General features: G+C 45.4%; 8 protein-coding genes and 1 pseudogene across 12 annotated transcripts; 2 read left to right on the forward strand and 7 right to left on the reverse strand.

Moving 5' to 3' along the window:
• Window positions 1-4,757: 4,757 nt before the first annotated feature.
• On the forward strand, window positions 4,758-7,569 carry fzd9b (frizzled class receptor 9b). The gene is given in 7 exon segments (XM_027010096.2): window positions 4,758-5,337; window positions 5,339-5,473; window positions 5,475-5,714; window positions 5,716-5,823; window positions 5,825-6,298; window positions 6,300-6,896; window positions 6,898-7,569. Coding segments are annotated over 7 exon segments (1,749 nt in total). The 5' UTR covers window positions 4,758-5,319; the 3' UTR covers window positions 7,075-7,569.
• Window positions 7,570-23,041: 15,472 nt separating this feature from the next.
• On the reverse strand, window positions 23,042-36,021 carry baz1b (bromodomain adjacent to zinc finger domain, 1B). The gene is given in 28 exon segments (XM_035525604.1): window positions 23,042-23,200; window positions 23,203-23,259; window positions 23,261-23,786; window positions 24,119-24,200; window positions 24,461-24,525; window positions 24,527-24,671; window positions 24,782-24,891; window positions 25,047-25,194; window positions 25,720-25,867; window positions 26,020-26,136; window positions 26,138-26,181; window positions 26,184-26,208; window positions 26,498-26,675; window positions 26,774-26,872; window positions 27,124-27,244; window positions 27,503-27,657; window positions 28,042-28,180; window positions 29,086-29,896; window positions 29,898-30,560; window positions 30,683-30,763; window positions 30,765-30,803; window positions 30,805-30,874; window positions 31,187-31,514; window positions 31,698-31,887; window positions 32,152-32,296; window positions 32,811-32,902; window positions 32,904-32,928; window positions 35,265-36,021. Coding segments are annotated over 28 exon segments (4,842 nt in total). The 5' UTR covers window positions 35,384-36,021; the 3' UTR covers window positions 23,042-23,080.
• A 1,278-nt stretch (window positions 36,022-37,299) lies between these two features.
• bcl7bb (BAF chromatin remodeling complex subunit BCL7B b) lies at window positions 37,300-41,462 on the reverse strand. Its single transcript, XM_027010064.2, has 6 exons — window positions 41,296-41,462; window positions 40,606-40,681; window positions 40,425-40,527; window positions 39,831-40,004; window positions 38,900-38,979; window positions 37,300-38,735 (listed from the first exon to the last, which is right to left on the reverse strand). Exons 1-6 carry the CDS (start codon window positions 41,385-41,387, stop codon window positions 38,664-38,666), a joined length of 597 nt encoding a protein of 198 aa, XP_026865865.1. The 5' UTR covers window positions 41,388-41,462; the 3' UTR covers window positions 37,300-38,663.
• Window positions 41,463-42,335: 873 nt separating this feature from the next.
• On the reverse strand, window positions 42,336-44,576 carry tsen34 (TSEN34 tRNA splicing endonuclease subunit). 2 transcript variants are annotated; one of them, XM_027010100.2, is made up of 4 exons: window positions 43,827-44,576; window positions 43,442-43,583; window positions 42,901-43,173; window positions 42,336-42,700 (listed from the first exon to the last, which is right to left on the reverse strand). In XM_027010100.2, exons 1-4 carry the CDS (start codon window positions 44,175-44,177, stop codon window positions 42,495-42,497), a joined length of 972 nt encoding a protein of 323 aa, XP_026865901.2. In that variant the 5' UTR covers window positions 44,178-44,576; the 3' UTR covers window positions 42,336-42,494. The 2 variants fall into 2 exon arrangements, with proteins under 2 accessions (XP_026865901.2, XP_026865900.2); XM_027010099.2 differs by having other exon boundaries at window positions 42,901-43,182.
• A 742-nt stretch (window positions 44,577-45,318) lies between these two features.
• Window positions 45,319-46,100, forward strand: LOC113577455 (annotated as a pseudogene).
• A 4,403-nt stretch (window positions 46,101-50,503) lies between these two features.
• selenot1b (selenoprotein T, 1b) lies at window positions 50,504-53,589 on the reverse strand. Its single transcript, XM_027010110.2, has 6 exons — window positions 53,391-53,589; window positions 52,711-52,821; window positions 52,496-52,622; window positions 52,007-52,094; window positions 51,645-51,795; window positions 50,504-51,199 (listed from the first exon to the last, which is right to left on the reverse strand). Exons 1-5 carry the CDS (start codon window positions 53,519-53,521, stop codon window positions 51,671-51,673), a joined length of 582 nt encoding a protein of 193 aa, XP_026865911.1. The 5' UTR covers window positions 53,522-53,589; the 3' UTR covers window positions 50,504-51,199; window positions 51,645-51,670.
• Window positions 53,590-53,676: 87 nt separating this feature from the next.
• On the reverse strand, window positions 53,677-57,777 carry LOC113577457 (zinc transporter 1). 3 transcript variants are annotated; one of them, XM_027010109.2, is made up of 5 exons: window positions 57,602-57,777; window positions 56,840-57,042; window positions 55,588-56,223; window positions 55,157-55,306; window positions 53,677-54,897 (listed from the first exon to the last, which is right to left on the reverse strand). In XM_027010109.2, exons 3-5 carry the CDS (start codon window positions 56,216-56,218, stop codon window positions 54,149-54,151), a joined length of 1,530 nt encoding a protein of 509 aa, XP_026865910.2. In that variant the 5' UTR covers window positions 56,219-56,223; window positions 56,840-57,042; window positions 57,602-57,777; the 3' UTR covers window positions 53,677-54,148. The 3 variants fall into 3 exon arrangements, with proteins under 3 accessions (XP_026865910.2, XP_026865909.2, XP_026865908.2); XM_027010108.2 differs by having other exon boundaries at window positions 56,603-57,042; XM_027010107.2 differs by having other exon boundaries at window positions 55,588-57,042; window positions 57,467-57,777.
• A 3,436-nt stretch (window positions 57,778-61,213) lies between these two features.
• Window positions 61,214-92,334, reverse strand: ppp1r37 (protein phosphatase 1, regulatory subunit 37; the record flags this gene model as incomplete). Its single annotated transcript, XM_035525429.1, has 13 exons — window positions 61,214-62,064; window positions 62,547-62,648; window positions 62,754-64,392; window positions 64,735-64,901; window positions 64,999-65,140; window positions 65,812-65,924; window positions 66,339-66,494; window positions 67,071-67,221; window positions 67,466-67,585; window positions 69,260-69,360; window positions 69,807-69,852; window positions 74,217-74,314; window positions 92,139-92,334. Coding segments are annotated over 12 exons (3,018 nt in total), but the record flags the coding sequence as incomplete, so codon positions are not given.
• Window positions 92,335-106,931: 14,597 nt separating this feature from the next.
• Window positions 106,932-114,266, reverse strand: bmp16 (bone morphogenetic protein 16). 2 transcript variants are annotated; one of them, XM_035524851.1, is made up of 3 exons: window positions 113,707-114,266; window positions 109,228-109,559; window positions 106,932-108,814 (listed from the first exon to the last, which is right to left on the reverse strand). In XM_035524851.1, the coding sequence occupies exons 2-3, from the start codon at window positions 109,550-109,552 to the stop codon at window positions 107,871-107,873; spliced, it is 1,269 nt and encodes a 422-aa protein (XP_035380744.1). In that variant the 5' UTR covers window positions 109,553-109,559; window positions 113,707-114,266; the 3' UTR covers window positions 106,932-107,870. The 2 variants fall into 2 exon arrangements, with proteins under 2 accessions (XP_035380744.1, XP_035380745.1); XM_035524852.1 differs by lacking the exon at window positions 113,707-114,266 and adding an exon at window positions 111,263-111,453.
• Window positions 114,267-120,000: the final 5,734 nt, after the last annotated feature.

The raw sequence follows: 120,000 nt of genomic DNA on the forward strand, positions 1-120,000 counted from the left end.
AACTTGGCAATGGTGGAGATCTTATTTCATAAGCTTAGCTCTACAACAAAGGCAATACCTCCCTTAAGTCTGTATGCTGCTGCTTCTGATGATGATGATGATGAAGAAGAAAAAGAAGAAGAAGATGATGATGATGATGATGATGGTCTTATTTTGACCCAAAAACATTTGCAAAACAGTTGGCAGTTTTCATTGAGCTGGAGGGGGTATCAGCCTATGCACTTCAAGGCAGTATGACTAAAGAATGGATAATTACTGAACAGACAACAGTGCTGTGCATATGTGTGTGTGTTTGAGTGAGTGGGCATTTGATGTGTGTGTGTGTAGTGCTCCAGTTACACTCAGCTTTATTTACGCACATTCATCAGTCACACATCTCCTCCATTATCTTACATTATCTTGTGTGTGTGTGTGTAGAAGGGGTTCACATTACAAATGCAGCCTTCATTGTCTTAGCGTGAGCATATTTGCGTGATATTCAGTCATCTGTGACTTCACAGCTCTCTCACAGAGGCAGCACTGCTGACAGTGTGAAATTAAAGATGCCCTGCGCTGTGGGTCTGACTTCTACAAACAGCTTTGTTTATGGGTTGAAATGCAGAATATGAAATGATTGCTTTTTACAAGCCCGTGGCTGTCATATATTTGTTATGGGGTGTTTATGGGGTTTCTAGGATAAAATGTCAGTTTATAAACATATGCATGACTTTGGTTTCTCTGTCTCTCTCTCTTTTTCTGTGCTTTCTGCATGTGTGTGTGTGTGTGTGTGTGTGTGTGTGTGTGTGTGTGGTGTGCGCGTGTGTGTGTGTGTGTGTGTGTGTGCGTGTGCGTGTGTGTGTGTGTGTGCGGTGTGTGCGTGCGTGTGTGCGTGTATGTGTGCGTGTGTGTGTGTGTGTGTATGTGCATGTATGTGTGTGTGTGCGTGTGCGTGTGCGTGAGTGTGTGTGTGTGTGTGTGCGTGTGTGCGTGAGTGTATGTGTGTGCGTGTGTGTGTGTGTGTGTGTATGTGTGTGTGTGTGTGTGTGTGTGTGTGTGTGTGTGTGCAATATTAGCTAAGCTGTGGTATACTCATCCCTGTTTCCCCTGGGACAGTCCACACTTCTGTCCAAAAAGATGAGTTAATCCACCTTCTCCAGAATCCATGAGGTGAACTCTATTTCAACTCCAGTTCTATTTTAAAGAGGGTTTAGGATTGCTTGGTCCCCACTGTCTCTGCCTCCACAAGACTATTTCCATTGTATTGACATTATTTTTCTATGGTTTCAATTTCTGTACAATTTCAGTCTGAAAGTAAAAAATATCATAATCAAAAACTATTTAATTCTTACCACCATAATGAGAGCATAAATATGAGCTACCCCCTTCTGCCTCTTCCAGTAAGTTAATGTCTCCACCCACTGACACACACACACACACACACACACACACACACACAGATACACAGACAGACACACAGACACACACCCCTCTCTCCTAATGACAGTTGATGGCATTGTTTCCATTCCTGTGTTATCTTGGGTCATGCCCCGTTTCTCTCACACACAGATAACTTAGTCCAGAATGTCACACAGGACCAGAGTCGCTGTGCCAACTTTGTTACTGATATAAGAGACAAAGAGAGAGACAGGCTTGAGCTTCCCTAGCATATTGTCTTCTCAGATAGCACTACCATCGGCAAAGCAGGGTAACTTCATCTCACAAGGCTGGGTTGGGTGTCCTTCACTCAGAAGTTTGCCTCCGCCTGACGAGATTAAAAACAAAAATCCATCATTTTTATCTGTGTTAAATTTATATGTGCTTATTTTTAAAATGCACTCAAATGAACAGTAAAATAACATTTCCAGACATGCCACACATGTGCCTGAACTGCCTGTCGTGATGAATCAATGGCGAGCCGACTGTCTCGTTGCCCCCTGAGTGGCCGACACAGCTGTTCCTCAGAGCTCCAGCAGCTCAGCCTTAGAAGGGATCCATCCAAGATGCTTAGAACCTGTGCCTGGACTGGGACTAAGAGCAAGGCCTATTTAATGTTTCTCCTTGAATGGTTTATGGAAAAACCAATTTCTTTATTAACTTTAGCTGTGCTCTTTTAAGTTATTTAATAATGTACCAATAATTGGATCTAAAATACATTCAATTAGGTAAAACATTACATTCAATTAGGCAACTCAAGGAACATCACTTTTGAAATAAACCTAGTTTTATAGTGTTGTGTGTAAAACTGTGTGAAACCTCAGATCTCAGTGGCACACTAAGAGGAAGAGTGCTTCTCTAAGCTAAGTGAAATATTGATCAGTTTTGAAATAGTGTCACTTGCAATAATGTATCCTCCTCTCTCAACATTCCGAGGTAACAAAGTTGTGATAGGCTCAGCCTGTGACGTAGCGCAGGGTAGCACAGTCGGTGATGGCAGCTTGACAGAGACTGACAGCTAACGTGCTCAAAGGCCCGTTAACCTGAGGCACAGAGAAGGCCAAACTCCCCTGGAGTCTGGATATAGTGCCATGACCCGCTGTCCTGCCACTTCAGCACTAGTCTGCGTCTATACTCTGAAAACCATATCCACCCAAATATCAGATATCCTCTATCAGTGTCTCTCTCTCTCTCTCTCTCTCTCTCTCTCTCGCTCTCTCTCTCTCTAAATTTAGATTTTAAAGTGTGAGATGCCAAAAAGCACAAAAACAGTCAGCATAAAGAGAGACATTATTGAACCCTCAAAAAACCCTTTGATTAAAAAAAATTAAATATATATATACTTGCATGCCTCTGAGACTGATAAGAATCACTCTGTCTGGAAAGCGTTTTCCTTGAGCTAGATGGCATCAGGCTCACTCTGTGTACTTCAAGGCAGAGTGAAAGTGTTTCTGTCCTCTCCAGATCTGATAATCCAGATCTAAAATGAGGTTATAATAGCTCACAGTTGCCAGAGTTTAAATGCCTGGTGCAGCTTCATCAGAAAGAAGGGCTTACTGTTCTGTTCTGTTCTATTTGTGTCAGTGGTAAGCGGTCAGTGAAAAATACATGTGATTTGTTGAACTAAGTAATTGTTCAACAATTGCCTTCCTCATTAAATATAACTATACAGCAGACAATAACCAGTCTGGATATTCAACTCCTTGAAAATAATATTGAATATAATAGTTACTTGTCAATTATAATATCTTATATGAGGTATTTTCAATCTGCTGTTTGAGTGCATTATAATACAAAAGCCTCACCCCTTAGGTTCAGTGCAAGTAATCTATCTATGCGGTTTTTAAAGATCTCAGCATCAATTTGATATAGTGATACTACTTAATTAAGTATAATTGGCTACTGTGTGTTTTTCTTCTGTGAAGTCCCCTCAGGGTTCAATCCTGGGAGCAGCTTGAAAATCACTATTGTACCACCTGAAAAATGTATCCAAGGTCCATGCCATCCTCTCAACAGCTGACTTATACAAGCTGTTGTTGTGAGATCATCTGGATGACTCTAATGCTCTTTTATCTAACCTACAGAAATGCTCTAACTCCAGGTGGAGAGGAGTGTAAAATACTGCACTGAGAATTTTGATAAGAATAAGGCATCATATATTACATTATTAGACACTACCTGTGTCTTTTACAGCTGTTTTTAAGGTACTCTTAATGACCTTCACATGCCTTTATGGTCTCACCCCCATTGGACCTTGGTGAATTGATTATTAGGTGTGTTCCTACAAGAGTTGATGGATCAACCAGCAGGAATATGCTGGTCACAACGGCTGATGAATGAAAGAGTGCCCAGGCAACCAGACAGCCTTTTTTACTAGGGTCCTGAACTCCACAGATCCCTTTCCTATTGTGAGGTTTTTAATACACACATATTCTGTTTATTCACATTAGCTCTTAATATGTTGTATGTTACTGTACTTAATTTTTGACAGTTGTATTTTATTATTTGTTTTATCTTATATTTTATCTTCATATCTTCTAAATTGTATGGTTTATATATATATATATATATATATATATATATATATATTTTTTTTTTTTTAAATACGTTTCTATCAACTCAATTCATAAAGAGCCGTGCGCCTATCAGTAATAGCGTGCTATTCATTAGTCAGCCACTAGATGGTAACATGAGCATTTTTCTTCCACACGTTCTGCGTTTCCAGTGTAAACATCCTATTAAGTTGAATGAAAGGCATTCTCCTTTAGTTCTCTTTCGAGACGAAGAATCTGGAATTGGCGCTGTTTTTCTTTAATCGGCTTTATAAATATCTTCCTTCGCAGAGTGAAGGCAGTATTGTATCAATTGTGGAGTATCTCGAATATAAACACTGGAATTTAAGAGATTAATATTTTCCGTTTAATTTCTGATTTTTGTATAAGCATAACCAAAAGGGTGTTTTTTACTGCTTGCGTCACATTACATACAAGGTCCAAGCCATAATTATATAACATCTATATAAACTTTAAATATTTGTGTCGGTCATTCCGTGAAAAATAAAACCTGTCTTAAATTAGTCTGTTCTCCACTGGTGTAAGCAGGTCTTTGATTATCGCGCACGACTCATAAACTCATAGAAAGTAGTTTCAAAAAGTTTCACATTACGGTCTCGCTGCTTTTTCAAGCAAATTACTTAATTAGACGGCCGTTTGTCTCAAAACACTGAAACAGAGACTACATTGAGTGGTTTACGGAGTTTTTAAGAGCGCCTTTTTGGTTGTAAGTGGGCGGACTACATCCCTGCGTCACGCGTCGCCACCCCCGTGTTTTAGAGGACCGAGGAGGAAAGAGAAAGTTCAGTGTTTGCCAGAGGTGAGTGGAGGGAGGCATCGTGTCGCTGACACTTAGATAAACGCACCTTGCGTGAAAGAAGTCCTTGCTACCCATGCAGTGCGCTGTGCACGACGTTTGAAACCCGTGGATTAAGACAAGGACGTATCTGTTTCTATCCGCGGCGTAACTGATCATCTTGATTCCGTTATTCGTCTGCGGTGCAGACCACAGTGAAATATTACGGGACTTCGCGTTGACATGCTTTCGGTCGAATAGCTGCGGATTTTACACCACAGGAACAACTGCCTGAATATCATCTGACACTACACTTTCAAAGGTGCCATTTTGCAGAGGTGTGCCTGTTCTCTTTAACCAAAAAGCTGGTTTTGCAGTGCGTTTTTGAACCTTTCATTGGCGTTTGTGGTAAAATGCATTCGACTGGATTTTAAAGTAGTTTTAACCCACACAGGACATTCGAAAGACTTTCGAAAACAAAATCCTTTTACCTGGCGACTTTTTATGCGAGGAAAGTTTTTTAAATCCCTCATTCGTACAGGTGACTAAAAATCTAGCATGGAGGGCTCACCAATGGAAGATCGCGATTTCTCTGTGTTGTCAGCTAGTCATCACAGCCTCAAGTCTAGAGATAGGCTCCTATGACTTCGAGAGGGGGCGACCGGCTAAATGCGAGCCAATTGTCATCCCGCTGTGTCAGGGCATCGGATACAAACCTCACCCGAATGCCTAACTTCATGGACCATGATAACCAAAAGGAGGCTGCTATTAAGCTGAATGAGTTTGCCCCGCTGGTGGAGTATGGTTGCGACGTCCATCTACGATTTTTCCTCTGTTCCCTGTATGCGCCCATGTGCACGGACCAGGTATCCACCTCCATCCCTGCCTGCCGGCCAATGTGCGAGCAGGCCCGTCAGAGATGCTCGCCCATCATGGAGAAGTTTAACTACGCCTTGGCCTGACTCGCTGGACTGCTCCAGGCTGCCCACCAGGAACGACCCAAATGCGCTGTGCATGGAGGCACCGGAGAACGACACCAAGCCGGAGCCTAAGAAAGGAGAGTGGCATGCTGCCAGTGCCTCCTCGAGCCAGGCAGCCCAACCCTGGCAGTGGGCGCCCAGGGGGCCCTGCCGGGGCCTGTGAGAACCCTGAGAAGTTCCAGTATGTCGAGAAGAGCAATTCCTGTGCACCACGGTGCTCCTCGGCTGTCGACGTGTTCTGGTCCAGGCGGGACAAGGACTTTGCCTTCATATGGATGGCTGTGTGGTCCTCACTGTGCTTCATCTCCACAGCGTTCACGGTGCTCACCTTCCTCCTGGACCCACACCGATTCCAGTACCCCGAGAGGCCCATAATCTTCCTCTCCATGTGCTACAACGTCTACTCCATTGCCTTCATCATCCGCTCAGTCGCTGGGGCAGAGAACATTGCTTGTGACCGCGAGAACGGTGAGCTGTACATCATCCAGGAGGGGCTGGAGAGTACGGGCTGCACCATCGTCTTCCTCATCCTCTACTACTTCGGAATGGCCAGCTCCAATCTGGTGGGTCATCCTCACGCTCACCTGGTTCCTTGCTGCGGGGAAGAAATGGGGCCACGAAGCCATCGAGTCTCACAGCAGTTACTTCCACATGGCTGCGTGGGGCATCCCTGCCCTGAAGACCATCGTCATCCTCACCATGAGGAAGGTGGCAGGGGATGAGCTCACGGGCCTTTGCTACGTAGGCAGCATGGACGTGGGGGCCCTGACGGGCTTCGTCCTGGTCCCTCTGTCCTGCTACCTCGTGGTGGGCACATCCTTCGTCTTGACTGGCTTTGTGGCACTCTTCCACATCCGCAGGGTAATGAAGACAGAGGGAACCAACACGGAGAAGCTGGAGAAGCTGATGGTGAAGATAGGCATCTACTCCATCCTCTACACCGTCCCTGCCACCTGCGTCATCATCTGCTACTTCTACGAGCGCCTGAACATGAAGTACTGGAAAGCGCGGGGGCTGGAGAGTGCTTGCATGGCCTCCCCTGGCCGCAGGAACGAGGACTGCAGGCTGGAGGCGTCCGTGCCCACCGTGGCCGTATTCATGCTTAAGATCTTCATGTCGCTGGTGGTGGGCATCACCAGCGGTGTGTGGGTGTGGGAGTTCCAAGACACTGCAGACCTGGCAGGCACTGTGCAGCCGAAGGCTGGGGGACAGGACTATCAGGAAGCCCTGCAGTGGGAGCTGCAGTAGCACTCACTGCCACTACAAAGCTCCTACCGTGCTCCTGCACACGACCAAGACTGACCCTTACTTGGACAGCCCTACACATGTGTGAGAGAGACTAGAGTTGGATGAGCATGTGTGTGGGTGTGTGTGGGTGTGGGTGTGCGGCTGCACACAGTGAAAGTGACCTCAGCTGCGGTGTACAGCTTACGCTACCCCTCTCTGGGTGCACGGCAGCGTGAGAGAGCAGTAACAAGGACAGTGAGTGTAAGCAGGTCGCAGGGTAGGTCGCAGCTTTACAGATAATCCGAGCCTATGTGTCAAGGGAATGTTAATTACTGCTCTCTGTAGGAGTGTGGAAGATGCAGTCTTTTATCTGTTATACGAAAAGGGAAAAGAACAAATGCATGTTCCTGTCTGAAATGATGGCATTTATGTTTCAGTGTTTCACAGTTCTTATTTATTGTATATATATTTAATTTAGTTTGGTCTTGGTTTATCGAGAATGGTCCTAAATGGCCCATCTCTCTGTAAAGAAGTTAAGTCAATGAGCAAAATAAGAAAAGTGCCTTTTTTGGAAAAGATAATAAAATATACTATATTTTTACTATGGTGGTTTGTTTGTTTGTGTGTTTTTAAGGAATTTGTTATGGAGTAAATTTGCAAAAATATTTTTTGGAATCTTAAAAAAAAAATGTAGAACAATTTTAACATTAATTCACCTTCTCAACCTTTTTCCCATTGACTGGATGTTTCATACAGAGTTGACACATCTTTCCTAAAGCAAGTGTTTTTAATTCTGTTGATATACATAATAATCATGTATACAATAATCCTTTTAATTCAGCATAAAAGTATTGAAAGTATTGTACTGGACTCTTGTGCTTGAATTCACCAATCTGGAAGTGCAGAAGAAAAAGTCTGTGATTCCCGTTCTCCTCCGTCCGTGTGCTACAATAAGACTCGGAGAAGTTTGGTCAAAGCAATGCAAATATTTGGATGAAGTAGCTGGGTTTTCATATGAAAATGGCCCTAGTTCAAATGCAAATCGATGCTTGAGCGTCTCCACCAGGAGCCATCAATGGTCTGTGTTACTCCCGATCTACTAGTTGAAACAGAAGTTCCACTTAATGCAAGATTAGGCTGTCTGGCTTTTGTGTGACTGGAAAGCAGATAAATTAGTATTGCCAGTATTAGATCTCAACAACTTTGATATTTAAGCTGTTGGGGTATGATGATGATCTATGTTCATATTGAACTGATACAGTTTATAAGGGTGTTCTAACAAATAATTAGGCAATCCCCTATTCCGTCTCCTCAGTGACAATCTACTCATTTTTGACGCAGGCTCCTTTGAGCGCATTCACCCCTTGAAGGTTTCCCAAGGGAATCTCTCCTCATCCCCCTCAAAGAGAATCGCTGAACAGCAGGACAGACAGTGGCCCGGATTTCTCCATGTTAGCACTCGCATCATCACTTTTAAATGCAGAGGTTGTTCTGGTAATATATTTCATTAATGAGTTGACAGCCTCCTCCCCACCCCCTGCAGTTCGCCTATTGTTGTGGGGCCCACGACTCCGCCCCCTTCTCGCTGCTTTGATGTGAGCTACTCATGGAAATGGGGGGTCATTTTCCCGCCGCTGGATCTGGAGCATGCTGGGTTCCAGTTGCTGTGTCAAACGATACGCCTAAAGATGGGCTGAAGATGTGTTTCTTCGTCTGCGTGAAAGTGGCAGCCCTGCAGACTTTCTTCACTGTTAAGATGGGTATTTTTTTAATAGCAGATTATGTGTATGCTGGTTTGTCCGGCATGGATCATTAAAAATGACAAACGAATGAATGGATAAACAGACATTCAAACTATGGGTTCAAATTACATGCACACAACTCATCACTGTAGCACATGGTTATAAAGCTGTAAGCTGTAAGGTTAATTAACACATAAATGCAAAGCACCCATTTGGTCACACACTGGGTGGGGACATGGTCGTGTCTCAAGTCGCTGACATTTGCCAAAGGCATGGAAAAAGCCATGGGTGAGTTTATTACCTACACCTCATTATGTCCTTACCTCATCCTGACTGTGTTTAATTCTGCCCCGTAGCCCTGCTGCTTTAAAACAGCTTACTCTTCATTTGTCCAGAAAACTGGCTTCTGTAAGCCAGCAGAGCAGGTCCAAACCTTCAATCGGTCATTAAAGGGTGAAAACCCTTTTTTTCCCCAAGTCACAGACAGCAGTGATTGTCCCAGTGTCCAGTCCACATCCTGTGACAATATTCACAGAGGATGAGCACTCATCCAGATCACCACTCCTAGCCACCGGCAGCGTACAGCTTTACTTAACCACGGCTGAGCAGGTTAGTAAAGGCCAGTGTGACTTTGACCAGAGCTTAAGTTTCTCATGATGTCAACCAACAGCCACAGCATTCTCCAGCACCTCGTAATCTCACCAGCACCAGAGTCAACCTCTGCCCTCCACGGTAAACAAAACCGTGATTGCTACAAATCCTTTGTGTAGATTTTAGGTTTGATAGGTTTGTAGGTGCTGATTTATTAAGAGGCCTATGGCTTTTAGCATGACCAAAGGTGAGTGACGTACGTAAGTCATGTATTTAGCATGGTGTCCAAAGCCAGTCCCTCTGAGGTGAATTTAGTAAGGGGAACTTTCTTTTCTCAAGCTGAGCATTCAAAGGCATGCTGACACTGGGCTGCCATTTTATGATGGTGCACGCTGGTGTTTTTCAGCTCGGATTGCCTCTCCAGAAGGAATCCCATTCACACTCACAATGCCAGCAAACTGCAGATGGTGAGAGAGAGAGAAAGGAGAAAGAGGGAGAAAGAGTGAGAGAGAGAAGAGACTGCTTTTCTTCTTTAGAGGACTCGCATCACCCAGTGTGACCCTGCCTGCAGACATGAGGTCAAGACTACCAAAACATGCTTGCAGGTACACACACACACTCATAGTAACCCTATTATCTTGAATTGTTGAAGAGTCTTTGAAAGTGTATACACTTTCCCTGGTAAAGGTCCACTTTCCCCTACTTCCATAGAACAACTTTAAACAGTCTCCCAGCCATAGTCCTGAAGTGAACCTGCAGGACGTAATTGCTCTGCTCACTCTAACATGACCGAGTCTACCCATCAGGTACGTGCGATGACCTTTAACGTGTGCTGGGGGACTGAAGCCAGGGAGACACCCAGCCATGCAGTGCACGTCACATAGCTTTAACTTCTGGCATTCTGACCTTTTCATTGTTGCTAAGCTACATTTTCGTATGGCCCATTTCAGTAAATATAACCAAAAGAACGCCGTGAGATTTTCCTATTATAGTTTGCAAAGTTTGAATGAATGTAAAATGTGTCTGTGTGAAAGGTTGTCAGGGGCTGTGGGTTGTGTTGTCTGGTTGGTCTGATTGGAGGGAGACACTGCCATGTGTTGGACAAAAGGCAATCATTATAGGATGTCATCCCTATCCCAGCTCCGCCCACCACGCTGCAGTCCACCCAGCCCTCGGGAAAGAAGAGAGACAGAGAGAGGGGGAATAAAAGCACCCCTCATTACACTCATCCCCCCTTCCCCACCCCCTCCCAGGAGGGCTCCTCCTTGTGCGTCGGGTTTTGATGTGTAAATGAGTGCATTGAGAAGCTGCCTGCCCAAAGGAGATGCTTTCCATGAAAAAGTCACGGCATGGTGGGGTTCCTGCATGAATCCACTCAGTACAGGATGAACACGCTCTTTACACACACACACACACACACACACACACACATTCAGAAAAACCAACACATATTCAAGACCAGCCCCTAGATCGTTCCAAGTCCGATGATCTGACGCGTTCAAACACAGGAACACAAGCAAATACTGTCAGGAACCATAAAACCCAGCAACAACGCATGCTGGCTCTCTCATGCCTGCGAGCTAAAGCTGCTCCGTTCTTTATGGAGCCCGTTAAAAGCAGCAGTGTTCTGCTGTGCTGTCAGGTCCATCTTCTCAGGCTGCCAGAGTTGGAAAGGCCGAATCTCGGCCGAGAAAACTGTGGCCTCCGGACGGCGGGAAAATATGCTCACAAATGCTGCTTAAATATTTTTTAAACAAACTTATTCTCAGAATAACACAAAAGCTGCCCAGAATCAAGAATATTCTGCAAATTTGGAACAGTGAAGCCATTGTGTGAGTTCATGCAAAGCTAGACATAAAAAGTGGCAAAGATAAATATAGTATTGGAATTTTGGGGGCAGGAGGCTTTAACTGGCCATAACGCTTCACACCTCTGGCTCAGCGCATATAACCACTGAACTCTTCTCTGTTTCTTATAGCCAACTGTAAACATCATGTGCTACAGTTTGGCCTCCATCTCTACACCCCAAAACAACAGGGGCGGCAGCTGACATCAAACCCATAGCCCTGTTTCCAAAGCCACTAACAGATCCCAGTTCTGCCAGGCTGCAGGCTATTCCGACGGATGGAGAAATCCCGAGTGCACGATGCAGAATAACTGTGTGTGATTTAAATGGCCCATGAGTCATAAAAGCCAATGAAAGCTAATGGCGCACGATCAGCATACTCTGTGTGTTCCCCAAACTGGCTGGGAGCAGACAGATTTATCGATGATGGTTCGGAAAACCATTTTTGGCTCCTTGGACGGCCTTCCATAAGCCTGGAGCACACAAGACATAAAGCTAGAAGGATGTCTCGTCCAGTCATGCATGTGAGACTCGAGCAGAACAAAGGATGGCAGTGCATAAAGATGAGATGCTTACTTCAGCTCACCAGCTGCTGTTCTCTGCGCTCTGTCTTAATGAGAAATACAGTCACTCCTTTTGAGTAACTGTCACCCAGCGCGTTTCTGAACTGCACAGAAACATCGCCTGCCGTGTGTTGAGCCCTGGAAGAAAACCAGTCAAGAGTCTTTGTTGCTCTTCACTTGGGGAGCAACACACCACAGCCTTCATAGTGGCGTGCATTTATCATGGCGGGAGGCGTTCACCTGAGCGGTGAAATGACAGGCACTCGTCATGGCCTTTCAATGCTGGTTGTCATGTGGCGCGATCACAGGCTTGCTGTTATGTAGGTCAGCTGCTCCAGACATGGAGGGTTCTGCCATTTTGATTTTGGTTGCTAGGCAGCACCCTTCTCTATTCTCCAGCGCCGATCTCTCTCTTGTTCCTTCTCCAGTGAGTGAGAGAGAGAGAGAGAGAGAGAGAGAGAGAGAGAGAGAGAGAGAGAGAAAGAAAGAGATAGACTGTGAGGGATCAGCAGAAGAAAGGAGAGGGATGAGTGGAATCACCACAACAAAGAGAGACGAGTGATGCAGCGTCATGTCCTGCTTTTAGAAATGTAGAAGGGGAGCGAGGGAGTGAAAGGGAGAGGGGCTATTAACCACCCACTTCCCAGAATGCACTTTCCCTGATCTCTGCCTGTCCACTGGCCCCAGCCTCTGATCTCTATTCTTGCATGCACACACACACCTCTTCATTTGATAATTATACACACTGACGTGCACACACACACACAGACACACACACACACACACACACACACACACACATGCGCACACACACACTTTGTGTAGGTACAGATCTGGGTAGCTGTCATGCTTTCCTTATGTCATGCTCCGCCATCCAATAATAACCCACAGAGACCTGATCTTTCTCTTTCACTCTCTCTGTTTCTTTTGCTTTTCTTTTGAGTTTTTCCCCCTGAGGTTGCTAAAATATTCTGTGTGTTTGGGAGCGATGGAGAGAGTAACGTACTAGATGATGCCACTTTCATCTTTTTTCTCGTCTAATGAAAACACAGTTCAAAGGATCCTATTTTAAACTCATAAACAGGCTGAGACAGGCGTTGTGTGAAAAAAAAGCTGGAGCCACAAACTCTCGGTCACTAGAAGGTACTCATGCACGCCACCGATACAGTCAGGATCTTCGCTGTGGTTCAGCGCATTCAAAGACGCACCAAGGCAAACAAGATGCAATGCAAGTGATTCTATGAGTGTACAGCCTTATTACCAAAGTCACTGATGGTTATCTATGTTTAAATTCCCTATTCATTTTACTTGCATGTATAATCTGCATTAATTCCACATGACTTTGGCCAGATTTGCACTGCATTAAGAACATGTTGGAAAGAAGAGAGAGGAGAGGACGAGAGAGGGGAGGACGAGAGAGGGGAGGATGAGAGAGGAGAGGACGAGAGAGGGGAGGACGAGAGAGGGGAGGACGAGAGAGGGGAGGACGAGAGAGGAGAGGACGAGAGAGGGGAGGACGAGAGAGCATTGAAGAGGATGAACACATGCTGTGTGAGTTTGGACAGTTCGGTGCCCCCTGCAGTAAATCCTCATCAAAAGATGCAGCATCCATACCCAAGGCTGTCTGGAATCATGAAGCCCATCGTCCATCCATTTGATCTAATCTTCTCCTTCTCCTTCAAAGCAGGACAATCTTTCAGCTCAAATCCCTTTTTTTTTTGCCTCATTTCTCCTCTCTGATCAAGGTCAGCTTTCAAACACAGGAGCCGGAGCCATGAAATTTGAACTCAGGCCAAGAACAATGTTCGGATACCATCTTTTATTAAGAAACATGCCTTCGAAATATGTATAGTCATAAACTGCACATGTATGTCAGCAGAACACGATTTACTTTTAGCATCAGCGTGCAAAATATTTATAGGAGAATCATATTGGCCAGATGATCCGTATATCGGTCCAAATGCACAAGCACTTGTTCAGATCGAGGAGACACAGGGCTTTTGTGTCCTATCCTCTCCCTATATGTTGTATTATATGTCTGTTAAAAAGAACTGTCGTTATATGTCGTTAAAAGAACTGTTATGAAGTTAACCCTCTCTTCTCCTCTCAGTACTCTCACTTGTTCCTTTGACCCCCCCCCCCCAATAAATAAATAAATAAATAAAATAAATAAATAGATAAATAAATAAATAAAAATAAATATATTACCCATAGTGTGGAAAAGTGTAGAAAGTGCTTGGAGGAAGTGGAGACAAATGTAAACATTACAAATAAAACCTATTATATTTACAATTGCAACAAGTCTCCTAAAAGAAAACGGTAGTTCACTTTGGTTCCGTGTGGTTCTGTATAGTGTGTACGGACATGGGGCAATGTTTGGACGGGTTCTCTGTGCTGGGCTCTGTGGTTGAGGCACTGTGATTTCAGCTGTGAACCATTTCATTTGAATGGGTATCATACTGAATCTCTTTTCAAGGAAAACAAATAAAAATAAATGCTTTTCATTTCCATCACCCTTAATCCTCCTGTTCAAATTTCTGTCATTTTCTCCTTTGCAATTACATGATTTAGAACCTCCTAGATACAATAAATATTGCCTATTGCACTGACGGACAGTACTGAATCCCGTGCACCTATTCTTTTTCAAATTTAGACAATATAGATATTTGCTCACCTTTTTAACTGCTGGCGTCAATTACAATCTCCACTTTGAAAAATATAATTATGCATTGAACACACACACACACAAGTTTTTGTATGCAGATCAAAAATTAATCTCAAGCCGGCAAAGGTCATTTAGCAACGGTTTTTAAGTTTATCCTTATAACATTTTACTGGCCTCTGCATTCAGACAGTATTATCAAACATTAATCGGTAGATAGCTAGTTAGGTAAAAATGCAGGTAGGAACACTAAGCGGCACAGTGGTGCCTTGTGTTTCCAGCGCCGGTTTATTTGATGCTAAACGATGCAGCCCGTGCGCTTTTCCCCGTCGTTTCTCTTGTCGCGCGTAGCCGGACGTGACTCGCCGCTGCGTACTAATCACACCTTCTTGGAGTCTTTACGAGCGCTGTTCTCTTTGTGCCACGCATCTGGCCGAGTTTACGACCGAACACAGGCTCTCGTAAAGACACAGGAGGTCGTGGCAGTGTTAGGACCCATTAGTCATAAGCAGAGCACAGATTATCCAGACTCCACAACAACCCCAGGAGGCCCGGGGGCAGAGAAGCGTCCGGGTGTACTAGGCGATGCCAGAAAGCATACACTACAAACCTAGTTTACTGGATATTTATCTGATATGAATTCAATTCACCCAGATATTGTTGCTTTAAATACTTTCAGCAACGGTTCAAACGCCATAGGCTAGTTAAGCATTCTGATATGGTCAATACGAAAAACACATTTATTCTGAACACTACTGCTCGCTTGTAGTGTAGAACGTATCCAGCGTGTGAACCGAGTCGTCATGTGCCTGCCCGTAGATGAGATGCTTGTCGGGGTCGACTAGCTCCAGACCGTCAACGGTAACCAGGGCGATGACTCTGTTGGACTCTGGGAGAAGGGAGAGAAGCTCAACACTCACAGAAGGGTGAAGCGACGATGGAAGACTGACGAAGGCATTCTCCGAACTTCAGTCGATTTTATAAGTGTTTGCGCGCATATGCATCTTTGTGTAAGTCTTTAGTAATAGGGTAGAGAGAACAATACGGAGGGTGAGACAGAAAGCAAACAACAGAAAGGTATTTGTCTTGTACAGCCATTGGTAATGAATGAATGAATGAATGAGTGTGTGTGTGTGTGTGTGTGTGTGTGTGTGTGTGTGTGTGTGTGTGTGTGTGTGTACCTGTTAAAGCAAGTGTTAGTGCATGAAGGGGAATGAATCATGTGATGCTGAAAGAACTCTTGGACAAACCCCTCAGGAAGACAAGAGATGAATTCTGCTGGAGTCTCAAGTGTCATAAAGGATGCCCTGGACCAGTGGTGTGTGACCATTGTGTGTGTGGGTGGGTGGAGGACAGGGATGGGAGATTAACAGCTGCGATCAGAGTCCCAACACCACTACATCCCCCACCTCGTGGTTTATGTTGCTCACACACACAAGCACAGAGTCTCACTTACAAAGTCACTGTATCAGAATGAAAGCAGTGCTCAGCAATGAGCTACTATAGCACTGCATCAGAATCTGAGCTGGAACACACCGGAGGAGTGTGTGTGTGTGTGTGCACACAAAAGACAGTAGAACACAAGAAAGCATCTTATTTACACACACTTCAATGAAAGGGGGAAGCAGGAAGAGTACAAGCAGACAAAAAACAGCACACAGAGGGACATTATTAAGACAGACATAGACAGATAGAATGAGAGAGAGAGAAAGAGAGAGAGGACAGAGAGACAGAGACAAGGAACTCAGTCGGTGTATTTTGCCCGAGTCACTCTTAAGCTGACGGATCGCAGGAAAGGCCAGATTCTCTTACAGAGCCAAAACCACACACAGGATATTTATTTCACACCGGGGCAAACATCTGTCTCATACAGGTCCACTAGTGACACCTCTGCACAGCAGGAGTGGAAGTGTGTGAAAGTGAGAGAGCGTGGAAATGGCTTCTTTTGAGATGAATGGGTGTGGGGTCACATTTATTGAATGTGAGTCTTTAATTTAAAAGCAAGAGGAAAGCCTTTTGCCAAAGACAGAGTCCTGCATTTTTCCTCTGCAACATGGAAATGAGGAATGAGTTTTGTGTGTGTGTGTGGGTGTGTGTGTGTGTGTGTGTGTGTGTGTGTGTGTGTGTATGTGTGTGTGTTGTGGGTGTGTGTGTGTGTGTGTGTGGGTGTGGGTGTGTGTGTGTGAGTGTGTGTGGTGTGAGTGTGTGTGTGTTGTGTGTGTGTGTGTGTGTGTGTGGGTGGGTGTGGGTGTGTGTGTGTATGTGTGTGTGTGTGTGTGTGTGTGTGTGTGTGTGTGTGTGTGTGTGTGAGGGTGTGGGGTGTGTGGGTGAGTGTGTGTGGGTGTGTGTGAGTGTGTGTGTGTGTGTGTGTGTGTTGGGTGTGTGTTGTGTGTGTGTGAGTGTGTGTGTGTGTGTGTGTGAGTGTGTGGTGTGTGTGTGTGTGTGTGTGTGTGGGGGTGTGTGTGTGTGAGTGTGGTGGGTGTGTGTGTGGGTGTGTGTGTGTGTGGGGGGGGGTGTATGTGTGTGTGTGTGTATATGTGTGTGCGTGTGTGTGTGAGTGTGTGTGAGTGTGTGTGTGTGAGTGTGTGTGTGTGGGTGTGTGTGTGAGTGTGTGTGTAGTGTTTTGGGCCACAGCACAGTCACAGCCCCAGTGATTATGCTGAGAGTGTGAAATTGCTTCAGACCTCCTCTACCTCTCCTTCACCCCACTCCATTCTGTCTCTTCTTCACCTCCCCTCCACCTCTCCTCTACACTATTCCTCCTCTCTAGCTCTCCTCCATCTCCTCTTCATCTCTCCTGTGTCTCCTCTTCCCTTCCCTACTCCAGAGCAGTTTGTTTTGTCTTCCTTTGTCATGCAGAACACAGCCTGAGTTAAAACACTTGAAAGTTCCTCATTCCCTGACTCTCACATCATGTCCATCTGCAAGTAAACTCAGAGGCCTTGAATCCACCATATCAACATATCAGTTGCTCACAGTATTAATTAAGCTCTACATTCATCAAATTTGTTACACCCACCATTAATACCGCATGACCGCTGTGATTTACGGTATCCCACTAGCTTACCCTCATACATCCATTCACCCCATACTCCCTTTCTTTGTCCTGCCGAGATTAAAATAAACATCAGATACTAAAGTCCCTTATTCAGAGAGTGCAGCCTACATAGACCCATACATCACCAGCCCTTGATGTTTAGCTCTCGTTCACTGGGACTCTGAAGGGAGGGATTTTCCATGCCGTCTTGTGAAAGCATAAGCTGTATGAATTTCTGGAGTCAGTTTTGGGTAGCAGCATGGCTGGAATATCACAGGTATGCATGTGCTCAGTCTGGGCAGGCTTGCCTGCAACTGCCCTGAATGTGGTAACGTTCCTCGGACCCGTGCGAGAGTGAGACAAGGTGCAGTAATCTGGACAGGTCGGAGAAAGAATAAGACAAGGTGCAGTAATCCTGGCAGGCCGGAGCAAGTTTAGCTGGCACGCGCGTCATCACAGTGCGTGCGATCATGTTTGAGAATGCTGGTAAACATTACAGCATGGTATGCTATGTTGCGATGACGAGTCTGTTTCTGGGACAGATACGGTAAGTAATAATGAGGAGAGAGAGAGGCAGAGGTTAGAGTTACATCTGTCAGTGGGAGCAGCTTCACCTTTTCCCGGCAAAATTCTGAGATGTGGGGAAAGAGAAATGAAGAGACAGGGAAAGACAGGACAACCAGCCTGCCTGCTGGGACTATCAGCAGAGTGGAATTTGATGTAAGATCAGCCATGGGACCTTGCAGAGTTCCGGTGTCTGCAGTCACTGTGCCCAGGCAGAACCCACGTCACTGGGCTGAGGAGGCCACCAGACCTGGCTGGATATAATTACCTCCACATCTGTAATGGATTATGGCCCACTCCACACACACCGCCTGCCAATCAAAGAGTCCTTTATGGGCCTGCTGACTTCTTACTGCTCCCCATTAGAGCAAGTGCACGCACAGAAAGACTCACACACAGCACTACTCGACACATACATATTCATGCACATGCAAATTCACTCCGTGAACATGAGCCTGCATGTCATGGCATTCATGCGCAAAGTTTTAATTACGTGCAGAAGAACTTGTATCAGTGGACCACTGCATGCAAACCAGGCCCTATAAATGTATAAACTCTGTTCACTGCCTCTGTCCCAAATGGACACACACACACACATATCGAAAAGGTGTCAGTTACACAGGCTTATACCTCTGAAGAAACCTTCCTTATCCTGCTGCTCCTACCCAACAGCTGCTTCTGCCCATATTTTTAATGGCCCGATGAGATTGTGCGTGTGGGTGTGTGAGAACGTGTGTTTCTGGAAAGAGACCTCCTTTCTGTTGTCACACACTTTGATGTGTTTATCCTTCATCTTTCCTGAGTGCCCTACTGTACCATGCACCAAGGACAACCAGAGAGCTGGACTGAAATTCAAAAGCTCTAACCTTCTCTTTTTTTGTGAAGGAAGAACCCATATACTTTGCCATTAGAGTTTCTAAACTGCTATTTGACTTTTTTTATTTTTATCACAGTTTAATATACATTAACAAAACAAAAAATGGGATCGTATGTGAGCACTGGAAAAAATCCATTAACGATGGGACTGGCTCAGATTACGTTTCTGAATGGCATTATCTTTCTCACATCTTCTTCTTCAGGGGAAACAGATGTGCAGCGCAAAAGAGATGGAGAATGTGATTCTAGTTTTTATCCTGTAGAGTTTATGGGCTATAATTATTTCTGACTAATAATTAACATGAATGCGGCATCAACGCTTATTTTATCTACTAAACCTTGTCAAATGAATCAAAGTAATGTATGCATCAAGTGAAAACCCTGAACCTACTCAATTATTCGCGCGGTTCTGCCAAAGCCCTTCTCCTTGGGTGTCTACATTCTCAGTTTAGGACCCCCCCCCCCCCGTCTGTCCATGTACCTCCAGAGAGGAAATATGGAGGCAGACGGACAGACGGGGTCTCTCCTCCTCCCCTCCAACTCTCCGTGGTTGCTCTCCCTCCACAGAAGGTCCTCTTGTTCTTCGTGCTTCGTGGTCTTTCGTGGTGTTCTCTCTCTCTCTATCCGTCCCTCCCCTCTGTGGGAAGCTCGGCGGCCAGGCAGGCTGGACAGAGGCATGGGAAACGATAATTACCTGGTGCCACCTGAGAGCTCCAAGCAAAATACCATTGCCTGTAATTAAAGGAACGAAAGGAGGCCCCCCCCCCACCATTCTTCCCAGTGCTCCATTCATGGCCGGAGGCCCCTGATGCATGCGGAGAGTAGACGTTATTAAGTTATTAAAACAAACAAAAAAAACAGAGCATCTTTCTTGAGGAGGGATAAACCTCATCTGCATGTTACGGCCACGGCACTTTCACGCCTCTTTAGTGACCCAGAAGCTCTGCCAAGGTACACTTTTTCTTTGGATGAAACTTCATTTTTGTAGCACGTGTAACCAATGGCTCCTTTATAACTTCCTCTTTGCTGGAAACTCAGCAAGGAAGGACCAAGGCAAACTATGAACATTGTTCAGGGTTTTATTAAAAAGAGAGAGAGCAAAAGCCACAACATTGGGTCAGGTCCCTAAGTTGGCCCTCTCCTCCCCATGGCGATAATAGTTTATAACTGGCATTGATGACTGATGGACTGGGGACACCATCTACAAAAGAAAAAATCTAAAACTAAACACACCAACAAAAAACGAACACAAAAAAGAGTCTACATTAAAATCTACTATAGTGGCCACCTTGTTTTTTCTAATTAATTTGAATGTAAAACTCGGAAGCACCTGCATATGTGATCCGGGCAGGGGGAACTGTCAGGTAAGAAACAAAGTTTTTCAGATGGGTTGATTTTTAAAAAAATCCACATCACGGTCCCTCTGTAGGATACTGTCTCATGCAGCCCAGCAGTAGCCAGCAAATGGCATTGGTTATGACCACTGTCCTTCACATCCTCTGGTCAGCAGCTGAAGACCATACTGCTGAGAGCCACAACATTGTAGGCTTTGGTCTGAACGTGTGTGCTATTGTTTTATTCATTTAGCTATTTCTATAATGGACAATTCATCAATTATGACTTTGTTGTTATAGAATGCACACATTTGGGTCTAAATTGAGTAATAATGCCTGTAATGTGAATGGAGCAAGAGAATGCTCTGGTTAGACGGCATTAACGGCTGCAGCATGTCAGCTGTACATACGCGTGCAAACCCAGCTCTGTCTGGTGGGTCCTTCACCCTGGGAAGAAAGACTCCACACACATTCATACGTCTCTTTGCACTGCCTCTCAAGCCCAAAACCACTGCACCTCCAGAGCATTCCGTTCGGTTTCCGCATGTTTCAAATTCACACTGGAAACTGAAACCCTTCTATATATAACATACACCATAATGTTCATATTAAAATATCTTATTAAAACAAAACAGCATTTACACATGAAGGCAAAGCCAAAAGTTGGACATGGAGCATAAAATCAAAAAATATTAAAAAGGTTTCTCAAAACCGACTTTGTATAATTCATGACATGTATTCCTGAAGTGTCCCAGAACGTGAACACCAATCTAAGATCGGACTCCTCCCACTTCACACTGATCTTAATCACAAGAGAATACAGAGAACTTATTTAAGAGCAGTCAGCCTGTGCCAGTGGTCTGTTTACATCACCCCAGGGTCATATGCACCAAACATTCACAATAAAGCCCTGAACTTGGGCAGTTAATGCTAATCACATGCTGACAAAGGCTGATGAACAAGACTCTTCTTCTGAAATAGTTAAGTTTCCACACAGACACTCACACACACCATACATACATTTTTTATTTATATATATATATATATATATATATATATATATATATATATATATATATATATATATGAGAGAGCTAGAGCACTGTGACTAATCCGAGTTGGAAACGCAGCTACAAATAAATAGTGTGAATGGTTTGGATAGAGTAGGTGAGAACAGGTTTATGTTCATGAAGTGTTCTGCCCCATTAATATATAGTGGACCAAACCAACTTCTGTTTACAAGGTCAAGAGAGAGATTTCTCTTCATACACACTACAAAGGCAAAGGCAAAGGATAATCGTTAATGAAAGACTGCCATCTGCAGGTCAATATGGGGTAATGACGCATGAACTATCCAGTTTTTTCCCCTTTAAAGGCACAACTTCACAAGACTGCGGTTTTGCGGTTCCATCTCCTGTAGAGGTGATTACTCTTGGTACAGAACATGAGACAGATCCATGCAAACCGTGCTCTGCAGGACAGCAGGAACAGGCAGGGCACTCCAGGCTCATGTGATTGTCATGCAGACCCTTGTGAGACAACAGAGAGCCATTCTGGTTCTAATGCCTAAGGGGTAAACCTGAACTTAGACATGATCAAACTTTCAAACTACCATATCAAATAATAACAACAATAATCCTGAAAATCATTTTGGGCTCCTCCAAAGAATGGGTGGCTAATTTTCACCGTTTATTGTAAAACTGAAATATAAGAATGACTGAAAAAAAACAATATGGCAGCAATATTTATATAAATTAAAGGGAAAAAAACAAAACAAAACAAAACAAAAAAACAAACACACTCTGATCAATGTGACCACCCTCCACCTTTTGGACAAAGTCTTGCACACCCCGACGGCAAATAACACTTCCTACACATCCACAGGGGTGCACCGATACTATTGATGCAACAAACAGTATCGCAATACTCAGCACCATATTCTCTACTGCCTTTTTCCATCTGCTTGTCTTCAAAGACTTTTAAAATTCGCAGGTAAAGTCTAGGTAAGGTCTAGGTAAAACTGTGTCAATGCAATAAAAAAAATCTGAGGTTTTACTGTTATTGTGCTCATAATCATTTAGAAGAAAAGATCCAAACCCATCAGACACGATTTCAGCTATAGCAAATGCTTTATTCATTTGTATTGTTCTCTGAAAAATGAAATAACATTATTAAAGAAAAAAATATTTTGGTGCTGGTTGTCCCCATGATGATTGAGTGACGTATCGGTACACCAAAAAAACAAAAAACAAACAAACCCCACAAAAGAAACAAAAAACAAAGCAAAACAAAACAAATAACCAAGATAGAATTTTTATTCTAGAGTATCACTTATCATCTAAAATGCTCTAGAATTTTCAATTACAGCTGAGCTGCTTTTTGTCACTGGCTTTGATTAGCTGCCACACCTGACACTGACAATCAAATGAGGCATAGATAGGTGGCAATGTACCCCAATAGCTAATTCCCCCCACCCCCTCCCCAACATTAAGTGGCTTATGGTCAAATTATTTTATTTTTTAAAAAGAAGAAAAAAAAAAGGGGAAAAAAAGTGTCTTTAGGAGCTCACAGAGATCATCACATCAGATATCATAAATTTCCTGTTGAGAAAAAGAAGTCACCAGCAATAAATGACTTACAAATATAAATCAGTTTCTTTTGCATTTGTCAATATGAACATAAAACATCAAAAAGTCTAATAAACCAGGAAAAAAAGGATAAAAAAAACAAACAAAAAAAAAAAACCTCTATTTGGGGGCAGTTAGGGAGGTTTCTGTAGTTGAGAACGGGTCCAGCCTGCCTTGTGGGGCGGCTGCAGACAGGAGCGGAAGGAATCTTGTTTGTAAGGAACACCCCCCCCCCCCCAAAAAAAAACCCCCCACACACCACCCTGGACTTTAAAGCGAGCGTTTCTGCTTCTTGGAATGTCGCTGGTTGACCGAGTCCTCGTCACTGCTTGGCTCCGCCTCCTGTACTGCTCTCGTCACCGCCCTCCTTGAGCCAGTCCTCCTGTTCTCCTCCTCTCGCTGTCGCTTTCATCTTCCCGATAGTCCTTCCGTGTCACCATGGTCACTGTTCCGCTTGCTCCGCCTCCTGCCTGCCGCCTCCTCCTCCTCCTCCTCCTCCTCGTCCTCCTCTTCCTCACTCTCCACCCGTTTACGCACACGCCCACCGTGCCCCACTCCCCGCCCTCCACTGCCACTCTCCTCCCGGCCTCTGGTTGGCGGTCTGCCCCGCTTGCCGTTCTGCATCTTCCTTCCCCCTTTCTCATCGTCCTCGTCCTCTTCTTCGTCGTCCTCCTCCTCGTCCCGGCGAAGGGGCAGGGCACGCTTGCGGACGCGGCGACGCAGGTAACTCACCCCCGGCAGGATCTTCCTCAGGAGCTCAGTGAAGGTCTGCTCCGTGCGCACCACAGACTGCAGCACACTGCTCCCAGGCTGGTTGTACTCCTCGGCATTGGAGAACACCAGCTTCATGTCCTCGATGAAGTCGTGCGTGCCACGGTACTGCGAGGACTGGAACTTGCTCTGCATGGTGCTGAAGTCCATGGGCGAGACGATGATGTCCTGGTAGTCCTCAGCCTCCTCTGCTGACACAGGCTCTCTGGGGGGGAAACAGAGAACAGATTGGGAAGGGCACACGGAGCTTTTATTGAAGCACACTGGCTTATGTAACTATGGAATACCTAATAGCGGGCCAGGTGCTCAAAGTACACGCACAAAAAACCAACAACAAAAAAGTGTGTTATTGCAGCCTTTGATATTAGCACTGCAAAGACCATTACTGCAACAGTGATTACCAATGATATGCTGTGTGAGTGTAATAATAATAATAATAATAATAATAATTATTATTATTATTATTATTATTATTATTATTATTATTATTAGTTGCATTTATATAGAGCCTCTCAAACTCAAGGTACACGTCTGTACCTAAAGGGCCAGCTGTAACGGAATTTTATCAGCTTCTGCAGGATCTCCTCACACTTCTCAAGCTCCTGCGCTTGCCTGCTCCCTCCGATCTGGAGGTCTCTGCCGTACCTGCAGAAAAACACAATCCAGGTTTTACCCCCAGTTCAGCGAACTGAAACCCCGAACCCCAGTGCCTGAAAACGAAACCAGAGCAAAACCGCACAATAGCAGTGCTCCAAGAAACAGAAGTATTGCTGAAACATCTAGAGATCTAGTTAAACTCAACCGCAGGCATGTTTCTTCTCTGGTATATGTGAATGCATGTGTGCGCACCCCCCCCCACCCCCACCCCCACACACACACCCCCACAACCACTGGGGTTCCTCACCAGTTCGTCGATATCTGCTGGTTGCTTGGACCCACCCGCGATTCAGAGCGCTTCTCGGCGAGGGTTTCGAGGCATGCTTAGCTGTTTTTCAGTGCAGTTTAGCACTGGGAAGGGAGTGTTTCTTGGATAGCGACTTGCTCTGGACTTTAGTCCGCAGGAACGACTTCAGCTTCTTCCTCGGCCTCACTGGGAAACGCAAACATGGAAGCAGACAAGAATTAGGGCTGCACGAGTGGGTGACGGTCACCAGCTGACGGGAAAACCGTGTGAGAGTCATCCGAGTGATGAGGACTCACAGCTGTGCCCCGTGTCCCTCTGTTCCTCTTCCTCAGATTCTTCATCATCCAACTCATCCTCATCGTCCTCATCTTCTTCCTCCTCTTCTTCAGAGTCTTCATTATAGTTCCTGTCACACAGATGCAGGAAGTTTGGGTTGAGTGTGTACGTGTGTGTGTGTGTGTGTGTGTGTGTGTGTGTGTGTTACACAGGACAGCTCAAGTAGATGTGTGTGTATTTCCTCATGAACGTGTGACCGCATGTAAAGGAGTGGGTGGGTCTTACCTGCCACGAGAATAGCGGCGAGCGATGGTTGGCTGACAGGCTGGGCAGAGCCACTCCCCCTCGGGTATGCGGTAAAGCACCGGCCGCAGACAGAACAGGTGGAAGGCCTTATTACACTCATCACACAGAATCAACTTATCATCCTCTCCTACGGGCACAGAGACGGGAAAGAGAGGGAAAGAGAGATTTTAGTAAAGACCGTTATCAAATTGACTAAACGAACATACCTTTATTTTTTAAAAATGCCTCCATAAAGCTAAGATAGCACTGCATGAAGTCCTGCAACATCTGCAGCGGGAGGAGATCTGAGTAATCTTCTCGTGTGTAGGACATCCTGCGTTCTAGCTGCGTATGGGGTGAGGACCAATCTGATTTTCAGCACCCATCAACCTCCATGCTGGTTTACAATCATCTCTCCCCAGACAGATCCTCCATTTGCACTTCCACCATCGTGCCCTTCCTCCTTAACCTAACTAGCCACACTTGCTCATGAATGCAGGAGGTCATTATCCTCTCTCTCAACGTTCCTCCCTGCCCTCATCAGACACTCTGTTTCTCCCTGTCTGTCTGTCTGTCTCTCGGCCTCTCTGTGAGTTAAGTCTCTCCCTCTCTCTCTCTCCACCTGGCTGCATGCCCGCCTCTCTCCAAGTCCTGTTTTCCGGGAGCAGCTCACCTTTCTTGCGACACACTTTGCAGCGTGCGTTCTCCGCGGACATGTCCCACTTGATGCAGGCGTCGAGCATGCCAAGGAGCACATGCATGCGTGAGAAGGTCTGCGCCTCACGGATCGCCACCTTCCACTTCTCCACTGCCGTCGCCACCTGCAGGTGGAGGGGCGGAAAGGCAGAACAAAAGGATGAGCGGGGGGACAAAGCTACTGGCTCTCATGGATGTGGAGAGGGGCCACAGGAGGGCCACATCGAAGTGAGGTACCAGTTGGCGCTAGCACGCAGACACAGAGACAAGACATCACACCCGGGCTTTCCTCTGCCAGTTTCTTCTCCTCATCCACCTCTTCGGGCTTCCCACCTCCCTCCAACACTTCCTTCTTTTTCTTCTTCTGCTTGGGAGCCATGAAGCCCTGCAGGAAACTTCTTTATCACACTCTCCTGCAGCGTGATCACACACTCACCAAGTCCCTCAGCTTCTCCAGGTCTCGCACCTTATAAAACAAACAAATAAACACACACTCTCAAAGGTTTCAGGAGAAACCATAGCAGAGAGAGAGAGAGAAAAAACATAACACACTGGACAAACACCATTATCTAGCTGTCACAAACAAACCTGCCTGCTGGACTAGTTTCAGTACATCTATTACAGTTCATATTTGTCATTAAACATTGTTACTGCCCATACTAAACATTATACTTTTGCACTCTTACTTTTTGCATCCATCCACAAAACTAGCAAACATCACAGGCAGAGATTTACACAAGCCCCGCCCCCCTCACCTGCTCCTCGAAGTCGGCCGTGTCTTCCATGAAGCCCAGGCCACCCTTCTGCAGGCGGGACGCCACCTCTATTATATCACTGCGTAGGTAGCGGATGAGCTCCTGGTATCCGTCACAGGGCCTCAGACGTATACTGCCCTTCCGACTCAGGTGCATGGAGTGCACGATGTCCTGGAACCTGCCGGGGGGTGGGTGGGCAAAGGTGCTGTGTATAGCAGCTAAAACACCATCTGTCTGTGTGTGTGTGTGTGTGTGTGTGTGTGTGAGAGAACTCACTTGAGTTCCAGATTCAGTTTCAATTCACTCTCCCGCACACCCTGTGAGTGGAGGCTTTCTAGAAGCTCTTCAAAATCTTTTGTGGTGTCACACACAAACCTGCAAGGAGAGAGAATCTCCTATAAGCACCATGCACTGCACACACGAGCACACAGAACACTGGCCAACCAAGTTAAAAATGAAAAATAAAAGCCTAAAACTCGTCTTGGCCTCTGTGTGTTGCCATTAACCAGAAGGCAGTCTGTGGGCTTATGGGTAATCTACACATCACCCAACCAAGATACAAAAAATGACAGACAGAAATAGACCAACATGCCCTTTTAGTACAAAGACCAATTTTTTTTCAATACCAGAGGTTTTGGCCTTGTTTGGGCACAGTGGTCTCTATGCAGGTCTCAGGAGCTGGCACCCCCTGCTGGCCACTCTCATTAGTGATGCTGGCAATACTTTCATCATCTTCCTTCTCCCCATCTACACAAAAGAACAAAGAATATTCAGATAATCTAGAACATTTAGACATAGAATATAAAACTAGGACATTTACTATTAACAGTAGCTTAAACTAGTATGATTGTCAGGATGAGCTTTCTGTGTAAAGGACAAAAAAAAAAAAGAAAAAGTTCCCCGTTTGATGCATGTGTCAGAACTCCCAACACTACAAAATTCCCCCACCACTACACATGCCTGATTTTTGATGGATCTAGTCCCCAAGGAAAAGGCCCCACCCACCCTCCATATCCTCCTCTTTCTTCATCTCGTCTTCATCGTCCTCTTCGTCCTCGTCCTCTTCCTCAGGCACAAGGGTGAAGCAGTACTCGATGGTGTCATGTACCCAGCCCTTTTCTATGTACAGCCCTGGGACCACGTCAGAGAACAGCCAGTACCTGCGCACAGCAACACTACTAAAGTTTGCCCGCCACTACAACGTCCCAATCACTCGGTACACTCTACTGTTATAACAGAGTGTCACGCTTCAGTGTAGCTAAGCCTTTTAGACATCGCCTACTGCTGTTAAAAACGTAATATTCTTTTCATTGCAAGCTGGTACGAGAACACGTGCCTCGATCTAGCTGTGATCGTGCACAGAAACCGGCTGTAGTAAGGTGATAGTTGCACGCATCAGCTGTAGTAGGGCACGTGTGTATAAACCATGTGTAGTAAGGTGTGCAGTGTATGAACTAGGTGTACTAAAGTAAAGGTGTAGCGAGTGTGGTAAGGAGAGGGGTGTGTGTAGCAGGTGTGATAAGAGTAAGGTGGGGTGCCTGTACCGGTTGTGGTTGCGGTCGGTGCCTAACGGTATTCTCCTCATGACCAGCTTGGCCTTGGTGATGCCGTCCTGGAAGGCCCTCTCTGCAGCGGCTCTCTGCTTCCGCAAACGCTCCTCCTCCGCCTCCTTCTCCATACGTTCTACACACACACACACACACACACAGGGCATCAATAACAATGATTCAAAATATACATCCGTATATACACACACAGGCAGTAGTCTTCAAGAGTGTATGAAATTACATCCCCACAAACTTCCAACTCTCCCGATCACACACAGACATGGTTATTAGTCTATTAATACTCTGCTGTTGAGCCAGTGTTGTCTTCCATTTGCCCTCTTCTGTTGGACCCCCCCCCCCCCTGCACACTTCAGTCAGACATTACTGATGTTGCTATAGTGCCTTGCTTACACCAGGGCTCCCACTCCAAGTCAGATGTCAAATTCCCTGACTTTGCCCTGTCACTGAAGAAAAAGCTGAATTTCCATGACTTAAACGGAACGACGGGCCGTCTTTGTATGGACGCAGTAAAATCAAGTAACCATAACAACCACTCACACAATATGAGAAAGGCCTGAAAATAGCATTCTGATGTTCTAAATGGCAACTAAAATTCAAAGGTGCTTCAAACAAAATTCCCTCATATTCCATGACTTGACCCCTAATGATCACATACCATGCATGACCTTTCATGTCTGGGAGAGAAAATTCAATGACATTCCAGAAATTTCATGACCTGTGGGAACCCTGTTACACTCAATTTCAGGACAACTCCGCCTGGACTACGGCTGCACAAGACTGGAACCCTTTTCTCAGGACCTCACTGGCAAGATCACCAGGTGCAGGCTACAGGCAGACACCCCTCATCTGCCTGTGGTCCCGCATGTTCACCCTGCCAGGACTCTAGCTCCTGGTTACAGGACACTGACTACTCAAACAGCGAACCACATCAACTCAACTCTGTCTGTGTCGCCGAAGCCACTGCACACTACCGTATTTCCACCTCTCCGCCTGTTCTTCCTTTCCATCCCCCCCCCTCACCTTTATTCTGTCGTTCCATTTCTTCCTTCTCCTTCTTGGCCTGAATGGCCATCAGCCGGCGACTCTTCACCGTGCTGATCATGTCCTCAGGCTCCGCCTTGACCTTGGGTGCCTCCTTCTTGACTCCGCCCTCCTTCTTCTTCTCGGCCTTGCTGGCCGCCTCCTCAGGCTTGGCCGCCGCCCCCTGCCCCTTGGCCTCCAGCAGCTCCTTGCGACGCTGTTTCTCGGCACGCCGGCGGATGTTGGCCTCCTTGAGCGTGGCTAGCCGCTCTTTCCAGAGCTCGGCGGAGCGCTGCTGTACGGCATCCACATGGTCTTGCACTGAGTACGTCATCAGGATGCGGTGGCACAGTGCCACCAGCAGCCCCACCTTCTCCGCCGGCGTCAACTCGAACACCTCGGCCGTCTCCAGACGCTCCAGCATAGCGGCGCTCACCACGTCGTCGTAGCCGCCGGCGGTGGACGCAGTCGGCCACTGGTCGGACCCACGGGCGCTCTCGTCACACTGCGCGTCTGACGGTCGCAAGCACAGGCGCACCAGCTCCGACACAGAGTGCATGGTGAGCGGGATCTCGGAGAGCGGCATGTCCAGCTCACTGTAGGCCTCCGCTAGCTCGTCCTGCAACAGGGTCTGTAGCAGCACCACCAACACGCGGTTCAGGTAGAGGAAGCCAGCCTTGTCAGCCGCCAGCGCTTCCATCAGCATCTGGCTCGTGATTGGGTACTGGTCGTCAGGCATCAGCAGCTCAGCGTAGCAGCTCAGGAAGTCCGCCACCATGGCCACATCGCCGAACAGCGTGTTGGGCAGGCCGGTCGGGCATGTCCACCAGGCGGAAGGCAGGAAGCGTCCGGCCCGCCAGCTCCTGGTCCTCGTAGCGACGCTGCTGCTCGCGGCGCAGCTGCATCTCCCTCTCGCGACGCTCCTTCGCCTTCTCACGCAGCTTCTCCTTCACCTCCTCCCGCTTCTTGCGTATGGCCTCCTGCTTCTCCTCGTCGCTCAGCAGGGCCCAGCGACGCCGCTCCTCCAGGCGCTCCCAGCGCTTTTGCACCAGCTCCCGGAGCTCCTCGGGGAGCCGCCCACGGTCCTCCACCGACAGTGTCTTAGCTGCCCGCGTTACCATGGAGGACAGTGCATTCTTCTTGTCCTCCTTGCCCTTGTTCTCCTTGTAGAAGCGCAGCAGGTGCAGTGCCATGGGTGGCAGAGGTTTGCCCAGCTTCGGCGTGCCAGGGCCTGAGCTCCGCACCCTCTTCTTGGGGCTGCCCGAGGCCGGGGGGCTCTTCGCCAGGTCCAGCAGGGTCATTTGCTTCATTTTGGGCTTCTTGGAGCTCCCGGAGCCCTTCTCGTCTTTTTTGGAGTGTTTCTGGCCACCTGGCGACTTGCGATTCTTCTTCGCCTCGGTGAGCTTCTTGCTCTCTGATTTCTTGGGAGTGCCAGAATTCTTCACCTTCAGCGGAGAACCGTTCACTTTCTTCACCTGAAGGCATGCGAACAAAGTTAATCAGTTCAAACGAGAAGAATCCAAAAAGAAAACTGGTCTATCTACACAAGAACATCATTCCCAGGTGGCGTGGTCCTCGGTGTGAGAAATAGTGTTACCTGCATGTTTCCCCAGAGCGTGGGGCTCAGAGGCATGTTCTGAGAGTCGCTCTTCTTCTTCCTCTTCTTCCCCTTCTCGTTCACGGCCATCCATCTCGGCTCCAGACTCAGCCATCTTCAAGCCTCTTGTTGGGTTTCCCATCTGGAGAGCTGAGACTCTTTCTCTTAGATGAGGGGTTTTCCGCCAAAAAACTACACACACACACACACACACACACACACACACACACACACACACACACACACACACACACACACACACACACACACCACACACACACACAGCATACAAAAGGAACACAAAATGTTGTGTTGCATACTTTTGTTATTCTGAATACTTTGTGTTAGTTTTAAAAGCTTTGCATTTCTATAATTGTTTTCCCGTTGAAGCTCCCATACGACCAAACTTACGACAGAACAGTAAGAGCTTTTGAACAGTCCACATCAAGTACAGTGCTAACCTAGGCCAACTGTATCGACTGCTTGGGCGACATCAGTGACTACATACTAACCTTATGTGGGTCTAAGAGGAAGTCGCTGAATTTGCTGGGCAGGTTGAACTTTTTGACCAGCTCGTCCTCCACAACCCAGGGGGCGCTCTCTCCTGTGCCGAGCCTGAGTGCATAGTGTCTGATGAAGTAGCGCATGATCTCTTGTTGGGCGGCCTCTCTGTCCCTGAAGAGGCTGTCCGCCGGCACATCGCTGATCACTTTGTCTTCATCGAGCAGCTTCACGTCATATTTGTGGGGCAGGAATTTAGGCATCACCCACTTCTTCTTCTCTTCCTTCATACTGGTGGGGAGCTTTCTGGGTGAGCGGCGTGCACGATCGCCTGCTCAGAAGGAAGAAAAGCACACCCACACATGTTGAAGAGGAGCACACACACAAACATCCACTCACAAACATAAGGTGCATCTTATATCATGCAACAGCTCAGATGCGTCCCAGAATGCCAGTGGTCTTCGTGGCAGCCCTGGAGGACGTGGAGAAGGGTCACGCTTTGCGGGTGACTCACACAGGCTGTCTCTCCTGTTCTCCTCCTCTTTGGGCTGCTCCTTCTTCTGGATCTCCTGGCTAGCATTCTCTTTGTCGCTGGAGGGGGAATCGCATGCTCCTTCCAGCTTCTTCTCAGCGGTCTCCTCTGGAGTGGCTTCCAATGGATGGATTTTCACCACCTTCACCCGCAAACTTTTATCCTTACCAAGCTGAGAGAGAGATTTTTATTTTTAACAAAGACCTTCATTCAACTGACTTCGCAGTTATACCATTCTTGTGTTTTATTATATTTAAAAAGCGCATCACTTCTATAATGAGCCTCCCCATTATCATTGAAGACACAGACAGATAAACATGTCCAGACATTTTTCAACATGGGCTTAGGGAAGTAGAGGTAAATGAATCATGGGAAATTACTCTCTCTATGGTGATGTTCTAGCGCATTAAATAATAATTAAAAAAAAGACTCTGACCAGGAAGTCACACTCCTCTGCGACAGCGTACTTGGTGAGGATTTCCACCCAGGCCAGATCCACCAGTTTGTCCAGAGACACTGTGTTGTGGTGTACAATCTCCAGAACTGGTTTCTCAAACCACACAGGGTACTCTTCCTGCAGTCTGGGACAACAAAATTACCAAAGCAATGAGGAACATTTTACTTATTTTATTTATTTTTTAAAACCGCACACGTTTCAAAAATATTTCATGTTGAAGTGGTTTAGTGACCTAGCAGAAAGTTTTCACAAAGCACTGGGAGAGAAAGCTCAGATTTTTAGTTCAATAGCTGCGTAAATGTGGTCAGGGAATCTAAGATTAAACATCAAGCCAAGAAAGCAAGCAGTGCAAAGTTGTTATGGAAACCAAATAAAATGGATACAATTACAAAATGATATTTCTTATATAGGCCAGCAGAGGGTGCAAATCTAAATTAAAAATACAGCTCTGCACCAGTGTCAAAGGCGCACAAATCTATCCTACATTTTTCATGCAAATGTCCGACGTGACGAATGAGTGGTGCAAGTTATGCGAATTAACCAGCGTGAATGGGCCATGTTTTTGATGGGGAGATTTCTAATTAGTTCAAGTTTCTCTTGCATGCCCGTGTTGATTCTCATGCACTTTTGTGACTCACAGCTCAGTGACCTCCTGCTCCTCCTCCCAGGCCTCCATGTGCGTGAGCTGGCTGCTGCCCGTGCTTTTACACGTCCAGATCCGCTCACTGTAACCTCTGCATCCGCACATCATACTCTCTGAGCGCATCCGTTAAGGACAAAAGACTGGCGGAGGGCGTGCCGTGTGGGGGGGACAAACGCACAGACAGAGACACACCCTGTCTTTACAAAAAAAAAAAAAGGGGGACCTATCCAAGAACAAGTTGAATTACCTGGGAGAACAAAGGCACAAGGACTGCCAACTACTTATATTGATATTTGCTGGATACATATAAACTATATTAATTATACATACACACACCAGTCAATATATACCAAAGGTTTGGACACACCTGAATGAATATATGGGTTGTTTTTTTTTTTACAGTCTTAAAGGCAGTTAATCTAATGTTTTAGGCTTAAATTTGTTTCTAAGACAATGATAAATAGTGAAAGCCTACATAAAAATTCTAGCCTACATAAAAATATAAAATTTAAAAAACCAGTCCAATTTTTTTTTAAAAAGAATAAAATAAAATAAAAAAATACAACTGAATTTACTCAGCCCACTTTGCAAATAATTTTTGTCCAGAACTTTAGTCCCTCACCCCATGAGTACTCAGTGTGTGAGAATTTCTTGAAGACCTCACTTACACAAACACACCCAGACAGACAGAATAAAAATTCCAGTCAAAACTTTGAGAGCCCTCTGACTCCTAAAAGCTATGCTGCATAACCAGGGTAATGACTGGACTGACGCTGTATTGAGTCCAATCAGATGGCGCTCTGTAGCATGGGCCTGGAGAGAGAGCATGAGCCTTCATTCATAATTAATACCAGGAGCTCAATAATTAAAAGGCAGAATACTAGCCCAACCTCTAACGAGGGTACACTTTTAAATGATGTGCTGGAACTATAAAACCTTTAAATTGGAGAGATGATAGTTTAACACACAACCATTAACTTCCTTTAAAGGTTGCTCAATACAAGGCACAACACAAGTCAACCTGATTTTACTCTAGAAAACCATTCTGAAATGGAATAATTCTCAGTGTCCACCTTCCATGTTTTTAATGCCTTCTAGTGGTATTTGTATCACCTGAAACAACGCACAGCAAAGGGTTTGTCTTAATTTTGTCTGCTAAAAGAATTTTGCATCACTTATTGCCCAAGACAGGCAAGCACATGGTGATAAAACGATGGGAAATCCCCAAACCCCATTATATAAAGTGATTAAAAACACAGGTACGCCAGAAGATCCATGAAATATCTGTGTGCATCTGTTCAAAACAATGCTTTAGAAGCTTTATAAACAAGACACCCCCCCCCCCCCCCAAAAAAAAAAAAAAACAATAAGAAGAAATTGTTTGACAGGTACCTGTTCAATCTCGTGCTGGTCAGTGCGACTATTCAGACACCAAGCAACCATAGGCTTTACGCAGGAAACATGATTTAGTCTATCACTGCTCATCTGTGCAAACGTACTTCACCATAACAGAGATCAACTCAAAGTTAAAGGGATGTAGCGATTTAAACGTCAGAAACCCGTGCCTCACCAACTCAACACGCGTGCTACAGCACTTCCCTGTTCAATGACAAAACTCAGACACGATAACTTTTCTTTCTATTTTAGAATAGCTATCTAGTCAAATACCTACCAAATTAGAGACCTCGAGCAAAGATACAAAATACAAGCCTGATAGCTAGGTAGCTAGTTATCTTTAGCCAAGTGCCAGTGCATCTTCACGGACGTAACCCAAAGGCGTAGCAAGTAAGGGAGCACATTTTCCTGAAGACATGACAAACGAAACTGCAACATCAAAGGTCTGACGCGTCATTAGCAAAAAGCTAACGGATCCCATCCATAGCCTGTGCGTCTAGCTATCTTATTTGGCTTTGCTAGCTACATAGCAACTCTCGTAGGATTCAATGTGTAAGGCACATCCAGTTAGTCTCTGCACTGCCCCTGTGTATCTTGCACAAACTGGAGACATGGCAGATCCTAGTGTAAAGCGAGTTAGCAAGCAGTCATAGCTATACTGCCTTGAATAGTCCCGGTGTTAAATGTTAATGCTTGCTAATGTTAGCTCGGTTCAGACCAACATAAACGTGGTGCCCAAGTCCGGCAGAGTAGTTTTTCTTGATTAGCCATTTCGACCATATCGCTAAATTGGCCGACCTCTTTAAATAAAGTCTCGATGACATTTTCACATTAGCTAGCCGGTTAGCTTCAATGAGAAGCATCACTGAGGATAACCTATCGTATGCTAATCAGGAAAACAATCACAAAAGCGAAACATAAACCGTCCTGATATATTTTAAAAAGAGGTCATTAGAGAAATTGAAGGTTATGAACTGGGTAGCTATACATTTTCTGGCATACCATTGTCGTGAAGCGACAGAGCCAGGAAGCCCTGCCTTGAGAGAAAGGATACTCTTTGTTCCTGAAGGCCTCCTTGGTGTGTCCGATGATGTAGACTTCTTCTCCTGGGCCTGGCGCCTCGGCGAGCGGCTTCGCTAGCGGGTAGGGCTTCCGGCCCAGCAATGGTGCCATCGTAACTCGCAAGTGACAGCGACGATGAACTAATAAATAAAGCTCCTTTTACCGCAAAAAAACACGTCAAAATACTGCACAACCATGAACTCCAGATTCCTACAAGAACACAAAGCGCTTCCCAACGGTTTTTCCGACATTCAACGCGTCGCTAGCATCAAGCTAGGCTAGCGTCTTAGCTGTCGCTGAAAAACAATAACAGGACTCTTCGGGTTAGTATTCCCCTCGCCGCCTTGCTCTGGTTACTCGAAGGGCCGGCTGTGTCATAGCTAGCTATTTAGCTAACATCCTGCTCTTAAAAAGAGACGGCGTCAATTTCTCTTGGCTTAAACTGGTGTTTAAAGAGGAAACTTCTGCAAGCCGGGATGGAAACGCTACTGCCGCCTCCGAGGCGCTCGTCAGCGGTATGGCGCGCTTTCTAAACTGTCCCAGTGTGCACTTGGGCCTCTTCTCCGCGTGATGAAGATTCGTTTTCTGTTCCGTTCTGAGTTTCTTGGGCTTCCTAAGGCAGCCGTGGGATATATCAGCTATTCGTTATAAATAACAAATAAGAGACAGAATGCTTGATTGAAAAAGGGCGGGAGATCCTACTTCACCGGCAACATACCGCACAACCCCAAAACTCCGTTACCCCGGCAGCAAGCGGCGTCTCAGAGCTTTATCCCGCCTACCTCAATCACCAATTGGCTCCCCTCATACGACTCCCGAAGCGGGGAACTCTTATTGGTAAACATTGCTGTCAACTATTTTATCCACGCCACCTTTATCAGTGCGACCCTGAAAGGAAATGGAGCGACGGAGAGTGTTCGGTTGGAAAGGAAGGGTAAAGGTCAGATGGAGCCAAACCACTATGAATGATAACTTTACGACTAATTCTAAACTGACAGATTGTCGAATCCCGTCTACCAGAAGACACATACTTCCTGAACAATGTCATGTTTTAGGGCTATTTTAAAATCTGCGGAAAGGGGGCAGTATTGTAGAGGTCAAAGAAACAATAGAACAGACGAATCCCGATACTTATTCTCTCTTTTCTCTTTCTTGCTAAACATGCAACGATTAAACCGCAGTTTTCGATTAGGCACAGCTATTGGATTCAGCCCGTTACTCAAGTTTCCAATCGAAACAGCGTTCTGAATATATGGGTGAACCGTGGCCTAAACAACCCTCCATTAATTAATGCCTTATTATAATGCTATAAGATTAACTAACCTATGTAGGTATTATACTTCATTTGGCATATTAACACAAATAACTGTTGTGTTCACTATATGTAATAAACAAATAACCATTAATGATATAGTGCAACCATACAGTATAATTACATTCACCAATACAAAAGAAAACGTTTGACTATTAAATCTCCACTCTTTCCTGCTGGAAAATACTGTATATGTATACACATGCCAATAGTAAACTTTTCCTTTTACCAGCTGTTGGAAATACATTTCTTATGGAGTTCTTCTGTAACTCAATTCAATAAAAATTCTTGCTTTAACAATGGTTCAAATAGCATTTTATTTAAAATAGGAAGGAAGAACTGGCAAACCATCCATTTTATTTTCTGAAGTGCCAAGTACTACAAGAAATGTTAACAAAGTGATAAGGCAATTAACACCATTAGTAGATTATGCAGCTGAATGAGCAGTGATCATTTTTGAAGGCCACAAAGAGACCTCTTGATGTCATCAAAGCGGACTTCATGGTTTGGATTGTTGCTCACATATGACAAGAATCAGTCGGTGATGGTTATCTTGTTAATAATTAGCTAAGCTATAATGTTAGTTAAGTGAATCTTAATGGAAAGAGTTACCAGATTTAGCACAATATGGTATATCCCATGTATTTTACCTAAACATTTGATTTGCATTATTAGTTTGATGTTTGTAAACGTATGGGTAGATGTCAAACACAAGTTATAGTCTGATCATCACCAACTTTTATTTTTCTATAGCAAAATATTTTTACAAAGACAATGGAAATACCATCATATATACAATAAAATACAAGGCATGTAAAACATAAAGACCTTCATCCTTGTAATGTAAGCCTGCAAATGGCCACCTCGACTCATTACTATATATAAAATATTGTATATGCACTAAAGCAACAATGCGGTATCACTGCAAGTGGCTGGTCAGTGCTGCAAAAAGCATGAGTAGGTCTGAATGACTGTGTGCACCACACAATACACTGCATATTTACTATGGCCACTCCCCTATCAGTACACTCTTAGGGTGTACTGCAAGAGTTTGTACTACAAGGGCAGAGATTTTCAGCTAACAAGCTATCTTTTTCCTTTAGTTTAGTTTACAGGACCTGAGTCAAGGCTGCACTGTATGCACAGAAACACTTTAACGTGATCATATTGCTAAATACAGTGTTATGCCCTGCAATATATTAAAAACACAGCGGTAAAGCCTTGATTGTTAAAGAGTGGCCTGCATTTTTTCTTCACCAAAATGATTCACATTTGTTGGATTGTGTGAATGCTGTGATCCAGCAAAACAACCACAGAACACCTGGAGCATGTGAGGCTGGATGTTCAGAGCACACAATTAAAATGTGCATGATGCAGCATTTTGTGATATCAGTGTTACAATGGCCAGTACTCTGATAATAATTTACAAATTATATGCTGCGCAGCTCTACCTGAGTCCATCCTAAAATAATTATATTAAGCTGAACTCAACCTTTGCTGAAGTTAGCTTGTTAACCAATAAATCTGACTTGTTAAATATGTGTGTTTGCTGTTTTGGCCATTATAGACAGGGGCCTTAAAAATGTAATTTTCTCTCTTTTTTTTTGCATGCAATAAAACAATTTAATAAATCCACAAATACAATGGGACTGAAAGAAATTATTTTGCTAAACACTATTATATAAAAGCCAAAAGAAAACATGGTACAAATAGGAACTTAAATGCCTTGAAATGCACATTACACCATGAAACATTATACTGTTTACGTTTCCTCTCAAGTTCATTTGTATATACAGTAAATGCAACACTAAAGACTTCCTTCAAGTAAATATTTTGTTACAGAAATATCAAACCTTTGGGAAAAATGGCATTCCAAGCATTTTAGAGCTTGTGCCTTTCAGCTATTTATAGTTTTGTATTTCTTTTTATAATCACGTGCTAATTTTAGAAAATCACCTCTATGAGATGACGTTTTCTTTCCTTGTCAAGTTCAAATGCAGCCAGCAGACACTTAGAGGACAAAATGGCTGCCCATTTCAGTTGAATGTGCCCAGGAAACCTAACTTCATCACAGAGCTACTAACTTAGACCTGATTTTTCCTCTGTGCAAACTCTTTTCAATGGTGGAGCAATTGCCACTTCTTCGTCTTCCTGTAAATGCAATAATGTAATAAGCAATAAGTTATATCTGTGATTGACAAAAAAAGTAATAAATTACATTTAATTGTTCAAAAATCTAAATATAGTATATAAGGAACCGGTATATGGATAATGTGTCATACATGAGTGTTAACTGGGAGATGACTGAATACTACCTGAGCAGACAGGGGTAGCAAATCCTCTTTTATCAGAGTCGGTGGTTCGTCTGTCAGTTCACTGCTGATCACTGACGGCTCTATATGCGGGAGATGGTGATAAAAAGAACACACTCTCAGGGGACAGATGGACTCTTAATTAAGAAGTATCAGATACAATACGTTTAGCATGCATCAGCATATTTTGGAACAATAATTGCTGCTCACACTACTCATATGATGTGTTAGGCTGGGTGGTGCAAGCAGTGTACCCCTCCCCCCCCCCCAGCCGGCTTACTACACACTCACTGCATATTATTAGACTGGGTGCAGGATTTGTGTACTCTGTTAATAGCCATAATGGATTACGTAGAGTGCTATATGTTTCCCACTTCACACTAGAGGTAATGTCACTTCAGGTGTATTTAAGCCATTAGTAAACTAGGCTGAATTTTTCCTGTTACACCTCAATAAAGACTAACACATGCACCAGCCCTGTAATAATTAACACTTACCTTGTACCTACACTCATTGGACTCTTGATTATCTGATAGGTGATTTTATGAATAAACAGTTACAGCCTGTAACATCTTGGCCAGCACAGTTCATCAGCCCCCCTCCACCGGGTTCATCATTAGTCAAGTTTTTACACACACCAGTGCCATTGCTGATCTCAGAGCAGCTGTGGCTCCAAACATCACTCCAGCCAACAACAGCCACTTGGTCAGACACTGAACACTGAGGAACATGTTGAGAATATCTAACATAAACTGAGCATCGGCAACACATGGGGTGTAGTCTTATAGTTTCCAACTGTACACATACAAAGCCCTTCTTTAAACATTTCCTATAAAGTGGGTAAGTGATGGATATGGGTATATATAAATAAGAGGTAGGGTAAAGACATTATTGTCATCACAGAAGCAGCGTCTGAGTCTTTGGCCCGTCTTACCCTCCATGGTCTCCTGTCCCAGGGTGGGAGGCTGGGAGTCCTCTGTGCGGTAGTAGGCTGCGTGGCTGGGGCTGACTGCTCCGCTAGCGTGCAGCGGGCTGGAGTTACTGCTGCTGCCCACCTTGTTGTTAGACTGATATGCATCCGACATGAAGCTTAGGTTGCTGTTGTCATCTGTTCAGCAAAATTGTTTATTGAAGTTAAATATTTAAAAGAGAAGGTTTTTGGTTTTTACAACTGGTGATTCAGAGATATTTTTTTTAAATTATAGACTCAGCAGAAAGGTCACAAAAGCATGGACCTTACTAACTGTTACATTTAATGGGCATATGCAGTGAAACTTAAAATGACATCTAACAGGAGTCTGAAATATTTTCCCTTGTGCACACAATGAAACAGCAACAGATACAATAACACTGAAAGAAAATTCTTTATGTATTAAAAGTTATTATTAAAGGTATTAAATAAAAATATATAAACTAGTGAAAATAAATGTTTTAATACAAAGGAATTGCTATTTTATGCATCAAAAGGCTATGACAAGCTTTTTCATGTGTCACTGCAGTGTAATATGCTCAGCCTCAAGGTTATTACCTTGGAAATCCAGTAAGACTGAACGAGCATTTTCCAGTACCACATCTGTAGGAAAACCTTTCAGTTCCCTCACTGTCCCACCTGGCCCTTTCGACTTAAATATCTGAGAAGGAGAGAGATGGAACACCAATGTGAGATGTGTTCAAATATTGCAGTGACATACTCGCTTTAGAGCTCACACCTGTTTGGTCTCTGTTACAGGGACCCACTTAAAGATCCGCAAGGATGTGTCACCCACAGTAACCCACTTCTTCTCCCTGTAGGAAAAAGTATCACATATTCAGCATAATTAAAGATTTACAGAATGTATGAAAATTGTGAAAAGAAATGAGGCCTGACTGTCTGCAATGTTTGAAAAACAGATATATTTCTAAGCACTGCTACCATGAAATCCCAAAATAACAAAGAACCAATAGACAACTCTTTATCTACTCAGCAGTGTTGCGGTCTAGATTTCTTTCAGAGACACTGCATAAAAATGGGATGTACCTAGCGATAGAGATACACAGCTTGTGTATTATTCGATTCTGGCGGGTCCGAACGCACCAGAGACCTCTACGCCATCTCGTCCCAGATACCGAACCTGCAGCCCCGCCACACAGCTGGCTAGTTACACTCCCGAGGAAGACGACTATTCTACGGCTATAACACGCGTTATAACGTGCTGAAACGTGCGTTTGCCACTGACATTTACAAGACACGCCCACCCCCCCTCAATTTGCATGACGTCCAAGGGTGGTTATTGGCTCAGCGCTTATCGTTAACTTGTCATTCAAGTATTTGTCCCTCCCAGGCCGCACTGAAGTTTGTGTTTCGTGGCTAGCTATCGTTGACAGAAAGAAACTTAACCGTCTTTGGATTTGCAGCTTACCATCTACGGACCCTTTCGATCGCTGCCATCACTTTCTTGATATCATCTTTTGCACGGCTTCTTGTCTCCGCCCGTACTGATCGTCCCGACATTTTTGACGAGTTATATTAGTTTGTCAAGATGTCCCTCTTTTCGTCTACCCTCTGCTGCCTGCGATTTGTCTGTCCGCATAGTTCGTAGTCTCGCGAGGTTTCATTATCCGCTCCGCACTCTCGTTAGAGGAACTTTTTTTTTTTTTTTTTTAGTCTAACAATAAGGATGTGTTGCCGCCTAGCAGTTCAATAATCATGTAAACGTAGGTAGTTAGCATACCCATAGCGCATGTTAAATATGGAAAACCTTAATTTACTTGGCAATAGGTAGTTTTCTTTAAAAATGTAATCATAATAAATATATGTATTCAGAAGGTTACTTTTAAAATGTATTTTACTACAGATTACATGTCCTCAAATTGGTAACATCCTCTATTAGATTACTCAAAACGAGTAATGCATTTTAAAAACTCTGGATTACTTCAGCATTGCCCAAGACGATGTTGATGTAATATAGTATTTAAAATTGTACTAATTTTAATTACATTTAAGTCACATGTACTACATATTCAGTAATATATAATGAAATAAACTTGAAAAGTAACCTACCCAACACTGCCTTTGTGCGTCAGTGTGTGGTGTAATTGTGTAATCGAAATTAATCTTACTCTGGAAAATTGGGAAATACACTTTTCCTGTCTGAATCCCATCCCAACTGTTAACACAAACCTAAAGTTATTGACTGTTGTAGCCTTACCCAGAATAAATAGAGCTATTTATTCTAATAGAATAAACACCAGCTGACATACCTATGCAGTGCAGACAAGTGTTTCCCAACTCTACCCGGAGAACCAATGCACTACAAATCTAGGTGTCTTGCCTACTCCAAACAGACCTGGTTCAGCTCATTAGGTAATCATCAAATGTTTAGAAGAGGGTGACTCCTGTACAAGGATTTGAAATTATTCAGTATGGAAGGGGCCACAGACAAGCAGACCACAGAAGATGGATATTTTTAAACTTTATTACATAATATACACATGACCTTCCCACAGGGACAGTCCACCTGCTGGCTCAGTCCTGACAGACAAGCTACTTGGTTCTGTTTGGCTCACACACTTGGGCTTTTAGCACCATTATTACCATGACCTGTGCTAGTGGTAAACGCTATACCATTCCACTCCACTGTAGAGATGAATACACAACATCCCCCTCTACTTGGCTGTCACTGGGATCCCGTGGGGAGCACAGCAGCACAGTTTTCTTCACATTGGAACCAAGCCGTGCTATAGTAAGAATATCACTGAGGGGAGATGACTCATCCATAGGCATGCACAACGCAATGAAGTGGGCATGAAAACGAAGTGGATCACCTTCAAGAAAACAATAAAAAATGATACATTTTGATAATCAATTTGCACCTTTCTTACCCATAGCAGCTTTAATAATGACTCAAAATACATTGTTTACCCTATTATTACTATTAAAATCCAGAAAATGGTGTATTCAGTAATGTGTTAATGTCTACAGATATTATGACAAATAGTGAGCATACCATTGATTCTAAACTCACCTGGATACACCAGGTAATCTCCCCCAAACTTCCCTGCTGCGGTTAGGTAGAAGCCCTTCCTCCTCAGGTCCTTATACACCCGGAATCTCGCCTCTGAGTGCTTGTCTCTAGGCTCTGGCCAATCAGCAGCTAAGAAAGCAAGTTCTTCGGGGCAGTGACTGAAGCCAGCACGTGCGGTACAAAGTTGAACAGCCATGGCGGAACGGGGGAACGAGAAGCTTTTTTCCAGGGAGCAAAGGCGCTCTCTCACGGCTCTTTCTGGACCCTCGTTACCTGTATGGTCTCAGCGACAGGACACATCTTACAATCTCACCCACATGTAGCATATTGCACTTTCATAGCACTCCCAACACTGAAGCATTTTATAATGAAACAGGTGGAATACCATCACATCACAATCACATGTATTGATCAGCCCTAAAATACTTTCTGCACCTCTGATGGACATAAGTAAGTGAGAAGATCTAGGGTATTCATACTTAGAGTTTAATATCTTTTAATGTTTTGATTAGTAGTGGACACACTGTGGAGTCTCACTCACTATTCTGTTTCTCATCCATCACTCTATGCAGCACTGCTTTCTTCTCTTCCAGAGCCAGACTGCATTGTTCTTCATAGCTGCGGTCTAGTCTAGCCTGGTAAAGTTGAACAGCATTCAGATGACTCTCTCCACTTTCAGACACCTGTGGAATACAAAGAGATGTAAACAATACTTCCACTCTCACCACTGTGCTGTTCATCCATGAAGCTAGCTGCTTATGTAACCATTAACAAGCAAACTACAATTTTCTGTGAAGATGTACATGATAGAACACGTTACTCACACAACCCCTTAGAAGAGATTACAAAGATGGCATTACAGGTAACGAGCACATGCAAGTCAGACACTTTTAAGTACTTTCCTAACGCAAATTAGTAAACGCTACCTTCTTGCTCTTGTCCGGATGCCGTACATCGGTAGCCTCTCCCGTCTCCAACAAGAGACGAGCTTCTTCCTTAAGTATTTCCAGGGGTCTTCCTAATCTATTGTTTTGCCTTGGCTGTCTGGCAAGTGAACCTATCAGGGTCCCGATCACCCCGACCTCGTCCCTAGACTGTTTAATATCGACCGACCTCCAGAGCAGCGGTGTGGATCCGCAAATGCTAATTTGAATTGTCCGATCCTTGGCTGCATTTCCTTGATCCGTTTTTGTTATGGCACTCTCACGGTCTCTGCACTTTACATCTTGTCCGTTAGGCAGAGATTTGCCTACAAGCTGTGTCGTGGTCCAGTCCATGGCGTTATTTACTAACAACGGTATGACCACCGATTACTTTCAAATGCATTTCTCAGAAGAAAAAAAACCTAGTTATTCAAAAAACACACCGTTCAGACGATGTCCATTGTATCCGTCAAATCATAAGCTGAAGAATTTGCTCTACTTTTGCCGCACGAGGAACATAGCTAGCTAGCTAGCTAGAACGCTGTGTGCTGCTAGCTACTTAGCCCTTCTCTTGTAAAGTACAGAACTCCACCGACCAACCAGGTCAGTCAGAAATTTAGTGGTACGCGAAATAGTTCATGTGAATTTGATTTTATATTTACTTTTCCCAAATACCAGCATATACAACGTAGGTTACAACTTTCAGACGTTCTCAAGACTTCAAAGGGTTTCGAACGGACCCTCACATATTTATTTCCGCCTTGCTGCATGCCACGTGACCCATATCTATATTTTCAACCAATACACTTGATCCAAAAGTTCCGGGGGTGGGGGTGGGGGTGGGGGTGGGTGGGGTTCATGTGTTTTCTATTAGGTTATGTTAACGCAACTAAAAAAGCCTACATTCTGACACAAACATTTTTACTTTCTAATTGGATTGTGTAGTCCAGTTTCTACTAAGACAAAATCATATTACTTTTTGTTGATGATCACACTAAATCAATAGTTAACTGACAACTGCCATACTGACCAATAATAAAAAAATATTTTAAGGGTCCCCTGAAAACTAATATCTTTGATAAGATGTATTTAGCAATCTTTCTTAAAGCTATGCAATCTAATGTTTCCCTTGACAGAAAAGTGCATTGTGTCTGTTAATGTAATATGTTACGTATTGTTCATAATCTTTAGAGATCACAGGGAAGATGTAAAGCAAGATCATTCGGTGTCAAGAGAATAAGTATACTTTTGTTTCAGCAGCCTACAGTAAAATAGCTTGCTTATCCCTAAGCATATGTAGTACAACTGTAGTGAGTACATAGTTAGTATGATCACAGGCATATAGAAATGTTGTTTCACAAATACCTTAAAATCCAATGTGTTCTAGAGTATATCTATACCTAAGGTGTTATCAGAAACCATATGTCAGTTTACATACTACTACCATTGACCATATGTGAGTTCACACGCTGTTACTCTTAATCTTAGGAAATTTCATAGCCTGTCCTTGAGCATGATATATAAGAAGGCAGCATGAAGCCTACGAGCAGCAAGGCAGCTGTGTCTACCACAACCATGAAGGCCTTCGTTCTCCTGACGCTGGTCGCTGCAGCATACACCTTTCCTCTGGAAGGGGACGATGACAAAATTGTCGGTGGTTAGCAGTGCTCCAAGAACGGAGTGCCTTACCAGGTGTCCCTGGGTGCGGGCTAACGTGGGTGGTTTCTGCTGCTCGCTGCTACAAGTCTCACATCGAGGTATGTCTGGGAGAGCACAACATCGCCATCAACGAGGGCACGGAGCAGTGCATGAGCTCGGCTAAGGTCATCCGGCACCCGCGCTACAACAGCGGCAGCCTGGGCAAAGACATCATGCTGATCAAGCTGAGCAAGGCTGCCTCCCTCAACAGCTACCTGCGTGCCGTGACTCTGCCCACCAGTTGCGCCCCCACCGGCACTAGGTGAAGCCCCTCGGGCATGAGCCCCTCGGGCAGCAACTACCCCAACAACCTGATGTGTCTGGATGCTCCCATCCTGAGTGACAGCGCCTGCCAGAACTCCTACCCCTCCTACCCCTGCCAACATGTTCTGTGCTGGCTTCCTGGAGGGTGGCAAAGACTCCTGCCAGGGTGACTCTGGTGGACCTGTGGTGTGCAACAACCAGCTCCAGGGGATCGTGTCATGGGGTGCCGGCCGTGCCCAGAGGAACAAGCCCGTTGTCTACGCCAAGGTCTGCAACTACAACACTTGGATCAGGGATACCATGAATTCCCATTAAAGCCTGAAACATACAAAAATATTGACATGCCTCAATAACATTTCCTAAAGTTCATACAGTGTGTCTATGTTAACAATAATACAATCATTTATAATAAGTGAGCATGTTTTTCATTAAAGAAGAGCTCGCAAATAAGGGTAGGACTAGATTTTATTTGGGATAAAAAAAGAAAAAAACGTTATGCTGGTATTTCACTATTATATACTATCAGTTTGTTCAGCAAGAAACCTGAAGGTTTTCATTAATTCCAGATTAACCCTTTCAGACACAAACTATGTTTCAGTGATAGAAGAAAAATAAAGAATGTTGTTTTCTGCTTATAATACAATCACAAACAATGCTCAGTTAAAAAATCAAATGTAATATTTTATTGCTGTCCATTGCAGTGAACAGTTGGCCTTAACAGTGGTTAAATAAAACAGACTTTTTTCTTTTTTGGGACATAAACATGGACCATACTAAAAGTGCTTTGCATGATTTAAAAGTTTTGTTTTATGTGATTACCTATCATCAAGAAAAAAAATATTTTTAACAGTTAACCAAGTAGAAAAATTCAGTGGGTGTATTTGAAAACATCATTTTTAAGAACTGTTGAAAAACTTAAAAGCACTCAACTTTACTTTCGTGGAAGAAGTCCATTTTGAACAGTAGTTTCATTGCTTTGCTTACTTTTTATCCTTAACTGTATCCTATAAGTGTAGACTATTGAGGACAGTCATTGTCTATTGTACAGTCGTTGTCTATGTGCTGCCTTGAAGCAGTGGAATAAAGCAGTAGAGGACCTTGCACTTATCACAGTACACATATGTTTCCCAGTGTGCTGTGTAAATTTATACCTGGTTGCTTCTTTGTGATCAGTGTAATTGGGCATGTGCTCCATCATGCCAGGGCTGACCTCTTCAGTAGGCCATCAGTCAGCATTTTGTACTATCAACGAATGCCCTGGTGTTCTTTATCTCTTCAGTATTCAAGTTCTCAAGTTCACAGCAGCCAGGTCAAAGACCTGTGTAATCATTGTAAGGGTCCATTCTTGGCCTTGATGTCTGTTCTGTACAGACCTGTCAGTTGATCCAACTTGTCCACATTGCCCATTGCCTGGTTATTCTGCAGCACAACTTCGGGCTGCTTGATTTTCACAAAGGATCCTTTGTTCTTATCCCACCACTCAACTTGAAAGCTACGACCACAGTACGATTATCAAGCCACTTGGTTAAGGCTACCTTTCCCCCGCTCCTGACCTCATTATGGTTCCCACTTTTTATTTTAGACGTCTCTTTGTCACTCATCAGTGGCGGGTTGGCAAATCGGGGGGCGCTTTGTTCCAGCTGCGTGTATTTTGTTTGAAGCCAACAACCCCAGCAGATTGTGAGCTGTGATGAAGTAATTAAAAAAGATCTTGTGGTTTGGTCTGTGCAGCTCTTGACACGGATAGGTTATCATTGAGGCTCCATTGCCAAGATGGAGACAACTGTGTGGTGGAACCTTGATATATAACAAAATCTTATGCTAGGCCACTTCTGCCACAGAGAAAGAATAATTAACGTCAAGTGCTGTTTATTCTGTGGAATAAATATTTTTTACTATACACTGTATACAATGCATTATTTGTCTGGATACATTGTGATTGTAAAGTAAAATTATAGCAGCAGCACTAAAATACTACACCAAGACCTACTGTAATGGACAATAAGATTTAAAAAAATCCTGTGTTGAATGTTATTTTATAATTGATATTGAGCTTTTATTTCACAACCCATCACTTAACAGTAAAACAGACACAGAGAAAAGTGGTCTAAAATGAGTTCAAATGAGCCTGCACTCTGTGTCACTCTGCCTCACTCGGCCTCCTTGGCCGGTGCACTGCACTCACTTAGGTGTGTTCGATTTTTCTTTCAGATACAATATGAGAGGTTAAGATGCCTGTTAAGTTCTGCATTAGCTACAAAGTTTTGCTTTTTAGAGGTAAAGCCCTCACAAGCCTCCCTCTAACATATGTTGTAGATCTCCTGAAGCATGTTAACCAATCTCAACCACTCAGACTCTACTCTTAAATTCTGAAATTGTTCCAGATTACAGACATATTTGCTTAGCCTGTATGCAGTTTATAGTGTGTTTTTTTAGTTCCATGTTGTTTTAATTTTTTTCCGTAAACCACTTTGGGATTTTGGATGAAAAATCAACATTGCTATAGAAATAAAGATTTTTGTTATTGCTAATGATAATCTCCAAATCCTCTCAACAGAGGGAGCTGCATCCAAAGAGAAGATTTGGCAGTTTACTGGTCTGGAGCATTCAGGTGTGTTGACACAATGTCAAGGAGAAGGACATTAGCAATGATCTTAGAGAAGCATTTGTAGCTGCCCATAAAATGAGAGCATTGAGGGCATTGAGAGTTTTGGTAAACTGGTATGTTGTGACGCTGCCACTTCACCTCTCTCTTGTCACTCATGTTTGTTAACTAAGAGGCTGATGTTCCAAGGTTCCCTCGTGCATGTGGTTCCTTCTGGCTCTTTTCTTTTAGCTATGCTGCCATAGTTAGATCTGCCGGAGTCCATCATTGCACATTATAGTTCCCTAATTTACACATTCTCATACATAGACATGTCTAATAATCTAGTCTCTCTTTCTGCCGAGGTACACCTACCCCTGATGTCATGATGTTACTGAGCCGTCTCAGCTGTTATGGCTCCTCCCACCTCCCCCTGATGTCCCCTGCTGTAGCCCACCACACCTTCACCCCAACCAACTACTTCTCTGTTGCCCTTAATGGACATTCTCTTGTGGGATGTCACAATGTTACTGAGCCTCAACCCGTCTCAGTTGCCATGGCTACTCTCACCCCCTGATGTTCCCTGCTGTAGTCCACCACACCTCCACCATAGCCAATTAGTTTCCTGTTGCCCTTAATGGACGTTCTCTTGCGAGATGGGTTTTGGACACATCCATACCATCAGGACATGACTAAGGCCTCTAGAAAACTGGACTACACATTAATTGTTTTTTTTTTTCATTTTATTATTAGTTATTTATTTTTCTTAAAATTATTATTATTGTGGTGACTGTTTTCGGCCAGAGGAGGACGGTCCCCCCTTTGAGTCTTGTTTCCTCTCAAGGTTTCTTCCTCATGCTCTAGGGGGGTTTTTCCTTGCCACTGTCCCCATTGGCTTGCTCACTGGGGGCTTGGACTTGGAAATTTGTGAAGCTGCTTTGTGACATCTGTGGTAAAAAGCAATTTATAAATTAATTTTGATTTGATAAATTATAAGGTTATAAGGCCATTTCTAAACAATTTCATATGGAACCAGAAGATTTTACTGGATCTCTGAGTAATACAGGCAAGAGATCAGTTTGCCAGGCTCTTTGTCTAAAGGCAAAAGATTAAACAGGAACACAGTTTATCACCTTAGCCATAAGATTTTGAACACCATCAAGCTAGAGCAATTATTTTTCATTTGGTTTCCTTGACTGCACCATTTTGCATGTAAAAAATAATTCTGTCTTTCTGAAATACTACACACTAAAGTTAACTGTGGATGTCGCCAATGGAGGAGGCACACACTTTGACCTATTGCTGAGAAACCAAAGAAAGTAAACAATCAAGATTCTTTGTAGGAAGTTGTGGCTTTGTGGAGGGAGTTGAAAGATTTCCTCCTCCTTGAGGTAACTTGAACCATCAGGTTCAAGCATTTACTTACAATGAGGTTACAGTTCCTCCTTTAATCCACTAGATGTCAGCCCTACTTCATCATGTGGAAACTGCAGTATGAGATTTGAATCGCGATTTCTTTGAAGATGTTTTTTCTCTATTCTTTGCTCCTGTATGTGAATGACCACAGCTGCACAGACTAAATTGATAAGTTGCCTTGTCCAAAACGACTGTACCTGGGGGCTCCTTTACAATGAAAAGTACTTGTGCCTCTTACTGTATGCTATTTGACCATGAATTTAGGGTTTCTAAATAACAATACAAAATAAAAGACCCAAGCACCCTCCAACCACACAAACAGGCTTCCAGAGTGCATGGTCTACCTGCCTGGTCAAAGATCTTGCCTTGGTTCTCTCAGTACTAAATGACCTTGACTGAACAAGATAGGAAGTAGACATGCTTTTGACTTTAGGGGAATTGTTTTTGAGTGTCAGTTTTGTAGTCTCTGACATCACAGAAGATCAACAACCCCATAGAGCACTTTGTTAATTTGACAGAAGGACAGCCAGTTTTTAGGTGCTGGAGGTTATACAAGTTATGCAAATTTAAGGAAGTTAAACATGAACCACTGTGCTAATTTACACGAGAATGTACAATTGTTGTACAATAACCTGAACGATATCAGGCAGCCCTCAGGAGTTTTAAATCATGCAACGGGTTTTCACTCAAGTAAGAGATTGCAGGCAACATATTGTGACATAAACGACATTTTAATTCAGTTGAGGATATAAAAAAATTAGAAAAATTAAATATATTAAAACAAAACAGATATCTGCAATACATATTCACGATCATGATACACATGCCTAGGTTTTTTCAAATGCATGTTATTTTATTTGTAATTAGTTATTTGTATATGGAAAAATACTCCCCATATACCTAAAATAATTTCCAACTGTGTACGTGTTTTGTTTCCATTGTTACCATCAGAACATAGTGATGTAATTGGCAAAATTATCCAAAAGTATTAAAAAAAGCTTGTATGTGTATGTTTGGGTGACGGATACACACACACACACGCACACGCACGCACGCACGCGCGCGACTTTGGCCCTCAAGACTTAATCAAAGTGACAGCATAGACAAAAGATAGATATGATGGGAAACCGTTCTTAATCTAAAACGGTTCACTGGTTACCAATAACTAGGTCTGAGAGGGCTTTACTACTTTTAGAGCCCACAAGCACATCATTAAAAAAACAAAACAAAACAATTATTTACCAGCTCTCCAATAAACTGTCACTAATCCCACTGTTATCCCACTGTCTATAACAGAAGTTCCACAAGATCAGTAACGGGGACAAAGACATCCAGTCTACACCAGCAGACACACTGCTTTCAGCGCAGGCCTTCATGGGTGCCGCATTACTGAGAGAGAACTCCTCCCATATACCTGGAGTAAGAGGGAGAGTCAGAAAGGAGGTCAGACTTGGGTGTTATTTGCAGAGCTAAAATCAGCCATCACTAAATCAAGTATTAGAAGTAGTAAAGTGACAAGAGATTTGACCACTGATCCTGTCGATCATTTATACAAGTTTACAGTACTCTCAAACATAAGCAAGAGAAGAGCCTTACATAGAAACTCATAAGATACATTTAAATTGCCAGCCTGGGTTAATTACTACTAGGGCTTTTATTCACAACAATACATTTATTGGAGCTTTTTAAAATGTACCTTCATTATATACCAGGACAGAAAAACATTTTATTTTAATGCCCGAGTTCCCAACAAAAAGAAAATGAATTCTATCAACTTTATCACAATGTATCTTGCCTTAATCTAACAGAATTGCTTGCTGGACAGCTACTGTACTGTAAACTACCTCCCAGTGACCTACAGGAGTGAGTGAAGCTGTGATTGGCGTTAGGAACGCTGGAGGGGCAGCGTGTCCATGTGTGCATTCAGCTTCAGCTCATTCTCCAGGATCTGAACCAGCTGCTGCATGGAAGGCAGGTGGCCTGACTCCAGCTTGGACCAAACAGGCACATCTACACACAAACAAACACACACACACACACACACGCACGTCAGTCTGGTAAGATCACTGGAAAGACCAACAAAATCAGTGGGTTTCATTTCAATTTGGGGTGGGGGTTTCATCACTGACAACAACTAACATTACAACACCCGCCAAAACTACACTTAAGTTCAAAATACCTACTTGAGACAAAATAGTCAGAAAAAAGCAAGACATCTCACCATTCAGCGATATTTCGAAGGCGCCAGTTGACATGCACTGATTTTCAATCATGTTGCTGAGGAAGAAGACCATCATACAGGCATATATCTATAAGAAACAAAGGGGTACACTTAGACTCAAGTATAAAAAGGTACCCAGGGCCCTTAGGGCTTCACCCTGCCATCTCAGTTTTACAGAGATAATGAGGATCATACAGGTTCCCCAGTAGACATCATTAACGTCATCCCTGGGGAATCTATGATGTGGGTTACATTTTAAGACAAAGGTCCCAGACGTTTCCATGGTCTCCAGTGACTGAACCAAGGACACGCTAAATCCTCACTTGTTTACCATTTTTCTTCCATGCCTTGTTATATGTACTCCTCTTGCATAAAATAAAAAAGGATTTTACACAAAAGAAATATAACTGATTAAACAGTTAACTGGTGCCACAATTATATGGTTCATTCATTTATTTCCTCCATGTCAGTGAGAGTTAAATTCTTTACCTTGTTCTCCTGACCCCAAACCCAAATTCCAGGGGTCTCCATCCTGAAGAATGTAAAAGGGTCTTTTCCCAGAATAATAAGGCAAATCACAGCAAGCTTAAATATGGAGAGGAAAGAAGCAATGTGTCTGCAAAGAGAAATTAAATAAATAAACGAGTCTGTGAATAAGACACACAACCTACGTGCCAAGTCACGTCACAGAACGGTTCCCTCACCTGTATATTGGTCGGGGCAGGTAGTTCTCCCCTTCGATGCGGATGTCTGGGTACCTCTGGCTTAGAACCCGAGTGTACTCCTCGAACACCCGCTTGTATCCTCAGGATATGCTGCGTATTGACATGAAGACGAACCAGAGCAACCCGTGTGTGGAGGGAGGGGGTAAAGTGAATTTATTCTTTCTGCTTATAAGTAGCTCCGTATGGTAACGGCACACATGCACAGGCAACGCGTCCGGTATTTCGGCATGTTCTCGCTGTGCTGTGCTGTCCCGTGCCATACCTAGAACCGTCTGTCAGCTGCTTACTCGTAAAAACACAAAACCGCCAAGAAACCATAGGCTACCCCCTACATCCACGGTACTGACTACGGACAGCTCACGATAGCCAGCGTTACCTCGCAAATCCTGCTCGCATCGTCTTCTTGTTTTAACTACCAAATTCCAGCCATCTGAGTAGCGTAGCAGCCTAGCTAAGCTGGCTAAGTTGCAACAAAACAGTTGATTACATATAAAATTGATTTCAATAAACGGACCCCTTTCACACTGTTTACCAGGATAATAATCTAGAAAGGAAGCGATAACACTATAAAGGACAACACAGAGCTGGCTAACGTTAGCTAAGATAGCGAGCTAGCCAGCTAAAGATCTGATATTCGACTTTGGTCGAGGTTTCCTTACCAAATCTGGAATTTGAGAAGAGGTCCTGTGGTGTACTGCATTTTCAGCTTTTTAACACTGCCGTTATCGGCTGCAACGTGGTACAAGGAGAGTACGCAGACAAATAAAAGCGACAACCACCGTTTCACCATTCTGTCGAGTCTGATCGTCGCTCCTGGGGTCCGGCTCTATCAAACCTCCCTGCAGCTATTCCGGTATGTTCGTCTAAAGACGAACGAACAGCTCCCCCTTGTGTTATAACTAAAACATTACGTCTTTCAAAACTGACAAATAATTAGTTCAGTCTGGTCAACACACGGATGGACAGGGCACATTTTTGATAAATTGTGACTTACATTTGGCTGTGCTGAAAATAATTGTAAATTGTATGGTTTGACTGTTATTGATTTTGTCCAAATACACTTCATTTACACTTCCAAGTATCAAATGTTATCATTTAAAAACCATATCCTTTTAATACATTCTAAAACGTCGGATCTCATAGACCTCTGTATCTTGCCTTGGAATGATATATAATAAAACATATTCTTACATTTTTCTCTTTGGTGAAATATGAAGCATTTTATAGGAAATTTTATATTTTTTAAATTCCAGAATAGACTATAAAGACTTGTCTCAGTCTGTGGATTAGTTCTGTGTGATAGCTTTGTGACAGAAAATCTGCTATGCTAAAAAAGAGTTTTAAAAAATTAAACCTTTTTATCACATTTCATTCTTGTAATCAATTCTGCAAAGTCATTTTTCGTTAAACATTACAGTTACAAGTATGTGTTCTCAACGACAATGTCCTGTTGCTTCACTTCCACGTCCATGCTAGAGGGTACTGTGGAGCAGGATTGCTCCTGTGGAGGTGAGCAGCACATCATCTTAGCACACTTCTCCCCACAGTGTAAACTGCAGGGGGTCTGCTCCGCACTGTTGGCCATGGCTGTCTTTGTGCTCTGCCCTTGTGAAGAGGCAGATTCGAGAAATTCGAGCTGCACGGTGCAGTGGCTCAAGCCAAAGCCTTTCAGCACATCTGTGACTGCTGTCAGGAGGCCGGAGTACTCCAGTGGTCCCAGCCCTGAAAGGCAGTGCACATGCACTGATGCCACCAGCTGCAATGCAGAGAGCTGCCACACGTGCAGCTCGTGCACAGCTATCACGCCCGACACGCGACCCACGTGAGCGGACAGCTCCTGTGCGTGCACGTGTGCCGGGCATGCCTGGAGCAGGACCAGGCCATAGCGCCGGAGCTCAGGGAGTGTCCCAACCAGCAGCACCAGCACAGTCAGCGTGGAGAAGCCTGGGTCCATGTACATGAGGAGGTGGCAGCCCCAGAGAGAGGGCAGGCAATCCGGGCCGAGGGTGAGCGGCAACAGGCCATTCACCAGAACCAAGACTGAAGCTAGCAGACCCTGGATCATGGTGACGGTGCGCCAAATGATGTCCTGCCACTGCTGCCCAGTCCTGCTGCTATCCTGATTACACCAACCTGATGCGGGAGGTCTCGAGCTAACTGATGGTACTACAAATTAGAAGCACAAAACACTGTCGTTAGAGAACAGGCCGGAATGTCACATCTCAGTTTGTGAACCGTTAAACTCAGCAGACTCAGTTTCCGCCAGAGTTTTGTGTCATTCCATGTCATCATCATTAATTCCTAACCAAATATTTCCAAAGATACATAATATAATTACACTGAAAATACAGCCCAAACAGAGCCGAAGTTACAAATGTCAAGGAGTCTGTAACATAAAAGGTTAAGTATAAGGAACGTTTCTTACCGGTGCATCCTACACAAATGTTGTTATTGGCCACCTCGGTGCGTGGGCCAGTCAGACAAAAGGTATGTTGGGATACCTGGAAGCCAGTGGAATCATGGGAGATGGCGTCCTCTGCATGACTGGACTGACGAGGAGAGTCACTAGTGTGTGCTGTTGGGGTATCAGGGCATTTGTGGAAGGACAAGAAGCATTTCTGAGATGCACGGTCTGGAACCTGCACATTGGACGCTCGAAGGTTGCAGAACATGAGCATGGAACCAGAAGCTTCTGAACTAGAATGGCCATGACCTGAATCTTCTCAGCCTGTGTTAATGCTTTTACCAAGCCCACTATTAACTTTAGCTAAGACACAAACAACAAAAATTCAAAATGTTTGAATACGGTGTTTTTTTTACTATATGAAATGAACAGCAAAATATTGGGGATCATACCTTTATTTTTTGTGGTATTAAAATGGTTGTACTGTATCGCTGGTGGGCTTGTGCTGCTCCCATCAGATCCTGCATCTGTTCCTCTGCCTCTCCTCCAGACAAGCATCAGTCCATTGAACAGCAGACTAACCGCACCTACCACTGTGGCCAGGAGAGGGCGCCTTATCGGACGCGGCTGCAGCGTATGGCTGAGGATCTCGAGAAGGAAGGAGACGCACAGGCAGGCCAGCAGCAAATCTGACACGAGAGCGCCGAAGGGTCGCAAGCGCAGCACACTGTACCGGGCCCCCTCGGACGCAGCAGGGGTGGTACCAGCAGCCTCGGGTAGGACTGCGTGTGGAGATGGCATACGGGCCGACTCAGGAACCCTCACGGGTAGACGCTGCTGCGCGCGTTCACGGGGGTCTGCGCACGCGTTGGGACCGGGAGTCGAGGTCACACAGGCTCCCGCACGGATCAGTGACGGGTGCAGCATTATGCGAACGAGGACGGAGAGGGTGTGAAAACTGTCCACCGTGTTAATAAGAGACTTGCAGAGACGGCCAACCACGATCTCGCACAGCAGGAGCGCAGACGTGAATGCCAGCAGGCATGTGTGCGCTTTGCTAAACCGGAGTACAGACCTTTCCATAGCACCTGCGCCACATGGAAAAGAGAACGTTACACCCGAAACATTATTTGATAACTAAAAATACTAGACACTTTAAACTATGTCTTGGAAATTAAGGTAGGCACCCAGTGAAACCAAACTATAAATACCCCGACAAAGGCGATCATTATTCCATGTAGGCAAATATAGTTTCAGTAGTAGATGGGTGCACGTCCTGGTATTCAAGTAAATTTATTCGACACACTTGCTTCCTTCATTCTGATTACACAGTGGCAGGGAACATAAAAGGTTCGGAAACTAGCGGTATACTAGAACAGTGTTTGCCTGGGCAAAACCGATCAAGAGTGGAAATTACTTGAGCAAATTATTATTTATTATTTAAAATACTTTTAAAAGAATACTAACCGTTTTTTTTTCGCGTTCCAACACTTTTTAGTACTTCTTCCAGCTCTCTCTAAAATAGCTCGTTCTCCACAGAAATGTATTGCTGAACACTACGCGCTTTATATGATAATATTACAGCCGAATACCGCAAAGCAGAATATTCTTCCGCTTCACTGTTAGACCTATAAAAACGTTAAAGCTGCGATTTTGGAAGGTTCCTCAGAGAGCCAAAGAATCGCAGCAGCCACTTGCGCATACACGAGGCCGCCGTGCCTGTCTGTGCGCTGAATGCAAAAGGTCCTCTGGACCACCGCTCCTGAGGAGGCTATAGATCCCCCATGCTCCCACGCCTACTGCTCCTGCCGACTCCTAATCGCGATCGTGTGAGGGAATTTTTCTGTCCTTCGTCCTCTTCTCGTAAACCTTCAGACACGTGTGTGCTTCGGTGGTTTTAAGCAACGCTGACGTTTAAGGACATGTAACATAAAAATAGAAAAATTACAAGACAAGAGTGTAAAATAATTTCCAGAAAGACTCAGACTGCTCGCGTATACAGAACGCAAATTTAGGAAAAGTTTAATACAAATTTCTATGATAGAAATCTACGGATGCAAGGTTAAACACGTCCCGCACAAGTTTCCACACGATCCCGTTATTTTCTAAGTAATCCTAGTTTCCATACGGTAGCTGGATTACCACGATTGTGAACTTTTCCCACTCTCCTTCTCGGGGTGTGGAAGAAATTCACAGACAATGAGTCAAATATGTAGATTGATTTTAACACGTACTTAGTTTAAATGTGTACTGTATAATTAGTTTAAATTAGTACTGTCTTGTGTTTAAATGTGCCAGTAAGTAGAAACTTTGTAGAACTTGAAGCCGTACCCTGAAGCTGTCTGAGGGTATTTCTCCTTGACACAAAACTAAAGTGTTGCTGTTAGTGAAGCTACGTGCCAGTAAATAAAACTAAACCAGCTAAATCCAGGTTTTTCTGTATCTTTTAAGGCGCGCCTCACTCACAACGGGCAGATCGCGTTCTCGCTTTCCTGATGCTTTCACCCCTTCTCTTCGGCTAAGTAAATCTTCTTTGAACACGTAAAGACGACCGACTCTTTATTAGAGATTACCCCGACAGGTTGACAGAGGGGCAGGCTATTTGACATAACGGAAAAGTTCCAACACTTTCCACACGTTCTGCTAAGCAAGTTGCAAAGTGCGAGGCCACAGCAATGGATAACATCGAGGGTTATAAATTTGTTCGTTATAGACCGGGCGGGATGCCTTTAATAATAAACAGCCACTCGGCTTACGGCCAACACCCTGACCAACGGAGGACATCTCCAAGTTTGTACACACTGTTCAATTTCCCTTCGTCCCCAGACCTCTTGTTAATAGTTAAGGAACGTGCCTGTATTTGCACCACTGGTTTCATGCTACTATGCAAGTAGCATAGAAGTCGACGCAGTGCTGTGCGTTCAAATCAGCGTTCCCATGGCGAACACTGACTAAAGCAATTTCCCCTCTTTAGTTCGGCTCCTATCACCAATCGTGATGGTGAAACGAGCCGTGCAAATCAGGCATGTGACTCAAAGCGAGCTGCAGATAAGTCGGCACTACAAAGAGGAGATAGCGCTTATTCGATCAGTCAGGAAGAGCCACCGTCTCAATGCATGTAGCTAAACCTAATACCGCAACAACTGATCACATCAGGCAATTACTGTACCTCACAGATGAAGCAATGACTGAGACAGCGACTCTTGCCTTTGGGGAAATTCTGGGATAATGTCTTGTTAGGAGTGTTCATGTGACTGCTGTAGATCACATAGTATCTTTCATTTCACTTTGACGTGGACAAAGATCAGATGATATCACATCGAACTGCCCCTCAAATAGACTCCTTTAGGGCTGAGACCATGTGATCTATCTTCAGTACACAGTGGTCTGTAGATTTCAGTTCCTGTAACACAAATGATGTGTTTGTGATTCTGTACTGTCCTGGGGGGTCATACTTATGTGCCGTTTTAACAGTCCCTAGTTGAAAGGACTGCCTTTGTCCTCTTCCAGGTCATGTGGAAGCCGTTTGACCTTGCCCTGCACTTTACCCCTCTTTACCCCTTGTTTCTGTGCACCAAATACTTTATATTACAGTATCAAACTACTCTCTAGCTAGTAAATGCATAATAAAGAAAAAACTGATTTGACTGTACATTTAGTGTCCCATAAAAAATGTTTTCTATCATGAATTGCCCACAGATACAGTAATGGTGTGTTTCTGTTAACATATTTACCATCAGTTTATGAAATGGAGATTAAAGATTATTGCATGCACAATCCTTTTCCTATGACGTTTCCCAGCTGTTACATAAGAGACAGTGGTTTAGGGCTGCATGGGAATTCTTTCAAAGCAGGTGTACATCAGTCAGCAGGGGTGAGTGTGTGTGTGTGTGTGTGTGGGGGTACGCTTGAAGACCTCGCTCCTCCTGATATGACCTCCATCAGGCCAGTGCTACAGTGCTTCAAGCTGCGCTGCTACAGAGGCTCTGTGTGTAGCCATACCAGGCACCTTGCGGCTAGTTTCATTTAAGTCCAGGAGCAGCTTTACATTCTCATGTGATTTTCATGTTTCCATGACTCCTGACACTGAAAACCAATTTAAGGGCCAAGTGTTACACCTACACTCTCAGCAGGTGTGCAGAATGAATGTATCAGCTGAATCGAGTGGAGGGGATATTACCAAGGTTATCAACCCTAGGAGAAGGGATGTTCTGAAGAGACTGCCTCTTCTGACTCTACCAAACAAACTTATTTGTACTGTGACTCTTGAACAAGAATGCTGCTACGACTTGGGTTCAGTCCTCTGTCTGGGCAAGTGTACCACACTACCAAAATACGAGTCCTTGGCAACGACTCCCAACACCATTCACCTACCTCTGTAATGCGACAAAAATTTCAGGTCCCCAATTCCTTTCTGTAAACGAGTCCTCTGCAAAGCAACATTGTACGCAAACCATCAACTCTGAAAGTTGTCTAAAGCCTAGTGTTAGTCCAGCTGCCTTTACACTTAATAAACAAGCAAACAGCTGCTATGTTCCCAGTATCCCCAACGTCTGAGAAGCCTTGTCCTGTTCTGCTGGGTTATAGCTGCTGAAGGGGTGCTTACAAAAAAACCAAAACAAAAAAACCAAAAAAAACCCCACTGTAATTACACTTTTTAAGTACTACACACCAATGAACCTGGATTAACACCAGATAAGAAGTAGACACACAAGTCTTTTCAGGCTTAGAATTTCATTACATGCATTTATTTGAGAGAGAAACAAACAACAAAAAACTGCCATACACATCTCTTTGTGGTTACCAGCACATATTTCTGATTAAATTAACAGGTAATTTAAAAATTACTAAAAATTAAAGCATTACAAACATTGGGTTGGGGGCAGCACAGAAGTGTCAGTTATTTGGCCAGTGAGAATCTGGATGTAGAGGCCGTAACTGTCCGGGGGCTTTGTTTTGCTTCACAAACACATCTCCCATTTGTACTATTCACCTGGAGGAGTCAAAGTGCCAATGACGCAAGCCAGCGAGACGGGTCAGAGCAGGCGGAACAGGGTATAAAGCACACCATCTGTACCAGAAGAGGGCCGATTGAGTGTCCACCACCACTACTCGTTTTTGGTATCAGTGACACTGCCTCCCTGAGACCTGGAGGACCTTCCCATTCCTTGTGGGTGCAATGAGAACTCTCTGGCTGTGGCTTCACCGAGCAGTAGTGTTTTCTTTATAAACGTCAACATTCATTCAGTCTCGTGCCTGCAGGGTTTTTCCACCCTCCCCTGAAACAGTCTGTGTGCTCTTAGCCCAAAAAACCTGCAATTTCCCCAAAGATCCAGCCCGACACACACACACACACATCAATTAAACCCCCCAAAAAAGTATAATTGCTCTTTATATAATCTGAAAATATACACCAACTGGGAAGGGGAACAGGGTAGGAGGACAATCTTTAAAACCAAATGCCTCAGTAACAACTAATAAAAGAGAGTGAGGAGAAGAGGGAAAACATCAAACAAAACAAGGCTCATATTCCAATAAAATAAATAGAAACTAACGATCCCCCAAAGCAGCAAAAATTAAGAGCAGGCTTATATGCTGAATCTGTGTTTGGTGCAAATGATGGTGGCACAAGGTGAAACCAGAGGAAGGTGACACACACACCCACACCCACACACCCACACCCACACCCACACACCCACACCCACACCCCCACACACACACACACACACACACCCCCACACCCCCACCCCCACACCCACACACACACACAGAGAGAGAGAGAGAGAGAGAGAGAGAGAGAGACACACAGAGAGCGCAAAAGAGCTACAAACGTTTTACTTTGTATGCCTCTGTACTTTCTGGTTTTAATTTTGTTTATAGGAAAACAGTTAAGAAGAAGAAAAAAAAAAACCAAAACAAAAAAAAAAACAAAAAAACAACCCACACACACTGAAAGAATGAAAAATATTCACTAACAAAAGAAGCATCTGGAAAATTCAGCAGTTTCACTACAGAACAGCAGTAGTCCAGCCAATGCAGAATGGTAACCCCCCCCCAGTTTCCAGAAGGCTTTAGAGACTGATCCCCCCCCCCCCCTTACTGAGGAGGTTCGGCCAGAATGGCCACAGGGTCTTGGCCAATGAGGAATGGCTAAGGGATCATAAACACAACATGCCAGCCACACGGACAGTTCCTGAGGAGGACCCACACATCAGGAACAAACTAAAGAAGGGACTGTGTGTCACTTTGGCAGGGTTTTTTTTCCTTTCTCTGAGACAGAACAATATGTGACACACAAACACACCTTCACACACACTTACAGAGAAAAATTGTGTGCCCACTCTCCCGCCCACCGAGTCTTAACAGCCAGAGAGTGACACGTTTACCGGCTCAAATGTCCAGCGCATTTACACTTTTTTAAATCCACAACCATTCCAAAAAGGAGGGGTCCATCTTTCTGCTACAGTAACTTTTGGAGTCCACTTGGGGGCGCCAGAGAGAGGCGTGCCTTAGTCTACAGCTCAACATAGAGGAACGGCTGTTACCCGGTGCATGTCTTTGGTTTCTGTCTGGCTCCCTTCTGCACTTAATTCCATTATCACGGGGAATGTAGTGTGACAAATGAAAGGACAGCATGAAATTATCCTTTCTTCAGATAATCAGGGTCATTAAGAAAAAAAAACAAAAACCTTAAATATTTTTGTTTCACTGCTCTCCAATGTAGTGAACATTGTGCAACGATGTCTCGAGGAGCATACGATGATAAGATACGCTGTTTGTTTCTGTCTTCTGAATATTCACTTTTCAATGGTCTCTTAGTGTTTGCCTTGGAGGGAAGGGACCATAACATAGCAGAGGGAGGATGGGAGAAACCTCTAAGGCCCAGTGGTGCACACCGATTGGACCGAGCCTCTCAACATGGGTGGAGCCTGCAGGAACAAGCAGAAGGAGGTTAAATGGGTGAGCTGCAGATTGGGGTGCCATCACTGCCAAGAAAATGAACCATTTAAGTCATGCTGTCATGTTCCTCAATAGTGATAATAGTGATTTTCCTCATTATATTCAGGGAGCTAACAAGGATGCTAAAAAGCTTAAATCCAATAAGATGCACACCAACAAAAAGAGGCAAGAATGCTACACACATCAGATAAAGTGCAGCTGGAATTCACAATGCACTTATCATTTATCTGGTCTCTCAGTTTTGTCCAGTGTAGGGAGAGTAAACATTTGCTAATTGCTCATTTTTAAATGAATTACTTCTGCCACTGTTTGCTAGGCTAATTAGCAAGATACGTTAACCCAAAAAAACTGGAGCACAGACCAAAAATAACTAAACAGACAAGTAAGCAAGCAAGCAAATAAATAAATAAATGGATGGATGGATGGATAAATAGAAGAAAAGATGGGCTACCGTAGCTACAGCACTAAGGTGCATCTCTGCTTGTATCCAAGCTGGCCTCTAGGAGGAGCTCTTCCAGATCCTGGCCGCAACTGAGTTCGGCAGTCACACTCACTGTGAAAACGCAAAAACGCGTGAATGCGAAACGAACATGCATCAGGTACACCAATCCTCTTGACTGCTGTCTGCCACAGTCTGATCAGTCCAGCGGGAACTCACTGTGCTCCATGATGCAGCAGGCCGTCTTGGTCCCCTCCGGCTCCAGCAGATGGAAAGCGAACTCGGGCTTCAGGCCGTTGGGTAGGACGGCCCTCTCCACGCCAACGCCCTCGGTCTCCGCCACGGAGCTCTCGTCGGGACGCTCGGCTGGATCCTCTGCCCCTGTGGATGCGATGCCATCCTGCTGCACCGGGGGGCGGTGGTGGACAGCCACTGCAGTGGGCTCTGAGGCAGGCTGCTGCTGGCTGCTGCTCTCACGCTTGGCGATCTGTTCTTGGGCAAGCTCACGGGCCTGGTATGCGTCTCTCTGCATCAGCTCTCCGTGTGGCTTGCCCAACACCCTTACTTGCTCAAGTTTGCAACCGTCATGCCCCATTTGCAGGTCACTACCTGTTACTAACCGCTGTTCCGAACACAAGAGCGCTTTCTGGGTCTGCAGGTCATTACCTGTGCTCATCGATAGCTCATCAAGTAGATTATCGGCAACGGCGCCCTGTGGTGGTTGTTCAAACAGAGAGCTGTTCTCCTCCATGTGCGGCGTCACCCTGTCGCTGATGGGCCCTTCCTTATCAGCTGGTGCTGAAGACTTCTGGCTCTGAGCATGCCCGGTGTGCACCCCCTCGTCCTCATCTCTCGTCAGTGTTTGTGCGGTGTCCTTGCCCTCTGCTGCCTTCTGGTGTTGCTCATCCACGCTGCAGGCGGCAGGTGGTTGCTGCTCTTCGCCAGGCTGAGGTGAGTCTTCTGCCTGCTGGCCCAGCTGCGGGGAGGTCCCAGACGGGGCCGGCAGAGGTTGCTCTGCGGCCCTGGGAGCTGAGGTGGCCGCCTCAACACTCCACTTGGCCGCTGAGGAGTTCTGTTCGGGCTGCTGTAGAGATGGTGTAGGCGTGGCTTGCTCCGCTGGCTCAGGTGCCCTAGGAGTTTCAATCTCTGGCGCCCTCCCTTGGAGGCTCCTGGCCAGCTCCATCAGCGGCTGCTGCTTTTCGGGCGGGCTCTCCACGCGAGTCACCATGAAGATCTTGTGGCCTCTACCTGGGCTAGACACCGAGATGCAGCGGCCAGGGGAGGGTGGCGCTCCAGCGGGCACAGTGGGCACACTCGCCTCTGTAGTCCCAAGCCCCGAATCCATGGCTGAGACCCCAGAGGAGGCAGGGGTGTGGCCAGGGGTGGGGGAAGGCGGAGCCAGGCTGGACTGACATGCACCGAGGGCTGGGTTTACTGCAGACACCATGGGAGGGGTCTGATTTGGCGGTGCGGTCTGATCTGGGGGCGCAATCTGATTTGGGGGCGATTCCTGTGCGGCGTTTTTCGTCTCCTCGAGGCCATCTTCGTCCTCCTCCTCGGTATCCGAATCGGAATCCTCCTGCGTGGCTGTGTCTTGACTTTCCCCCTCCTGGTTTTTGGTGGGTTTCTCACCTTCCTCCTGATCCCCCTCACTGGCTGACTTCTCTCCATCTCCGGGCTCTGCGGCTGGGCTCTCCTCCTCCACCGGCGTCTCCTCAGTGGCGATTTCGGCCATGGAGGCTGACTGGCTCACCTGCAGCTGGGACTCCTCTTTCTCTTTGGCCAGGATGAAGTTCCGCTTGCAGCCATTCTGATCTCCGCCAGCTAGGGCACGCTGTGTCTCGATGAAACTCTTCACCTGAGAGGTAGAGGAGAGGGAGAGCGAGAGAGAGGTTAGCCACGGCCCTAAAGGTTACAGAAGAGGGCTTGGACAGAAACCTGGGGATGGGGTAGTGAAGGTGTGTGTTCGTGTTCACTACATGGATTGGTAAAATGACTTAGTTTCCCCTTGGGGATTAATAAAGTACCTCTTCTACTAGCTTACGGCTTTGGCGCAGTATATGTGAAAGCCAGTAAACCTCCATTATAGGTATGCTTTTTTTTTTTTAAAGAACCTTTTACAGCTAAATCATTGTCTAAAAGAGAATGTGGAGCCCACATGGAGCTCAAGTAGAACCCATGCCCCACCCACGCTTTGTACCGTCTCTTTCTTGGGCTCCCTGTCAAGATCGAGGCGGAGCAGCGAGGAGTTGACCTTCAGGGCCAGGGACAGGGCCATGAGGCCGCCCGTCTTGATCTCGTTCTCCCGCAGGTCCAGCCGCACAAGCCGCGGGCTCTCGGCGACGAACTCAGCCACGGCCACGGCCCCTGAGACAGGCGTGGAGATACACAGACACACACACGGACCTCAGGGGAGGCAGCAGGGACGCTCGCCCTGTCGGGGTCTATCAGGCCGAGGGCTTACCTTCGCAGGAGAGCTTGGTGGAGGCCAGGCCCAGACGCAGCACCGAGCGGTTGGAGATCAGACCGTCCTTCAGCTTGTGCACACCCTCGTTGCCTATCGCATTGTGGCCAAGGTTCAGCGTCTCCAAGCTCTGAGTGCAAGGCTGGGGGGTGGGGGGGGGTTACAGGGAGCCAGTCTGGTGTCAAGATATGAAATCAGGAGGTTCTGATCAAAATTATGCACGTCCTGAAACAGCTACTGAAAGATGAAGAAAAATGTAGCGCACAAGCAGTACTAGAATAAGGGGAAGGTCAAAGCAAACTGAAGAGAGAGCGAGAGAGAGAGAGAGAGAGAGAGAGAGATTGATCATAGATATAGTAGAAGTGCCGTTTGCCAGCATTTCAACCCTGTTTTTTCTCCTTCCCACATAGGTTTTCACGTCTGCACGGTTAAACTGGGAAAGTGTAACGTGTAGTGATGCAGACAAAGAGCTCCAAGAGAGACTGAGGAGTGGGTTTTATGGATCTGGAGTGTTTATGAAGATGTGTGTGAATGTGTACGTGTGTCTACGGAATGTTTGTTTGTGTGTGTGTGTGTGTGTGTGTGAGTGAGAGAGAGAGAGAGAAAGAGACAGACAGACATAGAGAGATGATTGTGAGTTATTGTACAAGTGATGTAGTGACGTAACCCATGCCCTTGAGTGCGTGGTACGATGATGGTGTTTTGGTGTGTTATTATGCCAGTGCAGTAGTGAGGTAACTCATGCTGGTGTGTGTGTGTGTGTGTGTGTGTGTGTGTTTGTGTGGTAATGATGATCATAATGTGTTATTATACCAGTGCCGTAGCAAGGTAACTCATGCCGTTGTGTGTGAGCTGGTTGTTCCAGAGCACAAGCGTCACCAGACCTTTCCTCTGCTCCTTCAGGCCCTCACACACGTATGCCAACCCTGTACAGGACACACACATGCACACACATAGGAAGTCAGGGAAGAGGATTTGGGATCTCCAAAATAAGCATGAAATGAGAGAAAATGACAGAGAGAGAGAGGCATAAACCCAAAGTGGTGCAGAGAGACTGCGTTCCTCTCCTACCTGACCCCAGACCTGCGAGACCACTATCCTTTCCCACCTGACAATAGACCTGCGAGACCGTGTTCCTCTCCTACCTGACCCCAGACCTGTGAGATCGCGTTCCTCTCTCCCACCTGACCCCAGACCTGCGAGATCGCGTTCCTCTCTCCCACCTGACCCCAGACCTGCGAGATCGCGTTCCTCTCTCCCACCTGACATCAGACCTGCGAGACCGCTTTCCTCTCTCCCACCTGACCCTTGACCTGCGAGATTGCATGTCTCTCTCCTACCTGAGTCCAGCATGTGGTTGTTCCTCAGGTCGAGGATCTGGATGTTGTAGTTGAATTTCAGCAGGTTGCCCAGCTGGGCCGAGTCCTGCAGGCCGTTCAGTTTATTGTCAGCCAGGTACAGCTCACGCAGGTTCATGTTCATCTTCAGTGCTGTTGCTGTGGACACACGTGCGCATACACACGGTACAAAGAAGCTTCATTAACATTTCAACAGTGGGAGAGAGAGAGAGGAAAAAAGAAAAAAAAAAAAAAGAAAAAAAAAAAAAAAAAGGTGGAGGATCTCTGCCAGCAGGACTGGGCACATCTGTCTGAACCACTCACACCTTTAGAGGTCACCCTGTCTCCTGGAAATAACCTGTCTGGTTAAATCACGACTTCGCCCACTAAACTGGCTTGCTTTACTGCAGAGTCCGGCCCATCCCCCTTTGTGCTGGTATACGACACGCTGGGGACTTGGTTTTGTGATCGATCGATCTCTCTCTCGATCTCTCTCTCTCTCAGAACCCCTCCCCTCATGCTCCGCCTCCTCTCCTGATGTCCCACCCCTCCCTCCTATGCTTTTCTTTATTGTTTTCCAAGCAGGTTTTCCTTCTTTTCCTTGACCAGCTCTTCTCCTTCATTCTTGTATTCCCCAACATCTCCTGCACTTTCTCTACGCCTCCCTCTCCTTCCTGCCATATGCACGTTCAATTCGTTTCACCGCCACCTCCATCCACACGGCCGAGCTCTCACCCAGGAGCATGAGGGGCCTCCCCGATAGGCCGGCGTTCTCCAGGTGCAGCACGGCCAGGCTGCCACTGATGCGGAGAGCTCGAGCCACAAACGGAGCAGAGTGGTCCAGCAGAGGGGTGTTCCGCGCATCCAGATACTGCAGTGAGCTAGTCTGGATGGACACACGCATGCGCAGAGTTCAAACATTTCAAGTAAACACGCGAGACTACAGGTGGTTCTACGGACCCGCTCGTACAGGAAGCAACCTGCTCAACCGCGAGGGCCCGAACACCAGTTCGGATTTTAGGTTGTACTGCGGAAACATAACCTCTGATTTAAGAGGTCTCACTGCGGCAGCCAGTAGGGCATAGATATGGGAATGGTCGGGGCAGTGGAGAAGCCCCTCCGACTCTCACCTTCCTCATCATGTGGGCGGCTGCCTGCCAGCCGCGAGAGCCAATGTGCTTGTTGAACGAGATGTTGAGGTGAGTGGCTGACTCGTAGTATTCGATCATATCGAACAACGCTGATGCTCCCTGAGACAGACAGGAGAAAAAGCCCCAGAAAAGAAGGAAGAGATGAGTAAGACAAGAGAGACAGAAATATGGCAAACAGTTACTAGTGTTCATTATATGCAGAAGGTACATTTCTTACAGTATGCCATTTTTACACAAAAACGTTTAGTTTGTCACTTGGAGACAATTTCAGGAACAGATCCCGTCTGCCATGCGCCCGGTCACAAACCTAAACTGCTGGCCTTCCTAAAGGAGACTCATTTTACATCTGAGAACAGGAAACACCTGGCAAAGCCACAGTGGGTATGAGGCAGAGCACCTGTTTCACCATGACAACCACCTGCAACAGCTTCAGGGAGCTTCCTGCTGAGGGGAAGGGTGACCTGCTCCCCCTCCCCCACCACAAGCTCCCCCCGATGGGCGTACACAACCTGCCCCTCCACACAGCGCAGACTTCGCCATGAAGCGACTGCTAAGACTTAGCGATTCGATATGTCCCGAGACAGCAGATGATCTGACCACATGACCTGACTCATGACATGAGTAATACATAACAATCAAAACATGCGGCAGACAAATTCGACATTTCTTACCAATTTTTTATCACTTTTTAAAAAAGAAAATCATTAATTGATGTATGTAAATAACTTGAACAATATGATTCTAAACCTTAGAATTCTGTGCGCGCGTGTGTGTGTGTGTGTGTGTGTGTGCGCACGCGCATGTATGTACAGGTGTCTGTGTGTGCACGTGAGCGCAAGTATATATATGTGTGTGTGTGGGATGATGAGCATGTCTCACATGACTTTAGTACACCTAGCGCAACTCCCTCTTTCCCTAATGCAGGGCAGAACACCGAACTGAACACACTGGAGAGCAGAAGACTAGAACAGCCACTAGTCCACTTACACTCACTGCCTCTGTCTTGTGTTCACCTTCTCCCCCTCCATCACGCGCACAGACGTGCGCACACAACTGTTCACACACAAATGTCCGTGCACGAATGCGCATACGTGCACGCACACACAAAAGGGAGACTCCAACCAGGGTGGGCATTTAACATCCAGTACAGAGCATGAACACTAAGACGCTGTGCAGGACTGCATCTGGCATCACAGCTAAAGATCAAGCCACACGGGAGCCGTAACCACCATCAGCGATGATTTCAACTGTTAACCTGTGGTCAAATGAGTCAGGCGGGAGTCTCGGTCATGATGAAATGGCTTCTCACTCGCTCACTCGGAACAGTACTTCAGCACTCAGACCCTGACCTCGCCCTGGGCGGGGCGAGGCAGATGGGCTCAAGGAGGGGAATGGGGCAGACAGCCTCGAGCTTCTCAGCCTTCTCAGATCTACAGCTTTTATGGGGCAACAGCAGGGGCAGCACTGATGAACAGCACTGTGGGGTTAATGGGTCGCAGAAACAAAGCAAAAGCATATGCCCTCTCTGTAACCGGAGCCCCAAGGCGAACAGAGCCGGTCGGTCATCACTAGTTCAACTGGGAGAAGTTCATAATGTGCGTGCAAGAGTGGAGTTGCAATCAGCAGGTCGCTGGGATCAGCCGGTATCAACCGAGATGGGCCTGGACACGTCAGTGATGAAACTTTTGGGGGCAGTAATTGGGACTGGAATTCATTATGGTAAAAGAACAAACAATGAGTTGGGGAAGGGGGGCTTGGGGAAACTGAACTCACGTCCTCGTCCAGGTTGGTCTGCTCCAGGTTTACCACTTTGAACTGTACACGTTTAAAGATCTCCTCCAGAGACTCGCATGCCTTGTAGTCCAACTTCTCTCCTGGGGGGAGGGGTGAGAGAGAGAGACTGAATTGTCGCACACAAAACACAAAAATCCATTCCAAAAAAAATCAACTCCATTCCTAGACTAATCACTGCTCAGTCTTACTGATGGCAGTCTGTGTTATTTTGAACACAAAACCTCAGTGATGAAAATGAACAAGGTCATTAAGAGAGAGGGATGGATGGGATTGGTATGAGGATCAGTGGTGTCTCCGCACAAAGCATGTGAGCCTGTTACACTTCGCAATGTGGTGTGTGTGCGTGTGTGTGTGTGCGTGTGTGTGTGTGTGCGTGTGTGTGTGCGTGTGTGTGCGTGCGTGTGTGTGCGTGTGTGTGTGTGCGCGTGTGTGTGCGTGTGTGCGTGCGTGTGTGCGCGTGTGTGTGTGCGTGCGTGTGTGTGTTGGCGGGGGGGGGGGGGGGGGGGGGGAGAGATACGGGTCTCACCTTTAAGATCCAAGCACTCATTTCTCTGTGTCAGCTCTGTCAAGTCCTACAACAATAGATAAAAGCAACAGATGGCACTGCGTGTTTGAGGGCATTCGGAGTAAGGCAGCTAATTAGCAAAGCATGAAACCACGACAACAACAGCAGGGGGGGTGAGATCAGACAGGTGTGCCACTGTAGCATGCCCTGAAGCCACACATAGCACAGGGAGTGTGTCTGTGTGTGAGGGGGTTTGGACCTGGAGTATTGTGCAAGTGTGACGGGTGCTTGTGTGAATGCGCATAAAAGGGTGCGTGCTTCGACACGCACAGCAAATGAATGCGAACATTTCTGTAACGACGGCCTGCATGAGTGTTGGGGTGTGTGTGTGTTCAGATGGCTGTGGGATTAGAAAAGGGCTGAGATTGTGTGCGCACACACACACACACACACACACACACGCGATCATAAATGAGGGCAGGCAAGCCTTGTGCTAACCCAAGAGAGAGTAACACAGCTACACAGTTTACAGGGTGATCGTGATTTCTGTGACACCACCTTTACCCAAGATTCCCACCTTCATACCGAATTCAGGAGAGCAGCACTCCTGAAGCACTGACCCAAACATCCCCAGTTAAACCCAGTTACCGCTCAGCAGGGGACAAATCACACAAGCCTACAGCGAGACGTCTATGTACACAGACCAATCAGATGCTCCCAACAAACATCTGGAAAGCATTTTGACGAATTACAAGCATTCATGATGGCAAGCGCACTGGTTTGAATTGGGGTTTATTGCTTTCTTTCAAGCTGTCTTCATCAGAGGCTAATCACATCCTGCATGTTTACCAGACCGTGGCACAGTAAATGTTGTGTACACCTCTCTAAAGCTGGTAAGAACTCAAGCAGCATGTTTTGGGTGAAATATCCTTTAACACTAAAAAAAAAAACTCCTTGGACAACACAGACTCATGAGTTGGATGGCCACAGCAAATTATTGTGACCTGAACTGTCCATTAGAACAGAAACGCATGAAAACACCCGGGCACACATGCAGACACGCATACAGGTGAACACACACCCACACAGCCTCCAATAAGATGACTAGAGGCTTATGAGCAAGTGCTGACATGCACTGGGGGCCATTTTCTGACATTCTGCACTGGTCTGCAAACAGCATCTGGCACCAGCTTTAATACTGCTGATCACTAAAGCGGGACTACGGCAGACCTCAGGCCAGTTATGCAACCAGCCTTTAAAGAGTAATGCCATCATCATACTATTTAGCAGTACTGAAGAGGCCGGAGTCATGCAACTGCACAAAATAACAGTCTAACTTGATGTGGCTGGAAACAGACCTACACCAACGCACCCCCACACAAACACGTGAACAAACACACGTACACTGGATCAAACACAAAAATGTGTGCTTATAGAACCAGGTAATATATAAAAGTGCTGACAATTGTATGGTGCTAGAGTTATATTAAATTATATTGGCAAATTTGCATGTAAATAAATTAAGCAATTTAAAAAAAGCTCAGAAATTGGATAACTGCTCAGAAAAGGAGATCGGACTGGGCATGCTCCTAAACATTCTAATGAGCACACTAGATTTACAGCCCACAGCCGCAGTGTTGCAGCCTGCCACACTACTCAAGCAGAGCTGAATATGACACAAGGGGGAGAATCTGAGTGAATTTACTGATGAGGATAGCAAGATCAATAAATACAAAGTCCAGGAACCATATAAGCCTCGTTCACAGGGTTTTTTATGTTTTCTGTCAGGATGAAAATGAAAATATAGGGAGATACAAATGGCTAGTTCCATGGACGGTGTATATACATGCACATACTAGCACATGTACATTACTCTAAAAAGCATCTCTGCACTATCCCATCACGGGCTGGGCATTAGAAGCCATCGTCCACAAGGCTGCCGTTCCGGAACATTCTGAGGGCAGATGGCCTGTGCCATCCTTCTCTGAGTCATTTTAGGAGAGAGAAAAATGCTTTGTACTTCTGAGATTTAATATCACAGGATTATACCACAGCTTTCCTGGCTGCGTGCCATCAGGTCAGCAGCCAGTGAGATTGTGTGAGTGTGTGTGTGTATGTGCATGTGTGCGCGTGTGTGTGAGAGAGAGAGAGAGAGAGAGAGAGAGGAGAGAGAGAGAGGAGAGAGAGAGAGAGAGAGATGAGAGAGAGAGAGAGAGAGAGAGAGAGAGAGAGAGAGAGAGAGAGAGAGAGAGAGACAATATGATGTGTATAACACTGCCATGTTGAATGTGTGCTTCTCCAAGGCACTGTGCATGTTGCTATGTGACTGAGAACAGTGAGGACACACTAAAGGTTGTGCGCCTCAGCGCTGCTGACGACAAAGCATTCAACATGCAATTGCCAGCGAAAGCCCAACACCGCCCCCCATCAGACACGCCCCCCCAGACCGACACCAGCTAGCACCTCCATCTCTTCGAACCCATTCCTCTCGCCCAGCCCAATAATAGAACACGCAGTACGCCCACACCTGCAAGCTTCTGATGACACAACCCCCCCCACCGACGGTGAGCGCCCTGCGCTGAAGTCGCCCTCATCGCTCCCATACGGTGACATGGGAAGGCGCATGCCCCCCGTCCCAGTCACATGACTCTCGCCCCTCCGTTTCCCGAGAAGCTGAGAAACAGCTTCCCTTCAAAGCTGCACTGGATAAATGTTGTAATCCCTTCAAATCAGAGATGGGATCAGTCCGGTTCGCACTGCCAGGCCGGTAGTTAAAGGATTCTTTAAAAGGCAGGAAACTGCACTTTTTTTTTGAGGTCTTTCCAAACAGCAGGACTTCCTGCGTTGTGAAGATCATACTCCTAACAGCTACAAGCCTTGGCAGAGAAGTCTGTGGAGCAAAAACCCAACAGTATAACGCAGGAGCAAATGTTTACCAACATCCCAAACCAAATCCGTTTCACCGGCAATCGCAAGAAAAACCAGAGATCATTTTAGGCAGGCGATTAGGCAAGTGAGCAATTAGGCAAGGAACCTGAGCATGCAGGCTACATTTTCTTTTGACTACACAAAACACACAAAAACACACACCCGCTCAGTGTGTACATCATACAGGATGTGGGCATGGGTCCAGTAGGCTGAAATAAAGACACCATTTAGCTAAGGCATTGGCGCTCTTCTGGCCACACCCACAACCACCTCTCACCTCTCACCAATCCCTTCCCTCTGACACTGCTGTCATAGGTAGCTTTGGGAAGTCATTTTTTTCCTGGAGTGACTAAGTGATTAAGACTGCAGGAAAACAAAAACCAAAGTAAGTAAATGTTAAGTGTGGAAAAAGCACCACACTACACATCTCTCTTACATGTGCGTGCATTCACACACACACACACACACACACACACAGCTCACTATCGTCTACTCTCAGGATCCCTGTGGAAATTTACCATGAGCCATTGGGGAGCTTTAGCAGACTGATGTTTCTTTCCACAACTGAGTGTGAGCTACGCTGCCCACCCCCACCCCTCTCTCTCTCACACACACACACACACACACACACACACACACACACACACACACACACACACACACACACTTCTGAGAAGAGCGATACGTAACAGGGGCACATGTTGAAGACTCCCCATATCAACTCTGCCATAGCAGTGAAGGAGAAAGGACTATATGAACACCATGCAACGCAGGAGTGGGCGAAAGGAGAGAGAGAAGGGGGGGGAGAGAGAGAGAGAGACTGTGATGCAGAGAGGGAGAGAGCAGGAAGAGGTGTAGAGAGAGAGAGATGAGACAAACTGCAGACAGGGATAACCTCTGCCTCCCCATCGCTCTCTCTCCTCTATCCTGCCCTGGCCAGTTCTCCATGACTCAGGAGAGAAGCAGCCTGATCAGACATCCATTCATCACAGCCAGCCCTCATCAGCTGTGCAGGGGCAGTTTGGGAGGTGGGTGCTGGTCAGGCGGAGGTCAGAGAGCTCGGCTCCTTGATGTGTATAGGAGGGGGCTCTGTTACATGTGCTGGCTCACGGAAGGCAATGGCTGTTGCCTGAACACCACTAGTGGTGAAACCTGTTTCTTTCTTTCTGAGAAACGCTATCTGACAGCTCCGCACTGTTTGCAAAGAAACACAAGATAAACAGTGTTGACCCAGTGTGTGTGTGTGTGTGTGTGTGTTCTGTGAACTGTTGTTCAAGTTTGTTTGTAGACATGTGTGGTCAAGACAGGAAATGATGCCTCAGTGGCTATACCTATTTGAGGTTGTGTGTGTGTGTGTGTGTGTGTGTGTTTTGTGTGTGGGGGGGGGGGGAGTTTTCTTTGGGGAAGAAATTGTGATGTGTGCTTGTGTGAAAAGACAGTACAGATGGCACCTTGGCAGGAGGATCACCTGTGTGTGTGTGTGTGTGTGTGTGTGTGTGTTACCTGAATCTGCTGCAGCACTTTGGGGATGGGTTTGCAGTTAAGCTTCTGACAGGCTTGTTTGTAGGCATTCAGAATCTCCTCCACTGTCACATTCTGGGCTGCAGACACACAAGGACACACAGACCCAAGGTCAAAGGTCACCCTGACACAAACAATGTCCTATCAAATACAAGACACCACGTTCTTGGGTAGATCACGGGGTAGAGCCACGATTGGCACAGCGACACGAGGCTGAGAAGCATCAAAGTTGGCAGCTGTACACACTCCTCAGAGTGTTTATTTTCAGTGCCACACACTCCTCAGAGTGTTTATTTTCAGCAATATATAGCTGCTTCAAAACCCACTCTGATCACAGACCCAACAAACCCTGATGTACGTGCCAATCAGGAGTGTGTCTGTGTGTGTCCATAAACACACACACACACTCTCAGAACTTGAACAATACTCTAGGGAGTTGGTAAGAGCCTGGAACCAGAAAGACTGCTAGACGTGTGTGCAAGTACTCGGCCCCTTACAGCTATAGCAGTCAAGACACTGGTTCTGCCTGAGAAAGAGAGCGAGAGGCAGACGGACATGTGCAAGTACTCGGCTCAGTACCTTATATCCATCCCAGACACTAGTTCTGTTGGAGAGAGATGGACAGGCAGATATTCTCTGACCTTCTCAAGACACACAGAGTTCAGTTCTACCCAGCCCATCTGTGCTGAGCTGATGCTACTCCCCTCACAGTTGGAACAAAGGGGTTGAAAGTATGAGTGTGCACGCACACCCTGAGTCAGGGGTCAAAGATTAAACACTCGTCCCACTGTGCTTTGAATTGTGACTGTATCACTAGAAAACAGCAGAGGCCAGACACAGCCTCTTTGAACAAAGGTCGGGACACATGTCTGGAGACGGTAAATAAACCCAACATTTACGGCTTCCTGTTTTCTTATCATCAGATGATGAATCCAGCCAGTCAGCGTATTCACAGGGAGCCTGCAAGCCCCAACTGATTCTTTCAGATAACCACAAGACACTTCTGTTAACGGTCTACGCCACAGTAATCAGATATTTAACTGTAGCCTACACACACACACACACACACACACACACACACACACACACACACACACACACACACACACACACACACACCACACACACACACACACACACACACACAAAAAAAACCCTCAATACTATATGCTATACACTGTTGAACAAGCAGTTAGTGCTTACTGTGGGGGATAATAATCTGAATCATCAAATATTGTTAGACTGCATTGATGTATCGCTTTATTTTCATGTTCTAACCAGCATGCAAATTTGGTACTGGGTAAATCCACTGTGTAAATCCATCTCGCAGCCCATCACATCAGACCCCACCAGTGTAAATATCGCCGGTAGCTACAGAACGAGAGAACAAAGGTCTTTGTACCAAACTTGTGGTGCTTTGTTAGGACGCTCTTCTTCTAGGAGACTACGGTCTCGTTTGTTTTAGAGACTTGTGTAGCATTCGGTTGAGAAGGCGCATACCTTGAAGAGCAGATTATAATCTGGGTTTTTCTTAACCAGCCATTGGAATTTGAGCATAAGATGTAGTTTATCATCTAATAATGATTGTGGGACGTAACATGAGAAAAATCGGTGTCAGCGACTGACTGTTTGCAATCCAGTAGTCTAATTTGTTATTGCCACACACACACACACACACACACACACACACACACACACACACTCTCTCCATTTAATCAAAATAACTTTTACTTAACATTTATAGCCTAATGTAATATGAAACAAATATAGCAATGAAAAACTTATCTGGGGTTAACAATGGAAAACATCCCTGGTTCATGATGCACATCTTGTGGCCACATGAAGCGAATCCCATGTTCACAATCAACAAAGTTATTGGCACTCCAACTGCATCGTGTGCGTTAATGAAAGCAAAGAAAGCCTTGGATGAACCCAAACACACACTCAGGGTTCGCACACACACACACACACACACACAGGACTGTCTGATGGTGTGTGACTGCTGTGGTGTGTTCTGTCGAATATGCTGATGTAAATAAAGTGGATGGGTGTAGTTGCTTCCTCATCCAGCCACCTGTCCTGAGTGTGACCCTGAAGCCAGGCTACGCTCTAATCAGCCCAGCCAATCACACGCTCTAATCACTCAAGACCGGCCAATCACATGCTCTCATCATCTATCCGCTACAAAGAAGGAAGATGAAACTAATTATTATGAGCAAAGAACATTCCAGTTGTTCAGTGTGTTCTGGTCCTGATTACTTCGCAAAACTATTCATATATAATTCTTAAAAGCAGGAGCATTCTGTAGAGAGTGACCTGGTTGAATTTCTGTCCTATTTCCAAGTGAAACTGAGCTGCGAGTTTATTAGCTACAACTGCTATAACTGTACCTACAGGCTACCAGTCCTGGTAAGCCTCCCTTATCAGACGTTCACTGTAACACTTTTAGTTCTATGAATTACTACCCTTTTCTTTCCAGTGATCTCTTTTTTCTTAAGAAAAGGTTCAGTGTTTATGATGTATTCATAAGTGCTTTTCATGAACTATTTATTACTATTTAAAAGTGTGTTAACAGTATAAATGCATATGAAAAGCACAAGGCAGCACACTCCCCAAACCAGGCCATTCACGATGAGGACATTAAAATGTTGACATAAGGTACACAGGGCAAAGGACTCCGGTACAGTCAGTCAGTCATCTGATTTCAGACTACAATACTGGGGTCAGGAAGGACGTATGTGACCTTACTAGCATGCATGTGTGTATGCATCATACTTAGCACACTCTGATACCTCAACAAGCCATTTAGCCTAACCTAGTGGTCTCAGTTTGGACAGTGATGATACTTATTCTAGTGTTCAGAAAAGGCCACTAAAGTGCAGTTAAGGTGAAATGAAAAGGTCTGGAGGCGAGCGGCACGCTGATCGCAGCGTGCTGGGACTCGTTCGGCTCTCGATGACTCTGTTGGACTCCACTGATCTGAAGGGCAGGCACAAAAAGTCAGCCTCAGACTGCCTTGGGCCACTCCAGCACCCAGTAATCCCCTCCCTCTCAAAGCCATTAGGGCAGCTATGCCTGGCAGGCAGGAACATGTCCCCACAGTCGCAGAGCGCAGAGGTGGTGGCGGTCTGCCGCAGGAGACGATCGGGGAGCCGAATAAATAAGCACTCCAAGTACAATGGCATCCGTGTTGGGAACATATTAAGGGTTTCTGGTATTCTGGGCATGGTGGCAGATTCATTAGATTGAATAAACACCCCTGCCCCCAACCCGCCCTCACCTCCCAATGAAAAGGGACACCTATGAATATGAGCGACCACATTCTGGCTTTCAGATGTGTTCCCGACTAAACCAGAACTAGGTTTACACAAAACTCAAGAGGTTCACCAACTAGGAATGGCTTTTCCAAAGTCATACCTGACCATCTCATTCTAGGCAAGTTTTGCGTTTTACACTTTCAGGTACCCTGACATTAGACCTGTTGGTTTTCTGAACTCTGACTAGGTCTAATCCAGGCTATAAAACCTCACCCAACAAATAGGCCTACATAACCTTAAAAACCTGGTTTTCTATGCCCAGATGTAGGCTGTGCCTGGGTAACCTGTCCTGGGTCCATCTGTCTGTGATGGTTCCAGCTCCATCCAGCTTGCACCAAACCACCAATGCCATTGGCTGGTGTCACTGCCCAATTGGTCTTAGGGCCCACCCACCAAGCAAGGCTTGGTTACTTAGGAGTTTGCACTGATGGTGAAGCACTTTCCCTTTGGTTAAAATCAGACATTAAGGGGGAAACCAAACAAACCTCTCATCTTGGGGTCTGCCATTTCATTTGCAAAAGTGCATTTTATGGTTTATTTTGTTTGCTTTTTGTTGTTTACTTTCTCATATTAGCATTGTTTGGTTTACCACTGTGCTTTGAACACAAAACCGCCACAGGCCGTTTTGTGTTTGCGTTCAGAAAACCCAAGACGATAGCAGGTTGAAGGTCAAAAGGTTGAACCAGTAGATGGAATAGTGGTAATGGGGGTGTTGGGGATGTTGGTGTTTGCCTGCCTGCACTCACACACAAACACACGACCACAAAGGAAGGGAATGTTCTGAGTGTACACTATGTCCTTAGAAAGGCATTAGTCTGGATTGTCTTTTAGAACATCGGCAGGGGTAAGCATCCCCCCCCCCCCCCCCGTACGTTATGCAATCAGTATGTTTTATCCAAACAAATTTTATCACATCCTTCATTGCAGACAGACTTATTTTGATGAACTGATTTCTGCTGAACTGTAAAACTGGATTATAAAATCTTAAATCGAAGTCGTTGGAAAGACCAAGTCATTTAATCCTGAGCGAAAAGGAGAATAGAACGTGAAGCGACTACATTCTGCTTTTCAAAGGTGCTCATGACTAAACCAGACCTAGAGAAACTCATCCATGCTTTTATGTCCAGCAGGTTGATTACTGTAATGGCATCTTAACAGGACTCCCAAAAAAGACAATGAAACAGCTTCAGTTGCAGCAGCTAGAGTTCTAACTAGGGGCAAAAGAAGAGAACATCACCCCCATTCTTAGGTCTTTACACTGGCTACCAGTATACCACAGAGTTAAGTTTAAGGTATCATTACTGGTCTGTAAACCCCTTAATGGTGTGGAACCAGTGTATCTATCTGATATGCTGCAGCGTTACGAGCTGAGCAGGACCCTCAGATCATCAGGACCTAGTCAATTATTCCTGCCTGAGGTGAAGAATAAAACAGGGAGAAGCAGCGTTTAGCTATTATGATGTTTTTAAAGTGGAACCAATTGTCAGAGGATATTAGAAGAGCCCAGATGCTAGTTGTTTTTAAACTGAAACTAAAAATGGTCTTATTTAGCCAGGCTTTCAGTTCAGGTTAAACACTATTCCCTCAGACCATAAAGCATTGCGATTTTAACTTAAGTGCATTTTAATTTCTTTTAATTCTTAATACATTCTTTATATGTTTAATTTGATTTCATACACTTTATATTTTTATTAATCATTTGTTTTAATTCAGGTTTTAATCACTTTAATTTTTCAGATTTCTTAAAATTAACTTTAGTTCATTTTAACTTTCTTTTAATAAATTGTATTTAGAATATTTTATTTTTATTTTTTGGCAAGGACCTCCGAGGTGATCGGTCTCGCGATGTAATAAGCTTTCTTATTCTTCTATATCTTATTTGAAGCAGTTTGAATTGCCGCTGTGCATTAAAAGTGCTATACAAAAACAACTTGCCTTGCTTTCATATTGAAAAAACTACTGTACAAGGACCATATATTCAAAACCATTTCTATATATAAAAATCAAACACCACCCAGTACATAAGAAACCATAATCTAATCATGACAACCACACATTCAAAAAACAAAAAACAAAAGCAGAGCTGACTCACTAGGGTTAGGGGTATAACAAGACATACAGGTGTTGCATCGACTCGAGGAACGATACATGCATGGAATCTAACAAAAACACTTTTCTTAAATTTATTCTGTATTTGTGCTAGATTATTTTCCACAGTATTTACTTGGCAGTGGGGGACGGTGCTCCCTCTGAGACATGTGAAACCAGGGTAGTGTCAGAGAGAGTGCAGTGTTCCACCCAAGCTTCTTAGCTAGCTTCTCCACTCAGAAGCCATGAACAATACGTCCTACCAAGTGGGGAAAATAAAGTATAAAGTAATGAAGATGTAAGTGTCAAATCACAGTACAATATTGCTCTGTGCAGTGTGTCATGAATGGAAACCAAACAAGCCTACAGTGAGGGTGGCCCCTCCCGCTGCTGTGGACTACAGGTGCTGCACCAGAACCAGGCTGGCGTGAGACAAGACTCGGACAGTGTTCCTGTCCATGTTTTGAATACAATGTTTTAACAAAGTGAAAAACATGGGACCCTAAGGTACATTCATCCCCACATTTTTTATTTGCTGTATTAAAAATATATCAAGTTATGACATATGTCATATCAAATTGTGTTTTAAATTTTGTGAAACATTACAATCCTAAACAAGCTCCATCTATTGGCTTATACACCATTACATCTCCTATTATTATTATAGGAGAATGTGAAATGAATGGCCACTTTTAGCACTTAAAAACTACATAACAAGCAATATTGCTGTACATGCTCTATTAATTTGCCAACTCAAACTAATAAAAAAAAAAAAATTACAAAGAAACACACACACAGAGGTGCTTGAAAGTTTGAGAACCTGTTAGAAGTTTCTATATTTCTGCATAAACCTGACCTAAAACTTCATCAGATTGTCATACAAGTCCTAAAATTAGATAAAGAGAACCAATGATAAATGAGAATCAAACTATTTTAGAACATTTGACTCATTTATTTATTGAGGAAAATGATCCAATATTACATATCTGTGAGTGGCAAAAGTATGTGAACCTTTGCTTTCAGTATCTGGTGTGAACCCTTTGTGTAGCAGTAACTGCAGCTAAACGTTTCCGGTAATTGTTGATTAGTCTTGCACATCGACCTGGAGGAATTTTAGCCCATTCCAACGTACTCTCACGCTCTTGCTCTAATATTATTTTTATATATATATATATATATATATATATATATATATATATATATATATATATATATATATATATATATAAAATGTTTAGCTCATTGTACACCATCTATATCAGCATGATGTAGCATGATGAATGACAATGTCTGGTGTTCTGAGTGTTTGACAGCTTTGTTTGTTTAGCAATAAAGAAAAATGACAATAACAAAAACAATAATTTTCAGAAAGTGTAAATATTCCTCTTTGCCTTACAGAGCCAGCTTAGTCAATGGATGCCCAATGACCATGTAATGTGTGGGAGAAAAAGAAATATGCACATCCTACATTGAACATTAGATGATCAGAACATTGTGAACACTGCGGAAAGACAGAGCTGCACATGTGACCAACACTTGTGATGAGGAATATCGGGTCTGGCTCTGAAGTGTGACAATTTAGGCCCATTTCCAATTTCAAAACATTTCAAAACCGCCCACAAAAAAAAAAAAACAACAACAAAAAAAAAAAAACGTCCACTCGGCTCACTGCCTTTCAGCAGTAAGTGACAAACACCACCTGGACCTTCGGAGAATGAGGTTAAGCATTTGGCTTATGGCTAGCTTACATATCTGTCTTCCAGGAAAGTGGAACACACACACAGAAAGCACTACAAACATCCATCCGAAGCAGGTGCACATGGGCGGAGAACGTGTGCAACCCGAAGGAAGAACACAGGCTTCTATTCTTTCAAGCATTTGAACGGAACAGAATGTTAATTTCTAATCTCAGTGGTTACCTCCACTTAAACTGTATACTGACTATTTGTACTGGAGGTAAAAGCACAAACAGGAGGGAGACAAAGAGCGACATCTTTTTACTGGGTTTTACTCGCAGGACGAAGATTTGCCACCGTGCCCTTGCTCGGGAGCTGGCATTGGGTTTGGGGTCTCTCTGCTGGACTGTGTCTGGAAGCGTGTTCTTTTGTGTGGTCAGGGAAAAAACAAAAAACAAAAACACCCCTGCTGGCATTAAGTGAACAAGGAGTAGGCAAGTAAACAAGCAGTGATGTCATGTCAGGTATAAACAAACATCGCTATGGTACTCCAAAGCATTGTAAACAATTTCAAAACAAACAAAAACAAATACCACAAACAACAAGCCACAGCACCCCCCACCCCCAAATACTTCACACACAAGAATATATAAGTCAGCTACACATTATCGAATTCCGCACAAATATCATCGAATATACGTCTGCAGTTTCTACAGGTGAAGACTGGTGTGGACCAGGAGCCTGACCAACTCATGTAGATGTCCTAGTGTAAGGGCATCAGAAGGACTGTGGAATGTGAGATTTGCATCGCTGATTCTGAAACAGAAATGGAAGCACTACAAATACCTACAGAATGATTACTGGGCCTAATGAAAAGAGCCTGGAAATAATCAAACTATATTGTAATAATGGGTATTCTATTGGTTTTATTCATGTGCACTTTAGCCAAAGAGCAAGAGAGAGAAGACTGTGTGTGTAAAAAACGCAATGAATGACTTTGCAATATGGACTTTGCTCTGAACTGATTAGCCTACTTTTTGCCTCCTCAGACATGGGCACAAATGGGGGGAAAGAAAACATACAAGGCAAACACAGAACACGTTAGGACACACAAGTATGGAACCACAGAAGTATGCATGAAGAGCAATGCAGAAAGAACAGAGCCCACAACATAAGCACTGGCAGAGGGAGAGAGGGAGGGAGTGAGTGAACGAGTGAATGTGTCCTTTTTCTTTGTGCTCTTACACAGTACCTGTCCAGCCTGAACCACCACAAAGGTGCAAAGGGAACACTATGTCTGATATGTAGAGATTAAAACAGCAAAATGCCAAATAAGAACGTCTACACACACACACACACACACACACACACACACACACACACACACACACACACACACACACACACACACACACACACACACACACACACACACACAAAACCCTCTGACTGACATCTTCACCCTATATTTTTACCCCCACACCAACCTGTTCTACTTGTGGGCACACACAGACACAAAGAAACACACACATGTAATAGCAGTGTGTCAAAAGCCAGTACAAAAATGTACTGAATATAAAAATATAAAATATAAAATATACAAAAATATAAAATGTAGCTGATTAATCAATTCAGATCAATTCAAATGTAGATGGTTAATCAACAAACACCTGTCCAGTACAACTTGAGTCAGGCCTGTACCAGCTGGAAACACTAACTGACTGTTTTCGTCACCCGGTTTCTACCATGACAGCTAACATATCAAAATCCTGTCAGGAAACACCAAGTTGTATACAATAAATTAGTCTGGCTTTGGCTTTTTCCTTTTCTCCCTGTAGCCCATTATTAAGAGGTGTGGAAATAGGATTATGTCAGAGGGGAGTATCAGATTCCAGAAGGTTCCCAGCCAGCTGCTGTGCTTGTGGTGAGGCCATCAAAGCCTTGTGGTGTTTCAGTGCAGCCATGGGCAAAACAGCTGTGCTAATTTGTTTACCAATGTTTATTTCTTTCCATTTCACTTGATCTTCACAACAGTTTACGTGGTTTACGACGTAGTCGTGGAAACCTGTGCCACCTCTACTCTCGTCATCCTGAGCCTTCACACAGACAGACAGACACACCTGTAGGCCTCGCACATGTCAGAGCTATAGACCGCTACAAACCTGAAGAACGTGATCGCCGGCGGACGCCTTCCATCTCGGGCAGGTCTGTTCACAGTGGCGACGGCCCGGCATGCCAACAAGGCGCTGAGCGACCACATGCTGCGATTAAGCACTCGCAGCTTCTCGAGGAAGCTAGAGACGCGGAACGTAGTTGATTCACGCATGAGGGCTTGTGCCTGCACAAACTTTTTCAAGTTTGGCACACCACAAAATCATCTCTTCAGGCTACTTGTTGACACACAGCCACAGGAAATAAGGCAAGGCGAGTGAACTTGGTAAAACAAGGGAGGGGAAAACTTACTACTGCTGAAGGTATTCATTTATCCTGGAGTTAAAAGCACACCCCACCCAGAGAGAGAGAGAGAGAGAGAGAGGGGGGGGGGGGAATAGAACATACTGCAATGATGTAAGGTTCAAACATAACAAGCCTTTGGTGGGTTATAAACCAAGCCAAAATCTTACTGCCACAACACCCCTGCCAGTCAGTCCACTCTCACAGAAAGTCTGAGAGCCAGCGCGTGTAATGGGACACCTCCAACACGTACGCAGACACGAGTCGAGCCGACTAGTCCAGTGTAACGTGTTGCCGAACATGCCTGGCTCCACTTCAGTTTTTTATACGACTTCAATATTCCACCAAGAACCGTACCGGAATGCTGCGGCCCACCCGACACCATGTGGCGCTCCCACTCCCCCGTACGCAGCCAGACACTCAGGGGAGCTTTGCCCACCCCCCCATCTTAATCAAACATTAAAAACTGACATTAATAAAATATTTAAAAAGCCCAGGTGTCAGGAGTAGTGGGAGCGTGCAAAGCCTGAGATGAGGGAGGACCCCCTCTGACTGAATCTCCTGGTGGGAACGAGGCAGCAGCTTTAAGTCCAACTGTGCGCAGGGACAGGCGCCTTACTGCCCTGTAGCATTCACCGATATACAGCTGCAGGCGAAGATGCAGACGCTGCTGATGAACAGGCAACAAGGTGGCCATGGAAACACTACTATACAGTCAGTTACAGGAGGTTATTTGCGTCGACTCCCCAAGATTGAACTATGGCAGCAGATTCTGGACTTTTTTTCAGACTCAAACACAAATTTGAAAATTCTAATTAATATATGTGAGGGTGTACTATTTAAGAGATGATTCAAATGCAATATGGAGGCATCGACAATAGCAGCCGTTGCTAGCGACATCTTAATACTCGCCAACCGGGCAGAGGATACCCATGACAACACCGATTTCCTGTTGTCAAGCGTAGAAGTGATCATTGACAGGCCATAAGTGCTTGTAGCTGTTTAAATTTGCACACCTGTTTCAAGTCTCTGAGCAAATCTTACTATTTCTGCCATGTGGGTTAGGATGGGAGAGAAAGTTATCATCCAACCGCTCTTGCTCAATCATTGGCTATGGTGCCGAATTACCAGTACCACCAAAGTTTGAAATCTTGGGGAGCTTTGGGATATGGCCACACTGAGGTGCTAAGCACTGAGGTGCTAGCCCCCCCCCCCCAAAAGAGTGAAATGCACAGGACCATCAAGGCCTGTTTCAGCCCTGTTTAATCCAGCAGCTCTTTAGGGCGGTTCGAGAGATCAGCCCTTCTGAAACACACGAGGTCTGTGCAACACTGGCAAGCCGTATAATTACCCGTCAGAATGATGGCCGTCTATGTGGCAACAGATAAGAGGGAGTGTGTGTGTGTGAGAGAGTGAGAGAGAGAGACTTGACTCTCTGGACCAGGCCTGTCAGACGCTGCTGTTGGCTACTGTGTGTAATGGGGAGAGCTGCACCAGGCTTTGGAATCCTCAAGACAACAGCAGACACTAACGAATGAGCTAAGCGTTCAGAAATAGCACTGAAACCCCCCCCCACCTCACATCACCGCACCCACACCATCCACCTCCCCCCACTAAACACCCCACTGCCCCAACATGCTGTGCGATGGCACATCCATTTACACACAGCAGCTGAGCTCACAGGAGGCACGGCCTGAATGTGATCGAGTGCCTGCCTGCCTCTCTGTGTGTGTGTGTGTGTGGCCTTCTTTTTCTGTACAAAGGACACCGCAATGTGGAAAGGGGAGAGGTGGAGCGCTCGACTCGCTCCGAAAGCTCCTTTACCTCCAGGTCAGATCAGGTTCAGTGTTACTGGATGCTGTGGGAAATGATTTTGGGTGTTGGCTACTGAGAATGTGTGGGGCCACTGACACCCACACACAGTCACAGAAGCAAACAGAGATGGGAAGGTTCCTGCCATTCAGAGAAAAAGAACCTGCATTAATATCACGAACAGCTCTGGACAGATGCCAGCAGCCTATACCCCCACCTCCTGGGTTCCCTTTTCACATCAACTCATACCTATATTTTCAATAATAACAATAATTATGCTGAGACACTAGTATTATTATTATTATTATTTCAACTTTTTTTGTTTAATTTATTTATACATGTACTTTTAAAAGTATTGAGAGTAAACTGACAGCTCTAAAACAGCTCTGAGGACACATATCTCTTTAGATTTCACAGTGAAAAAAGACTTTGTAAATATATTTGCAGCAACCATGAATAAGCTTAAAGGACCTATTTGTAATATTGATACCATGCATTTAATATGGCAAGTGCAGTCCAAATTCAAAATATTGGAAAGTTGTCTACCCCTGCTCCCACAAACCCCAAAAGATTATCTGGGTTGCCAGGTCGAGGACACCGAATCTAATCCAACGAGTGCAAGCTTAAACTAGGACAGTGGCAAGCACCAACAAGTCATGCTCTGTAAGTCGAGGAGCTAAATGTATGTGTGTGCAGTGTTTTAATTGTTTTCAATTTATAAAGCAGTTTGTGGATTTTTATAAATTAATGTGATAAAGTCAATGTTGGCTAAATGCATGGCTGACTACGTATGGCAGCCATAGATAAGCCTGTTATCCCAATAACAAAAGCCTACTGCTCCAAAAATGCACACTCTGAAGTTGGTGTATATGGAGTATATGGTTTCTATGACATAAGACAGATAGCTAAACAGCTAGTAGCTAGGGATAGGCATGTGCAACATTACTTGATTTAGACAAAAAAAATCTTAAATAAACTGAGTCAATTTAGAGTCAAATGTGATTTCTCTAATATATTTCAGTCACACTGGCAGTTGCAACTAATAAACAGCTGTGGCCTGTCCACTCTTCCAGTGTGACAGTTAGCAGTAAACATTAGCATGTGTTAACATTATGTTGATAGTCGGGATCACTTCACCAGCTATGTCTCAAACATGGGCTGCCTTGATATCCCAGCAGGCACACAGGACACAGAGTTTGAATGCGAGTACTCGAACACTTTTATTGCTTAAAACTGCCCATCTCTAATAGTAGGTTTGAACCTTAGCTGAAGTTCTGTGCTTACTTGCTCAGGGGAAAATTAGCTGGCCAGCTAGCTAGCCATATCGGCATCCATCTTAAAAGTCCTTCTGGGCTTTAAGCCATCGCCATTTTTCAAATGCACTGCTGCATTTTACTACGTCTCTAGTCATGGAGCTTTTTAGAAGGATGCCAAGGCTTGTAGGAAGGGCAGCATCTAATGTTCACCCTGTTGATCCAGTTCATTTACTTGCTTCTATAGCTACAGCACGGGGTGCTTGATGAGTAGCAACCCTGGTGTTGAAATGGTATTGTGAAATGGGCAGTGGGCGGGATCACAAAACACAAACTTTCTGTTCTGGAATGGAAATTACAAAGGAGAAAATACCGGCTGTGGCACTGTTGTTGGAGAAGCCTGCAATTCAACGTGTTCAACATGTTTTCTTAATCTCTCACGACACATCAAGGAAATTTTATAATTTCTTACAATAACTATATTACATATTGTTCCTTTAACTAGCCTGCCATAAATCCCTTTTCCTGGTACAATGGATGCAAACGCAGGTGGCATCACAATGGGCAAAAGTGCTCAAGTTAAGATCCTGATAAGGCCCGTCATGTGAGGCATGGTTTCCGGCCTGTTTCCAGAACATTCCTGGTTAATGATCAGCTACAGAAACTTTCTCGGTCTGCCATATAAGCCACAGAGCGTGTCTTGAGCACTTGGTCAAAGCGAGACCTATCTGGCAAAGTTCTGAGAAGGTTTTGGCAAGCTACCCGATTTATACATAGGGAAACAAAGGTAAAGGCAACATGCTCCCCTTCCCAAGACAAAAACCTCTTGTTTAGTTTTAAGTACCTATATTGGTGAGGCACTTCAACCAATCACTTCAACATGTTTTTTAGTTTATAAACACCCCTTTTAATAGCCATATGGACAAATCCACTGCATATGACTTACATCGTAAATTGTGGTGTGCCCTGAGGCTTCTTCATGGAAAGTGTTTACAAAAGGTCCCACGATAATAGTGTTTGCAGATGTCCCGCGCTAAAACCGGTGTTTACAGAGGTTCTGTGCAAGAGCTGCTGACAATCAGGTCAATGAGAGGAATCGCTGGAAACAATGCTACCCTTGCAAGCCCTGTTTCGGAAATTCTAGAAATTCGGTGCCAATCCTGATCAAATACACCTGCAGCTGTTATTCAGGAATGGCCTGATTAACTGGAGAACATGCTGACCCACTGGGACGTGATCAAGGCTACAGTGTTCAGTGCAGCAGAGTTCCAGAAACAGGGCTGAGCAGGCCCAATGCAGGGTGTCACAGGGTCGGATCTCACCCATCTTTGTTCAGTTCAGAGTTATTGTCTCAAGGAGAGAACCAAGTCACAGTAGTCGTCATATTTACATTCACATTATGCAAGAATAAAACCATATAAAAAAAAATACAGAACAGATTCTAAAACAAGACCATATGTTCACTTGTCCCACTTGTTCGACAGCATATTTGCATAGGGGATAGAGTCTTCAAATCTGGTACAATGCATCTTTGGGAGTCTGTAGTGACAGCTTGATGGAAGAAGTGGAAACGTTTCATTCAGAGGGTGATCTAATACATACATTCATTCAGTCTTGTTGTGCTTCTGAAATATGCTTAGTGGCTCCCCATAATCTGACTGCTAGCCTTTACACTACCATCTCTATAGTTTTATCAATAGTAGGCTTTAGGACTTAATCCTCACACCACTGCACAAACTCCTCCACCATCAGACCATGGCTGTTCTTGTTGTCTTGAAAACGAGACGATCAAGTCCTCTGCATAGATTAAATTATACTTGTCCTCATACCACTAGTCCTTTTGCGTACAAAACAAAAGGGGGGGGGGGGGTTAGGGCACGAAACACAACATTGTGGAGAACCAGTAAAAGAAAAAAAAGCATGTCAGAGAATGAGTGATTTAACGTGACTCTCTGGGTCCTATTTATCCAAAAAGAAAAATCAATAATCCACCCTACCAAGGTAAAGTCCACTAAGTAATTATCCACCAACCTTTCTGCCAATAGATGTGGCTGAATGGTATTAAAAGCTGATGAAACATCAATAACTGGCACTTTTAACATTTGTCCCCCTTTCAGAATATAAAAATGGTTGCTGAAGTTGCTGAAGCATCTTCCACCCACTTTTATTTATTTATTTATTTATTTTGCCATGTAAGCAAACTGCAGTGGGTCTAACCATTTCTCAGTCTTTGCTGCTCTCCCCCTCCTCAAATGTTTCATCACTAAAAGACGTCAAGGCAAACTGGGTCTGCAATCACCAGGACTTGCGGACCCGCTCACCTCCGCCAGTGGGATCACTGTGGAATGCTTCCACAGACTAGGCACTCGCTGTAGAGCAATAGATTGCTTAAAATATAACAACAGATTTTACTCAGCTCCTTCGTTCTGCAGTGTAATAATTTATCCCTTACTTTAAGCCAGGTCTGGTCGCCTCTGCATGAAGGAGCACTGCATGATGGAGCAATCTGTTGGAGCACCCTCTCTACACGAATTACACCAACACACAACTACTGTCTCTTTTAAAAAGCCCGCAGTAAGCTTGGTAATGGAGCCATAGCTAATTTCCTGTAGATATGCAGAATACTGTGGATGACCACAACAGATAGCAGACTTGCTGATCCAAAGCCACACTTTGCAGTTTTAAAAACTAGGTCGGTGTAGACTGGACGGCTTTCTGAGTTGAGAAGGATCAAATGGCTTTTTCACACTACCGAGCTGTAAAACACAACAATCCAAAGCACCTCTTCAGCCAATGTTTTGTCAGCAAACCAGTAAGAGCTGGCACATAATGGGCTAATCTAAACTGGGCAACAGGCATCTGGTGTGTGTGTGGGCCCCTTCCCTGTGGCTTATGAGAAGCATTTACACGACATAAAAACAACTATTACCACAAGCAGCTCTCAGCTATGCAGGAGGGATCATAGGCAGTCACATGACTGCAGATTAAAAAGAAAGAGTGGGTGGGGTGTTGTCCCGTAGGAGACAAAGCTGTAAAACTGGGAAGCGGCAGTGGATGCGCGATCAACCGAAGCCCTTTATTTCAGAGCTGAATGCTGGTACCTGGTCGAGAATGCCTGAGGGAATATCACGGAGCTCCCTCCGGTTGGCCAACCAGGATGGAGGTTGGCGAGTGCTGGGGAATGAGACTCAAAAGCTGGATTTGAGGTGCTCATCCGTGCAAACCCCCGCAGAGACTGGGTTGGTGAGGGGGTGGGGTGGGGGTGTGGCATGTCCACAACCAGGGAAGCCGGACGCGGACAAAAGAAGCACACAGCAATTACGTTGCTGTGCAGTATGACTGCAACATATTAAAAGAACATGTCTGAGCATTGATGGGACATGGCTATGTTTTTGTTTTTATTTGAACTAGTGAACTTTGAACATTATTTGAAGTTACGTTTGTTCAATCTTGTGCAAGCTTTAATTCACCAAACCATTTAGTGAACACTCATTTGGAATGTCCGAGAATGGGCAGAATGCTCATAGCACACAATAAAACGGTTTGTGATTTGATAGAGGTCTCATTTGCATAATACAGGCTTCTGCAATGTCAGTATTGCGGATTGCCCCATTTTTCAGAGTACTGAGCAGCCCTCCAAGCTAATGAACAGGAACATAAACAATGAAACCTGTCTTGTGCTACTTATGGAGAACACGTTCAACATCTGAAGGCCTTCACCCTCCGTTTCCTTTTTTTAATGACACAAGGGCTTTGATGGCAACATGAGGGTACCGAAAGGAAAGCAGAGTGACAGAGAGATAGAGCCAAACGGAAAGAGACACAGAAAGAGAGAGACAGGTGGAGACAGAGAGAGACAGGAGCCAGCAGGCACTTTCTTTGCAGTGTCTTGTCAAACTCGTAAAGGAGGGTGAGGAAGGGAAAAATTAATGCTGAGGGCATATCAGAGGCTTCAATTGGTTAGAAATAGCAGTCACAACAACCTTTTTTCCCCCGTTAAACCAGGTAGACACACTCTAGAACACAAACCTGTCAACCTGACACAGCCAGACATGAAATACTTCGAAAATGACTAGTGTCACAGTGATAAAATGTGGGACAATTACCTGGGACTGACTGAGACTTAACTCCTCATGCTAATGAAACAAAAGCACATCAGGTGTAAAACTTTTGTAAACTGGTCGATTTCTTTGTGAATAGACTTCTCAAGACCTGAGTATATAATTGCACACACAGCATATTGACAACTCCAAGTATCCCAAACAGAACAAAATGACTACCTAAAACTCCTGTGTGTTTAGCACTGAAAAATCACAACTGTTGAAGCCTGACCTGAAGCATCCTGAAGCCAATATTAAGCAAACTGATTCTTTTAATCCGCATGCGTTTCTCTCACTCTCGGAGGTTGTCACAGACGTTCCTGAAGCTCCTCCAACCAGCCGGTCTCTCAGGGATGATGGCGCACTGACTCAGTTGATCTGAGGGCAGTTGGAAGAGGCAGGAGGCTGGTGATTAAACTCAGCTCCAGGCCAGCATGCCAGTCGGTGGCAAACTCCACTCCTCTGCTCCACCGGTTGACTCAGCATGACGTTACGGGCCTTAACAGAACCAGTCACTCTTACACTGTTTTAAGTGACAAAGCGGCATGCTGCATTTCCCTGTAGTTGCCCTTCAGCGAACTGTAACCGTAGTAACTTGGACCTGAGCGACTGTAGCTAAGGATTTCCTTGGCGGCGTCAGGATTAAGGGAGATGATCTCGAAGCCTTCAGCATAGGGAGACTGGGGGGAGGGGCCTTAGGTTTACACAGATTGACTTCCGCACATACCAGGGTGCTGTCCACTTCTAAAACCAGGCAGTAAATTCATACAGCATTCAGTCACCCAGTGCATGTTTAATATTTTTCCCTATCCCAGCTGCTAGAATGTTGTAACAGTTATTGAGAAACTCTACCATAAAGGACAAGTTTGTTGAGACCAACAAATGCAGCACAAACATGAGACCCCTGGTAAATCTAAGGTGTCTATTCCCTCTGGTCCTCTCCTTCAGAACAGGTAACAAAAGGCATTTTCAAAAGCATTTTGATCTCAGGGAGAAAAGATCAAGGCCCTCGTATGGCGAACTAGTGGTACCAGCTAGATGAGATGAGCTCAACCCACGTCAGAGCACCTATTGTTAAGCTGTGACAGCGGCATTAAAACATCTCAAAGCTGTTGACATGAACACCGTTAACAAATGCTTAGGCGACACAGCATGAGGAAAGCTGTCCAGCAGCAGTGCATGTAATGTGCTAAATGAAACTTACCATGTCTCCAAGGGTCCTTGGGCTCAACAGATCCAGAGACAATGTCCTCATCTGAAGGAAATGTGACTCTCTTGCCACCGTGCTTAAGCCCAGCTTCCTCTAGGACTGAAGACGGAGAAAGAACCTCCACACGTGTAAAAACTGGAGGGCATACTATCCCTCCATGGCTCTGAAGGGTCGTACGAGTCCCTTCCCAACTTAGGATCTGTCGTTAAGGAGTTTGCACTGGTAGAACCAGAGGCACTTTCCTCGCTTGAAATGGCCAGGCGCGACTCCACCGGCTCAGATTCCAAAACTCCACTTTTCGTCCAGACTTAAATCCACACCGATATCCATGTCCCCGTCGTCGGCTACGTTCCCGACGGAAAAACTGAGAAATCTGCGAATCCGATGCGACCTCTGCTAGTTTGCTGCTTCTGGACGTCGTTGGAAGCGCAGTCAGTGTGCGCGCAGACCTTCGCAGGTCCAGTCGGGATGCCATGTTTATTCTTACTAAGCAGTTCTTTTTTATTTCCCTTGTCTTTGTTATCTTCACCCCCTGCATGACAGTCTGTTATTCTTGTTTAAAACAGCAGCGCCCGGGGCCGTGGTATCACCTACCGGCTTCCCCTGCGTCCCTATCCATTAACTGAACACTATTACGTGGAATGATTTCTTCGGAAACACGTACAGTCGGGATGTCATCGACACCGGTGTTTGTCTTGGCATTGCATAAATCTAAAGCTTGGGCCTCACTGTTCATCTTCTCATTACATTAATAAATCCGAAGCACACCACTGACTGTCACTTGATGTACGCGAAGCCAACTCCTTATTTCTTTTTGTGTATTAATTAGAATATTTCGCAAATACAAAAAACGTTTCGCGGCTCTTTCATAAGTGTCTCAATGTAACATAATAAATAACCACTTTCCTCCAAGTATAAACGCACAATATAAGTAAAAGTCCTGTCAGAAAGTGATTTGTACTTCGATAGTCTTGTGCAATACTTTCATCCCTCCAGGTATAAACGCACAATATAAGTAAAAGTCCTTTCAGAAAGTGATTTGTACTTCGATAGTCTTGTGCAATACTTTCATCAATTCTATTCAGTCTCGCGGCCAACTTCAAAGGGTGCCCTCGTGCCTTCCCCTCGCGCTTGCTTTTGTACCAGTACACCTGAAAATCACGCGCGCTTCTCAGAGTGCTACAAACGTGCCTAGTCGCGAGCTACTAGATTCCTTCCCCTGATCAAGGTAACACCTAAAGTTTGATCCATGGAGGCACAAAATAAAGGAACATTACCGTTTCGTGACCAGTACGTTGTTCACAAGAGAACGCGATTTCGAACCGAATTGAAACAGAAACATGTTACGTTTTCTGGTATCGAAGAGGAAATTGTGATTTGTTTCGTGACAATAAGCGTTACCTCAAAACTATCAAGATCCCCCAGGCTTCAATAAAACGCTCATTTCCTCGGGGGAAAAAAAAGTTAGCACAACGTCAACTAGAAATGTACCGAGATCTGCCTTCTCCTGTGTGTCAGGACTGATTTGCAGAAGAACGCCAAGATAGCTATCTAGACCAAATATTCCTGACACTAGCAAGAAGTCTTTCACGGCGCTTCCATTACCTTCACGGTTAACGGGCTGTTAGCAGTAGCTAGCTAGCTACAGTATTGGCTAGCTTGCACCAAGACCATTTCATTTGCATTAAAAGTCCTGAATAAGCTAACTCTTTCAGGCCAGAAAGCTAAAGTGACACCGTCTACTTTACAACATATTTCGATTTGAGTGTGTCATTAAATGTTAAAGCGGATATTTTATTAATTTGACTTTGTCTCACCACATCGCATCGCATCGCAACCTCTGGGAAGTCAAAGAAAAAAACAGGCGTCGTAACGTCGTTAGCTGACTAGCTAGGTTAGCACGAAAGATAGACGTCCAAAAATGTACAACAAAGTCCCTCGATTAGAATGTGCTAATACCGTATTTGTTCCTATAGGACGAAAAATGCTGACTAGTTCTGTCCAACGCACAAATGTAAGAGACGACACGGAGGTACAGACACCAGATCCTCTGCCTGGACTGCTTACTCCAGTCTAACAACTGTTTGTTGTTCATTCGTCGATACGTCATCACACCCGCTGAAAAAAACGCTGGTAAGTTTTCGAGACAGCACATTCGTGCTTCACAATAAGATTTTATTTAGTTAATAAAAGTAATCACTAATTACACACCACAAAAGAGCGTGGTACTCTTTCCTGTTGTTCCACTATGACGAGCGATTTGAAAACTTTCCTTATTACTCTCCTTATTTTGGCGAATCATGCCGCCTCCTATCTTCTATCGAAGCGTTACATCTTTTGCTGGTGCGGCATGTTGTTAAAGCAGAAAATCTCTTAACCGTACCAGCAAAGCAAACATGTAATGCAACTACAACTGTCATGCTAGTTAGCTGTGGTCAGAAACATGGAGAAAACACAACATGAAGACACTCTAGCGGTGAACATGTGCCCCCCTGAAAATGTGTCTTATTTGTTTATTTTTTGTTCACTGTCAATGTTTGATATAATGGCTAACCAGTTTTTAGGTGGTGGATATCTGGAAACATTCGTCTGTGGGTACTAGCCTGGGCCTCGAATCAATCAATCAATCAATCAATAAAACAAACAACAACAAAAATTCTAAGCTTGAAAATGCAGGCATGAGAAAGATTACGTTAGTCGTTTGGAATTTGAGTTTTTCAATATTTCTCATGCCACTTTTCGACCCTTAACCTATACTCGGAGTCGACACCTTTTACCTGGTAATATGAGTGACTCGTAGGCAAAGGGCGGTGGAAGTTTCACTCATTAAAATACCAGTTTTAAATGTAAACTGCTCGGGGGAGAGAAGCTCCCGCGATAGTTTATAAGTTTAACTGCAGCCACCATCTGCATGTTTGTTAATTCTATTTTTGTAACCTGCTTCTCAAAAGGAGGCAGGTTAGTACGGTTTAGAAATTTAAAGCTATGTTGATAGATGTTGTTCGTGTTCTCTTATGTAATGATTTAAACTGATTTCCTATGACCTTGAACATAAAATAGCCCTGCACTTTTATTCAGTGGGGGATGGAACAGGCAGAAAGAAGACTATTTGGCAGCGTATGCATTTGGTACTGTTATTTCCATCTAAAGTCCTTGTTTCATACCTGTTACCAGTAGGGGGCAGACGATTACTATTCATTGCAAATGTAGGCAATGAGGTGCTTTTTAACAGGCTATAAAGCATCATGCTTCACTTTTAGTTAAAACACATGTTGTAAACATTATTTGATTTTAAACCCTTAAGTTCAGGCGCCAAACATCTACTTGGGTTCAGTAAACACTCTAGAGGTCTTGATCTTTCGTTATGGCTGAGAATTCTGATATTTTAGCTGAGCTAGAATTCAGCCACAGCAGTTACTTCCAAATCATTTTCCCTACAGTGTTATCTACCTGCTGGCCTACATTCTGTCCACCACAGAGGCAGAATGAAGTAATCAGTTGACAGGCTGCTCCACAATGTCATGGTCTCCAAGTCTAATGTGAGGAAAAAGGATTTCATTTAGCCAGTGAGAGGAGAGGGAGTACAGTCACAGGAAACAGAGACCTCCCACAGGCAGAAAAGAGTAAATATTTTAACATCAGATTGGAAGCACTCACGCAGGTTGTTTTTGGGAAGTCATGTCTAAGCTTTCTCTGTTTCCTCTTAAGTCAGTAATGGCTAGCTTCATCGCTGCTAATCTCCATAGTGTCCAGTTAGAGAAAAATGCCTGATATCCTTTCTACATTTCCCCTTCCCCAAAATACAGAAAGCCATGGATGAAACAGATGGGAGTAAAGAGGATGACCCTGGGCAGCCCTGTATGAGCGGGGGTTAGACCGAGCAGGCCAAGCCTGCTCCCTGTCTGCCCCCCAAACTCCCAGCAGGTGTGCACATGCCTTATTTGGCCTTGGAGGACGCCGCAGGTCTGCTCAAGCTTCCTGTCAGGTGGGGTGCGCGCTCCCAGGGTGAGGCCTGCAGCCCGTGCGTGCCCCCGTCTGATTTATTTCACACACCGCACAGAGCGAAAGCAGATCCAGCTGTAATCTCCTGCCGTACGGGAGGTTGTCTTTTAGTCAGTCCATTCCTTATCTGTGCTCCTCTGGAGATCCATTGAGCTGACATAGGCCTGAGGATTCCTGGGATTTATTGGCTACGGGGCAAATGAAAGCTATGACTCTCATGGGGGATTTGAGGCAGTTTGGTGGGGTTAAAAAAGAGCTGTATCAAGTATCAAAGGCAGTGATGTATGCTGGAGGTTTTGAGAACATATATGCAGTCATGTCTAGCCAGTATTTCTTCTGTCAAATAACTAAATAAGAATTTCTGAAAAGACTGTTTTTGGTTTGATGATTATTTATGCTGGCTTTCTTCGAAGAAAGTAGAAAGAAGTATCACACAAGTTTTTGATGTATGACCCTTTCTGTTCTGTACTGAAGTACTTGGCCCACCTGTCTGCATGTCTTTGTTTTTTATGTGTGTGTGTTTGTGTGTGTGTGTGTGTGTGTGTGTGAAGCAGGTGCATTTGAACAGGAGCCGTATGGAGGTGTGCTCTCATGTTCTCTCCCTTCCTCTGTATGGTGGGCCCCTCCACCCATTCTTTTGAATGGCTGTAAATCCACAAACACGGAGACCAGGAGGATTTTGCTGTTTTTTAGTTGTTTTTTTTTTGCGTCTGCTCTATTTCTTTCACGCTATGCTTTGTTTTATGGAGATGTCAGGCAGGGGCTCAGGGAGCTGCCGTTAGCTCCCCAGGAAAGAATTAATCTTCTAAATAAACTGGATCCAAGAGTTGATCGCTGATGTTTTTCACACAGCGGGAAGTGCTGCAGCAGCCAGGGCGAGAGACATGTTGAAAGAGAGTTACTTCTTCCGACGCGAGCATGCTGCCTGCCTTCCCTTTAACCTCTTTTAAGATGACCCTGGACCTGTCCGAAAGGCCAATGTCAGGAGTCTCTGACATGATCTATGGAAGGAAAGCAGTCGTTCATTCATGAAGCTCCAATAACAAACGTGATGCTTAACTGTTTGCATAAAGCTGCGTTAGGGTTATAATTAGTTTCAGGTGTGTCCCTATCCAACTTATGATTCATGCATGAGTAAGAATCCTGTGGTTTTTGAGTGGGTCTTTATATCTTGATCCAAAGCAATAACAGTGGACATGATGTGCCAGAATCATTTGCCAGTTTGTGCAAGGTGAACCTTTCTGACACCTCGCATTGAGGACTTTGTCTTAACACACTCAAGAGTTGTATGGTGAAAACTCTTTTGGAAGTAGACAGGAAGATTGGAGAATGAGGGGCTTGGGGATGTAGCTTTGGGCTCATCTCATGATCATCATCCCTAAAGAGCACAGTTTATAAACAAACAAATGTAAACCCAGTTTGGAGCTGGAATGCCATTGCATGTGTATACATAAGGGTTCTAAACAAAGAATCTGACATGCACACATGCACGTAGAAAAACACAAAATGCCTGCAAGCAACAGACTAATGGTACACAATAAAATAGTCCCAGTTTATCACACCAAATTGTATGCAGACAGAGGAACGGATTATTTTCTACATATAAATGGAACATCCACTAATTTATGCTACCATAGTTACAAGTAAACAAACACAAACTGTCCACGCCTGAAAGCTAATCAGAAAACTGTGCCAACTCATTAAATGCAGCACTTTGTGTATGAGGATAAAAACACAGACATCAATCATACCTATGGGAACCGATAACATGCTCGGTCCCTTAAAGGCGGGTTTCCGATCACGGCCATCCATTTGGCCCCTGTCACCTTACTCTGCGACCGCGCGCCGAGCGGCAGCGTGAGAAAACCCGCGCAGGAAGTCTCCAGCCTGCGTCGGCTCGGTTTCGGCTGTTCGCCAGGCCGGGCTGGTCCTGGGGTGTTCTCCTCGCACTCCCTCTCCTCTTCCTCCAGCGTTTCTGGGGACGCTGTCGGGCCGACAGGAAACAGGAAACCCGCAGTCCTCTTACGGCGCGGGGGTGACAAGGCCGAGGGGTGTCGTGGGGGGACGGGGGGTGGATTCGAGCCGGCAGGCCCTGCTCTGATAGCTTCCACATGGACACACGGTTTTCTAATCATAACAGGGCTTCTGCTCCTTAAACACCAGGCAAGCCACCGTAGCAGTCGGGGCAGGGAGCCGGGGACGTATAAAAAGAGTGCACGGATTTGGTCTGTCACTGAGCACCTGTGTGCGGGGACTGCACACAGCATACTCCTTCACCACATCCTCAGAGGAGAGGTGGTGTCTCGTTTTTCTCTGTCCCTCCTGCCACACGTCCGCCCATCCATTCCACCTGTGCTCCGGCCTCCCTGCCATCTGTTTTATCTATGCCTCTCTCGGTCTCTCTCTCTTATTGTATCTAATCTGCCTTCCTCTCTCCGTCTCACTCCTTTCCAGCCTCCCCAGACATTTAGCCCTATCACCTGCTAAATCCCACACCTTACCTGCTGAACCCCCCCCCCACCTACTAAACTCCTCCCCTTACATGCTAAACTCCGCCCCATACCTGCTAAACTCTGCTCACCGGCTATCGGCTCACTGTACTTCTTCTTCTTTTTTTTTTTTTTAAATCTTGGAAGCGTTGCGGAGCACTTCCTGTGTCCTTGCCGGCTTCCCTGGGAAAGTGCTGTCAGAAGACGAGCGGCACGGCAGCTGTTTGTGTCCTGGCCTCTGCCTTCATCCAGAGAGTCGTTTGAGAGCGGCGGGGGTGGGACGCATCGGTGCGTGACCCCACCAACCACACCCCACCCAACTAACACAGAAGTGATTATAGTGGCTGTGCTTTTTGAGGACTAGATGGGACCTACTGCCTGCGATGGCCTTCAGTGCATATAGAGGAGGTTGGCTGGTCCAGAATGGAGTTCTTGTTTGCTGTTTAAATTAAAGAGAATGCTATTTAACTCTTCTCTAAATAAAAGTAGCACATGGATCACTCGCTCACGTTTTAAAAACTTTTTAAACTTAGATTCAAGCCCGGTGTAATAGAACATCTAACTACTTTTGTTAGGCAACTGTAGATGTTGTCAAGGCAACCTCAGACATAGGTACTTCTCACAGAGTTTGACAGATTTGACAGCTTTTTACAGACATATGATAAAGATAATGGATGTTGCTGTTTGCTGACAGATTTATTTGGTTTTCACAGTATCTCGGGTACATATTGGCCATTTTTCTTGCTTTGCTCCAAACTTCTCTATACGCAATATAAAAATCTGTGTGCAATATATAACCACAGTAAAATGAAGGGGCTTTACTCCATTTTTGCTCTCACAGAGAGTGAGAGAGAGGGGCTATTTTACCCAGTTTGTTTTGGTTGCTATGAGCAGAAGGTGCAGTGTTGCTACTGTCTGCCTTCTCCCAAGTGGTCTGTCCAGCTGAGAGCATGAGACGGGGAAGAGAAAACAGGTCGGACAGGAAGACCTGTGCAACTACTTTGAGCGGCGCGGCTGTTTCCGCCAAACCTCACCATGGCAACCGGGCTAGACATCTACCTCCCCACCAGTGTATGGCTTATGTCTGTGCCTGTCCCACGTTCAAAAATAGCTTTTAGGGTGACCTGGGCTCTCCACTGAGAGCCCAAGGTCTGTAGGCCACATCTGTGTGTGTGTGTGTGTGTGTGTGGCAGGATAATATCGTTGTTGATTTGGTTTTCTCATTGAGGCAGTGGACATCCTGGCATTTATCTTTTTGTTCTGTTGTTGTAGCCAAAAACGGACGGGAGGTTTTTGGTTAGTTGTTTATTTCTCTTCTCTGTCAAACTTCAGGCAGCCGCAGATGCAGCTTAAACACTGAAAACAGCTGGCTGCTGGGTCGACTCTGACACCTAGTTGATTTGTTTTGATCAGTTCTTGTCCAAAGTCGTTTATCTTCTTATGCGCATTTTTTCCTTTATTATGAATATCAGTGTAAATATTAGACATTTTGATCGCTGTAAATGAGACATTTACTGAAGTTAATGACTTTACACCAAAGCAGCTATGTTGACGTGAACATAGCAGCAGTTCCTCACAATTGTTATCACTTGATGTCATTTCCTGTCAGATGGTGTGAGTTCAGGAAAGGTACCTTTGTTTCCTCTTTTATGTGGCCTTTAAACTCTACACACTGGCACCATGTTCCACAGTTTTAAACCTACCTCATAAAACCAAAAAGCTGCAATAATCTTTTTATTACCAAGTCTGCTGTCCGATTCCAATGTCAGCACGGCCAAGCCAGGGTGAAACATATCGCTTTTTGTTCTGACCCAGAGCCCTTGCCCATGCAGGAGAATTTATAAAGCTCGGAGCAGACCCACGGCTCCTCGGTGCCTTTTTACTGCCTTTATTTCGTGAACTGACTACAAGACTTTGAGTCGGCCCTGTACAGGCCCAGATATAGCACACTCATAGCAGCACACACCAATAAATCAAAAATCTTCCGACTGCAATGCCGAAGTCCATGGTACAGGGATGGACCGTGTGGAGGTTGAAACGTCGACGCTGTTCGTGAGCTCATCAATCAACCTATTTATTTTGATAGCAAAACCAGGACCTCAGATTTACCCTCTCCCCATTGGCCATGCAGCAACATCAACTCTGACTCCAGAAATCCCCAGCTCTCTGTATGGTTCCTTGGACCCGATCATCAATGAACATCAACAGATGCTTTCCGCCTGTGCACCGTGTGTCCTCTGCAACTGTCCGTCTTCTTCTTGCCGCCATGCTCCATGTTGCCCACACGCAAACCTAACCGAACACGCCTCTGTCCACGTGCTTTGCTGGCAGGGACTAAAGATGCACATGTTTAGCACGTGTAACTCTTGGGGGCTGACCCGTGTGGAAACGAGCTCACGCTCTGTGCATGCACTGTGAGAGTTCTGTATGCAAAAGGCTGCTATTCCCGTATCGAGAACGACATCACATCTGTAACATCTTAGATGTGTTTTTGCATTGTGAATTAAGACGTTTAAGTTGTACCATGTTTCCAGTTTGACTTTACAGTAAGGCGAGTTCAGCATAAGTGTCATATTTCCCAGTTTTTCCCATACCTTTACCCTTCCAACAGTTTTTCCGCTTGGATTCCCAAGCATCCTCCATTACGAAAGGAGAAGCATGTTCCGTCCAAATCCATTGTGAGCAAAGTGTGTATGAGGCCTTTTTTAGAAGCTTGGCAAACCTCAAACATAAATGCAGACATATTGTATCTGCAATGGACAAAATGTTCTCACCAAAAGTCTCTAAATTATTTGCTGGGAAGTTATTATTTGCAGCAGGAGTCATGAATTAATGTTCGCCTCCATAAACACAGAGGTCCTTCCCTGCATCCCAGAACTCCTCACAGCTCACACAGCCTCGTCTCGGCTAACACACCTCCAGAGACGATTTGTGTGTGTGTGCGTGTGTGTTTGGGAGCGTGGAAGCAGATACCCCTTTCCCCTCACACCCACCTACACTTCAGGAAACAGCTTGAGGTACATGTGCGAAGGAATAAAGATGTTTATGAGAAGCACCTGCATCTCGAGATGTTTTTGCCAGAACTTCGCTACTGCAACACATTATCGCGTCTTTAAGAGGCTGTCCTGACTCTCCGGCACCCTTAAGGTCATGGTATGAATGCTAACAGCAGGCCCTTGCGAATGAGCGTGGAGACGGCGTTCACAAGCCTTCAGCAGGGAGTTAGTCTCGCAGCCTGAGCGGGGTTCTGCACTGCTGTTTGCCCAGAGAGTTGTGCTTGGGTCACCCATGTGACTCACTGAGCCCAGACCCCTTGTGGTAAATCACGGTAGTTAATCATTATTATGATTCTGAATCATAATGATTCTCAGTTTTTCCCCAGACATTCTGAGCAACGTCAATGTTAACAAGTTCATTTACTGCTTATTTTGTTTGTTTGTTTGTTTGTTTTTTCAAGAAATGACTACTGGCGGAGTCAGAACCTCTCATTTTCCATCACTGAGAGATTCAGAAAGGATGGACAGATCAGACAAAAATCAGGAAAGGGGGGTGGGGTGAGGGTGGTTGAGGAATTGTGGGATAAAGTAGTAATCTGTTGGAAAGCAGTAGCTCAGGCCGGACGAATCCGCAGATGTTTTAAAAGTGCTAATCTAATCTTTCTGCCAGGCCTCCTATTTTCCCCCTCTTCCTTCTCCTCCTCCTCCTCCTCTCCTTTTTTCTCTCATTCTTTCTCCTGCTTCTTTTGGAAGGGATGAATCGCAGTTTAATGTTTCTCAGAAGCAGGATCTCCTGCGCCGTAGCGTCCCACCACGCTTCGTCATCTGACTGTTAGCGGCCTTGAGCTACAGAGGATAGGGATGCGTTGCGAATGCAATGAGCGCAGTGAGGCGCTTTTCTCTCGGAGAGGACGGCGACAGAGCCAGGGAAGGGAACGTGTGGCCTGGGGTCAAGGGTCAGGGTCAGGGTCGATGTGGGGCACGTGGTTAGGCTTGCCGTTGGCCTCTTTGTAATGGCACCCCCGGTGGCCGTCCATCAAGCTGGATGAACTCGCCTTTTCACGTGTTTTGTCTCTCGTTTTGCTCCCTTGCTCGCTTGCTTCTCGTTCACCCGTCCCACTGCTATCCTGCAGCGACCTCGCGGTCATGGGCTTATGATTATGGCCTTATTGCCTTGATAAAACGTTGCCCCCTGCAGTTCAAAAGGGAACGCACCCGAAATCCCATTCCGAAGCCGGACTTCAAAGGAAAGTTTTAATATCCGCTTACGCCTGCGCCCCCCCGCCCCCTCCCCTGAGTCTATTGCTGGAGAGGAATGGGAAGCGTATGTACAGTAGCTGCATTGAAATGTAGTGGCAACTCCCCCAGACGCAGAGGAAGTGCATGTTCTTGGAGAGCCGATTGTCTCCGGGCTGTCCAACTCTCCTGATCGAGCCCAGCAGGGTAACCTGGGACCACCCAGACAGGGAGGAATAAAGAGCTAGTGACAGACCCCTTAGAAAACCTGCATAACTGATGCTAGCCTCAGGTTCTGCAGCGCGTAGGATGTCAGTAACCGCTTCATCCCTGTCTGGTGAGATTTAATCAGAGCCGTTTAATCTGCTGGCTCATTTCCATGGGACCTATCAAAAAAGCAACAGGCAGTAAAATGGAAATAAAAACTGTAAACGCTACAACTAGGTACTGCCGTTGACAGTGGTCTTAATGAAAAGAACCTGGGTCTAGAGCGCCGTGTTGTTGTTTACAGAGTTAGACGTTCTGGACACGGTTGCTATTGACTGTCGGGTCCCTGTTCACATAGCACGTCGAATGTGAAAGTCATAAAACGTGTTCTGTGATGATTCGGCCTCGGCTGAGCCACTCCCCCATTCCTGCCTGCCGTTCTGCTGAGCGCTTCATAACATCTGGAGAAGGAGTGATGGAGGAGGAGTAAACGGCTGAGCAGCTGCTGCTTCTCCCTCTTTCGCTCACTCTTTCTCTCTCCCTCCCTCTCTCCTTCTTTCTCTCTCTGTCCCTCTCTTTCTGTTTTTCTCCGACTTCTCACTTTTCTCCACCTCCCTGTCTGTCTTCGTGCCCTCCCTCTGTCTCTCTATTTCTCTTTCCCTCTTTTCAACCTCCCTCCATCTCTCCTCTTGCTTCCTGCGCTGTGATAGCGGAGCGCCGGGGACAGGCGCGAGGGCTCCTATCAAGCTGAGCGTCCGTCTCCCAGGACACTCCCAAGGATTGCCGCAGAGACGAGGATCTTCTGGGGAGCATTTAGCCCTTCAGCTGCCCTTTTGCCAGCTGATGGGAACTGATGGGAACACACATGCACGGTTATGTCTCCCTACTGCAGCCATTTCAATTGGTCTACACGCCTTTAGGGCCTAAGTGTGACTGCAGTAAGGCCTAAGCTGAGAGAGAGAGAGAGAGAGAGAGAGAGAGAGAGAGAGAGAGAGAGAGAGAGAGAGAGAGAGAGAGAGAGAGAGAGAGAGAGAGAGAGAGAGAGAGAGAGAGAGAGAGAGAGAGAGAGAGAGAGAGAGAGAGAGAGAAAAACGTTGGGAGGAGGAGGGATGAATGAATGCGATTTCCAGCCAAGCAGGGACAGCATCCGCATCGTGAGACACCTGTAAAAACATAATTTTTCATCCTATGCAGCCTGGGGAGGGAGGGAGGGAGGGAGGGAGAGAGAGAGAGAGAGAGTGTGTGTGGGTGAGAGAGTGAGGGAAAGAGAGGGACAGAGAGAGAGAGAGTGAGGGAGAGAGAGAGACTGCGTGTGGGTGTGTGAGAGAGAGGGACGGAGAGAGAGAGTGAGGGAGAGAGAGAGAGAGAGAGAGAGAGACTCTGTGTGTGTGTGTGTGTGTGTGTGTGTGTGTGTGTGTGTGTGTGTGTGTGTGTGTGTGTGTGTGTGTGAGAGAGAGAGAGAGAGAGAGAGAGAGAGAGATGTTTCTGTGGCCAGTCAACCGGTGCTGAACTCTGGGTTTAGTGTGAATTTGTCACAAACAAAAGTATAATGTGTCTCTAGTTTCTCTTAATATAAATGAAAATCTGACAGTTCATTGCATCTATAACTGCTATGTTCTCCAGTACTTAGGCCAGAAAACATGTCGAATGTCATTTATATTATAGATTCCCAATATAAGATAGATGGGGAAGATACCATTTAAAAATATTTCTTCATGCTAAAAATCACAAAATCTTTGTAAAAGGTCACATAAGAGCTTATAAGGGCTAAGGCTCTTAATAGACTTTCTGCCCTTTTTGATGTTTTTTTACAATGTCTAAAATGGGTTTAAGAGGTCAAAGGGTTGCTGGATATTGTGCAGTAGTCAGAAGAAGCAGAGTTCCTGATGTGCTAAAAACCACAGGAAGTGGTTTTCCCCAGAGTATGAGACAAGGGGCGGGTTTAAGCAGAAGAAAGGGTGTCTGGGCTGTTCTTTAACTTGTCAATCATTAAGAGGCCAATGGGGAACTCCCACAATGGATTTACCATATTTCTCATTGTGTGTGGTTTTCTACATTAATAACAAAAATCTCTAACTGAACATGATAGTCTTCTAGTGTTCATGCACCACTTCCTTACTTGGAAACCTTTCTTTTAAACTTTGTTCTAATGTGTTTGTTTATTTGTTAATGTTATAATATGTTTTACTCATTCCATCCAAAATGCTTGATCAAAATGTGGATGAGAGTCTGGTGATGAAACAGCAATGAAATGGCCCAAAGACCACCACCCTTGGAGCACAGTTTAAGTGAATCCAGCTTTGCCTCCGCACATCTGGAGCTTGAACGGAGGCCATACGGGTAGATTTATGGTGAAGAACGCTGTACCTTTCACTGGGTCAAGGCCACTGCGATCCACCTCATGGACCAATCCAGCTTACACACCTGACAAGATAAGCCAGGCCTACCAGCGATCACTCCTTTATGATGACCTACAAAATGACAGAGAAGGGAGGGAAGGGGACAGAAGGTCAAAGGTGATCTTTCTTCCAACACATGACCGGGGTGCTTTAAAAAGTCTTTCTCACAAATGTTCTCATAGTCTGTGATGTTCTTGCACACCGACTCCTCTTGGACTTACACCTGGTAAGGCCATGCACTCTTATCAATTGAGCTTGGTGAGGGCATATAGATACACAGGCCTGCAGAAAATAGCCTTCTCTCTCTATCTATCACAACACACACACGTGCACACACACACACACACACAAACAGCAAGGAGTGATGTTGAGCTAATGACAGCTAGTGAGGAGTGATATAAAGCAATGATCTATAAATCTGCTGAGGCTCGCAACTTCTGGATGTATCTGGAAGGTAGCACTCTCTCTGCTCACATTTTCTTTCATTTTCTCTCTCTCTCACACACACACGCATGCACACACGCATATACTCAGCAGGGAGTGATGCTGAGCAAAGATGTGTGGCTTACACTCTTGCCGCTATAACGTCCCATTTTAAGGTGTCTGCTGCAGTGTGTCCACAACAGGTCATATCGCAGTCATGGCCTTTGACAGACAAGAGATCGACGCTGCCAATAGATAGCGAGAGCGAGAGAGAGACGGAGGGAGAGGGAAGGGATCTCAGATGCATAACGTTCACTGATGAGGTGTGTGGCGGTTTGTTGGTGAGCTGTCTCCTCATCTTGCACTCCCCAGCCTCAGCCCCCCCAGATTTCTGTGTTCGTACAGTAGACGTAGAATGAAGGTCTGCTTGAGCTCTTAGATCAGTGGGTTTGTGCTACTGTGAGAGAGCTTGACCACTGGTAGAAATAGTGGGCTCATTTTAAGACCGATCGTTGTCACCAGTAGGCAGCCGTTGGGGGGCTTCATGCTGTTGGCCTAGCACACGTATGTTACCGAAAGCTCTGCTCTGCTAACCCACCAGAACCCGCATATAAAATGGAGCAATTGCAGCATTGCTTAAATCCCGCAGTGGGATTAAAACGCAGGGTGGAAGGGAACGAGTCTGCAGACAATCCCTAGAGTGCGTGATCAGTTTTTTTGTTTATTTATTTATTATTATTTTTACACATTTCACATCTTCAGACAACATCAGACTTTCCACAAACTGTTGCATATATGCGGGTGTTGAAGGTGTCACATTGTTAAAACTATAACCAGGAAATAATAGAACAATCCTACAGCCCGAAGAACATGTCCTAAAAAGAGCAACGAGTTGATTTTTTTCCCCTTTGAACTAGTTTTCTTTTTAGACAAGCAAAATGTTTGCTTCGACAACTGTGAAACATTAACACGATGACAAAATCTTCTTTCCACAGCATTCTGTGGAATGCTTTCGGCATGGATACATGTGTGACAACATGGTGATATTTTATGCGTGGAGGCAACTTTCACTGTTTTACAACTTGGCACTGGAAAGTTAACGATATTTTTATACATGGTGAATACAACCAAATTGGAATGATTTTCACTGTATTTGTGAGGCCTTACAATATGTATGTCTGCAATATTTGTAAAGATTAAATACATCATACCTGTTTGTTATTTAAATAGATATACATATTTATATATGTTCTCTTAAATTATATTTACTTCAAGACCATAGACATTACTTGTTTAGCAACTGTGAACTTTTCTCTGACTGCAAAGTAAATTAACATAACAGGTCACCATAAATAATAGCACTTCCACATTCAAACAATAGCATAATACTTTCTCAAACTTACTCTCAGGGTTTTGACTAGTTTCTGGTGGTAAGCATGAGCTGCCTTGCTTTCCTGTATTTGTACATCTTTTTACATATTATTTGTGTTGAGACATGTAGCGCACCGATCTTAGCATGCATTAGCCCAGCGTATCGCTTCTGTAAAGACTGAAGTCCATCAAAGCGTGTTTTGTCCTTGGCTGGCAAAAGCCCAACATCTCAGCTGGACCCTCCTGAAGTGGCACGACAATGGCGATAGCGAGAAAGGGTGCGAAACGGACAGGAAATACACAACAACACTGGCACAACACCGACAGAAGGGGGTCAGGATTTTGCGGAGCACAGGACAGAGCAGTACTTGGGCTGGGCGAGAGGGTTAGCAGCCCCGACTGCAAAGCACACGACACACAGACACGTACAGCTTCACCGGACAGGAGGATTATGGGAATGCCCTCAGAGGTTCCTTCATGAGCTTAAAGATTTGAACATTTCTTTTTTTCTTGCTTGCTTCCTTTCTTTCGGCCTTTCTCGCTCTTAAATCTCTCCTCCACCCGTGCCCACCTCTCCACTCCTGGTGCTCGCTCTGCCCCTTGCTACCGGCAGCCGCATCCCTCCACCACCATGTCCTGGTAGTTTTTCAGAACCACGTGCTCGTCCTGGTCCAGGTAGAGGAGCGCGATGGGGCTGAGGGCAGTGGGGACGCAGCAGGCGCGCGGCACCGCCGCCCCGTTCACCGAGTTCAGCAGCGTCTGCACCATGGCGTGGCTCGTCGAGTTCATGTGGTCGGCCAGTGGGAAGCGGCACTCGCCCAGGCAGAAGAAGGCGTCGTAGCCCGTGGGCGCCACGATCCACTTGTTCCACCCGACATCTCGGAAGTCCACGTAGAGCGGGTGGCGGCGGCAGCGTGTGCGGGCCAGGCGCTTCAGCTTGGCGGCTCGGCCTCCGCCGTTACGCTTCACCCGCCTCTCCACCCACCTGCCGCGCCAGCCCGACTCTGACCCCTGACCTCGGCTGTTTCTCACCCTGCTCCCCGCCCTCCTGCCCCTGGGTGTCCTCCTTCCGAGGGGTAGGAGCGGCTCACTGCGCCCGTCGTGGCTGTACGTGACCAGTAGTGGTCGCTGTCGTGTCCAGCTGTTCTCGTCCTGGTCCGCGGACCTGCGCACTCTCAGGTGATCCTCCGTGTCTACGTCCTCCACCAGAAGGCTGCTGTTATCTGGGCTCACCTCCAAGATGAAGGACACACTCCCTGACCAATCAGACAGCTTCTGAAACACTTCTCCATCCAGGGGGAAGGCCTCCCAAGACTCACCATTCTGGGGCTCTCTGGTTACCTGTCTTGAATGGAGTATCTTGGGCTGGGAGTTGGTGTTGCTACCAGAGAGATAGATGCTGACGTTGTGAGGAATTGAACCCACGCCCCCACGCAGGAAACGCAGTTCTGCTGAGACCACGGTCTCATAGAAGGGAATAGAGGACAGGTTAAACGCCATGTGGACCCTGCCCTTCTTCTCGCCAGAGTGAGGGATGTCTGAAGACACTGAGATGGAGAGAGAAGGGGAACAAAAAACATACAGGAGGGGAAAAAAAAAGAATTTCATTTGATCGTTGCTGCATTTCTTTTAGCTGTTGCTGCATTCATGGTCTTGGTACTTGCTTCCATTACATGTTCCTTTAAAAAAAAAACTCAGGTAATGGTGTAATGGTGTAACTAAATCATAATTAAATGTCATTTTCAGGGAGTGTTTTTAAAATCTACTCCAAGATCTCTATACTAAAGCCAAGACCACAACAGCAAACAGTTGCATTGACTTAACAGATATCTTTTTCATTACACATGCTGGCAGAAAAGGAGGTTAAGTCACTTCCACACATTACTGTGCTGCACTTAAAGTGAGCTACATTGCTATGAAGGCCAAAACAATCAGACCTCAAATTCTTAACACCTTGTACCTGCATGGTGAAAGGTGCGGACTGTGTTGGCCCCTTGGACATGTGGGGTAGGGAAGCTGAAGTCTGGATCTTCTATGAGATGGTATTGCTGGGTGTGGAAGCGGTACAGGTCCAGGAGATACTGTGGCACCAGTGCCCCCGGACTGGGGTTGGGATGGGACTGGAGGCCCAGGCGGCTAAGCAGGAGGTTCTGGATGGTCTGGGCCAGACTGGGCTCCAGTGGGGGGCCCAGGTTCCCATCAGAATGACTGGAACCCTCCTGGTGGCCTGACAAGGCTTGGGGGAGCAGCAGGGTCATCAGAACCAGAAGGCTAGCAGGGAACATCGTGGCCCTGGAGAGAGTGAAGCAGGTCATGCGTGATTTAGGAGTGAAATGACTCGGTAGCAAGACATTTGGTTTGTGTTTAATTCTCTCTGTGGTGCTGGACTTTACATGAAAAGTCAAGAGCCCTTTACATTAAAGAAAAAAAGGCCTGTTTTGAAAGTGGTTCACATAATGAAATACGAATTGAAGACACTTTCAAATCCCTGTTTATTCCACATTCTCTCCCAATCTACACAGTGCACTATATCAATAGATTTACAGCTATATTTGTCTTGCTAGTTAAATATAGCCAGAAAGCAGTGTTTTTTTGCAGGTTTTTTGTTGTAATTTAAATGGTGTTTGTTCTAAGTGACAGTAACTGCAGAAACAGCACTGGGGAAAAGGACCAGCACAGAAGAGGATATGGCTGTAATCATTGATTTAGGACTGTACATGTCCTGTTAGACCAATTCATTAGGCTCATGTCTCTCCTGTTGATTTAAATGACAAATGAGAGTAACCTGTAATGTCGATCATCTGTGTAATCTGACTTGTGCAAGCCTTGTATCTGGTAAAACATCACATTAAGGCTATACCATGTAAATATTTGGTGAAACACTTAAGGAGTTTGGAATTTTGTTAATTTTCTTCACTCTTTGTAGTCCTTGTTTGGCCATCTTAGATGCCACGTTTGATTTTTGTTTGCCGTTATGCAATGGAGGAGTGTCTGTGGAATGGTGTCATTCTCAGCCAGAATATCGCATTAGCCCCTCTAAATCCTGTGTTGATCTTCTCTCTGATTGCACCGCAGTGACGTGGTGATAAATGCAGCAAAAAGTAACGTTTCAGATTTTGCTCGCTCTGTCAGAGACTGACAAGTTTACACCACAGCTGCGTATGAACCAGTATTTTTAGATCCCGTGAGGCGGAAGCTTGTTCAAATGTCACATTCCCACTTGAATATGTAAATCAGACAGTATTTAAATATGAAAGATATGAGCATTAATGTACGGTATCTAAATTTGCATCAACATATCTCTAACACAGTCATGCTCAATTTGAGCTGAATATAGAGAAAAAAGAAAGGAATGGGACATGGTTTTCCCCAGCAACATGGGGAACAGTGACGTGGAATATAAAGTGTTAGTCAATCTTATCTGTCACTTTTCGATTAAAGCTGAGAGATCAACCAGCTGCTACCAAAGACTCTTCACTGCATGGCTAGAGGGCAGTAGGACCACCCCAGCCCTGGACTCTGGGTGTGGGCTAATTTGAGAGCCCAGGGGACACTAAAGTAGGTGTTCCACTAAGCTGGAGAATGTAATGTTCTCTCAGGTGAAGTCATGCACCACAGAGAAGGAGGCAGCAGAGGACTGTGGAAGTTTGGGTGGAATCCTCTTGGGATTGCTGCTATAGTGGATTGGGAATGATGTTCTTTCATTGCTATTCTCAACGTGAAATAGTCATTCCTGAGAATTCCTACTGTAGCCCCTTCTCTCTCTCTCTCTCTCTCTCTCTTTCTCCCTCTCTCACTCATCTCCCTCACTCCTCCTCCTTCGTCAAACTTGCGTCAGTCCCTCAATCAGGACCAGAACGTCGCCCACATCCTGCAGTTAAACAGATTAAGTGACCCCAACCCTCGCCATTCCATCACGGACAAACGGCAGGGTGTTATCTAGGCGGCGTGTGCACAGAAGCGACCCACACTGCACAGTGCCCATCTTCACCTACCTGGAAGTGCGGGGCCCAGGCTTAATTGACTGCTGTGGCTGCCTTTACCCTCGATGACCCCTGTGTGCGTTTATTTTCGGCAAGTGTCACTGCGGCGGGGCTGTGATTGGATTCTCGGATTCGCACCATCTAGCTGCTTCCTTTTGGGTGGAGGCAGTAATCAGGAGTAGGCTGAGGGGAGGGTTATTAGGTTCCAGGCTGACCCTGAAACAGACAGCAGGATGATCCCAGCAGACACTGGGAGCTAGGCTCGTGCCATTGCTACAGTGATGTGACCTTATGACCTTTGAGTTGGAACATAGAGTATGAAAGATTTGCTATCTACTTTCTCTCTTTCTCTCTCTCTTCTCTGTCTCCTCTCTCTCGCTCTCTTTCTCTCTCTCTCTGTTTGTCTTTTACCTTATCTTTCTCCTTCCTGTTGGCCATTTTCCTTTGACTAGAATGGATATATCATTGTTCAAAAGGGCACTGCTGCTAGTGACACACACACACACAGAAATATTTTGTATCTTGTTTTTTGTGTGGATTAGGTCAGTAATTTGCAATCGCCCAGGGCTCAGGTGTGTGTGAATGTGTGTGCCCATGCATGATTGTGTGTGTATATGTATGTGTGTAGGTGTGTGCACGTGTGTGTGTGTGTGTGTGTGTGTGTGTGTGTGTGTGTGTGTGTGTGTGTGTGTGAGAGAGAGAGAGAGAGGGTTGAGGTCTGTAGGGACTGCAGTTTTCTCTGTTCTGTGCTGATTTATCCTCTGCCATGAAGTTGTGTGTCTTCATGTTACGCGCGGTCCCTCGGTTCCTCATACTTCCTGTTGTTTTTCCCTCTTTCTTCCCCTTGACCACTTCTCCCTCACTCTTTCTCCATTTTTCCTCTCCATTCTCTCACTTTCTCCTAAAACAACACATGCTAAGACTGCTGAAAAACTCCTTGTGAAAAATGCTTTGTGTACCCCCCCCCCCACACACACACATAGAGTACCTACACTTTCCTACAGTTCAAATATGTGTGTGCTAGAAGAACTTGCAGACAGAGAAGTAGACTGGGGAGAGTGTGTGGCTGGCCATCTACATTAAGCAGATGAAATCTTTAGGATAATACACTAGGGAGCCTGGAGGGTGGTTGTATAGGAGTGTATTAGCACAATTGTAATTTGGAATAATTAAGAGCTAATGATACAGACCTGTCTGCCTCCTGTATGTCACACAGCACTGAGAAAACCTCAGAACCGCTATATAAATGTGTTTCTGTGTCTCTGTCTCTCTCTCTCTCGCTCTCTCTCTCTCTCTCTCACACACACACACACACACACACACACACACACAAACACACACACACAGCCAGAAACCATACACACAGCACTTTTGCCCAGACCAGACACACACACATGCACACACACACACACACACACACACACACAGATAGAGAGAGAGAGAGAGAGAGAGAGAGAGAGAGAGAGAGAGAGAGAGAGAGAGAGAGAGAGAGAGAGAGAGAGAGAGACGGTGGTCCGTGCCAAGGTTCAGATCAGAGTAGACTAAAGGGATCCCTAAGGACCATTGGAGTAGACTAGACAAGACATTGGCTCACAGGAGCATAACATGTTCTCAGCATGATAGGAGCACTCACAGTCAGCTGATCCGTAATACATCACTACCAAACTTAAATAGAACTCCTTCATATTTCAGGTGTAGCTTCTCTAATTATTTTTAATTCTCCTCCACTGTTTTACAAAAAAACATTATATGTAATATCTTTAGCATAATTTTACCATATTATTATTATTATTATTATTATTATTATTAAAGACATATGGCATGACATATCCCTAAGTAGGTGAAACAGGTACCTACAGCTACTACTACACATGTTGGTATGGTGTTTGCCAGCAGTGGGGAAAACACCCTTGTGCTCCGCGTGCCTTCCTACGAGTGCATTTCTTCCCTTTCCAGAGCATGTTATTTCTTCCTAGTCTCCTGCTGAGCAGGGCACAACTTCCCATCTTAAACTTTCTCCTTTTCCCTTTGACAGCCAGGCAGACAGTGAGGAAACCCAGAGATGTCCTGCAAAGAGATTGTGCCCAAGCTGTGCCACCCTGATTCCTGCGGCCGGCAGGGGCATCGCTTTCACGTGCGGGACGTGAGGCTCATACTGGGTGTACAGTCCACGAGCAGCACATGTGAGTTTTTAGCGCGGAGGCAACGAGCCATCAGGATCGCCGTGGAAACGGCAGGAAATGGACCTGAGGTGTAACGCGATGCAGAATAAACACGTCTTACTGACAGACTCCGAGTCTGATGAAAGAAAGCCTGCCAGAACGAGCTTATGATGTACGATCCGTGTTTTTACATCTGGGCTTAGACCACGAATGGTGCCAAGAGTGAGAGCTTCTGCTCGGGAAAGTTGTGTGTGTGTGTGTGTGTGTGTGTGTGTGTGTGTGTGTGGTACTCACGTCCAGGTGAGGTAAGAGATGTGCAGAGTCCATGGTTTGTCCGTGAGCTCCAGTGTTACGGACCCACGTCTCCTGTGCTCTCCTGAGAACCTGGTCCTCCCCTCGTCTCTGTCTCTCTCTCTCTCTCTCTCTCTCTCTCTTTCTCTCTTTCTCCCTCTTTCTTTCCCTCTTCCTCAGTCAGTGCGTGTGTGAGTGGTTGCCAGGCAGCCTAACTGTCGACTCCATGCTGGGGCACTGGGGGAAGACGACACGGTAATCCTGGGTCCTCACACACTCATCCTGTTGTCAGCTTCAGATAAGCTCGCTTAAAATCTCTCCACCAGCTTCCCTCTGGCCCCCCGAAGCCCGGCTCCTCTCACCTCCTCCTCCCCTGTCCCAGCCTGCCAACAGTCGTGCCTCTGAGAGAACAGCAGAGGGAACAGTCCGGGAAGATTGTGGAGAGGACAAGAGGAAGAGAAGTAGAAGTTTGAAGTTTTTCACTTGCCGGTAAAATTCCCTCCAGTCCGCCTGGCTTTGTAACCGCTTCTCTGCTTTCCACTCTCTGTTGGGCTCTCCTTCTCTATTTCACTCTCCTCCCCTTTTTCCTCTCTCTCTCTCTCTCTCTCTCTCTCTCTCTCTCTCTCTTCCTCACTCTCTCCAGCTGGTAAACTCAGTTAAACTCTAATTGACTTTCCTGTCCAGTCGGAGCCTCCCTGATAGTGATGTCACTAAGAGAGTCGCCCTCCCCTTCACACTTGAACACATAAACACCCACATGCGCGTGTGCACACACACACACACACACACACACACACACACACACACACACACACACTGAGATAAGGTCAGGGTTGAGCTGGAGACACAGTAGGTCAGATTTGTCATTTACTTTACACTTCACTCTTAGTTACTATTGTCGGAAACAGGAAAAAACAGGATAGATAATGCAGCGCACACGATGGGCACGACCACGGGCTATCATCCCTCTGACTGTTTACTCTGGATGGAGAGGTGGCGAACGGAGCGGGCTATCGAGAGGACGAGATTAATTCACTGTCAGTGGAGCGACCGAGGAGTCCGGCAGTGGCCGACTGGCGCATCCATCACCACGGGGCGAGAGGGGGAAAAGGGGCCTAGAGGGAGGGAGGGAAAAAGAGAGAGAGAGAGAAACAGAGACAGAAAGGAGAGAAAGGGAGACATAGAGAGACAGAGAGAGAGAGAGAGAGAGAGAGAGAGGATGATTAAACATAGACAGAGAGAGGAAGACAGAGAAAGAGAGAAAAAGATAGATAGAAAGGGAGGGAGAGAAGGAGGGAGGGAGAGAGGGAGAGTGGAGGAGTAAGGTGCATTCGTCCTTCCTGTAAGGTGAAGTGAATTGGTATGCATCCGACAGGGCAATGAGAAAACGTCTCCAACCTCAGAAGTGTTGTCTCACTGATTGGATTGAGTCCACTGAATCACTCCCCCACCCGGCTGCTTTAACACAGACAATACAGACAATCCCCAAATTCCTTTATTTCACTTGCATCAGGATGCAGCAGGACAACTCTAGGGTAACGGCAGAGCATGGCGGCAGAAAGAGGGTCCCGACACACAAATCCCTTTTCTCGGCTGAGGGGCTGTTGCAGTGATCCGGTGAGCCGCAACGGGTGTCAGGCACTGAAGGCCCTAAAGGGAAACAGTAGGCCCTCAAGCCTGCAGAGCCTCTGAGAGGATCTCCGCCTGCTCCAATGACTTTCCGACTCCACTGGGATCCTACTTTCTCTTTCACTCTCTATGTCTCTTCTTCGATTTCTTGGATTCTCCCCATTTTGTTCCCCCAGTTAGTCATTTGCAGTTCCTGCCTGCTATCTAGCTCTTCCAGGTCACACTTTAGCGAGCAGCATGGGAGGATGCAGGCTAACATGTGCTTCCTCCATGCCAGGCGTAGCCGTTTGCTGCTTCTTCTTGACTTAAACCACCCACGTGGTGGTGTACAGCTGAATGCACTCCAAGCAATTCTGCATATGTGAACTAGTAAATGTCTGTGATAAGCTAGCGTTGTTCTAAGCGATGGGGGGGGGGGGGGGGAATCTTAGAATCGCTAAGCCAGCTGCAGCTGTTCCTCACTCACCTGTAAGCTTTGCGGTATTCCATCTAGTTGCAGGTTTTCCGTGAATTTGCCGGGATAAGGTGATAATAAGGTTCTGGTGAACGTGCAGTTTACAGCAGAAGAGGGGATCACTTCCTATTACAAACCCAGGGCTTTGTGCCATTCCAGGACAGGGCATCAGCCCACCCTTGCACAGAGGGGCTGAAGCTCATCTCCATCATGTCTGCAACCAGCTTACACCCTGATCTGAGACCAGATGGACATCGGGCAGAAACCCGCGCTTCTCCTATGGTGATAATAAGGGATATTATGGCTTTATGTTGCTGGGTCTTGGCTTAGAGCCAGTTATAGAGAGCAAGAGGGCTAGATGCCTCTGGATCTTATCTCAGTGACAAAATGTTCTGTTTGCACAGGTGAACCCACCCCCACCCGCACCACCTCCACCTCCACCCACTTCACAAAGAGACCAAGGGTGCAAACTGAGAGAACGAAGAACAGTCATTATCAGAGCACTGCAGCTAAGGTTAAACTGTGCAGCTAGAAAGAATTTCCTTCACGCTTGCTGAATTTGCTAAACGCTTAAATCAAGTTAATTACTTGTGTTACTTGTGTTAAGTGAATGTACACAAAACACGGAGGGGTACAGAAGGGATAGTTTTTGTACTTTCGCAGCGAGAATGGCAGAGCTTGGTCTGTACTGGTGCATGCTGGGAATTTTGGGCTGCAGTTGTCAGGAAATGGAAAGGACATATGAGAAGGGTGAGATGATGGCATTGCAAAGAATAAATCTTCTACATGCCCCGCCCATAAACAACAACAACACACTCCTTCACACACTCTACGACAGTGTGCAGCATCACTCCCCCCGTTTCTATCTCACTCCACTCGCACTCTTGCAAATGGACAAACACGGGCTGGCTTTGCATTATGATAGGAATTCCAAAGTGCATTTCTGTAAAGATAAGATTCTTTTCTCCTTAGGTCACTGTTTTTGAGAGAGAAAAAAGACAAAGAGAGAGCGAGAGAGAGAGAGAGAGACAGAGAGAGAGAGAGAGAGAGAGCGAGACGGTGACCCATGCCAATCTCCTGGCTGGCCCTCTGACTATGAAACAATGTGAGGTTTTCCTTCTAATGGCACCACTGCCGGCACACAAGTTCTCCTACTCTTCATGATAATACTCATGGGCTCATCACACACACACACACACACACACACACACACACACACACACACACACATACATTGCATTGTCCCAGGACCCTGCCTCTCCTGCCCTATGCTACACAGCATTCCAATGAGGTCATCAGGAAAATTAAAATAAAGGCAAGGTCACCCAGCAGGTGAAGGCCGACCCGGGTGCGTATGAGTGCACGTTTTGCACTGACCCAGGCGCGTATGAGTCTGCGTTTCACATTGACCAGGGTGTGTATGAGTATGTGTTTCATATTGACCTCTATTCGCAGGAGGGGACACACACTGGGACCAGGGCACCAGGTACAGGGTACAGGGTACAGTGTGCACTGGACTCAGAGTACAGGATACAGTGTGCACTGGGCCCAGAATAAAGGTTACAGGGTACAGTGTGCACTGGACCAATGGTACAGGGTTCAGAGAGAACGTCTGCACTGGGCCAGGGCTCCAAGTCCTTTGGATTGTCCTCTAGTGCCCCTTAAAGGAAACGCAATGTTGCTAACAATGAAGGGAAGACAGCAGGAGCTCATTAGCATTGTGAGATTAGCATTAGTTCCATTAGCTTTCCTTTACTGTGAGTCCCCTTAGCACTTTCAGGTGGAGTCTTTCTGCATAAGCCATCCAGGTGTGATCTGGTATCAATGCCATTAGATCTTAGCCAAGTCAGAGATCTGTTGAAGCTAATGCAATTAAGCTCCCCCAAACCGCTCCTAATGCTTCACACTGTGAGATCACTGGCCAAAAAGTCCATCTTATGACCTTTCTGAGGTCAAGCAGGCTCCAGTGACTTATTTGTCCCAGAGCGATGGTGATCCTGGGGCTTGTTTATAACCACTGCATAGCCGATACATGACATGTTTATAACCTCTGCATAGCCGATCCATGATGTGTTGAAACAGTGAAACTCGCGTTTGGGCTGAAAATTGTGTTTAAGGCTGTGTAAGCTCTTTGAGAAAGGCTGATCTCCAGTCGGCTCTGGGGACGGGGTGGGGGGTGGGGGTTGTTGGACCGTTTGTGTTGGAGGGAGCACCCGGCATGAAGTTCCGCCAGGTGGGTGAAACATCGTTCATTTCAGAGGCCTGTTCTTCCTCTGCTCTGCAAGCTCCCAGAAAGACACACACCAAAAAAATAATTTTTATTGGATTTTTAGGGAACATTGAAATAACAGATCATGGCTTCAATCAGCCAGCAAATCAGACGCTTCACAAACACATACACACACTCGTACACACACACAGAGACACACGCACACGCACACACACACACACACACACACACACACATACACATACATACACACGTCTGAGACGAAGGGCATTCCACATCCACCAGTACCGCCAAAAGTGTCATTCTGCTGACTGTTTCCTTTTTGCATATTCAGTTCGTTAAGTGCTAGACTAAGGCTTAAGTAACTAGTGTGAACTCAGCATAATGCAGTGTAACACAGTATAACTCAGAATTTGAACAAGAATTCATTTCGTGCGTCTACTTTTGGTGTCTGTTTCGGTATTTTTCCCGTTTTGAGTGCACTGAAAATACTTGTTTCAAATACTTGCCTGGGTTGCTTATCATTGGTCCTGAACAAATCACAGTGTCATTTGTATGTTAATAACAGCTGATAGAAACTTATTAACTACTGTTAAGTTGTTAAGTCTACACAAGAGACTATCAGTGTGATAAGCCCTAAACACCTGCTGTAAACACCTGCTGTAATGTGATATGACCCATGACCCTGAAGCTCCAAACAAGCAATATTATCTAAAACTGTGTGCTTTGGATGATACAATCCAGGACTAGTGGACTGCCTTTACGATCCCCACTTCTCATTCCTGCATGTGTGTGTGTGTGCATATATATTTACGTGTATATGAATTAGTGTATATGAATGTGTGCATGTATATACGTGTGTGTGTGTGTATGTACATGTGTGTATGTGTGTGTGTATATGTGCACATATGTATATGTGTGTGTGAGTGTGTGTGTGTGTGTATGTGCGTATATGTATGTGTATATATGTGTGTGTGTGTGTGTGGTTGTGCGCACCTGTGCGCCAGTTTGTGCGCTACGGCAGCTTCATCGCGATAGCCAGAGCAGTAAGCAGATGATGCAGTGGACGGTCTGGCAGCGCCATGTTTATGGGGTGGGGGGTGTTAGATGGCGGTTAGCAGAGCGATGCGGATGTATCTAGGGGTGGGGGGTATAAATAACAGGAAGCGTGCTCTCCTCCGCTCGTGTAAACGTGTTCGGGGGGAATGGCCGCCTGGAGTAAATAAACGAACCGTACGAAAGGAGGCCGGAGCGACGCCAGAATTTTGTTCCTCCGCAATGTGAAAAATGCAGAATCCAAACAGGAACACCTGCAACTCAGCAGCCACGCCTGCCGTGTCGCCATGACAACCACCCACACGCTGTGTAAATAGTTTAGAGTACAGCAGAGAGAGGGGAAGAATGAAACAAAAAACATAAAACAAGTGTATGTGTATGTGTTTGTGTATGAGATCCATGTGTGTAGTACAGCGTGTTGATTCAACACTGGAGCTCAGCACTAGCGTAGACTCCCACTGAAGAAGCTTGAACTAGTTCCACCATACAGGTTGTCAAAGTCTTACTGGGAGACACGTGACTGGTATCTAATGCCTCTCTATGCGGCCGTTTGTCACTCTTCTGAATGACATCACACAGCTTGGCAGAGTGCCTGCCACAAAACACAGTAGAGCGTTGCACCTGCAGGCAGTGATGTGGTCTCCGAGTTGCTGAGGTGAACAGATCAGGACAGTTCAGGACTGCAGGACAGTTCAGAACAGTTCAAGTTCTTGTGTTATTTATGCGGGCTCCAGAGGTGGGTGAGAAGGTGGGGGGTAGGTTTGGCCTGCAGGTGTGACGACACATGGTCACGATGCCCCATCTGGCTTCGCTTGACCACTGTGGAGACTATTACCACGGTGACTGTTACCGCAAACCAGGTGCCTTTGGAGTCCTGTGCAACAGGGACAGGGAATATAACCTGATCTTGGGTTTCTGCCTGTCTGTG

This window comes from Electrophorus electricus, chromosome 4, assembly GCF_013358815.1.
Source record: "Electrophorus electricus isolate fEleEle1 chromosome 4, fEleEle1.pri, whole genome shotgun sequence".
Taxonomy (NCBI): domain Eukaryota; kingdom Metazoa; phylum Chordata; class Actinopteri; order Gymnotiformes; family Gymnotidae; genus Electrophorus; species Electrophorus electricus.

Bases quoted from the DNA above. Each gene is read 5' to 3' on its own strand.
- bcl7bb (XM_027010064.2), bottom strand. From the start codon at position 41,387: ATGTCGGGACGATCAGTACGGGCGGAGACAAGAAGCCGTGCAAAAGAT. The intron at 40,528-40,605 runs GTGTGAGCTCTA...TCTCCTTCTCAG, and splicing joins CTGTAACAGAGACCAAACAG to ATATTTAAGTCGAAAGGGCC. The intron at 38,736-38,899 runs GTAGTATTCAGT...TTGCATTTACAG, and splicing joins TGCTACCCCTGTCTGCTCAG to GAAGACGAAGAAGTGGCAAT.
- tsen34 (XM_027010099.2), bottom strand. From the start codon at position 44,177: ATGGACTGGACCACGACACAGCTTGTAGGCAAATCTCTGCCTAACGGA. The intron at 43,183-43,441 runs GTGAGTGAGACT...CCTGTCGCTGAG, and splicing joins GATGGATGAGAAACAGAATA to ACCATACAGGTAACGAGGGT. The intron at 42,701-42,900 runs GTGAGTTTAGAA...GTTTTCTTGAAG, and splicing joins AGATTACCTGGTGTATCCAG to GTGATCCACTTCGTTTTCAT.
- LOC113577457 (XM_027010109.2), bottom strand. From the start codon at position 56,218: ATGGAAAGGTCTGTACTCCGGTTTAGCAAAGCGCACACATGCCTGCTG. The intron at 55,307-55,587 runs GTATGATCCCCA...ATACCCCAACAG, and splicing joins TAATACCACAAAAAATAAAG to CACACACTAGTGACTCTCCT. The intron at 54,898-55,156 runs GTAAGAAACGTT...TCTAATTTGTAG, and splicing joins CATTTGTGTAGGATGCACCG to TACCATCAGTTAGCTCGAGA.
- bmp16 (XM_035524851.1), bottom strand. From the start codon at position 109,552: ATGTTCCCTGCTAGCCTTCTGGTTCTGATGACCCTGCTGCTCCCCCAA. The intron at 108,815-109,227 runs GTACAAGGTGTT...TCTCCATCTCAG, and splicing joins CCGCACCTTTCACCATGCAG to TGTCTTCAGACATCCCTCAC.